The sequence below is a fragment of the Heloderma suspectum genome, chromosome 2, assembly GCF_057233095.1.
Source record: "Heloderma suspectum isolate Gila_16-S chromosome 2, 16-S_ref, whole genome shotgun sequence".
Taxonomy (NCBI): Eukaryota; Metazoa; Chordata; class Lepidosauria; order Squamata; family Helodermatidae; genus Heloderma; species Heloderma suspectum.
The window spans coordinates 371,773,803-371,914,887 of NC_139459.1; the positions used below are offsets into that span (position 1 = coordinate 371,773,803).

The window sequence follows — 141,085 nt, forward strand, 5'->3', positions numbered from 1 at the left end:
TAAAAAAAAAGAAAAAGGAAGATGGGTTTACTTATTTATTTCATTTATATCGCGCCATTTTCCCTCCTTAAGCAACCCAAGGTGGCGTACATAATCCTCCTCTCCATAGAATCATAGAGTAGTAGGGTTGGAAGGGGTCTATAAGACCATTTCCAACCCCTGCTCAATGCAGGAATCCCAGTCTGAGCATCCCTGACAGATGGCTGTCCAGCCTCATCTTGAATGCCTCCGGTGTGGGAGAGCCCACCACCTCCCTGGGTCATTGGCTCCATTGTCGTATTGCTCTAACAGTCAGGAAGTTTTCTCCATTTTATCCTCACAACAACAACTCTGTGAGGTAGGCTGGGTGAGAGTCTACGACTGGCCCAAAGTCACCCAGTGAGCTTCCATGGCCGAGTGGGGACTAGAACCCAGATCTCCAGGCTCCCAGTCCAACACTTTCACCACTACACCACACTGGCTCTCACTGGGTTGGTGGTAGTTGTTTGTTTAAACCAGAACACTTTGTCTAACCAGGGGTGGGGGACCTCAGGCCCGTGAGCAAAATCTGGGCCTTCTGGGGGCCAAATTCAGCCCTCCAGGCTTTCCCAGAATGCCACGCTCCCTTTCCCTGGCCCCACTCCCTTCCCCAACTACCCATCCTTAGGTGGCTTCCTGGCTTTCTTGCAATCTCCCCCATTCTAAAAGGCTAAACTGCCTCTCCTAAGGCTAAAATACGTTGGTATTTCTGGCCCTGCCGCTTTTGCTTTCTGCCCTGCCCACACTGGAATGCAGCCCCTGAGCACTTCTCTGAAATTGAATTGAGCCCTGGGGTTGAAAGAAGTTCTCCACCCCTAGGCAATGGCCATCAGAGGTCTGCGGGGCACAGAAGGGGCTTTTCCCTCACCTGCTACCTGATCCTTTTTAACTGGAGATGTGGGGAGAGAGAGACTGAGAAAGAGAGAGGCTGATTTGTCATCTGATTGGCCTGTGTGAGAAACAAGTTGCTGGTTAGGATGGCTTTGTGTCCTATTTTACACAGTCCTCGGTTTCAAAGTGTCCTCTATTTGAAGGACGGTCCAGTCCAAAGCACGTTTAAGATAAAGAACCATCAGAAGGGAGGGGCCTTGAAGTTGCCCATTCCCAGATAGCACCTGGACAACAGCTGACCAAGCACTGGGCCCTTGGATGGGGGTGGCCCTGGGCTAGTGCCCAACCATTACCCTGGGAAGAGAAATCATCTTGCCGGCACCTTAAGATCAGCAAGAGAGGCCCTTCTCATTTGCCAGCCTGTGAGAACAGTTTGGTGGGAGAGTACACAAAACAGGGCCTTTTCCACAGTGGCCCTACACCTCTGGAATAAGATGCCATCAGCGTTCTGCCGGGCCCCATCATTGCAGGCTTTTAAGACGGCCTCGAAAACATATTATTTTACTCTGACCTTCTCCTAATATGATGGCTGTTGTTGCATTTTTTTGTTGCTGGTTTTTGTTGCTGTTTTTATTATGTTCTTACTATTTTTATAGTGTTTTTATCACTCTTAATATCCTATTGACTTTATGTGCTTTATTGCTGTATGCCACCTTGGGAGGGCTTCTGCCCTGAAAGGCAGCCAGGCAATATTTAAAATAAATAACGATACATAAATAAATTCCACAGTACGGCCCACTGTCAGACTCGCAGGCCTGGCGTTAAGGGTAGGCATGGTTGGATGCCTACTGAAGGCCCACGGGGCCCACTGACAAGAGCCCCTGAAGTTGCGACTCTCCTTTTCACCATGGCTACCTGCCTCTCACTCTGGCCCAGGCAACGGTGGTGGTGTGGAGGGGGAGCAGGAGATGCCATGGCCAAGGAAGCAAGAGGTATCAGGAGGAGGGGGGGGAGCAGTAGCAAGAGCAGCTGGTGACGATGGTGGTGAGAATGTAGACCCACTGAGGGAGGGGGGCCACTGCGGGTGCCTTGCCCAAAGGCCATCCAAAACCTGGAGCTGACACTTCCTGCTTGATTGTTGCCTGACCAGCAAAGCAGACACTTCCTCTTGGGCCTGGATGCCTGGCTGTGCCTCTCTTAAAGTCAGATCCTCCAACGGTGATTCTTCCCAAAGTAATGCAGGGCCCGTGAAAGCTTTGACGCACCCTGCTGATGTCCTCTCCTTTCTCTCCCACTTCAGGGCGTTGACATCACTGGGATCAGGTGAGTCCCAGCATTAGTTATTCTTTGGGTTCTGCTGTCTGTTAGTCTGTTAGGTTGCCTTTATATTAAAGCAAAAATCCGCAGTCCTCCCGTTCCGGAGCCTTTCTGCTTTTACAGCGGGCTCCCAGATGGCGACCACGTGATCGCTGAGAGGGGAAGTTTTTAATTTTCAAGGTTCCATAGAACTCAATGAAACAGCACCATCTAGTGGCTGTTTTAATAGCACAATAACCCAACATATTTTAATACTTCATTATTTCTGGATCTATTTAACATGGAATAACCAGGAAATACCTCTGCATGTGCCCTAGAGGTTGATGATGGCATGAAAAGGACCCGCAAACTTCTGTGAGTGAGCAATCTCAATAGCAGGATAAAACCTCCATGTGAACTAGCCCTTAGTCTTACCTACACTATATCTGAGACTACATTTTATTGGTTGGGGGAGAAAAGCAGCCGTGGACAAATTCCCCTTAGACTGATTTGGAATATTTGTCAGTAGCCATGAGCACTCTTCCCCTTCATGGACCACTGCCTTGTTGTGGCGAAGGGGCTTGCGTAACTCAGTGAAGCCATAAGCTATGCCGTGCAGGGCCACCCAAGACGGACAGGTCATGGCGAAGAGTTCTGACAAAATGTGGTCCACTGGAGAGGGAAAGGGCAACCCACTCCAGTATTCTTGCCAAGAAAACCCCATGGAACGTATCACAAGGCTAAAAGAGATGACGCCGGAAGATGAGCCCCTCAGGTCGGAAGGTGTCCAATATACTACTGGGGAAGAACAGAGGGAATTTCCAAATTACGCCAGAAAGAGTGAAGTGGCTGGGCCAAAGCCAAAAGGACACTCAGTTGTGGATGTGTCTGGTGGTGAAAAGAGGGTCCGATGCTGTAAAGAACAATATTGTTTAGGAACCTGGAATGTAAGATCAATGAATCAAGGTAAGCTGGAGGTGGTCAAACATGAGATGGCAAGATTGAACATCGACATCTTGAGAATCAGCGAACTAAAATGGACAGGCATGGGCGAATTTAATTCAGGTGACCATTATATCTACTACTGTGGGCAAGAATCCCTTAGAAGAAACGGAGTAGCACTCATAGTCAACAAAAGGGTGGGAAAAGCAGTACTGGGGTACAATCTCAAAAACGAGAGAATGATCTCAGTACGAATCCAAGACAAACCATTCAACGTCACAGTAATTCAAGTCTATGCCCCAACCACTGATGCCGAAGAAGCTGAGGTTGATCGGTTCTATGAAGACCTACAACACCTTCTAAAACTAACACCAAAAAAAGATGTCCTCTTCATCATAGGGGATTGGAATGCCAAAGTAGAAAGTCAAGAAATCACCGGGATAACAGGCAAGCATGGCCTTGGTGTACAAAATGAAGCAGGACAAAGGCTAATAGAGTTTTGCCAAGAGAACACGCTGGTCATAGCAAACACTCTTTTCCAACAGCACAAGAGACGACTCTACACATGGACATCACCAGATGGTCAGTATCGAAATCAGATTGATTATGTACTTTGCAGCCAAAGATGGAGAAGCTCTATACAGTCAGTAAAAACAAGACCTGGAGCTGACTGTGGCTCAGATCATGAGCTTCTTGTTGAAAAATTTCGGATTAAATTGCAGAATGTAGGGAAAACCACTAAACCATTCAGGTATGACCTAAATCATATCCCTTATGAATATACAGTGGAAGTGATGAATAGATTTAAGGGATTAGACCTGATAGACAGAGTGCCTGAGGAACTATGGACGGAGGTCCGTAACATCGTTCAGGAGGCAGCAACTAAATCCATCTCAAAGGAAAAGAAAAGATGATGCTGTTAAAGTGCTGCACTCAATGCCAACAAATTTGGAACACTCAACAGTGGCCACAAGACTAGAAAAGGTCAGTTTACATTCCAATTCCAAAGACGGGCAATGCCAAAGAGTGTTCAAACTACCGTACAATTGTGCTCATTTCACATGCCAGCAAGGTTATGCTCAAAATCCTACAAGCTAGGCTTCAGCAGCATGTGAACCGAGAACTACAGAAGTACAAGCTGGGTTTCGAAGAGGCAGAGGAACTAGAAATCAAATCGCCAACATTCGCTGGATCATGGAGAAAGCAAGAGAATTCCAGAAAAATGTCTATTTCTGCTTCATTGACTACGCTAAAGCCTTTGATTGTGTGGATCACAACAAACTGTGGCAAATTCTTAAAGTGATGGGAGTACCAGACCACCTTACCTGTCTCCTGAGAAACCTGTATGAGGGTCAAGAAGCAACAGTAAGAACCAAACATGGAACAACCGATTGGTTCAAAATTGGGAAAGGAGTACAACAAGGCTGCATATTGTCACCCTGCTTATTTAACTGATATGCAGAGTACATCATGAGAAATGCCGGGTTGGATGAATCACAGGTCGGAATTAAGATTGCTGGGAGAATTATCAACAACCTCAGATACGCAGACGATACCACCCTAATGGCAGCAAGCGAAGAGGATCTAAAGAGCCTCTTGTTGAGGGTGAAAGAGGAGAGTGCAAAAGCTGGTTTGAAACTCAACATTAAAAAAACTAAGATCATGGCATCTGGCCCCATCACTTCCTGGCATATAGAAGGGGAAGAAATGGAAGCAGTGACAGATTTTATTTTCTTGGGCTCCAAGATCACCGCAGATGGTGACTGTAGCCATGAAATTAAAAGATGCTTGCTCCTTGGGAGGAAAGCTATGACAAACCTAGACAGCATAGTAAGAAGCAGAGACATCACCTTGCTGACAAAGGTCCGTATAATCAAAGCTATGGTTTTCCCAGTAGCAACATATGGCTGTGCGAGCTGGACTATAAGGAAGGCTGAGCGCAGAAGAATTGATGCCTTCGAACTGTGGTGCTGGAGAAGACTCTTACGAGTCCCCTGGACTGCAAGGAGGTCAAATCAGTCCATCCTAAAGGAAATCAACCCTGAGTGCTCATTGGAAGGACAGATACTGAAGCTGAAGCTCAAATATTTTGGCCACCTAATGTGAAGAGAAAACTCCCTGGAAAAGACCCTGATGCTGGGAAAGATCGAAGGCAAAAGGAGAAGGGGACGGCAGAGGATGAGATGGCTAGATAGCATCACCGATGCAATGAATATGGACTTGAGCACACTCTGGGAGAGAGCGGAGGATAGGAAGGCCTGGCGTGCTATGGTCCATGGGGTCACGAAGAGTCGGACACGACTTAACGACTGAACAAGCAAGCAATGAGCACTCTTGGGGAATCCTTGAAGAAAATAACTTGGCCTGTAAATTGTTTCTGAGTTTTGTTGTTGTTGCATCTGCATGCTTTCTAGGACCGTCCAGTGGAGAATTTGTGAGGGCCGGAAGCTAAAGGCATGCACCCAGTGTGGGAAGACCTGCTGGAGATCCAAATTCCTCGCCCACCAGAGAACCCACATGGGAGAGAAGCTGGGGTTGGACTTGATGGACTTGTAGGCCCCTTCCAACCCTACTATTCTATGATTCTATAAGCCGTGCCTGTGTCTGGTGTGTGGCAAGAGCTTCACCTGGGGCTCGGACCTTGGGGTCCACGAGGGAATCCACATGGGGGAGAGGCCCTGCAGTTGCTCCACCTGCTGGAGAACTTTCAGCCAAGTGTCCAGTCTCATGGTCCACGAGTGGACCCACACAGGGGAGAAGCTGTACAATTGCGCTGGCTGCGGGAAGCGTTGCAGCCAGATCTCCAGCCGGATAGTCCATGAAGGGAGCCACGTTGCCGAGAAGCCTCAGAAGTGCTCAGACTGTGGGAAAAACTTCAACCGGTGTTTGGGCCTCACCGCCCATCTTAGCATCCATGCTAGCAGGAAGCTGTACCAAAGCTCGGGCCGCAGGAAGGGCTTCAGCCAGCAGATGGATCTCACTGCACTTCTGAGAACCGAGGCAGCAGAGACGCTGTTGATCTGCAGGGAGTGTGGGAAAACATTCTGTTGGAGCTCGCTTCACGGGGTAAACGGGGAGAACCACAAGTGCTTAACTAGTAAGGGGTATTAAATCTGTATTTTAAATCTCTGCATTGCTGGTAAGTTTTATTCTGGCTATACTGCTATACTGTGGTTTTTAAGCTTTTATATTTTATATTGTTTTTATGCTGCACTCTGTAGTTTTAATTTTTGTGAACCACCCAGAGAGCTTCAGCTATGGGGTGGCATAGAAATGAAATAAATGAAATAAATAATAAATAAATAACTGGTGAGAAATTTGACCATACAAATACAGAGCCCTCTCAGTTGCTGGACACTGTTGAGAGCAAAGGACATCGTGTAAATTCTTGAATGAATTGGGGTAGAGGAGGGAGTTGGGAATTTGTTTTCTTTTTTTAAAAAAAGTTCTCCCTTTTAATGGTTTGTGCTGGGGCTGTGATATTTAATTGATTAATGGATTAGTTTCATTCAGCCTTCCCTAACATGGTGCCCTCCAGATGTTTTGCACTACAGCTCTCATCAACCCCAGTCAGCATGGCCAGTGCAAAGGGATGATATGAGTTGTAGTCCAAAACATATGGATGGCCCCATGTTGGGGAAGGCCAGTTTAATAATATTTTTAAGAAGTTTGAACAATGCAAAAGATCCTCCGAGCAAACAGGCATTAGATTAAAAAAAACACAATTATTTCCAATACATGTCCTTATAAAATTCATGCACAATCTTTCCATTCCAAATTTGTTTTGGTGCTCAAATGTTCATTTTTTAACCAAAGGTACTACAGGAATCTTCTGGCGGTATGTGGATTAAACTGAGGGCATGTGGAAGAAGTGTACGTGAGCTCTGTCGTGGCTTCCACTTACAATTTCTCAGCTGTTGTTCCTGCATTCCACGTCCCACCCGTATCTTAGCTCACATGTGAAAACGGGAGCAGCATTCTGCTGAAGACTCAGGCTTCTGCTTTCCCTCTCTTTCTCTTGCAGGGAAAGGTTCTGAGCCATTGGGACTCTTTACCAGATCGCTTCATCTCTGTTTCCCTCTGTGGCCATTGGGGGATTTATTATAATAGATTTTTACTTATCAGTGAACTGTTAGCCAGCAGTGCAGCTAGGGAAATTTTAGACTCTGGATCTAATGATCTTTCAGAGGGGTCCTCTTCTGATGGGCAGGTGTATGACTTCAGTTATTTCAAAATGAGCCAGCTCTGCCATTCTGCTAAGTGGGGCCCTGGACATCTGCCCCAAAGTCCTACCTGAACAGTACCACTGCTGTTAGCTAACATATCTCCCCTTCCTGTCAACTGTGAGGTGTGTTTCCCCCCATTGCTGCTGCTTATTATTATAATTATTATTTATATACCGCTTAGCATAAAAAAATCTCCAATCCGTTCACATACATATTTTCCTAAATAATCAGATTTCTTTTTCTGGGTGAGTCTTGTATTCCTTATCTGTAAAAATATTTCCTCTTGTTATGGAATGCTACTGCCACTTTGCCTTTTTTTTTTTTTTTTACAGTGGATTAGAAATTTGATTTTGAAAACACATGTTTTTAATGTTTTAATTCTCCTTCCCTCTAATAGCGAACTCTGGTGATGAGTGCCAACAGAAATGGGGCCACTAAGAAACAAGAGGGAGGTACTGGCAAACTTGGGGGGAAGCCCCAGGTTTGCAGAAGATATATAGAAAGATAGATAGAGATAGAGATAGAGATAGAGATAGAGATAGAGACAGAGATAGAGACAGAGATAGAGACAGAGATAGAGATATAGAGATAGAGATAGAGATAGAGATATGGGGAATTCCCCCCAAAGAGCTGAATGAGGACTGAGCATGCTCAGTGGCCACTGAGTGTCAGCAGGAACCAGGGTGGCGGGAGGAAAAGCAGAGTTGGGGGAGGTGGAAGAGTGGAATGCTCTGCTTGAAGGAAATGGCTGCTTGAAACCCTGAACAGGAGCTGGTAAGGAAACACTGCAACATTTTATTGCAGGTGCTACTTGTCTTTTCATCTTCTTAGCTCTACTTAAGAACATAACAAGAGCCATGTTCGATCAGACCAAAGGCCTGTCTAGTCCAGTATTCTCTTCCCACAGTGGCCAACCAGATGCCCCAATGGGATGTCCCCAAGCAGGACGTGTATGCAATGGCACCCTCCCGCCCATGTTCCCCAGCAGTTGGTAAACAGAGGCATATTGCCTCTGATACTGGAAGTAGCATGTAGCCATCAGGACTAGTAGCCATCAGTAGCCTTATCCTCCACATGCACTTTTAAGAGGTCTTTAAGTGTGCCAAGCTGCACCAGAAGACAGATGGAGGTGTGCGTAGAAATGCAGATCCTTTTTTAAAAACACAGCGCCAATAGGCAGCATCAACACTTGGGTGGACATTCCGATGAATGTTGTAATCTGTGTCAGACTGATGCCTTGATTCTTGATTCCAGCAAGATTCCTGCAGGCAGAAGCCTACCTACCTGTTCGGGTGGCCAGAAGCAAAAGAGGGCTGGGCTTCCTGCACCTTTTAACAGCTGGGTAGAAGTGGGAATTTCAGCAGGTGGAGCTTGCTGGATAACACGCTACCTTGAAGGAAGTCCCTCTTTTGCACAATTAAGGGCACAATCCTATGCATGTTTATATAGTAAAAAAGACAACTCCCAGCATATGCCAACCAGCCATGCTGGCTGGAGCATACTGGGAGTTGTAGGACTTTTTTAATGTCTAAACAATGCATAGGATTGTGCCCTAAGATGTTCTTTTTACTCTGCATTTTATTGTTTTGAGCGCCGTGGGGTTGGGGGCAGAAAGGCGGCATATAAATCAAAGAAATAAATAATGAGCTCCAGCATGGGACAATTAGTGTGGCCCAGACCACGTATAGAAGTCTGTCTGCAGTTTGCCACTTTGTTCCGACCTTGGAGAACTGAGCAGAAGAAGAGCCCTGCTGGGTCACACCGAGGGCCCGTCTGGTCCAGCATTCTGTCCACACGGTGGCCAACTAGACGCCCGCAAGCAGGCCATGAGCGCGGCAGCCGCCTCCCGCCCAGGATCCACACTCTGAAAGAGCTATCGGAACATAAGCAGCCTTACCCAGTGGAGGCCGGTGGCTCCGATTTCGGTGGTGCCATGGATCCACTCCGAGTTTTAGTCAGAATCAGGCAGAACTCTAAAACAGCCATCCAAGGTGCTGAGCCTATTTTGGGTATAGGGTCCAGCACCTTGGAGAGCTCCTTTAGAGTTCTGGCTGGTTCTCACTGAAACCCAGAATGGATTCACAGCCCCACCAAAACCGGAGCCACCAGCCTCCCTCCCCAAACCTGGCGCCCTCCAGATGTGTCGGACTACAACTCCCATGATCCCCTGGGGGATCATGGGCGTTGTAGTCCGACACATCTGGAGGGCGCCAGGTTGGGGGGGAGGCAGGAATATAGGATAACTACATCAACTACATAGATTTTATTGTTTTGAACTGTTTTTATTGTTGTACATCGCCCAGAGTGGCTGGGTGACCAGCCAGATGGGCGATTAAATAATTAAATAATTGAGTAAATAATAACTAAACATCGCCCCTACAGAAATAATCTACAAACTCTCATTACTGAACACCAGCGGCAGCCGAAGCTGAGAAGCTCCCCGCGGGGCGTTGCTTTTTCAAGCGTTGAGACAACTGAGGGTTAAATCGACGGAGTTCGAAAGCCTAGAGGGGCTTGAAAAAGAACCCCGGCCGGCGCAGACGGACCGAAAAAGGACCCCCTCCGAAAGAGGCGGGGAGATGCAAATAGTGATGTCCCTTCCTGTTCTGCCATTGGGCGGAGCTTCAGCCGCGGGCTTCGGGTTCTACCCAGCAGCAGCAGCAGCATCTGCAAGTGTTGGAGACCTGCTGGAGATCTCAAAGGAGGGGTGAGTGAAATGGGTGCGCGGGGCGGGGTCGCTCTGCTGGTCCTCGCAAAAGCGGGGGCCGCGCTTTCATTGCCCCCCCTCCCCTGCTCACTGTGACTTGAGAGACGGTCAGGAAGAGGGATTAGGCCACTTCGAGACTCGCAAGTTTTTGCATTTGTTGCTTTCTTTCAATTAAATCTAGGCGGGGAGGAGTGCAGAATACTCGACTTACATATGTAGTCGCCCTTGTACGGGAGCTCTGCTCGAAAGCGCGTCCTGTGCGTTTTCTTAGTGTAATCCTTACGACAACCCTGTAAGGTCGGTCAGTGCTATTATCCCATGTAATGCGGATGGGGACACTGGGGGTGAGAGAGGCTCCCCTAAGGTTACAGAGGTGTGCTCGTTTGAGAGGTGAGAGATGAACTAGCTTAAAGCTATTTTTTAATGTTTAATATTGCATTACTCTGATACTTTTATTGTGGGTGGGCGTGTTTTAAATTTTATTTCTTTAATTTACTTTGGGGGTTCTTTTGTTGCTGTTGTTTGATTTTATGGTCGTAAACTGCCCCGGGGGCATTTAGTTGGGTGGCATGATACAAATCAAATAAGGACACCGCCCTATGTGTGTTTAGGCAGGAAAAAAAGCCCTACAACTCCCAGCTTGCTGGCTGGGGCATGCTGGGAGATGTAGGACTTTTTTTCCTGTCAAAACACGCATAGGATTGCACCCTAAATAAATAAACTGGAAAAGGAAAGGAAAGGTTCCTCCTGTGCAAGCACCGAGTCATTGCTGACTCCTAGAGGGACGCCGCTTGCGCTGGCGTTTTCATGGCAGACTGTAGCGGGGTGGTTTGCCATTGCCTTCCCCAGTCGTGACCCCCTTTCCCCCAGCAAGCTGGGTACTCATTTTACCGACCTCGGAAGGATGGAAGGCTGAGTCGACCTGAGCTGGCTACCTGGGACCCAGCTTCTGCTGGGATCGAACTCAGGTCATGGGGAGAGTTTCGCTTGCAATACTGCTGCCTACCACAGAGCTCAGGCTCATGCAAGCCAATCCTTTATGTGCCTACTTGGAAATAAATTCCAATGAGTTCAATGGGACTTTCTCCCAGGTAAATCTGGATAGGATTGTAGCCCTAGGGTGCAATCCTATGCATGTTTAGACAGAAGAAAGTTCTACAATCCCCAACTGAGTATTCCTCAGTTGGCCAGGCTGCCTGGAGAGCACTGGGAGATGTAGGACTTGGTGCTGGCTGGGGAATGCTGGGAGTTGTAGGACTTTTTTCTGTCTAAACATGCATAGGATCGTGCCCTTACTCAAGACCAAGCTGCCCCCAACCTTGTGCCTTCCAGATGTGTTTGGCTGCAACTCCCATCCTCCCCTGCCAAACGTTTACTGGGAAAACTGGGAGTTGTAGAAGAGTGATGAAAAGGGAGTTTTCAGGTATCTTCAAAAACAGGGAAAAGAGGAAGGAAATGGTTGGGCCATTGCAGGGTAAGGATGGAGAAATGTCAACAGGTGGTAAACAGAAGGCAGAACTACTCTGTTCCTGTTTTGCCTCCGTATTCTCTCGAAAGGGGAACTCTGTGCAACCTCGCAGGAGTGGTGTGACTGGCAATGGACCAGGAGTGCAGTTCAAGGTTTAAAAGGAGCGAGTCAGGAAATACCTAGCTACCTTCAAATAGTTCAGGTCTTCAGGGCTGGATGAACTGCCCTGAAGTTCCTAAAGGAAGTTGCTGGTGTACTCTCCAAACTTCTTGCCCTTCCCAACTTGGTACCAACTTCAACTCCCAGAAGCCCCTGCCAGCATAGCCAATGGTCAGGAATTCCATGAGCTGTAGTCCAAAACATCTGGAGAGTACGAAGTCCAAAACGGCTGGAAATCTACTTTCTGCCCACCCCAAATATTTGATGTCAGATATTTGAGGGAAGAATTAAAGCACACAACGTGATTTAAATGTTATATTATGTAAGATTTTTGAACTGGAATACCTGTAACAATTTAAAGGCAATATTATGTACTGCCCTTAAATTGTTTACATTTAAAATAGAAGGAGCAGGGATACTGAAAACCAAACTTGATGGCAGGCCAGCTAGTATGGCCTCCAAAGATGCCCTTACAATCCAGGAAGGTTCACAGGGGTGTTGGCGGTCCTTCAGGTAACCTGGAACCTTCAAGCGTAGCCTGTTCTGTAAGTTTAATTCAAAGCTGTTACCGTTTCAGGAGGTGGTGGTCATCAAAGGAGCCTGTCTGCATTTTGCCCCGGTGTTGTGTTCCACGTGCTTCTTGCAGCTGAACCTCACCCAAGGAGGTCATGCAGGAGAATTCTAAGAGTGCCACCGTTCCGGCTCAGGATTCTTTACAGCACCCCATGCATGCTGAAAGAGGTATGCAGAAAAGTGAAACTTTTTGGGCCAACATCAACAGAATAAGGCAGGGGTTCCGAAATCTGTTGGGCACATTTGGAATTTTGAAAGAGTTTTGTTGGTGCCCTCACAAAATGGCCACCACAGGGAGGGCATGCCATTCCTAAAATGGCTAATATGGTGAGTCACAAAACACTCATTTCCCAGAAGGCAAACTGGAGAGACAAAAAGTAGCTTGCCCAAGAACCTACGTACAAGGGGGGTGGGGTTTGAACTCCAAAATACAAAACCGTTCTTTGGAACCCGAAGGAAGATTGCGGTGGAAAGCAGCACTTTGCTTTGCAGCAGGCCAGCTTCCCAGTTATTTTTTTTTATTAAAAAAAATCTTAAGAAATAAAAAAAAAATCAGGAGGGGCAGAGAGCCTGCCGGGCACCAAGAGAGGTGTTTGTGGGCACATTGGTGACTACAGGCACCTTGTTGGAAACCCCAGTAATGAGGACATCAGAAGAGCCCTGGTGGATGAGGCCGAGGGTCCATCTAGTCCAGCATTCTGGACCACAATGACCAGCCAGCTGCCCACGGGAAACCCACAAGCAGGACATGAGTGCAACAGCACCATCCTGCCCATGTTCCCCAGCAACTGGCGTATGCAGGCATATTGCCTCTGATTCTGGGGTTTGCATTTAGTCATGAGGACTAGTAGCCACTGATGGCCTCCTCTTCCATGAATTTGTCCAATCCCCTTTTAAAGCTGTCCAAGTTGGTGGCCATCATGACATCTTTTGTCAGGAAATTTTGTAGGTTAGCTATGGAGGTTAATGAGAGTGGGCCCATGGTTTGTTCATGCCTCTATCCTTTCAGTGATAAAGCAGGCATGCGGTTCTTCTTTTAACATTAAAGTAACCAGGGATGGAGGAGGGACATAGTCAAACCATTGATGCATTAAAAAAAAGAGTTGCTAGTTTTCTCTGTGCAGGGAATTATGTTAATAATGGGACAGCATTCAAATCCTTCATCCCACACCCACAATCTGAATGCTACTGTCCAGGAATTAACATGTTGCACAGGACAGCTGGTGGTGTGTTTTGTTTTCTCGGCTAGCGGACATCACAAGATTTGGTGGGAGGAAATTCCATAAGTGAATGATGCATTTGGTGTGCAAACTTCACTTCCTTTTTGCCTTTCCTGAATCTACTGCCAATCAGTTTCCTTGAGGGACCCAGAAGAATCCCCCTCTCCCACCAAAATCTGGCCCATTCACTGTGGGGAAATTTTCTGTTCCTTCAAAAATCTGATTTCTACCCCCCTCCACTCCTTTCTCATACTAGCGCTTCCTTTGTTATTTGATTATTTGGTGCATGTTCTCTGAATTCTGTATATAGCTCTAAAAAAAATGGATGAACAAAGGATGGGCATTTAGACCTACATGTGGAAAGCTAGCATTTTGAGAAGGATCAAACCCTTTCCCCTGACATTTTAGCTTTCTGTGTGCAGGGATTTTTTTTTAAAACAAGGTCAAAATCAAAGTATAAGGAAGACCAAAAGTAGATTTGGCAAATCCTTATTTCTTTTCTTATTCCAGTGGAACTGGAGCCCCTTGAAACGTTGAGAAGAGGTGGAGAGAGCCCTTCCGCATGCCTTGAGGAGGAAGTGACCTTTCATCCTCAGCAAAAACCAGAGAAACAGAAGGGAAGCCATCCATTGGAGGGAATGGGAAAGTCTTTACCTTGCTGGGGAAGCTTTGAGGGCCTCAGTGAATCTACCGTCCAACAGAGAATCCCCACAGGAGAGATCCAAGAGAAGCAAACTGAGAGCAATAAAGACTGCAGCTGGAGGTCAGACTTTGTGATAAGCAGGAGGAACCCTAAAAAACGGGACAAGCTGTATAAATGCTCTGAGTGCGGCAAAAGCTTTAGTGTGAGCTCAGACATTATCCGGCATCAGAGAATCCACACGGGAGAGAAGCCGTACAAATGCCTGACATGTGGGAAAGGCTTCAACCAGAACTCCCACCTCACCGCACATCAGAGAACCCACACAGGCGAGAAACCATACAAATGTTGGGAATGCGAGAAGAGCTTCAGCTTAAGCTCAGACTTCACCAGGCACCAGAGGATTCACACAGGAGCAAAACCCTATAAATGCTCTGAGTGTGGGAAGGGTTTCATTCAGAAATCACACTACATTACGCACACGAGGAACCACACGGGGGAAAACCCATACAAATGCCCCGAGTGCGGGAGAGGCTTCACATCCAGCACGCTCCTCATCAGGCACCAGAGAATCCACACGGGCGAGAAGCCATTCAAATGCTCCTTCTGCGAGAAGAGATTCTGTGCCAGCTCAAACCTGGTCACACATATGCGAACGCATACTGGGGAGAAGCCATTTAAGTGCCTGGAGTGTGGGAAGAGCTTCAGTCAGAAATCCACCCTGATCGCTCACGAGAGAACACACACGGGCGAGAAGCCGTACAAATGCTGGTGTGGCAAAATGTTCAGCAAGAGCTCTGACCTCCTTGCTCACGAGAGAACCCACACGGGGGAGAAGCCGTACATCTGTCCCAGTTGCGGCAAAAATTTCCGGATGAGCTCGCACCTCATAAGGCACCAGCGGATTCACACGGGAGAGAAACCGTATAAGTGTTCGGAGTGTGGGAGGAGCTTCAGTGCCAGTTCTCACCTTATCAGACATCAGAAAATCCACCTGGGGGGAAACTGACAAACAAGCAAAGGAGCCATTTTACTCCCCCCCACACCCTGCCCCAAATCCTACCGCTATCACAAGACCTTTAGGATGCAGTTCTGTGCAATTTCTTGGAAGTTTGATTCATTGAAATCAGTGGGATCTACTTCCAAATTAATATGTTTTGGATTGCTTTGTTGGGGTATCCTGAGCCACAATCCCGTTTTTCTATTTCTGGGCTTGTATTAACAAGGTGGAAAAGTTATGTGGAGGGAGGGAAGTGCTTCAGACAGAAATCTGTCCTGATTGGCCACTTGGGGAGAGAAAAGTTATCCTGGATCTGCCTTCCATGTGGAAGAGCTCAGCTTGAGGAAGGTTTTGGGGTTGACTAAGGGCCCAATTTTGAGGGATCCCTCCATGCCACAGCTCACACCATTCAGCAGGGTCCCCTGACTCTGCAGTATTTTTAGGAGACTGGAGGGGTTGCCCTGGGAAGGAGGGGGTGGGGAAGTCCACTTCCTCTGGCACACTTAATCCAATGTAAATCTGGATCCAAGCCATTAATACTAGTGACCCCTCAGGGGCCAACCTGATCCATCCCACTACCACCCTGAACCTCGTTGATCTCTTCCTCAAATGGTGGCAGGGCCTTTCTAGTCCAGCGTTCTGTTCCCACAGTGGCCAACCAGATGCCCCAATGGGGAACCCACCTATAGGACATGAGCACAACAGCACCCCCCCACCCCCGCTCATGTTTACCAGCAGCTGTTATACAGAGACATACTGCCTCTGATACTGGAGGTCATATTTAGCCATCAGCACTTGTAGCCACTGAGAGCCTTCTCCGCCATGAATTTGTGTCATCCCCTTTTCAAGCTGTCCGAAGTGGGTGGCCAGCAGTACATCTTCATGAAGCTCTCTGGGTCATCTTGGACCAGGTAATCTCTCTCAGCATAACCTAGCCTGCAGAGTCGTTGTGAAGACGGAATGGATGGAGTGGGAGAACTTTGTATTCCACTCTGAGCAACTTTGGAGGAAGAGTGGGATACGAAAAAAAAGATAATGCATCTATGTTAAACTAGGAACGTGGGAAGCTGCCCTTGTCCCTCACCTAACAATAAAGTACGATTCCAGTCCTCATAGTTATGAATAAAGGGCTGAATTAAATTGGAACACAAAAAGCTGCCTTAGATTGAGTCAGAGCGTCAGTCCATCTAGCCCAGTATTGTCAACACTGTCTGGCAGCAACAATCCAGGGTTTCAGGCAGGAATTTTTCCAGCCCTACCTGGAGATGCTGGAGATCGAACCTGCAACCTTCTGCATGCAAAGCAGGGGCTCTGCCACTGAGCCAGGGCCCCTCCCTTCCTGCAGCCTTCCTACAAGAGTTTCACCATGGAGGTGGTACCATGAAGTGCCCACTTGAGGAAATCTGCTTGCAATATTCTATGCCCACCAGTGCCATTATGGGAAAAGCCTCCCCGTCCCCCGCCCACAGTTAAAAAATAAAAAACTTCGGTTTGGGTGTTTGTTTTACCATTTGGATGACACTCAAATCTGCCCCCTTGAGTCATGGAAAGGCCACATCTATTCCGAATGAAAAGAAGCCCCCCCGCCCATCCCCATGTGTGGCAGAGAGCAGGTATATTGACAATCAGCCCAATTTCCCTGTGTGTTCTTCAGACAAATAGAAATATATATAAATGGAGAAAAAGAAACCCCATAGCAACATTGAGGAACCTGTGGCTCTCTGTGTGTCTTTGACTCTAACTCCCATCAGCCCCAGTTTATGGTTAGGGTGATGGGAGTTGTAGTCCACATATCTGTAGTGCGGCGGGTTGTCCACCCTTTTCCCTGTTTATAGTCTGGTTGTTTACGACTCCCCCCTCCAGTTTACTCCAGAGTAAATAAGCTGTTTCTTCATTTGCAGGTTTGGAGATCTTAGCTAGGTTTCTGGACTGTAAATCAGCTGCTATCTCACTACTTGTTTGTGGAAAAGGCGGCTTTCTTTACGTTCGGGAACCTGAAACAAAATTGACAAAGCCTCAAGTATTGATATTTATCAATGTATGAATCATGTAGGGCCGTCTAGCCCAGGCATTCCCAATCTGATAGCCATGCTGAGTGGGGATAATGGGAGTTGTAGTCCAACACCCCTGGAGGGCACCTGGTTGGGGAATGCTGGGCTGGAAAGTGCTATCGGGGGGCGTGACAATGACAACATGTGGCTCTCCAGATGTTGGCAGACTACAACTCCCATCAGCCCTAGCCAGCATACTCAGTGATGAGGGATGATGGGTGTTGTGGTACAACAAGATCTGGAGTGCCACATGTTCCCCAGCCCTGTGCTATTGGGGAAAGCTGGGCAAACCCAGTATTCTGTTTCCAACAGGGGGCAGCCAGAAGTCTCTGAGAAGCCCACAAACAGGGTTTGAAGTCCACAGGCCTCTCCCATTGTTCCACCCACTGCCTCCGCCCTAGCAATTGGTATTTGAAGGTGCACTGCCTCTGAACCTGGAGGCAGTTGTGGCTAATAGCTGTCCATAGAGCTCTCTCCACGAATTTCTCTAATCCAGTTTTAAAGCCATCTAAGGACAAAGCCAGTTAACTGTAGGCCTTTCCACCAGCCACATATCACCTTCTCTAACAGGGGTGTTGAACCTTTTCCAGTCTGAGGGCCACATTCCATTTTGGAGAAGCTTTCAGGAGCTGCATTCCAGTGGTGGGTGGAGCCAAAGGCAAAAGGGGCGGGGCTAGAAGCTCTTCCTGCCAGTGACTAAGCTTTATGAGAAGCTTCTTAACCTTTTAGAACGAGGGTGGGGCGGACGGGACTGCACAAAAGCCAGGAAACCACCAAACGATCGGTGGTTGGGGAGAATGGGCATGGCCATGTGGGAAACCCCAGAGGGCTGGATTGAGGCCCCAGGTGGGCTGCATTTGACCCTTGGGCCTGAAGTTCAACACCCCTGTTCTATGGCGATTTGCTGATCTTTTCAGTACTGAAGGGTTCCAAAATTCCCTTTTCTCCTGATTTGCCTTGCATTGCTTTATTGTTATTTTAATTCTCTACACCAGTCTTACCAGTCGGGTGCCCTTCAGATGGGTTGGACTACATGCTGGCTGGGGATGATGGGGCTTATAGTCCAGTCCATCTGGAAGGCTCCTGGTTGGGAAAGGCTCTCCTACACTACCTTTTCCCTGAAGCTTTCTTCATTTTCTCCCCTGCCCTGCCATTCATTCCTAAGGAGGAGGATTAGGGGGCAGGAATTTAATTTCCCCACAGAGTTTATTTCTCCCCCCTTTCTGCAGCTCACTGAAGACTGAATTTCCTTCTATTTTCCATGCAGACATCCGCTGTGCCTCTCCTATCTGGAGGATAGGAGAGGGTCTCTCTGCTGTTGGGTTGAGACTCCCTTACCCAGCCTGAGGTGCCCTCTGGGTGTTTTGGACTACAACTCCCAGCATGCCCCAGCCAGGTCAGGAAGAGCCCCAGGTTGGGGAAGGCTGTCCTAACCCTTGCCAAAAATTCCTCTTCACCCAACCCCCCCAAATGCTGTGCTGCCTTCAGGTTGTTGGGGTAATATCCTGGCAGCAGGCCAGCCCAGGCCTGATGTCGGCACCCAGCACCTTTGGACAGCAGGGCCCACTGGCACCAGTGCCTGCCCTGGTCCCCATGTGCCGGGCAAGTGTGTCCTGGAACAGTTGTCTTAACTTCCCACAATGCCCCAGAGTGATACTAGGTCAGGGGCATTGTGGGAAATTAGGATGGCAGCTCCCACTTGGAGGGTATTGGAGCACTGCTGCTTCAGCTTGCCACTGGCACCTCCAGGTAACCTTGTAGGGGTCTTCCAGTGTCGGAGGGGGCGACCACAGGGGCCCTTTGCCAGCCCTCAGCAGGGCCAGCCCTACCATTAGGCAGAGTGAAGCATGCGGCAGATGCTGGGAAGTGGCACTAACATGTTGGGGGGGGAGGGCTGTGTATCATACGGCCTGCCCTGTGCCCCCTAAGCTAGCCTGCTGCCTTCAGGTGTGGTGAAGGATGCAGTCCCATTGCCAGTGCTGAAGAAAGATTCAACTACCAGTCCAGTTGACTTTTGTACATGGAATGGAAGGGGGCGCCATCTTGTCTTTGGCGCACATGTCCTGCGCCGGCCCTGACCCTCAGCCAGTCTGGAGGCTGCATGCTTCCGCTCAGCCTGGGGCCTAACCGAGCGGGTCAGAGGATGGGCATGCTTCCGGATGGGTCGTCTGAGTAGGGCCGGCGTCAAGGGTAGGCATGGTGGGGCACCTGGCAAGGACCCAAACCCAGCAGTAGTAGTGAGGAGGAAGAGATGCTACAGCCTGCTTGCTCACTGCCTCTCTCCCTGTCAAGCAAACAAGAATCTGGCCTCCCCATCATCCTCTTCCTACTTGGTCTCCATGCAGGGTCAGATGGAGCCTGGCTGCAACTGAGCAAATCGCAGCGGCCTCCTCTGGCACCCCCTGCAACAGCAGAGGGGGGCCTTTTCGGGGTAGAGCAGCAGGGCTGGGAAGGAGGCATGCAAGGTCTAAAGGCCTGATCCAGGCGTGTCGTCAAGGGCAGGCACGGCTGGGCATCTGCCGAGGGCCCAGACCCCAGCCGGGCCCCCTGACAACAGCCTCCTGGAGTTGCTCCTCTTCGCCATGGCAACCAGCTTGTTCACCTGACAAAGGTGGTGGTGAGAAGCAGGAGCAGGAGAAACCACGGCCTCCTTGCTACCTGGCTGTCTGCCTGCCGGCCGGCTAACCAAGCAAGTGGCAGCCATGAGGAGAAAGAGGAGGAGGGGCAAGAGCAGCTGGTGACCATGGCGGTGAGAAGGTGGACTCACTGAGGGGGGCCCCATTCAGGGGGTCCTGCCCAAGGACCCCCCAAAACCTGGAGCCGGCACTGCCTCTGAACCTGATTCTCCTGCTCTCACCCCACCTCCTTTCAACATCAAGATTATTTCTGGGCAACTATTCATACTTCCTTCTTTAGGTCATGAAAAGATAGTGTTATGAAATTCTGCTGCTTATCTTAAAAGAATGCACCATTTTCTTTCCTTTGCCTTCCGCACTGATGGGGGCTGAAACATCAGACACATCAACTCACTGCTTGGTGCTCTGAAGCTTTCCATTCAGCTGTCGACAGCAACGGCATTATTAAATAGACCTAAAGCAACTCATGTTGGCTACGCTGTTCATTATTTTAGCTATTTAAACATCTTTCTAGACTGTCTGTCATGTATCCAGGTGGAGTGCAATATAAAACCATTGATCTATATTACCACGAAAAACAATCAGCTTTAATAGCCTTCCTGACTACAACTCCCAGCATTCCTAACCACTGGCTGTGCTGCCTGGGGCTGATGGGAGTTGATGTCCCAAAACATCTGGAGGACATCAGGTTGGGGAAGGCTGAGCTATACAATATAATTGGAACCACACATTATAAAATGGGGCAACCCTTCAGGTTTTTGGGTGTGTTGCGAGAAGGATAGTGGAATATTTTGTCTGAGACTTCAGCTTTACAAGTCTTTAACTACAGCCTTATTTTAACCACTCGTCTGCTTGCTATAGGCGACTAGGAATTTCACTCAGGTGAGCAAGCAGGCTACCAGAACAGGGAGGGCTGGTGTCAAAGGTAGGTATGGTCAGGCAGCTGTTGAGGACCCACATCCGTTAAGAGCCCTGTGAATGGGCAGGCCCACATGGCAGTCAGCCCTCAGGAAAACAAGGCAAAGGGGTAGAGGGGAGAGAAAGAGCAGGACTAGAGACCGGGAGTGGAGAGAAACAGCAAGATAAAGGGGGTGAGTGGGAGAGAAAGAGCATGGCTAGGAAGGGCAGAAAGAAGGCTAGGGATGGGGAAGGAAGAGAAATAGCGAGGAAAGAGGTTGCAGAAGAGAAATGGCAAGGCTAGAAGTAGAGAGAGAGAGCAAAGGGGAAAGGTCTGAGTGATTGGACCGGCCAGGAAGCAACTTTCCATTTCCCCCTCCCTTCCAGCCTCTACCCTCACTATTTCTCTCTCTCTCCCCCCCCCCCACCTCTTGACTAGCCAGGCTCCCACGGCAGTCATCCTCCATGGGAGCCATTTTGTAGTGGGCCCAAAGCAGCTTCCCAAATCTGCCCATGGGTCCAAAAAGCCACCACTTCTGAGGGCTTCTTTAAACCAGAGACATGAGACACACAGCACAGCATGTATAGGACTGTAGCCCAATTCCCTATACGTATGGCTTTCATACTTTGAAAACACATTTTTTTACTGCTACGATCTCATGCATTCCTGCAAAAACCAAGTGAAAACTGGCCATTTTATGACTGACTTTTCCCCGTTGGCAATTATAGTATGCTGGTTAATATTCCATGTCCCAAAACAGAAAATATTCTCAGGTGTCTGAAAAAACTTTATTATGCCCAATATTCAGTGACATCAGGGACACCTACCACTGCCTACTTGCTGTGTCATGTTCTGTATTATTTCTCCTTGTGGTGAATGTTACCTCTAACACTGTTTTGCCTTGTACAAAGTTTATTTTGCAACCACGGGCAACAAGATGGAGCTAGGATGTGTCCACAAAAAGTATTTTTGCTGCCAAATTCATGCTTTTCCAACAAGTCCTGTTTTTGAGTTTCTGAAGTCCCAGAAGAAATGTTCCCCACAATTTCTCCAGAAGTAGCCCGTTATATTTCTCAGTCATGAGAGTGACATGTAGAGGGAATCCTTGTCTGGAGCTGGTTGCACATACATGTTTTTTATTATATTTATATCCCACTTTCCCCCCCTCTTGCTAGGAACCCAAGGCAGCTTACATGGTCCTCCTTCTCTCCATTTTATCCTCACAACAACCCCATGAGGTAGGCTAGGCTGAGTCAATGACTGGCCCAAAGTCACCCAGTGAGCTTCATGGCTGAGTGGGGGACTAGAACCCAGCTCTCCCGAACCCCAGTCCAACATGCTCCCCACTACACCACACGATACCAAGCACAAGAACTATAGCAGGACCTTGGTTCAGTAAGCAGCAGCCTTTCCTTGTCAGAAGCAAAATAACAGCATAACATATAATGCAACTGTGGGACAAACAATCCCGGTCCCCTAAACTCCTGCCCTGGGATGTGTTATGTGACCCATGGTGCTTTCCCTGTAGCATAGCTGGTGGTACCCAAACGTGACCCCCTGTAGTGAATGTCGAATCCACTGCACTCCCACATTTACCTAGGGAACCAATGACCCAGGGAGGTGGTGGGCTCTCCCACACTGGAGGCGTTCAAGATGAAGCTGGACAGCCATCTGTCAGGGGTGCTTTGACTTGGATTCCTGCACTGAGCAGGGGGTTGGACTCTATGGTCTTATAGGCCCCTTCCAACCCTACTACTCTATGATTTAAAGAAACTATATTTGGGTTTTTTCTGTAATGTCATCACAGAGGATCTAAAACTGCTCAGAGCAGGGTTGGAGGAGGAAGGGACTACTTTACCCATTCCCCACCAACTGTTTGCCTGCTAAGAATTGCCCACTCTGAATTGCTTCTCTCCCCCATGGGAGGAAAAAATACAAGTGGACCACTGGGGCAGCTTGTGGGAGGGGCTTATTCTAATTAGAAAAAAAAAGTTTGTGGGGAAGGGGTTAAGCACCCTCCCATTGCGGCATTGATCGAATTCAGAGCCACCGCTAAACTAAAAATAAGGCAAACCCAGCCACAAGAAATGCCACAGGACATCTGCCTCACACCCTTATTTAAAGTTATTTATATCCAGGAGGAAGAGATAGAGAGAATGAAGCATTCTCCCCACTCCACAAAGAGTAAACACATCTCCTCCAAACCAAGAGAAATATGGCTTCAGAAAAGGAGTTGGGGGGATCCTATGACATACACCGCTGTTGCCAAAACAAGCAGTAGCACAGCTAGTCCTTGCCATCTCCTTTGCTGCATCCCCTCACTCCCCTTTTTATAGTGTTGGTCCCCAGCCCCACCCCTTCCTTTCCTGATTGGCTCTTCTGATAGCTTCCCCTGGGTCTTAAAGCCCATCTGGTTTCCCCACCATCCTCCATATGCAATCACGCTGCCCACCATTCCTTCCACATGAAGGTGGTGCTTTCAGGTCACAGCCCTCACATTTTGTTACATTATGGCTTGTGGGCGGGAACAAGAGAGAATCCCTAAAGTGCCTTAAAACAGCCTTGTCTTTAACAATTCCCCTGGTCACCAGAGGCAGTCATTCTACGCAAGCAAGCGAGCAGGATGGTAGAGGAAGAATGGATTACTCCTTCCTTTCTCCACTGGTCCACGTGGTAGAAGACGCATTTTTTTCTAGCCCAGCAAGACGTTAGCAGCCTGAGCTTTTCTTCCACCACAGCCAGCATGGAAATGCCAGCGCCTAGCCTCTTAGCAGGCTAGTAACTCTTGTGGGCTTATTGACAAAGCTGCATTAAAATTTATCCAGACCAGTGCATTCTGGACACATTCTCTGTCAAGGCCCCCCTGTGAAACAAAACAATGCTCTGTATTTTTCAAGTGTTCTTTTGCAAGGGTGGCCCAGTAAATGGGAGACCAGGACCTCTGGTTGATTACTGGATGATTATCAGTAGGTTGGCTAGAGGCTCCAACTCCCAGTTAACACCAAAACAGCCCCCACTCCTTAAATAGACTGTCAGAACCTCTGATCTGCAGTAACTCAGATATTTTTATTTTATTTATTAAATTTATTAATCGCCCATCTGGCTGGTCATCCAGATATAGATTGGCATTAGAAAATCATTCCATTGTAGGTGCAATAAGTTACTGGCCCTGGCCCTGCCCCCTTCCAGACCTGCCATTTTGCGCCTGGATCCACCCTGAGTCTCTATTTCATGTCTGGCCCTGCCCAGACCAGCCACCATTTTGCGCCTAGTGCTTGTTGATGGATGCTGGAGTTCCAGTTAAAACACAGGTGTTGAACCTCTTTCAGCCAGAGGGCCAAATTCCATTTTGGAGAAGCTCTTGGGGGCTGCATTCCAGCGGTGGGTGGGGCCAAAGACAAAAGAGGTGGGGCCAAAAATGCCAGCATATTTTAACTTCAAGCTCTTTCTGCCAGTAAACAAACTGCATGAAAGCTAGGAAACCACCTAAAGATCAGTGTTTGGGGGAAGGGTGTGGGGCCTTTTGGGGACCCCTGGAGAGCTGGATTTAGCCCCTAGGCTAGAGGACCTCCACGGCCGAGTTAAAACAACAAAAACCAAGGAGATCCCACAGGCCTTAAGTCCACATGGGCCAACGAGATTCACCAAGGGAATCATTCTTTTCCCGAAATGTGTTGGATTGAATTATATTTTAGCGCACGTTCTGTTCCTTAGGGTCTCCCCCTTCTTTTCTGCTTTGCTTACAGTCCGGGGAATTCATGTTGGGCCACCTTTTCATCACTTGCCTCAAGGTCAGGGCTGTGCTTCACAAAATAATAATAATTCTTTGCCCAAATAGAATTATGCAAAATTGTTAAGTTTGGCATACATTTATTGTATTTCAGTCATGGGGAAAGGAGCTACGCTTGCTGGGTGACAGAAATCCCACTCAGTCTCACCAACCTGCCCCTCTCACTCTGCCTCCACCCCCGGTTTGGCTTCCAAGATTCCACTGCAAACTGGTTATGCTGAAACCTATCATGGCAGTGAGCAGGACTAGAAACTTGCTTTAAAAAAAAAAAGATCAGGAGGCTCCCAAAATGCTGGATTCTGCATCAGATCCCAATTTCGGCACATAGTGTGGAAGTTATTAGTCCACACAAAAAAATTAGTAGGTATACATGGGTGGGAAGGCTATTTAGTCCTTTATGGAGTGAAGGGAAAGCGAGAGACAGACAACCCATTTTTAAAAAACTTTCCTACCACTCGCCTAGGGTGAGTTAAGAATTGCCTCCAAGTGGCCAGACGTTCACAAACAAGGTTGACTATAAGTAACCCCACTCAGTGTGGAGAAGGACACACATATGCCCCATTCTCATGTCCTTCTGGGTCACAATCCTTTGAGCAGTTTCAGCAACTTCATCCTTCGCAGGGAGCCCGATCTCAGCACCACCAAAGCTTTTCCCGTTATCCGAGTGTTGCGGGTACAGTCTCTGCCTTGTGTGCCTTCTCTCGTGTGTGCTGCAGTGGGACCTCTGGCTGAAACTTTTGCCGCAGTCGAGACATTTGAACGGCTTCTCCCCCGTATGGGTCCTCCGGTGACGGACGAGATCCGAGCGGTGGCGGAACGTCTTCCCACAGTCCGAGCAATTGTACGGCCTCTCTTTAGCATGCATCCGCTGGTGCCGGCCCAGGAGTGAGGGATCACTGAACTTCCGGCCACAATCCGGGCACCGGTACGGCTTGTCGCTTGCTGTGTGGGTCCTCTTGTGCACAACCAGGTTGGAGCTGTCGCTGAAGCCCCGGCCACAATAGGAGCACTTATACGGCTTCTCGCCCGTGTGGGTCCTCCGGTGGCGGACCAGGTACGAGTTCTGGCAAAAGCTTTTCCCACAGTCCAAGCACTGATAGGGCTTCTTGTCAGCGTGAATTCTCCGGTGTGCAATGAGGTTGGAGCGGTCGCTGAAGCTTCTCCCACAGTGGAGGCACTGGAACGGCCGTTCCCCTGTGTGGGTTCTCCGATGTTTAAGGAGGTCGGAGCTCCGGCCAAACGACTTCCCGCACTCCGTACATACTTTTTTCCTCCAGTCCTTGTGGATCCTCTCCTGGGCAGTGGTTTCATTGAAACCGCTGCCCAGGAGCGGTTTACACTCTCCCTTCCCTAAGTGGCCATCGTACCGATTCTCTGATTTGCGTTCATTCTCAAATACGTTTAGCTGCTCCTGGCACAGAAAAGCTGCATCTCCAAAGGCCCCGGGTGGCTCCGTCTTCTCCGAACATTTCAGTTGAGGTTTCTCCTCTTCGTTCTCACTCACCCACCCATCACCTGCTGGAAATTGAGAAAAGGGAGAGACGAACACACACCAGTCATTCCTTGTAACAAAGCTAAGTCTGGAAAAAGCAGATCTGGCCACAGCGATACATGCCCTTCTAATTAGACTACTGCAGTGGGCTCTATGTGGGGCTGCCCTTGAAAGGCGTGTTTGGAAACTGCCACAGGTGCAAAATGCTGCTGCCAGATTGCTGTCTGGTTTACGCTTTTTCCACATTGCACCAGTCTTCTGTTAACTCCACTGGTTTCAGATTCATTTCCAGGCCCAGTTCAAGGTGGTGGTGCTTACCTATTAAGCCCTAAATGGCTTAAGACCAGGATATCTGAAAGACTGCCTCTTTCCATATGAACTTCCCCATAGAGGTCTGGCAATTTGGGAAACTCTCCTGGCACTACCACAAAATGGCTACCATGGGAGGTGCAGCAAAGGAAAAGTAACCTGCCCAAAAGACTTGAGTACAAGGCAGAGGTGGGGTCTGAGCCCCAACAGACTAAGGCAGGGGTTGCCAACGCTGCGCCCACAGGCACCTCCAAGGGCGCCCACAAAGCTCTCCACTCCTTGCACCCTTAAAAGAGATTTTTTTTATATATAAAAACCATGGAAAATGTTAGGGCAGTCTTCTTTCTCTCCCTACCTAGCCTTGCTATTTCTATCCGCACCGCACCTCATCATCAGCCTCATCATTATTATTTACAGAAGTTAAACTGCCCAGAGAGCTTCTCTGTTAAGTTTCTGTTAAGTTTTAAGTTAAGTTCTCTGTTTGCCTTCCTGTTTCCCCCTCCCTCCCAGCCCTAGCTTTGCTAATTTTTCTCCCCACCTCTTTACCCTGCTGTTTCCACCCCACCCAGCCTTGCTCCTTCTCTTTACTTCTTTGCCTTGCTACTTCTTCCTCCTTCCCAGCCTCAGCTATTTCTCTCCCCACAACACACCTCTTTACCTCACTTTTGACTAGCCAGGCCCCCAAGTCAGCCATTGTGTGACTAGTCACATCCTCCATGGGAGCCATTTTGTGGTGGTGCCCACAGCAGTTTCTCAAATTCCCGTGTGCCCACAGGTCCCCAAAAGTTGGGGACCCCTGGACTAAACAACTCCTTTGAAGTTGGAAGAAGGCCTTTTCTGCCGTGGCACCCCGGCTGTGGAATGAGCTCCCTAGAGAGGTTCTCCTGGCACCTATGTTGTATTCCTTCTGGCGCCAGGTGAAGACCTTTTTATTCTCCCAGTATTTTATCATTTTAGCTTCCTAGTCTTTTAGTGCTGGTGTTTTAAATTTGTATTTTAAATCTCTGCATTGCTGCTAGGTTTTATTCTGGCTATATTGTTATATTGTGGTTTTAATGCTTTCATATTTTACATTGTTTTATCCTGCACTTTTTGGGTTTAATTTTTGTGAACCACTCAGAGCGCTTTGGCTATTGGGCGGTATAAAATGAAAGAAATGAAAGAATAAAATAAAATTTGAACCCATAGTTTTCAGCACCATCACAAACCTGTTTCACAGCAATCCCAGCTGCCGGTAGGAAAACATAGGTTTTTTTCATCCTTCGTGGGTGCCAAGAAAGGTGTCTGGCGACGCATTGGAGCCCGGAGACACCATGTTGCCTACCCCTGCCTTAACAGCTCAACCAGGGCTTAAGAGCAGGGAGGAGAACATGAGCCACTCCAGATGTTTTTGGACTGCAACTCCCATCATCCCTGATTGTGGGCCATGTTGGCTGAGGCTGATGGGAGTCGCTGTCCAGCAACATCTGGAGGGCCACAAGCTCCTCACCGAACTTCGCTAGTAGCAACAAGCCAAGTCCAACCACCGGCAACAGTGCTGCGCTGCCTCTTTCTCAGACAGCTTCTGAGGTAACTTGCCACAAGCTGCAAATAAGCCTCAAGCTTCAGTTGCCTCAAATCTGGAGTGGTTGTGTGCTTTGTTGAAGCACTGTATGCACCACTCGCTCCTCTTGCAAACCAGAGCCCTCCTCGTATTTATTTTTACTCACATTTATGCCCCTGCCCTTCTTGGCAAAATTCCCACTCAAGGTGCTTTATGGGGAAGGGATGGGAAAACCAGAGATTTAAATTTTCCGAAAGCCACTTCGAGGCTCCTTTCAGCTCGGCCTCGTTTTCATTTCCAACTGTTTTTTGGCTTGTTCGAATGGGAAAACTGCACATTCTCCCCTCAATTGACTAAAGCATGAAAATGCTAATTTTGGGAGGGGGGGAAATGTGCATTTCAAAGTGCGAATCACCACAAATTTGGGGATTTGTGGACATTTCCAAGGGAAAAAAGAGCTCCTGCTCATGTTTGGGATTACAAACGGCACACATTCGAACGATCTGTGAACAGGGAAGGAATTCTCGTACATTTTTACTGCCACAATCGTTTCTAATTATTCCAAAGAGGGCACAATGTTTTGTCGCAGAGAGCCCCACTGAACCTGCTACCAGCGACTGCTTACCTGAAGCCAGGAATAAGCATTAGCTTTGAGAAGCGGCTTGCCTCAAGGCCAGAAGCACTTGTACAAATGGCCCCAGTCCTGCTGCAAACAATGGGATACAAAGTTTTGACTCCCCTTCAGAGACTCAATAAGAACAGCCATGACAGACCAAGGGTCCATCTAGTCCAGCATTCTGTTCACATAGTGGCCAGCCAGATACCCCTGGGAAACCTACAAGCAGGACATGAGCGCAACAGCCCCACCCATGTGCCCCAGCAACTGGGGTACATAGGCACACAGCCTCTGATACTGGAGGTCGCACATAGCCATCAGGACTAGTAGCCATTGATAGCCTTCTTCTCCAGGAATTCTCCTTCTACTCCAGGAATTTGTCCAATCCTCTTTTAAAGCCATCTAAATTGGTGGCCATTGCTATCATAACAATACCATCAGAATTTTTCTGATCCTGGACACACACACACACACACACACACACACACACCTACCTCTTTAAAAATAAAACACCTCTTACAGCCCAGGGCCAAATTTAGGAACATGAGGAGAGCCCTGCTGGATCAGACCAAGGCCCATCTAGTCCAGCATTCTATACATGCAGTGGCTGACCAGCAGCCCACGGGAAACCCACAAGCAGGACAGGAGTACAACAGCACCCTCCTGCCCATGTTCTCCAGCAACTGGTGTACATTGGCATACTGCCTCTGATACTGGAGGAAGCACATAGTCATCAAGACTAGTAGCCATTGATTACCTTCTCCTCCAGGAATCTGTTTAACCCCCTTTTAAAGCCTCCCAAATTGATGGCCATCATGACATCTTGTGGTAGCGAATTCCAGTGTTTGACTCTGCGCTGTCTGAAGAAGTCCTTCCATTTATCTGTCCTGAATCTCCCACCAATCAGCTTCATGGCACGAGGCCTTTGGGTTCTAGTATTATGGGAGGGGGAGAAAAATGCCCCCCTGTCCACGTTCTCCACACCACGCTTGATTTTGTACACCTCAATGATGTCTCCCCTTACTGGCCTCCTTTCTAAGCTAAATGATAACAGCGGGACGCAATGTTTTCTCACAGGACCGCTGCTAATATGGTGGCGGGGACGTGGGTCTCATCCCTCTGCAAGAGAAGGCGTCTCAGGCATCGTGAGAAACACTCACCCAGTGAGCTGGCATCCCCATCACTGTCCTGCTTGGCTTCCCGGTAGAGCTGCCACTGCCCACTGCCTGACGGAGCCCGCTCTGCTTTGGGGACGCTCCCAGGAGCTTCCAGGAAAGGCCTCGGCACCTAAAATGACAAGGAATTAATGGCCACGGCCCACTCTTCATTTACACGTACAGCCAGTGAGGCGAGGTGGAAATTCTTCCATGGAAATATTTTCCAGTGCTTTATTTTTCCACAGATTTTTTTTTAATTTCCAAAGTTCATTAGCAACAAGGCATGGATGAGTCGATGCCAGAAATCACACGCAGTTCTTTCGGTTGCTAAAACTGTGTCATGGGTTTTAAATACATTTTTCTTTCTTTCTAAGATTTAAACTGTCAAAGGGAGGTACATGCTATTGTCTTTAAATTTTTACAAGTATTCCAATTAAAAAGTCTACATAATATAACATTTGAATCACATTAAGGCTGAAATCCTGTAAAAACATAACGAGAGCTCTGCTGGATCCGACCACGGGTCCATCTTGTCCAGCTTTCTGTTCACACAGGGCCAACCAGCTGCTCACAGAAAACCCACAAGCGGGACAGGAGCGCAACAGCACCCTCCTGCCCATGTTCCCCAGCAACTGGTAGACATAGGCATACCGCCTCTGATACTGGAGGTAGCATGTAGTCAGGAGGACCATTGATAGCCTTCTCCTCCAGGAATTCATACAATCCCCTTTTAAAGCCATCCATATTGGTGGCCGTCACTATTCACACTTACCTAAGAGGCAGTCCCATTGAGTTCAATAGAGTTTACTTCTGAGTAGACATGCATAGGGTTGCACTGTAAGGATACAATTCTATAGACAGAAAAGAGTCCTACAACTCACAGGATGCCCCAGCCAGCATGGCTGGGGCATGCTAGGAGTTGTAGGACTCTTTTCTATCTAAACAACCATAGGATTGGGCCTTAAGTGTGCTTTAATTTCCCCCCTCAAATATTTCAGGCATACTGTGGTGCTCTGGGACAAAACAATAACATGGAATACTTTTTAAAGCACAGTTGTTTACTAAATACAAGTAAAATAAATGCAAAATGAAAAAAATTCCCAAGCAAATTATCCTAATTTGCATGGGAATTTTTTCCAGAAAAAAAGAGCAAATTTAAAATTTTCCAGAAAACCCATATTACTACCTAGAGCTGAGCAAAAATTTCTCATAAGACATTTTTCGGAGAACACTTCTGAGATTTTACTTCTTCTCACTCCTCCCCTCCAGAAAAAGGCTGCTTTGCAGAATTTTCTCCAAATGTTTTCCACCATCTTTTGCGGTGATCTCCACCATCTCTGTCATAATGGGTGTTCCCCCCTCTACACACACATTGCCTGGACTTCTAACACAATTTCCTAAAAAAAGCAACTTTAGGAAAACAGAGAGAAGGGGTAAAATCGAGCCTAAGTCCTACTTAAAGTAAACCCATTAAAATGAATGGGACTTATGTTAGTCATTACTAATTTAAAGCCCATTCATTTCAATGGGTCTACCTTAAGTAGGACTTAGGTTGGATTTTACTCAAGATGCCCTACCTACTGCCAGTGCTAATGGTGAGCCCCCCGCCCCTGAAAACGGTTGGGAGAATTTATCCCCACCCCCTGGAGAAATTTGGTGAAAGGGTCCCACCCCTCCCCACACTTTCTCTGCCCACAGAAAGGGTGGAAAATTTCAAGAGGGCATCTGCACACAGCACTACTTACACCGACCCATCTCCAACCAAGTCCCAGCCCATGTGGTAAGGCAGAGGTCTTGAACCATTTCCAACCAGAGAGAGTAAAGTCATTTTCGGAAAAGCTCTTGGGAGGCACATTCCAGTGGTCGGAGTGGCCAAAGGGAGAAGGGGTGGGACCAAACATCAAAGGGGCAGAGCCAACACACCTGCATCTTTTAGCTTCAATCTCTTCCTGCCAGTAACAAAGCCTTAGGAGAGGCATTTCAGCCTTTTAGAATGGGGGGAAACTGCACAAAAGCTGGGAAGCCACTAGATCATCCATGGTTGGGGGAAAAGGCCATCTGGAAAACCCCAGTAGGTCAGATCTGGCCCACGGCCCTGAGGTTCAGCACCCCGGAGATAATGCATTTGTAAGATGCCAGCAGATTCAAACTGAAGAGTCTGGCAGCAAGCGCAGGGGCCTAAAATTGCACAGTCAGGAGGTGTCCCTGGAGACCATCTAGCCTCACCCCCTGATGAATGCAAGTAATCCAGAGTTGGAGTTAAAGGCGCATCCTTGCTTGCATGGGCCTCATACCCCGGCCCGTTGGACTAGAGCCCCCATCATCCTTTACCTGGGGCTGTCAGGAATTAGAATCCAACAACATCTGGTGGCCACAGGTTCCCCACCCCTCTGCCCTAGGCCTACAAGCCCGACTCTCTGCACCACCAGGTGGAAGGGCTGACTGGTTAGAGCACTGCTGCTCCATAGCACTCCACACTGGCAGGAGGGGGAACTGCAGCCAGTCATCCCAGAGGAATCAAGTGACCTCGAGAGCCAATAGGGTCCCAGCAGGCCTTATAAATAAGAACTCTCTCAGGGTCAGCTTCTCAGTCTGAACTTGCTTGTGACAGAAGGTGCTGAACAGATTTGCTCTGCCTATTTTGTTGTCTGCCTATTCGAGTTTGCCTTTGACCTTGGCAGTGTCTAAGCTGGGGTTCCTTTCCCCAGTTGTAGTCACAGATTTAGGAGGAAATGGCATAGATAACGGGGAGAATGTTGGTGGCAATGGTGTGTGTGAAGAAGGAAAGGGGTTGAGTGGCACTAAAATGGTGGCATAGTGGTGCTGAGCTAAGACGGGGGGGCAGGATTCAAATTCACATGTGCCATTAAGCTTACTGGGTGACCATGGGCTTGTCACTCGCTCACTCACTCACTCAGCCTAGCCTACCTCACAGGGTGGTTGGGAAGGTAAAATTGCAGGGAGGTCTGGGGGAGCTTTGTAATCCACTCTCGGCAACTTGGAAGAGGAGGAAGAAGGGGGTTAAAAACGAAGCCAATAAAACAAAGGCAAAACTCAGTTAATCCAAATGCCTGACTCTTTTTGAACTCCTGACATCTCAGGGTTGCTGGATGATGGAAATAATTAGAACCAAATATCTGAGCACCAACAAAACACTTCCCTTTGAAAAAGAGCCAGCTAGACTACACCAAAGGTGTAGAACCTCAGGTCTGGGTCCAAATCCATCCCTCTTGGGCTCCTATTCCAGCCCTATAGGGGTTCTCCATAGGGCCATGCCCCTTCTCCTGGCTCCACCTCCTTCCCCCTGACCACCAGTCACTTGGTGGTTTCCTGACATTTGTGCAGTCCCATCCTATCCCACACACACACACACACACACACACACACACACTCTAAACAGCTGAACTGCCTCTCCAAGATTGGCAGTAAGAGCTTTAAGCTAAAATATGCGGGTATGTTTGGACTTCCCTTTTTGCCTCTGGGCCTGCCCACCCACCCAAAAGCTTCTCCAAAATGGACTGAAACAGATTAAACTCCCCTGGATTAGACAGAAGTGGGATGTGGAGTACTCCTGTTCAAGGTAACCCATTCAATCCTCCCCCCTCGGCCCTTCCAGCTCTCAGCCTAACCTACCTCACAGGATTGTTATGAAGATTTTTTATAAATATGTGTGTGTGTGTTGGGGGGAAACGGACGACTACACATGCTGTCTTGAGCTCCTCAGAGGAAAGACGGGATATAAAATAAAAAAAACATGAAAGGATATCTGCCTTCGGTGCACCGCTGCCAGCTGCTCCTTGCTGCTGTTGCCATTCCCCGGAGAAGGCAGGGGAACGATGACAAGGAGGAGCAAGTCAGTAGTGGCAGGGAAGGCTGCCAACCTGCAGAAAAGGGCAACTAAAATGATCAAGGGGCCGGAGCATCTCCCCTGTGAGGAAAGGTTACAACAGCTGGAAAAGCTATTTTTTACAATAGGTTGGAAAAAAGGAGGGTTAGGGAGATGTGATAGAGGTGTACAAAATTATGCATGGTGTGGAGAAAGAGGGTAGGGAGACATTTTTCTCCCTCTCTCATAATCCTAGAACCCAGTGGGGTCACCCCATGAAGCTGATTGGTGAGAGATTCAGGACAGATCAAAGGAAGGATGTCTTCACACAGCGCAGAGTCAAAATTTGCTACCACAGGTTGTAGTGATGGCCAATTTGGGTGGCTTTAAAAGGGGGTTGGACAAATTCCTGGAGGAGAAGGCTATCGATGGCTACTAGCCTTGATGGCTATGTGCTACCTTCAGCATCAGAGGCAGTGAGCCTATGTACACTAGTTTCTGGGGAACATGGGTGGGAGGGTGCTGTTGCCCTTGTGTCCTGCTTGTGGGTTCCTGGTCGACAGCTGGTTGGCCACTGTGTGAACAGAATTGTGGACTAGATGGACCCTTGGTCTGATTCAGCAGGGCACTGCTTTGGTTCTTAAGGCTCTTATGGGGTACAGAAACGTTGACAGGTGCCCACAGATGGCGACCCCAGTGCTGGCACCAACAACGTTTCAGAGCCAACACCTTCTCCGGGTGGTGCGAGTGTGGGAGAGAGACAGTGTGTGGCGGCTCTGCCCGCTGCCAGAACATGGCCCCCTCATGCCTAAAAGGGCTCCCCACCCAAGATTTAGGCTGGAGATCGCCTCACCTGCTGCTCCCAGCTCTTGGGCTCTTGCTGCCTCCTCAGGAACTCCTCAGCCAGGACCACCGCCTGGGAGCAGGTGCCTGGACCGCCTTCCTGGACCCAGCCCTGCATCTCCGTGGGCAGGACAGCCAGGAACTGCTCCAGGATCACCCGCTCCAGGATCTGCTCCTTGGTGCATCTCTCCGGCTCCAGCCACTGGCGGCAAAGCGCTCGGAGTTGGAGGCAAACCTTGCGGGGGCCCTCGGCTTCCCGGTAGCAGAACTGTCTGAAGCGCCGGCGCTGGGCCTCTGTGCCCACAGGGCCCAGCCTTGAGACCTCCGCCTTTAACTTCCCGCCATCTCCCCTGTCTCTGGCCTCTGGGCTGTGAGAGGTCTGTTGCATTTCTCCTGCCGAGGGCCGGGCCGCCCATTCCCCTCTCGGCCATATCCAAGCGTCAGCAGTCCCCTCGAACGGGCTCGCAAATGCCTTGCTGTTCTCCTCCCATGGTGCGGGGGCTGGCAGCTGTGGGTTACCCCACCCTGGGTGAGGAGATTGGACTACCTTCAGGAATTCCTGCCAGGGGCCATCCCAGCCCTGCGGCATCCCCTCGCCCGGTTCCTGCTTCACCTGTTGAGGGGCTGCCCATTGCAGGAGCTCCTTGGTCATGCCAACCTCAACCACCTGTCCTGCTCTTCTGGCATCCTTGCTTGGTTTGGGACCAGCTTGGTCTTCCTGTTCTCCCGCTTTCCTCCCAGGCTGGGCCCCTTGCTCCAGCACGGCCTGGAAGTGTAGGCCTAAGGACGTCACAGCAGCACTTCCCATGGCAGCCATTTTCTTTCAGCCTGGAAACAGAAGAACACAATTACCTTTCCAGATCAGGCCAAAGGCCAAGCTAACCCAGTTCTCAGTCTCCAACTGAGGCCAGCCTAACATAACTGGGAAAGTCAAAACCAGGGTCTAATGGTGACAGCTATCCCTAAGTTTTCCTCCTTTGCACCAAGCTGCATTCTTGGCTGTCATGGCCATTTGGTATCAATAAACCCATTCTCCTTCAGAGCAGATCTAGTTTTGGGTTGGGGCATATACAGAGACTGGGAGAAGGTTGCCAAGATTTGTTTTCTTCTCCCTTTCTGTGGTTGCACAATGGGCAGAAATTCTGCAGGTTCAGAACCCCTTCATTGTATCTGAGGACAAAAGGACAGGATTCCTAGGGACTACACCACTCTTCCCCTACTTTGCACCCACTAGATGTTTTGGACTACAACTCCCACCATCTCAGGATGATAGGATTTGTAGTACAACAAATTTGAAGAGCGCCAGCTTGGGAAAGATTGGTCTAGAAAAAGGAGAGAAAAAGCTGCCCCTGTTAAAATCCCCTCTTTTACAGAACTCTTCCAATCACAGGAGCCCCGAGCCTTCTGCTCCACCTGTTGAACTTCTGCCTGCATACTATTATTAAAGATACAGGAGCCCCACAGGGTGTGCGTGTGGAATGTTAGCAGCAGGAAATGGGAGGAAGGTCAGCTGCACCAACACGTCCAGATCCCAGCCTGAGAGGGATGTGTGTGTCTCCTTTCAACCCCTGCCCTCTGCACCCCACCCCCCAATTCCCTGCCTGCCCCTGCTCCCTCTCCACCCAGGGGATTTCCCTCCCCTCCCACCCCCCATTTTGCAGATCTCGGGGAGCTGCTTGCTTCTCCTCGCCCTGTTTCCCGTTAATCATCCCACCCAGCAGCCTGTACTTTTATGCTCACCCCCTGCCAGCCAGCTTCCCCCACGTGAGAGGCAGGGGGCGTGGCAGGAAGGAAGGAAGCCACTCTATTTACATCCCTTTTCTGCTCTCAAGGTTCCCACGCCTCCTCTAGGCATCCCAGCTCTCCATCTCTTTAACTCTTTCAGCGACGTGTGACACGTGGAGGCTTCTAGGCTGGGCTTTTAACGTTATTTTCTTGCACTGCGGTCTTGACTTATTGTGATTTTCTTTTCACGATTCGTTGTTCTTAATGGTGATTTTATCATTATTAATATTAAGCAGTTTTATTAATATATCTGATATTAATTAACATATTAATCAGATATATCTAACATAGTAGAAGAAATAAATGTAAATGTTTGTTTAAGCTAACTGACTGCTGAAATAGGTTTTAATCTGGTGGGCGCTATTATTTCTTACTTATGGATGTGTCTTTATCTAATGTGATTCTATTTGCTATGTTTTTATTTGAGTTTTAACTATAAATTTTGTTATTTTCTTGTTCGTTGCCTTGAGCACTACAGTTTTCAGTGGAAAGGTGGAATAAATATTTAAGGCACAATCTTATGTGTGTTTAGACAGAAAATAAGACTTTTTTTCTGGCTAAACAAGCGTAGGATTGCACCCCTAATAAATAAATATACAGTAGATTATATCTAACCCCCTTCATGGATCACTGCCTTGTTATGGCGAAGGGGCTTGCGTAACTCAGTGAAGCCATAAGCTATGCCAGGCAGGGCCACCCAAGATGTACAGGTCATGGCGGAGAGTTCTGACAAAATGTGGTCCACTGGAGAAGGAAATGGCAACCTACTCCAGTATTCCTGCCAAGAAAACCCTATGGAACGTATCACAAGGCTAAAAGAGATGACGCCGGAAGATGAGCCCCTCAGGTCGGAAGGTGTCCCATATACTACTGGGGAAGAGCAGAGGGTGTTTCCAAGTAGCGCCAGAAAGAGTGAAGCGGCTGGGCCAAAGCCAAAAGGACACTCAGCTGTGGATGTGTCTGGTGGTGAAAAGAATGTCTGATGCTGTAAAGAACAATATTGGTTAGGAACCTGGAATGTAAGATCAATGAATCAAGGTAAGCTGGAGGTGGTCAAACATGAGATGGCAAGATTGAACATCGACATCTTGGGAATCAGCGAACTAAAATGGTCAAGCATGGGCGAATTTAATTCAGGTGACCATCATATCTCCTACTGTGGGCAAGAATCCCTTAGAAGAAATGGAGTAGCACTCATAGTCAACAAAAGGGTGGGGAAAGCAGTACTGGGGTACAATCTCGAAAACGATAGAATGATCTCAGTACGAATCCAAGGCAAACCATTCAACATCACAGTAATTCAAGTCTATGCCCCAACCACTGTGGCCGAAGAAGCTGAGGTCGATCGGTTCTATGAAGACCTACAACATCTTCTAGAACTAACACCAAAAAAAGATGTCCTCTTCATCACAGGGGATTGGAATGCTAAAGTAGGAAGTCAAGAAATCACCGGGATAACAGGCAAGCATGGCCTTGGTGTACAAAATGAAGCAGGACAAAGGCTAATGGAGTTTTGCCAAGAGAACACGCTGATCATAGCAAACACTCATAGCAAAGCACAAGAGACAACTCTACACATGGATATCACCAGATGGTCAATATTGAAATCAGATTGATTATGTCCTTTGCAGCCAAAGATGGAGAAGCTCCATACAGTCAGTAAAAACAAGACCTGGAGCTGACTATGGCTCAGATCATGAGCTTCTTATCGCAAAATTTCGGCTGAAATTGAAGAACGTAGGGAAAACCACTAAACCATTCAGGTATGACCTAAATCATATCCCTTATGAATATAGTGGAGGTGAGGAATAGATTTGCGGGATTAGACCTGATAGACAGAGTGCCTGAGGAACTATGGACAGAGGTCCGTAACATTGTTCAGGATGCAGCAACGAAATCCATCCCAAAGAAAAAGAAATGCAAGAAAGCCAAGTGGCTGTCTGATGAGGCATTACAAGTAGCTGAGGAAAGAAGGGAAGCGAAAAGCAAGGGAGAAAGGGGAAGATCTATCCAACTGAATGCGGACTTCCAGAGAATAGCAAGGAGAGACAAGAAGGCCTTCTTAAATGAACAATGCAAGGAAATTGAGGAAAACAACAGAATGGGAAAGACTAGAGATCTCTTCAAGAAAATTGGAGATCTCAAGGGAACGTTTTGTGCAAAGACTGGCATGATAAAGGACAAAGAAGGTAGGGACCTCACAGAAGCAGATGAGATTAAGAAGGGGTGGAAAGAATACACAGAAGAACTATACAGGAAAGATCTTAATGTCCCTGATAGCCATGATAGTGCGGTCACTGAACTTGAGCCGGACATCCTCGAGAGTGAAGTCAAGTGGGCCTTAGGAAGCATTAGTAACAACAAAGCTAGCGGAGATGACAGTCTTCCAGCTGAGCTATTTAAAATCCTAAAAGATGATGCTGTTAAAGTGCTGCACTCAATGTGCCAACAAATTTGGAACACTCAACAGTGGCCGCAAGACTGGAAAAGGTCAGTTTACATTCCAATTCCAAAGAAGGGCAAAGCCAAAGAGTGTTCAAACTACCGCACAATTGCGCTCATTTCACATGCCAGCAAGGTGATGCTCAAAATCCTACAAGCTAGGCTTCAGCAGTATGCGAACCGAGAACTACCGGAAGTACAAGCTGGGTTTCGAAAAGGCAGAGGAACTAGAGATCAAATCGCCAACATTCACTGGATCATGGAGAAAGCAAGAGAAGTCCAGAAAAACGTCTATTTCTCCTTCATTGACTACGCTAAAGCTTTTGATTGTGTGGATCACAACAAACTGTGGCAAATTCTTAAAGTGATGGGAGTACCAGACCACCTTACCTGTCTCCTGAGAAACATGTACGAGGGTCAAGAAGCAACAGTAAGAACCAGAGATGGAACAACCGATTGGTTCAAAATTGGGAAAGGAGTACGACAAGGCTGCATATTGTCACCCTGCTTATTTAACTTATATGCAGAGTACATCATGAGAAACACCGGGTTGGATGAATCACAGGTCGGAATTAAGATTGCCGGGAGAATTATCAACAACCTCCGATATGCAGACGATACCACCCTAATGGCAGAAAGCGAAGAAGATCTAAAGAGCCTCTTGTTGAGGGTGAAAGAGGAGAGTGCACAAGCTGGTTTGAAACTCAACATTAAAAAAACTAAGATCATGGCATCTGGCCCCATCACTTCCTGGCATATAGAAGGGGAAGAAATGGAAGCTGTGACAGATTTTATTTTCTTGGGCTCCAAGATCACCGCAGACGGTGACTATAGCCATGGAATTAAAAGACGCTTGCTCCTTGGGAGGAAAGCTATGGCAAACCTAGACAGCATAGTAAGAAGCAGAGACATCACCTTGCCGACAAAGGTCCGTCTCAAAGCTATGGTTTTCCCAGTAGTAATGTATGGCTGTGAGAGCTGGACTATAAGGAAGGCTGAGCGCCGAAGAATTGATGCTTTCGAACTGTGGTGCTGGAGAAGACTCTTACGAGTTCCCTGGACTGCAAGGAGGTCAGATCAGTCAATCCTAAAGGAAATCAACCCTGAGCGCTCATTGGAAGGACAGATATTGAAGCTGAAGCTCAAATATTTTGGCCACCTAATGCGAAGAGAAAACTCTCTGGAAAAGACCCTGATGCTGGGAAAGACTGAAGGCAAAAGGAGAAGGGGACGGCGGAGGATGATGCAATGAATATGAACTTGAGCACGCTCCGGGAGAGAGCACAGGACAGGAAGGCCTGGTGTGTTATGGTCCATGGGGTCACGAAGAGTCCAACACGACTGAACAACAACATCTGCTGACTTGTGACATGATGGGAAGCTTTGAGGAGCTCCTTCTCTGGAAAAGAAGGGGAGACAGAGAAGAGGAAAAGGGGGTTTGCTCTTGTGACCAGAAAGGGATCTTCTTTTCCTCTCTCCCTCTCTGTGTAATCCATGAATTTGGGTTGCTGCTTTTATCCTTCCTCTCTCAGGATTTAGTAATCAAAATAAAACAAAACAAGTTTTTCTTCTAAGATTGCTCATGGATGTTGGAAAATGGATTCTAAAGTGGCAGTACATCCAAGGGGAGAGATCATATGAGTGACCAGAATGTGGCATTTTCCCACAGTGCAAGCAACTTACTAAATGTAGAGACTTTCATAAGAAGGAACCTCTATCTTTGTTGTTGTTGTTGTTCAGTCGTTCAGTCATGTCCGACTCTTCGTGACCCCATGGACCATAGCACGCCAGGCCTTCCTGTCCTGCGCACTCTCCCGGAGTGTGCTCAGGTTCATATTCATTGCATCGGTGATGCTATCTAGCCATCTCATCCTCTGCCGTCCCCTTCTCCTTTTGCCTTCAGTCTTTCCCAGCATCGAGGTCTTTTCCAGAGAGTTTTCTCTTCGCATTAGGTGGCCAAAATATTTGAGCTTCAGCTTCAGTATCTGTCCTTCCAATGAGCACTCAGGGTTGATTTCCTTTAGGATGGACTGATCTGACCTCCTTGCAGTCCAGGGAACTCGTAAGAGTCTTCTCCAGCACCACAGTTCGAAAGCATCAATTCTTCGGCGCTCAGCCTTCCTTAGAGTCCAGCTCTCACAGCCATACATTACTACTGGGAAAACCATAGCTTTGAGACGGACCTTTGTCGGCAAGGTGATGTCTCTGCTTCTTACTATGCTGTCTAGGTTTGCCATAGCTTTCCTCCCAAGGAGCAAGCGTCTTTTAATTTCATGGCTACAGTCACCGTCTGCGGTGATCTTGGAGCCCAAGAAAGTAAAATCTGTCACTGCTTCCATTTCTTCCCCTTCTATATGCCAGGAAGTGATAGGGCCAGATGCCATGATCTTAGTTTTTTTAACATTGAGTTTCAAACCAGCTTTTGCACTCTCCTCTTTCACCCTCAACAAGAGGCTCTTGAGATCCTCTTCACTTTCTGCCATTAGGGTGGTATCGTCTGCATATCGGAGGTTGTTGATAATTCTCCCAGCAATCTTAATTCCGACCTCTGATTCATCCAACCCGGCATTTCTCATGATGTACTCTGCATATAAGTTAAATAAGCAGGGTGACAATATGCAGCCTTGTCGTACTCCTTTCCCAATTTTGAACCACTCAGTTGTTCTATGTCCGGTTTTTACTGTTGCTTCTTGACCCTCATACAGGTTTCTCAGGAGACAGGTAAGGTGGTCTGGTACTCCCATCACTTTAAGAATTTGCCACAGTTTGTTGTGATCCACACAATCAAAGGCTTTAGCGTAGTCAATGAAGCAGAAATAGACGTTTTTCTGGAATTCTCTTGCTTTCTCCATGATGCAGCGAATGTTGGCGATTTGATCTCTAGTTCCTCTGCCTCTTCAAAACCCAGCTTGTACTTCCGGTAGTTCTCGGCTCGCATACTGCTGAAGCCTAGCTTGTAGGATTTTGAGCATCACCTTGCTGGCATGTGAAATGAGCGCAATTGTGCGGTAGTTTGAACACTCTTTGGCGTTGCCCTTCTTTGGAATTGGAATGTAAACTGACCTTTTCCAGTCTTGCGGCCATTGCTGAGTGTTCCAAATTTGTTGGCATATTGAATGCAGCACTTTAACAGCATCATCTTTTAGGATTTTAAATAGCTCAGCTGGAAGACTGTCATCTCCGCTAGCTTTGTTGTTACTAATGCTTCCAAAGGCCCACTTGACTTCACTCTCTAGGATGTCCGGCTCAAGTTCAGTGACCGCACTATCATGGCTATCAAGGACATTAAGATCTTTCCTGTATAGTTCTTCTGTGTATTCTTTCCACCTCTTCTTAATCTCATCTGCTTCTGTGAGGTCCCTGCCTTTTTTGTCCTTTATCATGCCTGTCTTTGCACAAAATGTTCCCTTGAGATCTCCAATTTTCTTGAAGAAATCTCTAGTCTTTCCCATTCTGTTGTTTTCCTCGATTTCCTTGCATTGTTCATTTAAGAAGGCCTTCTTGTCTCTCCTTGCTATTCTCTGGAACTCTGCATTCAGTTGGATATATCTTTCCCTCTCTCCCTTGCTTTTTGCTTCCCTTCTTTCCTCAGCTACTTGTAAAGCCTCATCAGACAGCCACTTGGCTTTCTTGCATTTCTTTTTCTTTGGGATGGATTGAGTTGCTGCCTCCTGAACAATGTTACGGACCTCCGTCCATAGTTCCTCAGGCACTCTGTCTATCAGTTCTAATCCCTGAAATCTATTCCTCACCTCCACTGTATATTCATAAGGGATATGATTTAGGTCATACCTGAATGGTTTAGTGGTTTTCCCTACGTTCTTCAATTTCAGCCGAAATTTTGCGATAAGAAGCTCATGATCTGAGCCACAGTCAGCTCCAGGTCTTGTTTTTACTGACTGTATGGAGCTTCTCCATCTTTGGCTGCAAAGGACATAATCAATCTGATTTCGATATTGACCATCCGGTGATGTCCATGTGTAGAGTCGTCTCTTGTGCTGTTGGAAAAGAGTGTTTGCTATGACCAGCGTGTTCTCTTGGCAAAACTCTATTAGCTTTTGTCCTGCTTCATTTTGTACACCAAGGCCATGCCTGCCTGTTATCCCGGTGATTTCTTGACTTCCTACTTTAGCATTCCAGTCCCCTATGATGAAGAGGACATCTTTTTTTGGTGTTAGTTCTAGAAGGTGTTGGAGGTCTTCATAGAACCCATCAACCTCAGCTTCTTCGGCATCAGTGGTTGGGGCATAGACTTGAATTACTGTGATGTTGAATGGTTTGCCTTGGATTCGTACTGAGATCATTCTATCATTTTTAAGATTGTACCCCAGTACTGCTTTTCCCACCCTTTTGTTGACTATGAATGCTACTCCATTTCTTCTAAGGGATTCTTGGCCACAATAGTAGATATGATGGTCACCTGAATTAAATTCGCCCATTCCTGTCCATTTTAGTTCGCTGATTCCCAAGATGTCGATGTTCAATCTTGCCATCTCATGTTTGACCACCTCCAGCTTACCTTGAATCATTGTGTCATGCAAAAACAAAGAAGCTAATAAAAAGTGATGGCTGGGATCCCACAGAAGTTTAGTTCTGTGCTCACTTACCCCAACCACCCATCGTTTGGTGGTTTCCCATCTTTTGTGCAGTTGTTTCCCAGTTCTAAAAGGTTGAAATGCCTCTCTCAAGGGTTAGCTACTGTCAGTAAGAACGTCATGCTAAAATATGCTGATTTTTTTCGTATCTTTGGCCCCGCCTCTTTTTATTTTGGCCCCACCCACCTCTGGAATGTAGCCCTTGGGAGCGTCTCCAAAATGGAATTTGGCCTTTGAGTTGAAAGAGGTTCAACAACCCCAGAATGAGAGCTTGCATGAACTACAGACCTCTTCACCAGATGCATCCATCTGATACAAAAACAACAAAAAGTATTGTGGCAACTTAACGGCTAACAAATACATTCTGGCAGAAGCTTTCATGAAGTATAGTTCACTTCATCAGATAGATGATGATGATTACATTTATATCCCATCTTGTTTCCTCCTGAGGAACCCAAGGTGGCATACATAATCCTCCTCCTCTCCATTTTATCCTCACAACAACAATCCTGTGCTGTAGGCTGGGCTGAGAGTCTGTGACTGGCCCAAAGTCACCCAGTGAGCTTCCATGGCCGAGTGGGGACTTCCGGCTCCTAGTCCAACACTCTCACCACTACACCACATTTGCTCTAGATGGAGTGTTATCAAGGGTTTCAGGTATATACAGTACATAGCGGGGGTGGGGAGAGAAGTGTAAACGATGAGGCCAGACGGAAATTGAATGTGAGAAGTACTGAGAGTGACAATCACATTAGTAACTATGGCCCTTCACAAAAGAGTTGCTGCTGATAATGCAAACATCCTGACACTGGGAAGTTAATCAACACATGTAGTGTGATAAAAATCCTTTATCCCTGTTCAAGCCTCTGGACATGGAATTGAACCTGTTGATAAATTCCAACTCAGCAGTCTCCCTTTGAATTTTCTTTGCTCCACAATGGTCGATTTAAGGTCAGTGTCCCAGGAGGCTGAAATTTTCTTCCCCTGGTTTTTGAATATTGCCATTTCTGATGTCGGATTTGTGAACTGGTGCTGGAGAAGACTCTTACGAGTCCCCTGGACTGCAAGGAGGTCAAATCAGTCAATCCTAAAGGAAATCAACCCTGACTGCTCATTGGAAGGACAGATACTGAAGCTGAAGCTCAGATATTTTGGCCACCTAATGCGAAGAGAAAACTCCCTGGAAAAGACCCTGATGCTGGGAAAGACTGAAGGCAAAAGGAGAAGGGGACGGCAGAGGATGAGATGGCTAGATAGCATCACGGATGCAATGAATATGAACTTGAGCACGCTCTGGGAGAGAGCGCAGGACAGGAAGGCCTGGCGTGCTATGGTCCATGGGGTCACGAAGAGTCGGGCACGACTGAACAACTGAACAACAACAACAACAAATTGTTTCCCATACAGACTGGCCTGTTTGCCCTATGCAGAATGCAAGAGAACACTTCAGCCTCCCAGGACACACCAACAGGGTTTACATGATCGCAGAGGGGAAAAAGGCTACGGTGGCTTATTTTCTCTCCCCGCGCATGCCGGTTGTGGCAGGGCATGGGTTGTTGTGAGGTCCGAACCCTGCAAGAGTGGCTGCCTGGCTGGGGTGCAAACCACCCAAGCCACTCACCGTGGTGGCTGGGTTTGGACACCACGACAACATGCACCCTCCGTGATCAAGCAGACCTGGTCAGTGAGTCTCACCGCCGTTGTCACCAGCTGTCTTGCTCCTTCTCCACTGCCTCCCTTTTCTCCTCCTGGCTCCCACTTGCTTGCTTGCCAGGCAGAGAGCAAGGAGGCCATGGCGTCTCCTGCTCCTCCTCCTCACCACCACCATAGTCTGGGCCAGAGCTAGAGGCAGGTGAACAAGCAGGTTGCCATGGTGACAAGGAGGAGGGGTGCTTGTCCATGGGTTGTGGGCCCTTGGGAGGTGCCCGACCAGGCTACCCTTGACACCTGCCCTCTCCGTAATGACTCCCCAGTCCATGAAACCTGATGCCAGGACAAGTGTGCTAGAATGCAATCCTACACAACCCAAGACAGAAAAAAAAAAGGCCTACAACTCCCAGCATGCCCCAGCCAGCCATGCTGGTTGGGGCATGTTGGGAGTTGCAGGGTTTTTTTTCCTGTCTAAACATGCATAGGATTGCGCCCTCAGTCTTTAAGGTGCCCCAAGCCTTCTTAGTGTTTTTGCTGCAATAGGCTTAACCCGGCCAGCCCCCGGACATTTGCCATAACAAATGTGTTACCAGTGCCCCTTGTTGTTCTGCGGCTGGAAAGGAGCCCGAGCTGCGATCTGCCAGGAGCAGGAATCAGTAGGAGAGGAACACGAGACTCAGTCGTATATGGATAGTTGATCTGCTTTCGTCGAAGTCTATGTACGATTCTTAGAAAGCTGTATTTCACATATATGCGCATTCCATATGCATGCTTTGAAATTGATATAGTCACATCTCTGCAGCCCAGTGAAGGGTGGTGGGCTCTGATGTCGGTGGGGCTGTAAACCCGCTCCGGGTTTCAGTCAGACCGAATCAGAATTCTAGAGAAGCTATCCAAGGTGCTGGACCCATTTGGGGATAGGTTTCGGCACCTTGGATAGCTCCTTTAGAGTTCCGGCTGGTTCTGACTGAAACCCAGAGCATCGGGGCCCGGCCTCCGCTGATGTAGCCCACCATTTTTTCTTCTCCTCTTTTTGGTTTGCTTTGGTAGGAATTTCGCAAACGAAAATTAATCAGAAAAAAACAGAACACAGGATTCGGCCCCAGCACCTCCTGCTGCTGCAAGGAGAAGAAGGCGCGCTTGGAGAGACGCCCGCGCCTCTCTGTGCGCAGAGCGAGGCGGGGAAGAGGAGGCGCCGCCCCTTGGGGCTGGGGGGGGAGGTTCAGGGTTAAAGCGAAAGAGCGCTTCGTCCCAGAGAGGCGCGCATGAGGCAGAGCAGCACGTGGAGCAACTTCCAGCCCAGCCCCCCCGCCCCCCTCCACTTCTCCCTGCCCTTTGGGCGCATCAGGTAAGAGCTGCAACGTGCTTTGGGGCGCAGATGAGTTCCAGGGGCAGGAGTGGGATGTGGAGGTAGGAGGGGATCATGCGGGGCAGCTGGCTTGCTTGGGGGTGGCAATGTGGGAGAGAAGCCCGGCTGGGGAAGAGAGAGGCGGCTGCGGGTTGGGAAGGGGGAGCTCAGAACTCTCTCCCTCGCCTCGCCTCCATATTCACCCCAAGGGGGAGGCGTGATCGGTGCAAAGGGCCTTTGGGTGCAAGGGAGAGAGATGCAACCGGGAGGGGGTTTGAAGAACGTAGGAAGAACCCTGCTGGATCAGACCAAGGGTCCATCTAGTCCAGCATTCTGTTCACACGGTGCCCACGGGAAACTCACCAGCAGGACACGAGTGCAATAGCACCTTCCCACACATGTTTCTCAGCGACTGGAGTACAGAAGGATACAGACTCTGATACTCGAGGTGGCATATGGCCATGAGGACTAGTAATTATTCCTTATTTAAGAGCATAAGTAGAGCTATGCTGGATCAGAGCAAGGGCCCATCTGGGCCAGTATTCTGTTCACACAGTAGCCAACCAGCTGCCCATGGGAAACCTACAAATAGGACATGAGTGCAACACAACCCTCCCACCCATGTTCCCCAGCAACCAGTAAACACAGGCCTACTGCCTCTAATATATAGCATATAGCCATGAGAACCAGTAGCCATTGATAGTTTTCTCCTCCAGAAATTTGTCCAACCCCCTTTTAAAGCCATCCAAAGTGGTGGCCATCACTACATCTTGTGGTGGCGAATTTCATTGTTTAACTCTGTGCTGTGTGAAGAAGTCCTTCCTTTTATCAGTCCTGAATCTCCCACCTTCATGAAATGACCCCTTAGGGTTCTAGTCCTATGAGAGAGGGTGAAAAAATGTCTCCCTGTTCACTTTCCCCACACCATGCATAATTTTCTACCCCTCTATCATGTCTCCCCTTACTTGCCTTTTTTTCTAAGCTAAACTGCCCCGGACATTGTAATCTTTCCTTGTAGGGGAAAGTTCCTCCAGCCCCGTGATCAATTTGGTTTCCCTTTTCTGCACCTTTTGCAACTTTGCAGGGTATGGAAGTATGTGTTGGGGGGGTGGAGGGGGAAACCAAGTTGTAGCAGGGTGAGATTGGGGGTTGAGAAAAGAGAGCCAGGGGCCCTTCCCCACCCCCGATCCACCCCAAGGGGAGGTGGCATATGCAGCTGTCCCAGCCAAGGCACCCCACATCGTAAAGCTTCTAGAGGTCCTTCCAGCATGCCCCTCTCTCAGAAGATGCCCTGTGGATCTGGGTAGAGGGGAGGGGAGGGAATGCAAAACACAGGAGTGGGCTTTAGAAATGTGGCAAGAATTAGAACTGAGCTCCTATTTAGGCCATTTTATGGTAGATGTTCCATAAGCATATCGGTTATAGACTAAGGTTGCAATCCGATGCCTGTTTACACAGAAAGAAGTCCTACAACTCCCAGCATGCCCCAGCCAGCTTAGCTGGCTGGGGCATGCTGGGAGTTGTAGGACTTCTTTCTGTCTAAACAGGCATCGGATTGTACCCTAAGAATTATAATTAGTGAATTCCTTTGTTTCTTGAGTGGTCTTGACTTATTATTATGTATGTTCTTTTCGTTGCCTTTATTTTGTGAACTTTATTTGAAAATAAAAGAAAATTTCTTGGGAAGAAGTGCAGTTGAGGGGTGGGGGGTGGGGAGATGCCTAGCCAGGGAATGTGGGGAGCGGGTGGGAAGTGGAAGGAAGCCAAGGACTGGATTCAGATAACACAATAACCCACACTCAAGGTTTGAGTGTGGGTTGTCGTCAAACCATGGGGTTGTTGTTGAAACCTGGGTTATGGTGTCGTCTGAACCCAGCTGCACTAACAAACCATGGTTTGTTAATCACGGACAACCCATGAAGAGACCCCACAGTGTGTTGTTGGGGTGTGAACCATGGGTTGTTCCAATCTGTAGTTTCTCCCCAAGTCTTGATTTTTATCTTCCTTTCCTAGAGGGAGAAGCCATGATCAATCGCTAGAATCCTCCATTCTTGTTTCTAAAATAGCTTCTGCCTCCAGAGCACAATACTTTGGACCCTTGTAGTCCTTCCCATCTGAGCAGTCCTTGCTTTCAGAGAGGAACCTGTCTGAGGAAGAGGAGAGGGGCAGGGGGATCGTTCAGTAATCCTGGAAGCCACCATGGAGTACGAAGTGAAGATGGAGGCGCTAGACTCATCTGGACCTGAAGCGGGGAGAAGCCCTGATGCCATGGAGGATGGGAACAGTGGGGCATTCTGGGAAAGAACTGTGCACAAGAGCCTGGGCAAGTGCACTGGCAGCTCAGATGTACGGCGCCAGCACTTCAGGGGACTGCGCTACCAGGAGGCCGAGGGCCCCCGAGAGCTTTGCAGCCGACTCCATGACCTTTGCCGTCAGTGGCTCCAGCCAGAAAGGTACACCAAGGCTCAGATGCTGGACCTGGTGATCCTGGAGCAGTTCCTGGCTGTTCTGCCCCTGGAGATGGAGAGTTGGGTCAGAGAGTGTGGAGCAGAGACCAGTTCGCAGGCAGTGGCCCTGGCCGAAGGTTTCCTCCTGAGTCAGGCAGAGGAGAAGAAGCAGGAAGAGCAGCAGGTGAGAGCATTTGATCCTGGTAGTTCAAAGGGGTGGATAGCAGGCTTTTCTACATGAGGCATTTATCGTGCACCTATCATTCCCTATGCACAGTTGTTTATGAATTGTTTAGATGAGATTGTGACCTTCCAGTTTCACTTCTGCATCTAAAGAATACTTTTGGAGAGTTTTTTTAGAGCAGAGAAAATGCTGTATTTAACTGTAAAAGCGAAAGTATCTGCTTTTGTCACTTCTGTATTTGCACCACTCCTCTATACCACAGTGCCACCTAGAGATTATGTAGTGGAAAAGCAGGAAAGGAAATGTTCCTTGTGCTTGGATCTCAATTCTGCAATGAAACTGAAAGTAGATACAGCGGAGTAACAGCCCTGTGTAGAACAGCTCAACGTGATTGATAGCATCCTGAAACCTCCGGACTTGTCTGAGTTTTGTCCCTCCTGCCCTGCCCTTTGCCCGCCCCCTTCCATTCCTTTCCTTTCCAATGCCTCTTCCCTTTCCCTGCCTGGGATCCTTGCTGCCATTTCAGGTGGAGGAGAAGACGGAAGGGCCTGGCAATTTCCCTGAGACAGAGACAGCTCCACTGGATCCCGCACACAAGCTGCTGTTCAAGTGGACTGTGCAGGATGGGGACAGAAGTGCCACCTTACCAGGTAAGGATGAACAGGCCTGTGTTTCCACTTAATTTTATTTTTTTATTTATTTAATTTATAGCCTGCCTTTCCACCAGGAAACAGCGCTCAAGGAGACACACCAATAGAAGCCAACATTTAAAATAAAACCATAGTTAAAACTATCCCAAAACAAAGACTTTAAAAACACAATGAAAAAGTCAACAATAAAAACAGCACCCAACCCAACAGACCTGCTTCAATAAAAGCAGTGGAGGCTGGTGGCTCTGACATCAGTGGGGCGGTGAATCCGGGTTTCAGTCACAGCCAGTCAGAACTCTAAAGGAGCTATCCAAGGTCCTGAACCCATTGGGGTGGGGAGGGGCTCAGCACCTTGGACAGCTCCTTTAGAGTTCTGATGGGTTCTGACTGAAACCCGGAGCAGATATATCACCCCACTGACATCAGAGCCGTCGTTCTCCACTGAATAAAAGCAAAGGCCTCCCTGAATAAAAAGGTCTTTCTCTGCCAGAGCAAGGACAGCTGAGAGGGAGCCAACCTAGCCTCCCTCAGTAAGGTGCTCCAGAGTCTGGGAGCGGCTACTGAGAAGGCCCTCAATCCCAGTTTCCTGAGTGGCCACTGCTGTTATTCCCCTCAAGGTTGTGCTGGGGAACCGCTTGCCTCACGCCTCTTCCCTAGTTTCAAAATGAGTTCATCCACAGTGCTTTAAGGCTAACCTTAAATATGGGCGACCCATGGTCCTCGCCAGCTTCATGGAGAATAAAGCTATCAATGGCTACTAGTCCTCATGGCTCTATGCTACCTCCAGTATCAGAGGCAGTGTGCCTCTGGACCCCAGTTGCTGGGAACATGGGTGGGAGGGTGCTGCCGCACTCATGCCCTGATTGTGGGTTTGCCGTGGGCAGCTGGTTGGCCACTGTGTGAACAGAAAGCTGGACTGGATGGAGACTTGGTCTGGTCCAGCAGGGCTCTGCCTATGTTCAGGTCCCCCAAAGGAGTTGCCCCTGCCACCATTCTCCCCACTGCTCAGCCAGTTATCACTAGGAGGAGTTGCAGTCGTGTGCCAATTGTGCTTCTCAGCTGGTCCGAGCGCTGTCCCGCCACTCCCTCATGAGGAAAGGTTGCGGCACTTGAGGCTTTTCAGCTTAGAAAAAGGGTGAGTACGGGGAGACATTTCATGTTATTTATTACATTTCTATACCACCCAATAGCCAAAACTCCCTGGGTGGTTTACAGAGATGAAGACCCCCAAATACAATAGAATAACGAAATATAAAACCATTTGCGTACAAAAATATAAAACAGTTTTGCACCACCAACAATAAGAATCCCAGGACCTTTAAAAGACCTTATCATATGCCGCCAAATGCCTGGGAGTAGAGGAAAGTCTTGACCTGGTGCCAGAAAGATGACAATATTGGCACTGGAAACATGACAATGCTGGCACCAGGAGGACCACAGTGGGGAGCCACCACTGAGAAAGCCCCGCCCTTGGTGCCATCCTCCTGGTAGGTTCATACCAAGACAGGCACTTCGTAAGGTATTGTGGTCCCGAGTCTATTTTGTACATAGAGGTGTACAAAATTATGCCTGGTGTGGAGAAAGTGGGTAGGGAGGCATTTTTCTCCCTCTGTCATAACCCTAAACCCAAAGGGGTCATCCCGTGAAGCTGATTGGCAGGAGATTCAGGACTATCAAGAGCGCCCTAGCTGCCTCTTGCAGTCCCCACCAATAGCCAACTCAGGACACAGACGACGAGGATCCTTTCTGAGACTTTATTCCTTTATTACTTTATGACTCTTTCAGATACTAATCACTAGCAACAAAGCAAGGAACAGCACTGGGGAAAGATAGCAGAGTAACTTAAGCTCCAGGTAAGGCAGTTAGTCCCCATTTAAAGGAGAACCACGAGAAGACCCTGAACTTATGGGCTAGGGAGAGATCCTCCCTCTTTCCCTTGGGTCCTCGGGACGTGACCATTGTTTGCGCACCAAACAAGCGGTACACCTCCTTTCTGCGCCCTCCATCTGTCATCGCTCTCTGCGTCTGCGCTGAGCGTCCAGCAAGCCCCCCTCCAGCGCTCTCTCGCTGCCAGGGTCACTATCTATCCCAGGAATGCCGGCAGGAGGAATCTCTGCCAGCTGCTGTGCCTGTGAGAGATGAGCGCGCTCCTCTCCAACGGATTGCTGTTCTTCCTCAGAATCAGAACTGCTCTGGGGCTCTATGGGCTTAGTTTCCACCCTGACAAGGACAGATCAAAGGAAGTACTTCTTCACACAGCGCAGAGTCAAACTATGGAATTTGCTACCACAAGATGTATTTATTATTTATTTATTTATTTCATTTCTATACCGCCCAATAGCCGAAGATCTCTGGGCGGTTCACAAAAAGATGTAGTGATGGCCACCAACTTGAATGGCTTTAAAAAGGATTTAGAGAGCAGTGCTGTGGCCCCTAGACAGCATCGGGGGCAGGGGGGACAGTTTGGATTCCTGGATCTGAAGTTGGAGACAGCGTTCTGACCTCAGATCCAAGAGTCTGAGCTTCCCACCCCCTCTCCCTCCCAGCTGGCATGGAGAGAACCACACCGACTGCCTCTCTGAGATAGCAAAGGTGACCTTGGAGAGGAGGGAAAGGGGGTGGTTCTGGGGGCAGGAGGTGGGGAGGGGAGTGGGGAGGCTGGCTTATGAAGAATCCTCCAGCCTCCTTCCCTCCCGCTCCACAGAGCCCCAGCTAGATGGGTGAGAAAGCCTGTCCAGCAAAAATGCAGAGTGGGAGGAGTGCAGAGGCAGAGATCCTCCCTCTCTGCATAACATGCCCATCAGCCTCTGATTTTGGAGCCTGACAGGCATCCTGATAGGATTGTGCCCTTATTAATTTAGTTATTCAGTCTGTATACGACCCAGCTGGCAAATGCTATTGGGGCAGTTTACAATCATAACACCAAGTGGCAAGAACAAAATAACCCAAATAAAATAATATCATATTTAACATTAAAAATATTAAAAATGTTGAGTAAAGCCAGCAGTGAATCAGAGCAACAGATTAAAGACAAAAAGCCTGCTTAAAGAGGAAGGTCTTAACCTGGCATCTAAATGTGTACAATGAAGATGCCAGGCAGATCTCTCAGGGAAGGGCATTCCACATACAGGGGCTACTGCAGAGAAAGCTCTGTAGACAAATTCATGGAGGGTAAGGCTATCAGTGTTGACTAGTCCTGATGGCTCAATGCTACTTCCAGTATTGCAGGCAACATGCCTCTGTGCCAGTTGCTGGGGAACATGGGCGGGAGAGTGCTGTTGTGCCCATGTCCTGATTGTGGGTTTCCTGTGGGCAGCAGGTTGGCCACTGTGTGAACAGAATGCTGGACTAGATGGACCTGTGGTCTGATCCAGCACAGCTCAACCTGGGAAGGGGGTTTTAGAAGTGGGGAGGCTAGCATTTCTATTCTGCCACTTTATAAAACGTCCAGGTGACCACAAGCAAGGAAAGGGGGGGTATAAGTGATCGTATGAATAAACAAATGAAAAATGTGGAGAAAGTACTCTCAGTTCCCAAGCCATTTTGGGCTTTGACATTTAGTCCTTTTCACAAGGACTAGCGCCTTAAATGGGACCAGGGAGTGAACAGGATCAAACATCCTCCCACCTCCTCTGCCTCCCTCACAGGTGGTGAAATGACCCTGATGCTTCATTCTGGGCCTTCTCCCCATGGTGATGGAGCAGAAACGGTCGCTGGGCAGTCACCGGATCAGGTAGGAGAAGAATGACTGGAAAGAGCAGGGTGGGAGGTGGCCTGGGTGCCTGCATCTCTCTCCCTAGGTGTGAAAGCACCTGCCTCTTTCCTGTTTGATCCAGTTAAAATCTCCCATTAGGAAAGCGTTGAACACAACAGAGGAAGCTTTAGTCCTCCAGCCACCCCAGTTCTTCTGCCTTTTAGGGATGGTTAAATTATCTGTGAGGAGGAACTGTTCTCTTCTTCTTCTCCTCCTCCTCCCAGGGTCCAGTGGCCTTCGAGGAGGTGGCTGTGAACTTCACAGAGGAGGAGTGGGCGCTGCTGGATCCAGGCCAGAGGGCTCTGCACAGGGAAGTCATGGAGGAGAACTGTGGGAATCTGGCTTCTGTGGGTGAGGATCTCTCTGTGCCTTTGTTGATAGATGGATCTGGATCTGAATCTGGCTTCTGTGGGTGAGGATCTCTCTGTGCCTTTGTTGATAGATGGATCTGGATCTGGATCTGAATCTGGCTTCTGTGGGTGAGGATCTCTCTGTGCCTTTGTTGATAGATGGATCGATCTGGATCTGAATCTGGCTTCTGTGGATAAGGATCTCTCTGTGCCTTTGTTGATAGATGGATCTGGATCTGGATCTGAATCTGGCTTCTCTGGGTGAGGATCTCTCTGTGCCTTTGTTGATAGACGGATCTGGATCTGGCTTCTGTGGGTGAGGATCTCTCTGTGCCTTTGTTGATAGATGGATCTGGATCTGGCTTCTCTGGGTGAGGTTCTCTCTGTGCCTTTGTTGATAGACGGATCTGGATCTGAATCTGGCTTCTGTGGGTGAGGATCTCTCTGTGCCTTTGTTGATAGATGGATCTGGACCTGGCTTCTCTGGGTGAGGATCTCTCTGTGCCTTTGTTGATAGACGGATCTGGATCTGGCTTCTGTGGGTAAGGATCTCTCTGTGCCTTTGTTGATAGATGGATCTGGATCTGGCTTCTGTGGGTGAGGATCTCTCTGTGCCTTTGTTGATAGATCCTCTGGAAGCAGGCAGTGCTGGCTTTAGGTTTTGAGGGGCTGTGGGCAAGGCACCCTCCATGGGCTCCCTCCCTCAGAGAGGCTCCCTTCTCACGCCACTGTCACCAGCTGCTCTTACTCCTCCCTCTCTTTCTCCTCCTGGCTCCCACTTGCTTGCTTGGCAGGCAGAGAGCCAGGGAGCAAAGAGGTTGTGGCGTCTCCTCCTCCTCACCACCACCACCATTGTCTGGGCCAGAGTGAGAGGCAAGTGAACAAGCAGGTTGCCGTGGTGAAGAAGAGCAGCAACTCCAGGGGGCTCTGGTTAGTGGGCCCTTGCTGGGGTGTGGGCCCTTGTCAGGTGCCCAACCATGCCAATCCTTGACGCCAGCCCTGGAAGCAGGAACTGTGATAATTTGGGGTCTGTTTCAGTTGCTGCTATTGTCAGCGCGATGTAGAGGGGTCATGGTGGACCTCAGTGGCTAGTCAGTGTTCCTCAGATCCTGTATTTACTCATTTCCAGAGGGGACGTGGCGTTAGCCTGTCGCAGCAAAAAGAGCAAAGGGTTTTGCGGCACCTTAAAGACTAACACATTTGTTCTGGAATGACCGTTCATGGGTACTGAGTCAACGGTAGGTGTGGCAGCTATTGGATTACACCGAGCAGTGCATTTTGGGACAGTGAATGGCTGATCTCCATTTCTGGAAACACAAAAGCTGGCTGTACGCCTGATTGGCCCCTTGCTCTGGGTCCTTGAGTCAGCATAGAGCAGAAGGGCAGAGAAACATGACAATCCTCATATGAACAAAGTGAGAGATTAATGTTGGTTGGCGCATGATGTATGTGCTGGCTGGGGATGATGGGAGTTGTAGCCCAAGACAGCTGAAGGGCACTCTAAGGTGCTGCAGGACTCTGGGTTTTTCCCCATCAGAATGGATGCTGCTAACACAGTGCAGTTCAAAGAGAGACTGCCCTTTCCCTGAGTTGTGTTGCTTAGGCAACCAGGCAAAAGAGGCTGCTGGCTTTCAGGCCTTGTTCCTTAACTTGGTAATCGAGTCCTCAGGCCATGGGTTTTGGTGGGTTTGGGGGGTTTTGAAACACTTGAAAACACTGCTTGAAACACTGGGCAAATTTCATGAATTTGGGGTAGAATGATTGTTTCTTACTGGTTCCAGGGCAGGGTGGGCAGCCTGCAGCCCTCAGCCTAATTTCAGAAGCCCTCTGCTCACTTTAGATTTCTGGCAAGAATGAGTTGCCCCTTCCCTTGCAGCCCATTAGGCAGGCACCAAGAGGGAGAGAGAAAGGGAAATGGCAGAAAGAGAGAGGGAGGAAGGGGGTGGGAAAAAGAAAGAGAAAGGGAAAGGGGGTGGCAGAAAGAGAGAAAGAGAAAGGGGTGTCTGAAAGAGCAAGAGAGAGAGAAAGGAGATGCAGACAGAGAGAGAGAGAAGAGGTGGCAGAAATAGAGGCAGAGAGAAAGGGGGTGGCAGAAAGATTGAGAGAGAAAGGGGGTGGCAGAAGGAAAGGGAGAGAAAGAAAGGGGGTGGCAGAAAGAGAGAAAGAGAAAGGGGTGTCTGAAAGAGCAAGAGAGAGAGAAAGGAGATGCAGACAGAGAGAGAGAGAAGAGGTGGCAGAAATAGAGGCAGAGAGAAAGGGGGTGGCAGAAAGATTGAGAGAGAAAGGGGGTGGCAGAAGGAAAGGGAGAGAAAGAAAGGGGGTGGCAGAAACGTATCAGTTTGGGGAAGCTTGGCCTAGTTCCATGGCTGCCATCTTTGTTCATTTAAATATAAAACATGTGGACATAAAGTTGTGTGTGTGTGTAGTGTGGTGTACTACGGGACTTACTCCCAAGGAAAAATGTGTACAGATTGCACTGTTAGTCTGGCTAGGGAGGATCTTCAATAAATAAATACGTATTTCAACATTTAAATGAATCTGGGGCTGAGTTGCTACTAGCCCTACCAATCTCCTGTTATTTCTCTCTGGCTCATCTGACCAGAAAAAAAGAGGGGGTGGGGGCGGATCATAAAGTTTCCCAATTTGCCTTGGAAAATCTGGTAATGGCGGATTCTCTTCCACTTGAGTAGCCTTCCCTAACCCAGTGCCCTCTGGATACGCTGGACTACAAATCCCCAGCACCGTGGCCAGTGGCCTGCTGGAGCCAGCATGGTGGAATGGAGGGGGTCCCTCCCTGGTTAATTCCTTTAATCCTCGACCTGCATGGGCTGGTTGCAGCCCTCGCCAGTGAACACCCTAGCTGCTGCTGTCTGCATTAGGGCAATGAAATAGATGAGGCCAATATGTTCACTTATAACCAATCCCTGCCTGGCTCCCACTCAGGGGGAGCCCACAAGCCACACCTTGCCCCAGCCTAGGTCCAGGCCACAAGCCTGTCTCTCACACAGGAGCCTGGTGACATTCCAGTCCCTAGCTGGCACCCCGTAACTCCGCTGCAGCTGCCCCCTCTGCCTGTGGCAGGCCTGGTTCTTCTGAGCCTCTTCCCAGAGCTGTTCAGTCACAGGCGAGGCCGTGGCCCCATCCAGCCACAACACAGCCCCAGCTGCAGTGCAGCAAACTCCCAGCAGTCAGGCAGAAAAAATGAAACGACAGATAAAGCCGGAATGGCTGGATGCTCTGCCCCCACTGTTTATTCCCTGCACTGGCTTAACCAGGGAGACAACCGCCACGACAGAGGCCATAAACCTGATTACAAGACAGAGCACGTTCTTCCCAAGATACATGCCTCTGTGATCGCCACCATTTTTTAAAAAAAAGTCAAGGACCAGTGGAGGCCAGTGGCTCCGATTTTGGTGGGGCTGTGCATCCATCCTGGGCGTCAATCAAAACCAGCCAGAACTCTAAAGGAACCATCCGATGTGCTCAGCCCTTTCCCCAAAATAGGTTCAGCACCCTGGATAGCTCCTTTAGAGTTCCAGCTAGTACTGACTAAAACCCAGAATGGATGCACAGCCCCACCGAAATCAGACCCACCGACCTCCGCTGGTCCTTGGCTTTTTTTAAAAAAATGGCGGCGGTCGCGGAGGCATGTATCTTGGGAAGAACGCGCTCTGTCTTGTAATCTGGTTTATGGCCTCTGTCATGGCGGTTGTCTCCCTGGTACATTTAGAGAGGGGAGAGACCAGGATGTGCTCATTCTGTGTGCGCGTGGTGGGGGTGGGGGAGAATTCAGCTGTTACAGGAAATCAGAGGCGGGAAACATACGGCCTGCAAGCTGTATGTAGCTCTCTCTGCCTCTTGGTGCGGCTGCCATGCCACCGAATTCACAGCAGCAAAGAAATGCTGGTTTGTTGCTGAACATCACCAGCAAACCACAAAGAAAGCCAAAAGCCTCAACATCTCACTTGGTGTTTTTTTTAATTGAGTTTTTCAAAGTAACACTAAACAGTAACCAATCCAAGCACACCACGTGTGAGTCAACTTCTTTACAGTCTTTCTGATCACTCAGGATCTCGATTTGGTACAAGCAAGATTATCCAATAAAGTTATCGCTTGTCATCCTAAGAGATCGCGCCATAGAGTTCCGTGTGTCTTAAGAGGTTGTCATGCATTCTTAGTATTAGTAAGTTCAATGAATGTGTACCATATTCCATAAAAAGCTGAAAACAAGCAAGAGTTGGATGCTTTAGGCTTCCTTAGCAGTTTGTGATTATTTTTTCTGGCAGCCCACAGGGCAGGGTGAGTCCAGGGGGTGGAAATGGCCCCGTGGCCACCTGAAGTTGTCCACCACTAGAACATAAGAACACAAGAAGAGCCCTGCTGTATCAGACCAAGGGTCCATCTAGTCCAGCATTCTGTTCACACAGTGGCCAACCAGCTGTCGACCAGGAATCCACAAGCAGGACAGGAGTGCAGCAGCACCCTCCTGCCCATGTTCCCAAGGAACTGGTGTACATAGGCTCAGTGCCTCTGGTACTGGAGGTAGGACATAGCCATTGATAGCCTTTTCCTCCAGGAATTTGTCCAACCCCCTTTTACAGCCATCCAAATTGGTGGCCATCACTACATCCTGTGGTAGCGAGGTCCACAGTTTAACTAATAAGAACTGTGGGATATAGACACGTGGCTCAGATTGCTCATCTTTGCTGCGTTATGTAATGTCAGCCCTGCAGGAGACACGATGAGAAATGAGTAGGTTTCTCTGTTTGGCTTCAGATTCCCAGGAGGCAATGTTGAAAGCTGTTTCTGCAGAATCCAAAGCCCTGTGTGCCATGCGTGATGACGCTGAGTTGCTGGAGGATGTCCTGAAAGACGACATTGCTGGTGGCACAGGCCCTGGGCCTGCCTCTATCCCAGCTGCTACCTCAGGATCCACACCGCCACACCAAGTGGCCCCCCAACCGCCAGGGATCGAACACTTCTTCTCCAATGCGACCGTGACGCTCTCCCAGGCTGCGTCGGCTTCGACGATCTCCGCCACCACATCCTTCCAGCCCGATGTCACGAACGTAATCTACTGCTCCTTCGTGGTGCCGCCAGCCAAGAGAGCCAAAACCACGTCTGCCGTCTGGGACTACTTCGACTCTTCCACGAAGGACAAGTTTGAGGTGTTCTGCAAGGTCTGCGGCGTCAAGGTTCGCCTGGGCAAACCCAGCGGTTGTCAGAGGGTGGGAACCACTGCCATGCACACCCACCTGAAGAGGTACCATAACATCGTCATCACTAAAGTCACGGGAGTCACCGGAAACCCCCCTGCCCCGCTTCTGCCGGCGGGGATGGTTTCCCCTGCCCCTTCCTCTGTTCCGGGGCATCTGCCAAGAGAGGAAATGCAGCTGTCTCTGAAAGGTGAAAAGTGGGCCAGCAGTGACCCCTTGGCTATGGAAATCACCACTGCTTGTGCCAAAATGTTAGTGGTGGACATGCTGCCATATTCACATGTTGAAGGGGAAGGCTTCAAAGCATACAACAAACTGGTAGCACCCAAGTACAACGTCCCCTCGGGGCAATACTTCTCGCAGACCGCGATGCCTGAGCTGGCATCGACTGTCATTAGCGAGGTCAAGAAGGCCCTGAGGAACAGCGTGTGCGCCGCAATCCACTTAACGGCCAATCGGTGGGCCAGTGGCAAAGCCCTCAGCTACCTGTCGCTGACGGCTCATTGGATGACCGACAGCGGGACCGCGCTCGTCAAGGAGGAGGCGGTGCTCTCGCTGTCTGCTTTTCGTAAGCGGCACACACCGGAAAACATGGCCGCCCACTTCACCAGTATAATCCAGAGGTGGCTCGCCCCGCTAGGTCTGTCTGTGGGGTGCGTGGCGGCAGACAGCGGCACTCATATGGTGAAAGCCCTGCGGGAGCTTCGCTTACAGCACCTCCCGTGTATGGCTCACTGCCTAAACCTCGTGGCCAAGACATTTTTTAAAGACGAGCACAGCAGCGTGTCTAAGGTCATCCTGAAGGCCCGGAAGGTCGTCGGGCACTTCCGCCATTCCTCGGTGGCACGCGAGCGCCTGAGCGACATTCAAGCTTCCACCGGCAAAACCCCGCTCGTGTTGGCAGGGGACGTGCCTGCCCGGTGGAGTTCGACGTTCTCCATGCTGGAACAGGTGCACGGGCTGAGAAGCGCGCTGCTCGAGTACTTTGGCCGGGAAGAGGGAGCCGAACTTCGCATCTCGCCTCGCGACTGGAAGGTCATGAAAACCCTGATCGAGGTCCTGCAGCCTCTGGAAAAAGCGAAGCGCTTAGTGAGCCGGGCAGATATCACGGCAAGCGAGATGTTGCCCACGTTGCATTTCACTAAGCGGCGATTCAATTTCCTGTCGTTCAAGTTTGAGAATGAGGACAACGTAGTTGGTGCCCGCCTGTCTGACCTCATGCTGCGCTTGCTAAAAAGCTGCCGGCAGCTCCAAGAGATTCAAGAGAGCTTATTCTATGTGACCAGCATGTACCTTGACCCGCGGTTCCGGGACAGGCTCCACCATCATATAGAGGGGGATGCGAACTCCCTGATAAAATCTGTACAGGAACATATTGTGCGCTTAGCCCTGACACCCTCCCCAGAAAGTAAGCTGGGGAAAGGATGTAACGTCAGGACAAGGGGTCATGCGACTCCCCAGAAGGGGATCGAAATCACTGCAAGCGGCGAGGCTGATGAAATTCTGTATTCGTTAAAAAGCAGCAAGCAGGAAATGCAAGAGGCAACAGTGGATGAGAAGGAATGTCTGAATTGGTATACGGACTCAGAGGAAGAGGACGAGGAGACGCTGCCTGATTTCCCCTCTAAGTCCTCCGTGAAAGCGGAGCTGCAAGCCTATCTCCTCGATCCCACCATCCGCATGTGGAAGAAGAAAATTAGCTGGAACCCTGCAGAGTACTGGTACACGAAGAAGGACGCCTGGCCGTCACTGTACAAAGTTGCGACGTACCACCTGTCCTGCCCGCCCACGAGTGTGAGCTCGGAGAGGTCATTCAGCCCCGCTGGCAGCATCGATAGCCAGCGGCGGCCGTCACTGGTGCCGGCAGACATGCACATGCGGGCGGTGATCAGGGAAAACCGCGGCCGCATCCCGGCGGACTTTGTACTCCAGGGAAAAGACGTTGACCTCCAGAGTCTGGGTCTGCCAGTAGCAGAGGAAGCACTGGCTGAGGAAGAGGAAGACGTCCAGGAAGAAGACGTTCAAGAGGAAGTGTCCGCGATGGAGGAGGATTCGTTGAGCGGTGGCGAGGAGAGCTCTGAAGGAAATCCGCCAATTCTGCATCAAAGAAGGTAAACTCCTTGGGAATTGTAAAATGCAATAGATGGTGGTTGTGGGGGAGGGAAGAAAGGTTCCTGCGATCAGTCTGGTTCTGATTGTCTTCTGAATGATTAGGTGAACTCATTTCTAGGGATCTAAAGGTATGTAAAAACCTGTGTGCACGCCTATGCTACACATGTATATTCTTGTTCCCTCCAACAGTTCAAGCATGGAAGGTGATCAGGATGCTAGTTCAAAGACAAGGCAGATCAGGAAGACTCCTCTTGAATCGCTAGGAGGCACCAGGCAAGTCTCTCCCTCTCTCTCTCTCCAATTCCAAACTATCATTCTATTGTTTAATGTGTCTGTGTGTGCCATACATTTATGGGGTGTTATCCATGTGATATCATGTCCTCCTGAGCATACTTTATCCATGCCCAGTTTCTGTGGCAGTGCTCTGCTACTGTTTGTAAATCGCTTTCAAACTACATAAGCACATAAGAAGAGGCCTGCTGGATCAGACCAAGGGTCCATCTAGTCCAGCATTCTGTTTGTACAGTGGCCAACCAGCTGCCTGTGGGAAACCCCCAAGTAGGACAAGAGCACCCTTCTGCCCATGTTCTCCAGCAACTGGTATTGAGAGATATATTGCCCTGATACTGGAGGTAATATATAGCCACCGTGACTAGTAGCCATTGACAGCCTTATCCTCCATGATTTTTTCTTAAAAACCCTTAAAGCTGTCCAAGTTGGCAACCATCACTACATCCTGTGGTAGCAGATTCTATAGTTTCACTATGTGCTGTGTGAAGAAGCCCTTCCTTTTATCTGGCCTGACTCTCCCACCATTCAGTTTCATGGGATGACCTCTGTAGGTGGTCATCTTCCAAGTGTGGTTGCACCATAGAACTAAATCTAATTCTCTTCTCCCCACACCCATTCCTCCTCTAACAGATCAATCACAGAAGACAATCAGAATGCAAGCTAGATAGAGGACAAGGCAATCTAGGAATTCACCAGGCAAGTCTCTGTTCTCACTGTCTTTATCATTCTCTGCACAAGTGTGGGTTTAAAAACACATGTGCACTCCATAATCAGCCATGTCTGCATGACCCACCTGGAAGATCTCTGCAAATTGAAGTCAATAATGTCCCGTTCCCGTTGTGAAATACTGTAGTGTGGTCTTCCCCACCTGGGTGCCCTCTGGATGTTTTGGACCTCAACTCCCATCAGCCCCAGCTAGAAGTGCCAGTGGTCAGGAATGCTAGGAATTGTAGTCCCAAACATCTGGAGGGCACCGTGTTGGGGAAAACTGCTGTAGTCTATAACATAGTTCCAAGACGGTGAAACCTAGACCCCTGAACCTTGGCATGCATACTAAGGGGACCCTAAGGCCATGCATCCTGGGGTTATTTTGTTTTTAGAATACATTAATTAATTTACATTAATTTAAATGTGTCCACGTGGTTGAAGCCTTCAGCCACAAGATGGCAGATTTCCCTAACCAGTGCATAGCTTTGCAGTCCGTACAGTTTGAAGCCAGGGGAGATTAGTAGGCCGAGGGTCAGTAATATGACTGCCCCCTTCCACCTGCTGTGGGGTAGCCCTCCTCAGGGGAATGGAGTGGGCAGATCCCTCCGTCAGGGGACTACAGGGGAACACCATGGCAGGGGCTGAGCCTAGGGGTGCCAGACAGTGTGGCTTCACTCAGACGGAGCAACCGCCTCATCCAAAGCCCTGCTGGTTTGCTGTGGCCCGGGTGGGAGATGGCTTTTTTCTCCTTTTACCAGAGGAGTTTTTCTTCCTTCCTTCCTTTCCCCACCCCCATTCCAGTCAATAGGAGGGAATTAACTAGGTATTTTGGGGGGGCTTGTTGGGTAAAGGGGGGCTTAGTGTCACCCCAACTTGCCCCATTTTGGTCCCCACCCCTAGCAGGAAAGCCATGCCTGCTGAGCTTTCCATGGGGGGATTTATTTTTATTTATTATTAAAATTTATATACCGCCTTCTTTGCTAAAAAGCAATCGAAGCGGTGCGCAAAAACTTAAAGCAGCGTTTCTCAGACTGTGTTTCAGGCAGGTCTCAGTGCTGCAGGCTGCCCAGGGTCTCTTCACTTGGCCACCCTGTGCCTGCATAGGCAGGTGTGGGAGTTGGTTAGAGAGCAAGCCTAATATTTTTAATAATAATTTCTAAATACTGAGAATATAATGGAATTGGGATAAGGGAGGGAAGCTGTAATGGGAGGAAGGAAGTGACTGTAAAAGCAGCAGGAGGGAGGGATAAAAGAAACTGGCACTTGGGAATAGGGTACAAGTTTAGTATGAAAGGAGAAGGGGAGACAATATGGCAGGAGATGAATAAGAATACTCTGAGAGGCACGTGGGGGGAAGAAGGAAAACAATCTAAGATAAAAAGTACTCGCTAGTTAAAGCCTCTGGATTAGCAAATTCTGCCTGAAATGGGGAGGCCGAGTCATGACACCTTCAGAGCCAATGCCTGTACTTCACTTGAAGAAAGCTGAACTATGGAACTCCCTGCTACAAGGAAATAGCTATGGCAAAAAATAGCCATTTCCAAAGAGGCACCAACCCTATGTTACCATTTCGTGACTGGTGGGGCCTCAGCCATTTTCAGCTCTCTCAAGAGGTCCTTGGGAGTAGAAAGTTTGAGAACCCCTGAGTTAAGACATACCAGGGTGGGGCATGGTGATGGGGTGGGCCTCCCGAGATGCAAGTGCTATCCTGCCCTCAGTGCTCTCTCTGCAGAGCAGCACTTATGCTGAGGGCCGGCCCCAGACATTTTGCTGCCTGAGGCAAAGAACAAGATGGCTCCTCCTCCCATTCCATGTTCAAAGGCCAACTGGAATGGCAGAGAAATCTGCCTTCATCACTGATGCTGGGACAGTGTCCTCCAATGCATCTGAAGGGAGCAGCCTAACTGACAGAGTGCAGAACAGGCTGGGTGTTGCACAGCTCTCTCCTAACACATTCCTGCCGCCTCCTAGCATGGGCTGCCTGAGGCAGCTATTTCACTCTGCCTAATGGTAGGGCCGGCCCTGCTTATGCCACCTCCATCACTCTTCTCACTTGCTTTTGGCTAGCTTCAGGTTTCACTAAAACAAACGTCTTTCTCACTCCTTCCCATTCAGAGGCTTCCAAATGTACCTTGAAGCAGAGATCTCCGTGCTGCTGCCAGGAGCCAGAGAAGATGTCCCAAAAGCCGAAGAAGATGATGTCTGGGAATGGCCGTGATGGCTGTTTAAAACTGGACTGTGCAGAATGCTGTTACATGCTGGTTAGCCGAGCTTATGGTGCAGTGACGCTGCAAGCTGTAAACTGTAAAGGGAGAAGAACAGTTATCTTCCTGGCAAAGGAAAATGTTTTCTAGATCTCCTTAAACCTCTTGGCTGCCTCTCTCCCGGAGGGAACTGATCCCTCTTGCTTAAACAAGGCAGGAATAAGACCCTTATTAAAGAAACCTTCCCGTGGCCCAGGAGAGCTCTCTAACTGTAGGCCAGTCTCAAAAGTACCATTCTTGGCAACAGTGATTGAGAAGGTGTCAGCGTTGTAACTCCAGATGCATCTAGATGAAGCAGATTATCTGGACCCATTTCAATCAGGCAGGCAGCTTTGATATGGGACTGCCTCAGTCACCTGGGTGGAAGACATACTCCAGGAACAGAATGGAATTCTTCTGGACTACCGGGTGGGCTGGGCCTTGGGGGTGCTCTTTTGCAGTGGTTCCAGTCTTTTCTTTCGGGCCGTATGCAGAAGGTGGTGCTGGGGGATTCCTGTTCAACTCCATGGCTGTTGGCCTGTGGTGTCCCACCAGGTTCTATCTTGCCCCCCAAGTTACTGAACATTTACATGAAACTGTTGGGAGAGGTCATTCGGAGCTTTGGAGTAAGATACCACCAATGCGCTGAAGACACCCAGCTCTATTGCTCTTTGTCACCCAACACCAAAGAAGCAGTCGAAAGCCCTGAACATTGCCTGGGTTCGATAATGGCCTGGATGAGGGTGAACAAGTTGCAGTTAAATCCAGACAAGACAGAGGTGTTCTGGAGCTTGACTCGGGGGATTGAGATTCAGCCTGTTTTGAAAGGGCTTGCGCTCCCCGCTGAAGGATCAAGTCCGTAGCTTGGGAGGACTGGATCCTATGCTGTCTCTGGACCTTCAGATGGTGGCAGTGTCAGGAGTGTGTCTGCCAAATTCTGCACAGCTGTGACCCTTCCTGAGTCAGTTCGAATCAGCAAGAGTTATCCGTGCCTTGGTTACATCACGTTTCGACTACGGCAATGCCCTCCGCGCGGGGCTACCCCTGTAGAACGTCTGGAGAGTTCCATTGATGCAAAATGCAGCAGTCAGGCTGCTAACGGAGGAACGGTATCGGGACCACATTACATCAGTCCTGAAAGACCTGCACTGGTGGCTATTTGCTTTCTGGGCTCAATTCAAGGTGTTGGTTTTAACCTTTAAAGCCCTAAATGACTTAGGACCTGGCTATCTTAAGGGACCACCTGTCTTGCTATGAACCTGCCAGGTTATTAAGACCTGTAGGAGAGGCCCTTTTGAGGGCAGCATTACCTGCAAAGGCCTGTTTGTTGGGCACGTGTGAAAGGGTTTCTCCTATGTTGCCCCCAAATTGTGGAATGCGTTCCCTGAAGAACTTTATTTATTTATTTATTTATTTACTTACTTACTTACAACTACAATTGGCCCCCACTCTCTTGGCCTTTAGCAAGGGTGTGAAAACACATCTTTTCAGTTTAGTCTTTTACAGTGTATAGTTTTAATGCTTTTACTGAGGTTTTATTGCTTTCGGTTGCTATACACCACCTTGATGGCTTTTCAGTAGATAAGGCGATATATAAATGTAAATAATAAACAAACCACTACCACCATCATCACCAGAAATGGAATAACCAATTCAATTAAATCAACAAAAAACTCTTTCTTTGGAGTGTGTGCGTGCCTGCGCAAGTATTGATGAAAAACAATTTTAAAAAGGAACTTCTGCATAGCACATTGATTGGACTGAAATATACCATCCAGGAGCAATCCTTTGCATGTCTACCCAGAATAAAGCTCCCTTAAATTCAGTGACTTACCCTAAGTAAGTCTGTGTGTGCAGCCCTCCGTGTGTGTTGTAGAGTGGGAAGCAGGGCCTTTCCACCAGCCCTGCTGAAAGGCTTGATCCCCCCCCCCTTTCTCTCCCTATTCCTTTTTCCTCGCGTGTCGTGTCTTTTTAGATTGTAAGACTGTGGATAGGGACTGTTGCGTTTTACTGATTGTATGTAAGTTGCTGTCCAAGAGCTTTTTTGGCTGATGAGGGGGATAAAAATACTTCAAATAAAGAAATAAATAGTACAACTCCCATCATCCCCAGCCAGGGATGGTCCCATTTGGAAAGGCTGGCATATAGGATTGCGGCGTGGAGATGAGCGAGAAAGAGTAACAGTCACACTCACAGATCACTGTGGGTGCACTAAGTATCTGGGGAACTAACCCAACCATGAAGCTCACTTTGGACCAGTCAGTCACTTGTCTCCCAGCCTAAACTCCCTCACAGGGTTGTTGGGAGGATTAATTTGAGGGAAGGAGCCATGTACACTGCCTTGAGCGTCTCGCAGGTGCGGTGGGATTAAAATGTCAAAGTAATACATGTAATAAATTAACAGGTATTTCCTCATCTTCAAGCTGCCTCCTTCCTTCTGCCAACAACAGCTACATCCAGGGCTCCCCCAGGTTGGAAGCGGCTCTTTGCAAACTGCTCTCTGATGGGCCCCATCTTTGTCAGGGTCCCTGAGGGGCTTACCTAGTGCCGGTTGCAGCACTAGGTGACTGGGTCCAGCCACCATTTTAAGGCACAACCGTATGCATGTTTAGACAGAAAAAAGGCCCACAACTGCCAGCCGCCATTTTAAGGCACAACCGTATGCATGTTTAGACAGAAAAAAAGGCCCACAACTCCTGGCCACCATTTTAAGGCACAACCATATTTTAAGGCACAACCGTATGCGTATTTAGACAGAAAAAAAGGCCCACAACTCCCGGCCGCCATTTTAAGGCACAACCGTATGCATGTTTAGACAGAAAAAAATGCCCACTTCTCCCAGCCGCCTTTTTAAGGCACAACCGTATGCATGTTTAGACAGAAAAAAGGCCTACAACTCCCAGCTGCCTTTTTAAGGCATAACCGTATGCATGTTTAGACAGAAAAAAAGGCCCACAACTTCTGGCCGCCATTTTAAGGCACAACCATAATTTTAGGCACAACCGTATGCATGTTTAGAAAGAAAAAAGGCCTACAACTCCCAGCTGCCATTTTAAGGTACAACCATATGCATGTTTAGACAGAAAAAAAGGCCCGCACCTCCCGGCCGCCATTTTAAGACACAACCGTATGCATGTTTAGACAAAAAAAAAAGGCCTGCAACTCCCACCTGCCATTTTAAAGCACAACCGTATGCATGTTTAGACAGAAAAAAAGCCCCGCAACTCCCGGCCGCCATTTTAAGGCACAACCGTATGCATGTTTAGACACAAAAAAAAGGCCTACAACTCCCAGCTGCCATTTTAAGGCACAACCGTATGCATGTTTAGACAAAAAAAAAGGCCTACAACTCTCAGCTGCCATTTTAAGGCACATTTTAAGGCATGTTTAGACAAAAGAAAAGGCCCGCAACTCCCAGCTGCCATTTTAAGGCACAACTGTATGCATGTTTAGACAGAAAAAAAGGCCCACAACTCCCAGCTGCCATTTTAAGGCACAACCGTATGCATGTTTAGACAAAAAAAAAGGCCTACAACTCCCGGCCGCCTTTTTAAGGCACAACTGTATGCATGTTTAGACAGAAAAAGGCCTACAACTGCCAGCCGACTTTTTAAGGCACAACCGTATGCATGTTTAGAGAAAAAAAAAGGCCTACGACTCCTGGCCGCCATTTTAAGGCATAACCGTATGCATGTTTAGACAGAAAAAAAGGCCCGCAACTCCCGGCCGCCATTTTAAGGCACAACCGTATGCATGTTTAGACAAAAGAAAAGGCCCACAACTGCCAGCTGCCTTTTTAAGGCACAACCGTATGCATTTTTTGACAGGAAAAAGGCCTACAACTGCCAGCCGCCTTTTTAAGGCACAACAGTATGCATGTTTAGACAAAAAGAACAGGCCTACAACTCCCGGGTGCCATTTTAAGGCACAACCGTATGCATGTTTAGACAAAAAAAAAGGCCTACAACTCCCGGCCGCCATTTTAAGGCACAACCGTAAGCATGTTTAGACGGAAAAAAAAGGCCCCCAACTCCCAGCCGCCTTTTTAAGGCACAACCGTATGCATTTTTTTACAGAAAAAAAGGCCCGCAACTCCCGGCCGCCATTTTAAGGCACAACCGTATGCATGTTTAGACAGAAAAAAAGCCTACAACTCTCAGCATTCCACAGCCATCACCAAGTCCTACAATTTCCAGCGTTCTCCAGGCAACCTGGCTGACTGAGGAATGTTGGGGATTGTAGAACTTTTTTTCTGTCTAAACATGCATAGCATTGCACCCTTAATCTCACGCTGCCCCAGAGGGATGCTACAGCAGTGCCCTGGTGGGGCAAATGGGGACTAGGCCCAGCTGCCAGAGTGCCAGGCAAGGGAAAAGAAATAAAGGGTGGTCCCAGGGCAGGTATCAGTGGGGGGCCCTGGCAGCTGCCCAAAGATGCCCAGTGCTGACGCCACCCCCTGACTGCATCTGGCCCTTTTTCCAAGATAAATGCGGCAAGAACCACCACGAACAAGCAGGCCCCACAGTGTAGGATCACCCACTCTCCCATGGCCTCCTAACAAATCAACTTTTAAAAAGGTGATCTTGATGGCTGGGAAAAGTGGAGAGGCCTTCCTAGGGCTCTGCCAGGCCGCATGAACAGTAGCCATGGTCTGTATGAGGCCTACAGGTTGTGCTCTATTCCCTAGAAGGCAGATCCGGCAAGTATGATGTTCCTTCTGAGCATTCTCCACCATTCCCCGCTGCTAGATTCAGGGGTCTCCAACGCAGCGCCTGTGCGTGTCAGGGCGCCCATGAAACTCTCCACTCCCTGCTCCCTTCAAAACAACAAAACTTAATACAACATTGAGAAACCTTGGGAGCCAGGTACCCCTTCCTGTTCCTGAACCTGCCAGTGATCAGCTGTTCAGCGGGGAGAAAGAGAAAGCAAGGCAATGGGGGAGAGAAAGAGTGAAGCTAGGGGCTAGGAGAGGGGAGAAACAGCAAGGTAAAGAGGGCAGGGGAGAGAAATAGCAAGGCTATAAGCAGGGAGTGGAGAGAAACAGCAAAAAAGTGACGAAGAGAAAGAGCCAGGTTAGGGGCTAGGAAGGAAGAAAAAGAAGGCTAGGGACGGGGAAGGGAGGGAAATAGTGAGGAAAGGAGTTGGGGAACCACAATGTAGAAAAGCAAGGTAATAAAAACTACGAATCTGACTCAACGCCTTACAACAGTAAAATTATTTATAAACACATTAAAATTGAGTATATACAGATTCACAACAGCAAAATACATCCAGTTTTCAGTTGCCAAACATAGCAAGAAAACTTCTAAATGCCGTAATTAAATACAGTGCATATGGAAATATAGAGGAAAGAATCTATTATAAACGACCAACATTTACAATCTATTGCAGATGCAGAGCAGCAGGAGGGTGGCAGTAGATCCCTCCGTGCTCCTCCCGCTCTGCATAGGATGCCCATCAGGATCCAAGCTCGGAGTCTGATAGGAATCCTGATAGGATTGCGCCCTAAGAATAGCTATAAAACAATCAGCTTATTAATTATGAATTTGTCTCCGCAAAAAAAGAAGATACCCTTGCTACTGGAAATCCCTAATGTCCTGATTCAGAATAGTTTATAAAATACTGGAAATTGTACACATGGATACATTCACTAAAATGGTTCAAAGAAGAAATTGTCCTATTTTTCAACGTCTATCTTTACAGAGGCAAAAGTGGCTATGTTTTTCAATTTTATTTACTGGAACCAAAACGCTTGAGCTAGTAAGTGATGTTGTAAATTGATTTGATTTACAACAGTTCTGTTTCTTCTTTCTTTTGATCGTTTTTGTGTTTTGATTGTTATATTCTGTTCCTTTTTTCCTCCTTCTTTGTTCAATGTTTGTATGCTTTGAAATTCAAATAAATAATTAAATGAATACAATTTAAAATGATGGAAGTCCCCAGGGGTCACTCATCCAAATGGAAATTAAATCCTGGAGTGCAACCCTGGAGTGCTATTACCCACAGCAAGGAAACAGTAGAGGGTGAAACAACATAGTGACTCAGTTCACATAACACGCTAACCCAAACTCAGCGGCTTATTTTTCTCAAATGAGACATCTTGAGAACCCATGGTTTGTTTTTGGGTTGTTCAAGGTACTTAACAAGCCAAACTGCACGGTTAACAAGCCACCCTGCAGAAAATGACATGGGTTCAGACAACACGCTAATCCACGGTTTGACAACAACCCACACTCAACCACTGAGTGTGGGTTAGCGTGTCATGTGAACAGATCATGCCATTTTAAATCCTACTGAATTGTAGAAACAGTTCAAACACTGGTGGGTAGGAGATAGTTTGAAAGTAGTCCATAGATGCATAAGATTTCCTTCCTCTGCCATGGCAAATTTTCCAAGAGATCTATTCCTGTGATGGCAAAGATTCACATTGTCACCAAGAGGCAAGGTTTATACACCAGAGGCCTGCAGGAGAGAGCCCATTCATAAAGCTCTGTAAAATGTTAATTCCAACTGCAGCTTGTTTTCCACATTCTCCCTTGTGTGGTACAGTTTGCATGCTAACACAAGTGTTGTGTGTCCCCCGCCCTGGCCTGCCCACATTTTTAGGCATTTACATGGTTTCTCCTGCATGGATTCTTATTAGGGTCTGACTGGTTAAAAAAAGCGGGGGGGGGGGGGAGCCCTAATCATAATTATATGAAGTAGCTTGAGTGAGAATCATTTCATATGAAGATCTGTGCCCTCAGGTTCTTTCCCCACTCCAAGCATTTCTAGAATTCACAGACACTTTGTGAATTCTTCACCTTGTGATAGAATCCAACACTGAGTAATTAACAGACATCTTCCCTTGTGTGGATTTTTTTATGATAAATAAACTCGGACTGAAGCTTTTTCCACACTAAGTATCAGGATGGTTTTTTACCAGTCTAGGTTCTTTGATGGGAAGTAAGGTTGCCTCTCTGACTGACACTCTTTCAACAGTTCTGAGCCTTCGCATAACTTCTGCCCAGTGTGGATTCTGTGGTGTAGAACAAGGCTTTGGTTACAACTGAAGCGCTTTCCACACTCTGAAAATTTCTATCCTGTGTGGGTGCTTTGATGAATAGTAAGGTGTTCCTTTTCATTGAAGTTATTTCCACAAACTGAGCATATCAATGTTTTCTCCCCAGCATGCATTCTGTGGTGTAAAGTGAGGGTTGGGCTAGAACTGAAGCTCTTTCCACACTCTGAGCATTTATATGGTTTCTCCCATGTGTGGGTTTTTTGATGGTAAGTAAAGCTGCCACTATGACTGAAGCTCTTTCCACACTCTGAGCATTTGTATGGTTTCTCCCCCATGTGGGTTTTTTGATGGGAAGCAAGGTTACCACTCTGACTGAAGCTCCTTCCACACTCTGAACACTTATATGGTTTCTCCCCTGTATGGGTTTTTTGATGGGAAGTAAGGTTACTGATGTGACTGAAACTCTTTCCACACTTTGAGCATATATAGGGTTTCTCCCCCGTGTGGATTCTGTAGTGTAAAGCAAGATTTTGCATAGAACTGAAGCTCTTTCCACACTCTGTGCATTTATATGGTTTCTCCCCCGTGTGAATTCTTCGATGGGAAGTAAGGTTACTGCTGTGACTGAAGCTCTTTCCACACTCTGAGCATTTATATGGTTTCTCTCCAGTGTGGATTCTGTGATGTAAAGCAAGGTTGTGGCTACAACTGAAACTCTTTGCACACTCTGAGCATGTAAATGGTTTTTCATCACTGTGTTTTTTTTTATGATAAGTAAGAATACTGCTATGACTGAAGCTCTTTCCACACTCTGAGCATTTATATGGTTTCTCTCCCGTGTGGGTTCTTTGATGGTTAGTAAGGCTACTGTTCTGGCTGAAGCTCTTTCCACACTCTGAGCATTTAAATGATTTCTCTCCAGTGTGGATTCTCTGATGGTTAGTGAGGCTCCCACTCTGACTGAAGCTCTTTCCACACTCTGAGCATTTATATGGTTTCTCTCCTGTATGGATTCTCTGATGGTTAGTGAGGCTCCCACTCTGACTGAAGCTCTTTCCACACTCTGAGCATTTATATGGTTTCTCTTCTGTATGGATTCTCTGATGGTTAGTGAGGCTCCCACTCTGACTGAAGCTCTTTCCACACTCTGAGCATTTAAACGGTTTTCCCCCTGTGTGTGTTCTTTGATGTACAGTCAGATGTATCCTCCTGCTGAAGCTCTTTCCACACTCTGAACATTTAAATGTTTTCTTCGCTTCATGCACTCTTGTGGGTATACTAAGGCTTGATATCCTAGTTACGTTTTTTCCACACTGAGGGAATTTTTTTCTTCTGTTGCCTTTATGACACTCTTCTAGTGTTGGGATTTCATGGATGCCAACACCTTCAGAAACAACAGATTTCTTCTTCCACTGCTGCTTTGATTCCGCTTTTCTTCTCTGCTTTTCATCCTCTTTATCATTTTTCCTCCCATCACCTGTAGAAGTAAAGAGAGAAATATGACCCAGGAGGAAGGGATCCTCAAATGAAGGAACAAACTCAATTAGGAAGAAGAAAAGGAAGCCAGGGAGACGAATTGACATCTTTGCCTTCACCTCCAGCTGTGTGAGGCCTTGCCCCAGTTCAGGGGGAGCTATAGCCTCCGACACCATTTCTGAGTCAGAAGGGGACGCTGCAGAATCAGGCCCAGCCATGGGAAGCCAGGACCCTGAGAACTCAGTTCTACAAGGACTCCCACTGGCTTGCTGGCCACAAAGGGGGAAGGCGCAGGGTGCTGATAATGGCCTATCTCCACAGCTGGGAGACCTGACCTTGGCGGAGGCCCCTGCTCCTCGACCAGGGGAGATTTCCATGGGAACAGGGAAGCAGGAGGCGGAACAGGTTGCTTCAGGGGTGTCTCCTTTACTGTGTTGTCAATTAAAAAGGGTAGAGCAGAGGCATCCTGTGAGATGCAGCAATCGCCTAACAGGCAAGTTTCCCTGTTAGAATCGAATCTCCGACACATCTTTAGTGGACACTCCTTTGTATTTAAAGCCTTTAGCAGTAGACTTTGCTAGAAACTGGCTGCCTCTTAGCTACCGGGCCATGTACAAGGTTATGTTAATGTCATACAAAGCCCTAAATAGCTTGGGACCAGGATACCTAGCAGACCTCCTTCCCTTATAGACACCCAGGTGACCTTTAAGATTGTCAGAGGAGACGTTGCTGGTCATTTCAGAACTAACAGAATGTGGCCATGCAATACCCCGATGGAGGGCCTTCTCAGTAGTGGCACCCAACCTTTGGAAAACCTTCCCTCGGGTTCGGGAGGCAGAAACTGTGGAATATTTCAAACACCTCCTGAAAACACACTTGTTCACCCAGGCTTTCCCTGGGCTGTAATTAAATTAATCATGCAGCTCCATTGTACTGCTCCTTTTATTGTAATTGGAAGTGTTTTTAGTGTTATGTTTTTAATATTGTATTTCAAATGTGATTTTAATATTTTTTGTGAACCACTGAGGGATTTTATTATATTTAGCTGTATGTAGGTTTAACAAACAAACAAATAAAAAATAAACAACACTTGGATAACCTGCAAAGCTTCCCTATTTTGTCTTGGACTCCCTGAATTGATGGGGATTTATTCTACCAGCTGCTTGGGGTTTTGTTTTGGTGCTCATGAACTGAACCTGGTCTAACTTTTATGCTGTGAACTGTTAGCTGTGGATCTTTATTGGGGCTGTAAAGGCATAAACCTATTGACTGGAATTACGGCAATAAAAGGCTTTACTGTGAATTGGGCCTCGTCTCTGGGAAGCCAGGTTCTGACAGCCTGCTCCTTCATCAAACTGGGCTAAGCCCCTTCTACCATCAAAAAAGGCCACTGCAGCCATCTGCCCTGTGAGCAGGAGAGGAAGGAGAAGCAAACTGCTATCATCGCCTGCTCTTTAACCAGTCTGCTGTTTTAATGACATAGTATTGTTCATATTGGGCTTATGTGAGCCCCTTGTCAAGTGAAGAGCAGGGTGGAAATGCCTTAAGCCTCTTCTTCAGCTTGAGTAATGTTAATCATAACGCAAATAAAATTGCCACCAATAAAAATTGATTGTTTTCCTTGGCTCATCTGCTAAAAAATCCATTGAGATTTCGAGATATTATGATATTAAGTGATATATAAGTATTGTAAATAAATAAAATAAATTTAAAAATGGATGGTATTTCATCTGTTGTCAGGATAGAAACAGAACAAGGGCCAAAGAAATCTGTCAATTCCTTCTTGATAAAATGTTACCAACTTAAAACACTCCTTAGCCCATGCCTTTCCCAACACACAACAATTTTGTACAGTGATCAGTGGATGCTAGTGGGGAAAAAATTATATCTAGCAACTTTGTAGTATGGAAGGAGAGCTGCAAAACTCTAGAAATGTTATCTCAAATAACATCATTTCACATGAGGAAATGAATGAATGAATGAATGAATGAATGCGTCCAATGAGGATGGAACACCAAGTGATGTCTTCAACGAAATCTCTAGTAGACATTGGTACAGCCTAAGAATAGCAGCAATTCTTGCTTCCAGGATCTATCAGCCAAGGCACAGAGGGGACCTTACCCAGAAAGGCCAGATTTCTACAATTTTCTTCCATGACTTTCCTATGTGACCTGGATCCAGCACAGCACACTCTTCCTCCATCAAAGACACCGCCACCTCCTCGAAGGTCACAGGATCCTGGAAGAAGGAGGAGGAAGAGGAGGACAGATGATGTAGCAAACCCCAGGTAATGTAGCAATCAAAACAGACAGTAAAGGTGAAGTGGCTGTTAGTTCTCCTCCAGAATCCAAAGCTTTCCCAGTGGTTTTTAAAACAAATTGCACCTTACAAATCATTACAAAAGGAACTGAAAGTAAAACCAACAATATTGTAATGCAGGGGCCCCCACTGCGGTGCTCGGAGATACCATGGCACCCTGGGCACCAGTGATGGCTCCTGCAAAGGGATTCCCAACATGGTGTCCACGGGCACCCCATTTTTTTTACGTTTTTCTTTTTTTCTTTCCATTTTTTAAATATATGTACATGGATTTGCATGAATTGCATACAACTTTCTAGCAATTATACAAAGGCTTCCACAAAAGTGGACCAAAAATCCAAATACGTATCCATCTGAAGATGGTGTCTATGTGCCACCTGTTCAAATATTGGAAGCGGTGTGAGGTCCTCAGTTAATTGCATTATAGGAAGTGAGCGTTTATCTTCCCAGTGTTGTAATATCAATCTTCTAGGTGTCAAAAGGGCGCAGAGAATCCATTCATGCTGACCATTTGTTACTTTCCATGAAGCAAGTAAATAATTTAAAAGAGTGTCTACATCAGTGAATATTAAAGACTATTCCTGTACAAAATTTATCTTTGCAATAACCTCCCACGCAAAGAAGCAACTATTGGACATTGCCAAAATTTATGTTTAAATGAAGCATTAGCTGTATTGCACCACCAGCAATTAGCCAAATTACACAACACCTTATTTAAGAGATGTTGCAGTGTCCAAGAGACATGAAACAAAACTTTTGGTTAAATAAGACGCAGCCTGAGATCCCTAGACACGACAGGTAGACGTCAAAGCGGTGATCTGCTGATTAGGCATTTTGTGGTGGTACCCACAGCAGTTTCTCAAATTCCCAAATATGCCCACAGGTCTCAAAAGGTTGGGGACCCCTGTTGTAACGGCTGTATACAAATCGATGGTGTGACCACACTTGCAACACAGTTTTGGTCGTCCCCATCTCTGGAAACGTATTATAGAGCTGGAAAAGGAGCAGAAAAGGGCAGCCAAAATGATCAGGGAGCTGGAGCAACTCTCCCGCAAGGAAAGGCTTTTTAGTTTAGAAAAAAGGCAGCTAAGGGGAAATATGATAGCTGTATATAAAATTAGATAAGCTGAACGGTGGGAGATTCAGGACAAACAAAAGCATATCTTTTGTCAGGCTGCCACAGAGAGAGCAAAGGAAAGCAGGCTCTTCTGGGAAGACAGCTCCATCAGACCTTTCCTCTCCCTCAACTGTCTTTCAGCTACAGCCATTCCATCAGGCTGCAGCAGAGGGAGCAAAAGGAAGCAGGGCCACTCCATCAGTTTGGCTGAGACACCAGTTCCTTTTGGCTCCCCTCTCCTTGAACTGTTTCTAGTTCCGTTACAATGACTATGGAACTTCAGGAATGGCTGACTTTGTTCCTCAGTTTGCCTTGTTCCTCCTTCTTCCCAATTCCTTTTCCTTTTGTGTTGTGTTATTTCAATTGTAAGCCTGAGAACAGGGATTTTCTTACTATTTATAAGCTAGGCACTAATTTTGAGTTCTGTTTGGAGGTATCTGTTGTCGGGACTTTTAGGATTAGCAGAGAAGAGGAATGAACTTTTTGAAGTGAAGTTGCAGAGGAATCCCAGACCGGTTAGCTGTTCAGGCTACCTCCCCATGGGGTTAATCTGGGGGGGCAGATTTACTCAAGCTGGTTTCAGTGCCTCCAAATTCACAGGGAACAGCCTTGAGTTGTGTGCTAGGAATCTGCTTCTGGAACTGCTTGGCTTAGTAGAAGTCCCTGATAAAACAACCAAGAGTATTGTGGCATCATAAAGAATAACACATTTCTTCTGGCATAAGCGTTTGTGTGAACCACAAGTATCTGTTGTTTTTGCTGCAATAGACTAACACAGCCACCCTTTGGAAGCTCCCCGATGGCGCTGTTGTGGAAGAACCCCAGACCGGTCAGCCACCGAGCCCATCTCCCTTTGGGGTAAAGTGGAGAGATCTCTCTCCCTCCTCCTCCCTCAGCCCTCTCAGTTCACTGCCTGATCCTCTTCAGCTGGTCACACCCAAATCCCCCTCCTGTTCTCCATTGCCATCCCTGGGGCTCCCCCACAGCCCAGTATACTTTGCGCTTCCCACAATCCCTTTGACGGGCGGTGGGGAGGCTACTGATGCCACACATGTGGGAAAATGCCAGCACCCCCTTTTCTGCCACTCATCTATTTATTCGTGGTAGTTCTATACTGCTTTCCTGGAGCCACCCAAGGCGTTTGACAAAGAAAAAAATCCAGAAGGCAGAACGGTAAGCCAATAAAAACACAGGGTAAAATCCAATGTTAAGTCCTACTTAAAGTAGACCCATTGAAATGAATAGGAGTGAAGCTAGTCATGACTAACTTCAGTCCTCTTCATTTCAATGGGTCTACTCTAAGTGGGACTTATCTTGGATTCTACCCGTGGCATAATACAAAAGGCAACCTTGAAACCCGAGGGATGGATCCAGGCTCTGCTCTGCATGACAGGAAGGGACCTTCCGCAAGAGGACGGGCTCCATTCCCTTCGCCCGATTTGGGGGGGATCCCCCTCCCTCCTCCCCACAGCTCCCTGCCCCGTTCAGCAGGGTCCCTCCTGACTCTCTGTGTAGCATTTTCAGGGGGGCTGCCGTGGGAACGAGGGGGCGGGGCTGACTACCCCCCCCCCACACACACACACACTGCAGATGATCCAGCTTAAATCTGGATCGTGACCATTTTCTTAAAGCCGCATTCAAAAGATGCGTCTGTGCGCCCCTCCTGGCCGGAGAGAGTGGGGAAACAGCCGCAGCCACGAAGGAGGCGATGCCCAGAATTTGGGCGACACACCGGCGCGCGCCCTTCCCCGCGTGCCCGAAAAACAGGTGCTGGTGCGCGCGCGCGCGCCTTCAGAAGGGCCTCTCTCCTGCCGATCTTCCCAACTGGGCCGGATCCTAGGGAGCCCGGGGCCCCTCAGATCGCCCTGCCACCCACCCGCCTCTCCGGCCCTGCGCTCCAACGCTTCCGGCGCTCACCAGGTCCCTGGGAAGGATGTGGGCGCGGGGACATGGCAGGCAGGCTGCTCTCCCACGCGGGGAGGGGGTGGGTCTTGCCACGGATTCTTCCGCGCCCCTCCGTGAGGCGAGACTCATGAGCTGGACCCCCGCGCACCCGCCCTCGCCCTCGCCAAGAGGCAGAGCGCGCGTCTGCTCCGGGAGATCCCGGCAGAGGATGTATTCTGGTTTCCTGCTGGGGCGGCTGGGTGGCCCCTGTGTGGACAGAATGCTGGACTACAGGACCCTTGGCCTGATCCAGCAGGGCTCTCCTCATGTTCTCCAGAAGCGCAGAGAGACAGGCTGGCGAGAGGCTGCAGCGGAGCTCTCTCTGCGCTTCGCTCTTCCCTCTGTGCCAGACAAAACTGAAGAACATGAGGAGAGCCCTGCTGGATCAGGCCAAGGGTCCTCTAGTCCAGCATTCTGTTCACACAGTGGCCACCCAGCTGCCCCAGCAGGAAACCCACAAGCAGGACAGGAGCACAGCACCCTCCCACCCATGTTCCCCAGCAACCGGCCCACATAGGCACACTGCCCCCGATACTGGTTCGAGGTAGCATAGAGCCATCAGGACTAGTAGCCATTGATAGCCTTCTCCTCCATGAATGTGTCGAGGCAAAGTAAGGGAGCTGCGGGGTGTGTGTGTATGTGGGGGGGGGGGTGTTCAAAATTATGCATGGTGTGGAGAAAGTGGAGAGGGAGACATTTTTTCTCCCTCTCTCCTAATACTAGAACCCAAAGGGGTCACCCCATGAAGCTGAGTGGTGGGAGATTCAGGACAGATCAAAGGATGTCCTCACACAGCGCATAGTCAACCTATGGAATTTGCTACCACAAGACGTAGGGATGGCCACCAATTTGGATGGCTTTAAAAGGGGGTTAGACAAATTCCTGGAGAAGGCTATCAATGACTATTAGTCTTGATGGCAATATGCTACCTCCAGTATCAGAGGCAGTATGCCAATTGCTGGGGAACATAGGCGGGAGGCTACAGTTGCGTTCAAGTCCTGCTTGTGGGCATCTTATAGGCATCTGGTTGGCCACTATGGGGAAACAGAACACTGTACTAGATACGTCTTTGATCTGATCCTGCCCAACTGCTTTTATGCGAATGGCCAGGGATGACTGGAGTTGTAGTCCAAAAACACCTGATTTCCCATCCCTGCTCTAAATAACGCCCACTACTACAGCAGCGATCAGAAATCTCCTGGGGTGCAGGCAAGCTCACCCACCAAATTAGCCGCTACAGGTAATAATATCTGAGGGAAAAAAAGGTGCCTCTATACTTGGACAGGAAAAGAGCACATGAAGCCAGATCTGAGGTAGAACTGAGGAGATCTGGAGCCAGGGATGTTGCATGCCAGAAGGAGGTCTCCTGGGTTATCATTTTGAATTGCCAACACCATTTTCTGTGTTTTCTTTGACTATGGAGGTAATGAAACTTGCGAGTCATTAACATCAATATTAAAAGATCAGGCATGTTTCAATTATTATAACACATATTTTCTAAATATAATTATATAAAACATGGAGGGAGCAATCCTATGACCCCCTAGACAACATCTGGGGGGCCATAGGATATCTCAGATTCCTCGACAGAGACAGCGCTCCAACCTTGGATCCGGGAATCCATGCTCCCCTCCCCCTCAGAGCTGGCATGGAGAGAACTGAGCTGGCTCCCTCCCCAAGGTTGCAAAAGCAACCTCGGAGAGGAGGTAAAGGGAGCATTTCTGTGGCCAGGGAGGGGGCTGGAGAGGGCAGTTTATGAAGCATCCCCAGGCCTGTCCAGCCTCCTTCCCTCCCCCTCTGTAGTGCCTCAGCTAGATGGGTGAAAAGCCCATGTAGCGAAATTGCGGAGCACAAGGAATGCAGACATCGCCCCCACCACCCCTCCCGCTCTTGGATGCCCATAAGCCTCCAAGTTCAGAGGCCTATGAGCATTGGGATAGGGTTGTGCCCTTACTCAGTTTACCAAATACAAAAACAAGCAAAAAGAAAAATCTCATCAAGTTTAAACCAGTTGTTGACAGAGGGTAGTACTTATGTTAAATTCCACACACACCCCCCTTTATTTTACAAGCAAGAATATGAATGGAATCCATTGGTTGCTGGGGAGATTTTCTTTTATGGTTCTTCATAATAGCAAATTATATTTAGGGTGCAATCCTAGATATGTTTAGATGGGAAAAAGTCCTACAACTGCCAGCATGCCCCAGCCAGCCATGCTGGTTGAGGCATGCTGGCAGTTGTAGGACTTTCCCCCCCATCTAAATATGCATACGATTGCACCCTTTATCTCTTCTCCATCATCTGAGGAAAGGCTTTGACAGATGTTGCTGCATATGCCCCTGAATTCTACATGAAATAAAATCATGCCCTATTATTTAAAATCAGATATTTTAACTCGACCGTTACGCAATTTGTTACTGCATCTATTTTTCTGCCATGGCTATTTGTCACAGTTCCGTGCATCAAGACCTCAATGTTAAAAGTTCAGCAGTTTTCCAACTTTTAGCTATATTCTAAACATTGCCATTCTCATGAAAAGAATGAATTTACCCGATGTCACCTCTGCATTTTGCTCTTCCTATATTGTTAGTAGAGCCAATGCTGGTGCAACATATGTAGTATAATGAGTAATGTTTGCCATTTCTAAAAAAGATTGTGTTCAGAAATTGCAACATAGCAGGACATGACCAGCACATAGGAACATAAAAACCTTGCCAATTAACAGTTTCTCTGACATTTTATATTGGGTTTGCTATTTTTGCCAGACATACTGGCATAATATGCCATCAGTATAACAATTTTAAAGAATTCTCCCTAAGGATTTGTGATGGTTTTCTTTGATTGAGTCATCCATAATCGCTCTATTGTTATCCTAATATCATCTTCCCATATTATTTTCAATCCATCTGACATACTTGTATCTATTTCAATAAAATGTGAATAAAAGATGGGAAAATTGTATTAACCATATGTTCCAATGGTTATATGCATAGCAATTAGATTCTAGGAGGGATCTGCAATTAATCAAGAGCTCTAAATTTTCCCTGTGGTATCCTCTTCTGAAAATTTTAGAGCCAGCTATTTGTCTAAACTGAGGCCTCTTTCCCTAACAAACACTTTTTTAAAATTATTAAATTTATTAATCGCCCATCTGGCTGGTCACCCAGCCACTCTGGGCGATGTACAACATACAATAAAAACAGTTTAAAACAATAAAATTCTACAATAAAAACATTTTCTAAAATACCCTAACCCATCCCAAATGCCTGCCTGAACAACAGCGTTTTTAATGCACGACGGAAGCTCATTAAAGAGGGGTGGTACAGGGATCCAAAAGAGAGATTCTTGAAACCCTTGCTAAATTGTGGATGTAGGAATGCTCTTGCAGAAACAATTCATTTTCTTTTGGTGGCACTAATTGTTATGTGACACATAAAGTGGTTCTCTTTGCCTTGGCAACAAGAAAGATTAGAAAGAGAGGATTAGACAAAATTGCCATAAACTGCTTTGGAGATTCAAAATGTGAATTTTGAGTTAGGGTTTAACTTAACCTGTATTATTTCATAATGTTGAAATTTTTGTACTTCTATTCTTTTTCTTTGATGTATTTGTCATGGCCTTTGGCTAGTACAATAAACTGAACTTACAAGCATAGCAATTGTTCTTATATCTGGCAAAAAGAAAAAACACTTTCAGGGAAAGTGTGACACATACACACTTTGGGAGTGATGCCAGTTCTGTTGTGGGCAGACCAAAGGACACCACTGAAGGACTTTCTGGCTTGACTCAGATGCTATTCCCAGGGGCAAAAAGAGGAAAGGACAGGAAACAGGATGAAAAATTGGGTTTTTAATAGCTCCGGTGAGCTAGGTGGCTGGACCAGGAACAGCTTTAAAGTGAAATCATTTTTTAGAAAAATTATTTAAAATTTACAGCACATAGAGAGGGAATACATCCAGGCTTATGCGATGAAAGAATAATACACAATACACAGTAAAAGAACATTATACATAAATGGATTGGGGGGGTGGGGGAAATAGAAGGAACAGTGTATACAGGCAAATGTAAAGATTACATGGTGAAAAAATCAAATACGAATATGCAAGATTGGAGCACAAGGCGGGAACAACTGTAACACGTAAGGATTAAAAGGACAAAATAAACTACAATTTTCTTACTAACCCAAATCATGTAGGGTGGGATCCTATGGCCACTAGACAGCATCTAGACAGCCATAGGATTTTTTGGCTTCCAGAAATCTGACCACCACCATCCGGCCCCTCCCAGGTGGCGTGGGTCGTCCCCGGTCCCATGCTTGCAAGAGCATGCAGAGCAGCTGAAAAAGGGGGCATTCCCAGGGGCAGGGTGGGGGCACTTCCTATGCACCATCCGGCCTCCCCCCACCCACTCTGACGTGCTCTGGCTAGTCCCTCCACGCTCTGCCCTCCCTGCATTGGATAGTGGTCTGCCTCCAAGTTCGAAGGTGGGCGACTATCCCATGCAGTGGCTAGAGCACTGGACTGGGAGCTGGGAGATCTGGATTCTAGTCCCCACTCTGCCATGGAAGCTCACTGGGTGACTTTGGGCCAGTCGCAGACTCTCAGCCCAACCTACCTCACAGGGTTGTTGTTGTGAGGATTAAATGGAGAGGAGGAGAAGAATAATGTAAGCCGCCTTGGGTTCCTTGAAAGAGGAAAAAAGGTGGGACATAAATGCAATAAATAAATAAATAACTACAGCAAACAAACAAGCTGCAGTTTTAATTATTTTTATTATTTTATTATTTAGTTTTAATTATTGCTTGACTCTAGTTTTGGCCCCATATAAAGCTCCCACCAGTTCACACTAGTTAAAAGCTTACTAAATTTCAAGTTATATAGCAGAGTAGCTTAAAGATTAAGGAGAGGGGAGAAAATTAGTGTTTCTTATATACAGGATCCAGGAAAATCCAGATGGGTGAAATAATTCAGATAAAAATAGAATATGTAAAATAGTGAAGCTGAGCCTCACAAGAAATTTAAATGAGAATAAAATAAAGGAAAATAAAAGGAAAATAACAACTGTGGGTAGGATCCAAGCTTAGTTACGCTTAGAGTAGGCGCACTGAAATCAATGGGAATTACGTTAGTCATGATTAAACTGTCCCATTAATTTCAGTGAGCCTCCTCCAAGTATAACTAAGTCTGGATGCAACCTAAATATAAATATGCAACTGCAGAACACAAGAAGCAGCAGCTGTTATATTAGGCTATACTATATGAATGGCTTCATAGAAATTAAAGCAGCAGCAAAAACTAGCAATTTATTAGGCTCATAGAATATATTAGAACTTAAAATTATTTCAGTCAGACCAGTTGTACGCCCAGTTGATGGCAGAGGAAGGAATTGGACATGCTAGATACATATAAAGCAGAAAAATGTTTAGCTTTTTTGAAGCAGATATTTTGAGGGAGACACTGAATCCGAAAAATGGTTTGGCTCATCTTATAAAGCAAAATCATCATAATCGTCATCATTAATTTTGAAAAAAGCAAAATTTATCATAGATATATCAATCTGAGCCACCACAAGAAGCATTTTTTAGCAATTTAGATCTGTTGACCTTTTTCAACAGAGCATAACAGATTTCTCAGTGCTCCAATATCACCTCAAGAAATATTAAATCAAATAGAAGCCTTAAAAATTAATCCTCAGGCCCATTTAGCTTAATGGCTGGATTTTATAAATGGTACAGGTCTATTCTGTCTCCTCATTTACTAGCTCTTTACAATTGTATTATTTTATATAAGTTTTATGTGAGTCATGGACGAACGCCAGGATAATTGTTATATTAAACAGAGGAAATGGTTTGGTAAATATTATATATTTAACAAATATACACTATTCGAGTTATATAGACCCATCCCCTTATTGAACACCAACTAGAAAACCTTAACAGCTATTTTAGCAAAATGCCTTAATTCTGTTACAGGAAAAATATTGCTTCAGATCAAATGCGATTGATCGAAGAGAAAATTAATGACTAGTATCAGGAAAGCTAAAAACATTACCAACAATATCACAAATGCCTTTCTTCTTTTCCTTGATGCTTCTGACAGAGTAGAGCGGCCTTATCTATTTCAAGTTACCTTTGACATACAGGATAATTTTAGCTCATTGATATGATTAATACACCCCAACAGCAAGAATCTCAGTACATTAGCTATTAGAAGTAAGATAAAGATGTTAAGTAAATAATGGAATATGCTGAAAGCTGCTTAAAAAGTATAAAAAGGCAGTCCAGTGCCATCAACTTTTGTTCATGGAAAACTCCTCAGCTTTCTTGAATTTATAAGACTATCAAGATGCCTTAATTACCATTATTATTTTGGTCTTCATAAACTGTGATTTAGGACGCAATCCTATCGGGATAGGCAGCTGCCTCTGAACTCAGAGGTGACCACCTATCCAATGCAGGGCAGGAGAAGCACGGATGGGATCGTTCCCTTCATGCTTCTCCTGCCCTGCATTTTGTGGCTAAACAGCCGATTTCGGCTGTCTAGCTGTGGGAAGGCAAAGTGGGGGAGAAGGCTGCCGGACGACACGTAGGATGTTTCATACCAGCATTTCCACCTTCCGCGCCCCGGAACGCCCCCCGAAACACCCCATTTTGGCTGCTCCGCGCTCCTCTTCCACGTGTGGAGCATGGGACCATTCTGCACTGCCTACAAGGCAGCACAGGAGGGGGTGGAGGTCGGTTCTCGGGGAACGAACCTATCCTATGGCCATCTAGCCGCTGAGTAGCGGCCATAGAATTGCACCCTTAATGATAAATATATACGCTGCTATTGTTCATGCCTCGGCCTTGTATGGGTTAATAGTTGTTATTCTGTATTGAGAACTGTTTGGAATAAGAGGAAGCTAAACCAGACAGGTCACCCCAAGAACCAGACTGAGCCAGTCCGGGGTTTGCATGGAAAGACATGGGCTTGTTGTAGCAGTCATTAATATTACATTCTGTTTGGGAGCTGTAAGGGCAGCACAGGAGTGCATACGGGTCCTGATGAGTGTCCATACCATGGCCTACTGGAGCAGCACCATGGATCCAGTTTCAGCTCAAAACTGGGGCTCAGCAAGTCCTCAATCAGCGGAGAGCTCAGCAGGTGTGGCAGACGGTGGTGTTATCTCTGGCGCACCCTGCGGGAGAAGCGTTGTTGCTGCCGGGGGAGATTTTGGCTTGCTTGCTTCACAGCAAGGCCCCATTACCGCAAGCATGTGAGGCATAATTAGGAAAGGAATTGAGAACAAAACTGCGAATATCACGCTGCCCTTATATAAATCTGTGGTGTGTCCAGACTTGGAATACTTCATACAGTTCTGGTCACCGCACCTCAAAAAGGATATTGTAGAATTGAGAAACGTGCAGAAAAGGGCGACTAAAATGATCAAGGGGCTGGAGTATCTCCCCTTTGAGGGAAGGTTACAACAGCTTGGGGAAAAAAGCAAGTAAGGGGAGACATGATAAGCGGTGTACAAAATTATGCATGGTGTGAAGAATATGGATAGGGAGGTATTTTTCTCCCTCTCTCATAATCGTAGAACCCAAAGGGGTCATCCCATGAAACTGATTGGTGGGAAACTTTATCTTTAGGACAGATAAAAGGACTTCTTCACACAGCTCATCGTTAAACTATGGAACTCACCACAAGATGTAGTGATGGCCACCACTTTGGATGGCTTTAAAAGGGGGTTAGACCAATTCATGGAGAAGGCTATCAATGGGTACTAGTCCTGATGGCTCTCTGATACCTCCAGTATCAGAGGCAGTAAGCCTATGTGCACCAGTTTTGAGGTATAGTCTGTGATATTTCAAATGAGGTGTGGGAAGGGGGGATTCATGGAGGAATTAAGCAGTTCTCAGTAACTGCTCATCTAATGGAGACACTATATACTGTACAGATGGTGACTTACTCCACAGAAATGGAATAGAATTCAGATTCAGATGTTGGAAATGCAAAGCTGAGAGTGCAGATCTGTGTCATGTTTGGAGAAAAAAAAATAATTTAGCAGCTAACTGGGGTAAATATTTTAACTATTCGGCTTGGAAGAAAATATATAACATGGAAGAAAATATATAACAACCAGCTTCTTAATTGACTTAGTCTCTACAAAAAAAGTGTATGCTCACCACTGGAAATCTCCTAACATTCTGACCATTTCAAAATGGTGTAGAAAAATACCTAAAATTGTACTTATGGATAAATGATCAGGAATGCTTCAAAGAAATAGTCCTAATTTTGCAAGCCCATCTTTAGTGAGGCTTTTATTATTTACTGGAACCTGAACACCTGACTTAGAAACACTGGGCAGTATCCAAGGGGGCACTTACGCCACCTCCTATTTCCTTCCACCTTGCCCATTCCCTTCTGCTGATAGCACTTCCCAGGGAAAGCCCCAAAACAAGCAGAAATGCTTGTTTCTAGGGGGCAGGTTGGCAGAGACTCCTTATGAAAGCTCCGCCAAAATGCCTCTTTCCAGGCCTTTCCACTCATTTCAGGTTGCCGCTGGAAGCACTAAGTTGCCGTTGCACAAGCACTAGATCACCGTTGCAATGGAATCAGAGGGACGCAGGAGAATTGGCAGGGCTCTAAGCGCCCCGTCGGATACTGGCCACTAGAATTGCTGGTGATGTTGTAAATCCATTTGATTTGCAACTATTCTATTTCTCTCTTTTTACTGTTGCCTTTTGGTCATTTTCCTCTGTTTCTTACCCTCCTTCTTGACTTCAGGCTACCAGTTAAGAGCTTACTCTCAAAACTATGTAAGATGTTGGGTCCAACTACAGTTTGTTACCAGCCCTCACAGATTCTCTCTTGTGTAGTAGAGTATGCATTCTAGTACACATTTTTGCCATGTTTCTAAGCATTTATATGGTTTCTCCCATTGAATGATCAGGGTCTGATTTGTCAACAAAACTCTAGTCTAATTATCTATATGATGCGCTGTAAAGTGCATATCACTGGACATGAAGTTCTGTTCTGCACCTCAACCATTTCTAGGATGCAGTGTCTCCTATGTGATTTCTTCACCTTGAGATTAGGGTGCAATCCTATGGCTGCTAGTCAGTGGCTAGACAGCCATTGGATAGGTCAGTTCCCAGGAACCGACCTCAGAACCTGCGCTCCGAGGTCGGTTCCCAGAGAAACCACCCCCACACCCTCCCGTGCCACCTCGTAGGCAGTGCAGAGCAGCCTCACACTCGTAAGAGCAGAGTGGAGCGGTGAAAACGGGGCGTTCGCAGGGGCGGGGCAGGGAGGTCGGAAATCTGGTACAAAACACCCTATGTGTCATCTGGCCACCACTTCCCATGCTCTGAGGTCCTGCAGCTAGACAGCTGAAATCAGCTGTCTTACTGCAAAAACAGGGCGGGGGGAGTGAGGAGATCCGCTCCTCACCACTCCTGCCCTGCACTGGAGAGGCGGTTGCCCCTGGGGTCAGAGGCGACCGTCGATCCTGATAGGATTGCTCCCTCAAGAACATAAGAAGAGACCTCCTCGACCAGACCAAGGATCCATCTAGTCCAGCACTCTGTTCACACAGCGGCCAGCTGCCCACAGGAAACTCACAAGCAGGACATGAGTGCAACAGTACCCTCCCGCCCACTAAAATGACCAAGGGGCTGGAGCGATTCCTCTATGAGAGAAGGCTACAAGAACTGGGATTGTTTAGCTCAGAAAAAAGGTGAGTAAGGGGAGACATGATAGAGGTGTACAAAATTATGCATGGTGTGGAGAATGTGGATAGAGAGACATTTTTCTCCCTCTCTCATAATACTAGAACCCAATGGGATCATCCCATGAAGCTGATTGGTGGGAGATTCAGGACAGATCAAAGGGAGGACTTCTTCACACAGCGCATAGTCAAGCTATGGAATTTCCTATCACAAGATGTAATGATGGCCACCAATTGGGGTGGCTTTAAAAGTGGGCTAGACAAATTCCTGGAGAAGGCTATCAATGGCTACTAGTCCTGATTTCTATGTGCAACCTCCAGTACCAGAGGCAGTAAGCCTATGTACACCAGTTGCTGGGGAACATGGGCGGGAGGGTGCTGTTGCACTCCTGTCCTGCTTGTGGGTTTCCTGAGGGTAGCTGGTTGGCCACCATGTGAACAGAATGCTGGATTACATGGACACTTGGACTGATCCAGCATGACTCTTCTTATGTTCTTGTGTACTCAGCAGTTTCATAACCTATTCCCTTCTGTGGATTCTTTGATGATAAGTAAGGTTAGCACTACGAATGACGTTCCTTCCACACTCTAAGCATTTTTTTGGTTGCTCTCATGTGGATACTTTGATGGGAAGTAAGGCGACTGCTCTGACTGAAACTCTTTCCGCATTCTGAGCATATGTATGGTTTCTTTCTGCAAACTAAACGTGTAAATGCTCCCTCCACTGTGAGGATTTTGTAGCATAAGAATCCTAGAAGTGAAGCTCTTTCCAAGCACTGAACTATTTAATTATTTTTCACCAGAATGGGCTTTTTGATAACAAGGTTACTGCTCTGACGGAAGCTCTTTCCATATTCTGAGCATTCATGGTTTTTTACTAGTGTGGGTTTTTAATAAGACATAATGCCATCACTTTGACTGAAGCTCTTTCCACACTATGCATTGATATGGTTTCTCCCATGTATGGGTTCTTTGATGGGAACTAAAGCAACTGCTCTGAGTGGATCTATGGTTTCTTCCCAATGTGGATTCCGTCATGTAAAGCAAGGCTTTGGCTACAAACAAAGTGCTTTCCACACTCTGAGCATTTACAGTGCTTTTTCACCAGCATGGGTTTTTTGATGATACCTAAAACTACTGCCCTGGCTATAGCTCTTTCCACACTCAGAGCATTTATATGGTTTCTTCCCAGTGTGGATTCTGTGGTGTAAAGCAAGGCTCTGGCTAGAAATGAAACTCTTTCCACACTCTGAGCATTTATATGGTTTTTCTCCTGTGTGGGTTTTTTGATGATACCTAAAACTACTGCTCTGGCTATAGCTCTTTCCACACTCAGAGCATTTATATGGTTTCTCCCCTGTGTGGATTCTTTGGTGATCAGTAAGAGTTCTTCTCTGAATGAAGGTCTTTCCACACTCTGCACATTTGTATGGTTTCTCCCCACTGTGGACTCTGTGGTGAAAAGCAAGATTTTGCTTAGTACTGAAGCTCTTTCCACACTCTGAGCATTTATATGGTTTTTCACCCATGTGGGTTTTTTGATGATACCTAAAGCTACTGCCCTGGCTATAAGTCTTTCCACACAGTGAGCATTTATATGGCTTTTCCCCTGTGTGGATTCTTTGGTGATCAGTAAGGTTTCGACTCTGAATGAAGCTCTTTCCACACTCTAAGCATTTATATGGTTTCTCCCCACTGTGGATTCTGTGGTGAAAAGCAAGGTTTTGCTTAGTACCAAAGCTCTTTCCACACTCTGAGCATTTATATGGTTTTTCACCCGTGTGGGTTCTTTGATGACAAATTAGGTTACCACTCGAACTGAAACACTTTCCACACTCTGAGCATTTAAATGGTCTCTCCCCCATATGTTTTTTTTGATGGGAGGTAAGGTAATGGCTCCTACTGAAGCTCTTTCCACACTCTGAGCATATATATGGTTTCTCCCCAGTATGAATTCTGTGGTGTGAAGTAAGGTTTCGGCTAGAACTGTAGCTTTTCCCACACACTGAGCACTTAAAGGGTTTCTCCCCTGTGTGGGTTTTCTGATGAGAGGTAAGACCACTACTTTGACTGAAGCTCTTTCCGCACTTTGAGCATTTATATGGTTTCTCCCCTGTATGGGTTTTTTTATGGGAAGCAAGGTTACCAATATGACGGAAGCTCTTTCCGCACTCTGAGCATATATATGTTTTCTCCCCAGTATGGATTCTTCGATGGTAAATAAGGGTAGCGTTCTGATGGAAACTCCTTCCACATTCAAGGCACGTATATGGTTTCTTCCCAGTGTGAATTCTTTGATGACAAGTAAGGGTACTCTTCTGACTGAAACTCTTCCCACACTCGGAGCATTTAAACGGTTTCTCCCCTGTGTGTGTTCTTTGATGATGAGTAAGGCTACTGCTCTGACGGAAACATTTTCCACAATCTGAACACATATATGGTTTCTCTCCAGTGTGAATTCTGTTGTGTAAAACAAGGTTTGAGCTAGAACGGAAGCTCTTTCCACACTCTGAACATGTATAGGGTTTCTCTCCTGTGTGAGTTCGTTGATGTATAATAAGATGTAACCTCCAGCTGAAGCTCTTTCCGCACCCTGAGCATTTAAAAGTTTTCTTCACTTCATGCACTCGTGTAGGTATGCTAAACGTCGGTATCCTAGTTACCTTTTTTGCACACAGAGTGATTTTTTTCCGTTTGTTTCCTGCATGGCACTCTTCTGGCATTGGGATTTCATGGAATTCAACACCTCTGAAAACAACAGGTTTTATCCTCCACTTCTGTTTTCCTTCAGTTTTTCTTTTCTGCTGTTCATCCTCTGTATAGTTGTTCCCCCTATCACCTGCAGGAATAAAGAGAGAAACTTGATCCAGGAGGAAAGAAGCCTCAAATCAGCTAACAAAGCCAATTAAGAGCGCAATCCTTTCAGCATTCAATACAGAACACGAGGAGCGGTGGAGGCAATCTTCCCCTCCGCACTCCTTCTGCTCTGTATTTTGGCTACATGGGTTTTTTGCCTGTCTACCCGGGGCACATTGGAGTGGGAGAGAAGGAGGCAGGAGATGCCTGAGGATACATTGTAAGCCGGCCTCCCCAGTCCCACGCCGCCCTGCCCACTGGCACGCCCCCTCTCCCTCCTCTCCAGGGTCGCCTTTGTGAGCTTGGAGAGGCAACCGGCACAGTTCCCTCCGCTCCAGCTGCGAAGGGGAGGGGGGGGGAGCTCGGATTCCTGGGTCCGCGGTCAGAGCGCTGTCTCTGACCCTGGATCCAGGAATCCGAAATATCCTATGGCCCCCCCAGATGCTGTCTAGGAGCCATGGGACTGCTCCCTAAGAGGAAGACTATGCCAGCAAGGTGAACTGCCATCACTGCCTTCCTCACCAGCCCTGCCGAACTCTTGCCTCCTCATAGCCCTCGAAAAATGGATCTCCCTCTTCTTCCAGCCAGGGGATGAATTCAGGTTTGGGAACTGGAAGTGCTTCTTGGGAGGAAAAACCACCCCAGTCATTTCTAGCACTTCTGATTAAAATATACAGGGATTACATGCATAGAGCTCTGCGGCAGAGTATTTTTTTCCCCTACTCTCTGTTTACTAACATCTGTACTGGTTGGTGCATGCCACCACAACTGACTAGGAACAATGCGAAGAAGTCCTTTATTTAGTCACACCAGTTTTCCTGCTTGGTCCCCAGAGCATCAAACCACAGCTGGAATGCGGTTGCTGCTTCATCAGCATGCTCTGAGGTTGTACTGGAAAGGCAATTGTGGAAAAGAAGCCAGTGGTGAACGTCTCGGCCACAAAGAAGTCCTGGCCAGGGCGAGGTGCCCTCTTAGGCCCAAGTTGAGCCATGAGGCATCTTACGATATCCAACTCAGACATCACCTAACGCAGTTCCAATAACCTGCCAACACTCCGTTTCACTGTCAAGGGATCCCACAACTCTGCCAGCATGAAGTCCTAAATCCCAGGAAGGTTGAAGGGGGAAGAAGATGGCCTTACCTTGCTGTCTTTTGCTGCTTTGAAAGGTTTTATACTTGAAATGAGCTGAGCAGGGGGAAGAAGGCTTAAAGGAGCCAAGCATAGTAAAGGGGGGGGGCTTTGCTCCCCTCCCTCCACATTTCATTTCATCAAAAGTAGACCACACCACCCCTTTTTATAGATAAATGGGCCCGCTTGAGTTTAATAAACACACGCATGTCTTCTTTAGCCCCAACAGTTTTACTATTATCTAGGGTTTGATGTATGCCACCTTGCGGGCTCTGCCTTCCCCAACCTGGCGCCCTCCAGGTTGGACTACAACTCCCAGCATGCCCCAGCTACCTATGCTGGCTGAGGCATGCTGGGAGCTGTAGTCGAACACATCTGAAGGGCATCAGGTTGGGGAAGGCTGGCAATAATATGTTTTTTAAAATGTACATAAGGTTTTTATTGACAGCCATTTTTTTTTTACTAACACGGGTTCCTTTAGAAAGCAAGCTAACAAAGAATGACAGCCCCCGAATCAATACAACTTCTCAAGCCAAGTCGTGCCCATGCCCAAAATGAACAACTGTAGGGTAAACACTCCAATTTAAGGTGGACATACTGGACTCGAACATAAGTTAGAGATGGCACTTGACTAGCAAGTCAGCAAGGGAAATCAACAATTCCATGATGATGATAATATTGGCATTACGGGCAAACACTATCGCTTTCCAGCTTTGGTAGAATCACATCTGTAAGGATGAATACCTGTATCAGCAAATTGCTAGAGGGGGACTAGGCATGTCTGATGTAAAAAACTATCAGGTGGTTAAGTACTCAATTGAACAAGTGCATAAAGCCAGAAAAAGCTACCCGAGCTGAAGAAGAGGCCTTACGAGTTGATTAATAGGATTTAATTTGGTATCAATATTGACCCACAATCCATATTTATAAATACTTATTATTGGTAAATAAATATGATCACAGGGTCTTAAGCAGGAATGGAATAGGGAACTGGATTGTCCCCGTTTGATTCATCCATAGATCACTGCCTTGGAGTCTGTATCTGATGCATCTGTGGATCTTGGGTTATGCCTTATTCAGCAAAAAGTCTTGTTCCATGTTCATAGGATACCACAACATCTCTTTAAACAGGGTTTGTCTAAGTTGGCTAATTGCTGGGGGTGTAACACTGCTAATGATTCTTTTAATTATGTTCTGGCAATACCCAATAGTTGCCTCTTTTTTGAAGGAGGTTATTATACAGATAAAGCTTAGAATCATAGAATAGTAGGGTTGGAAGGGGCCTATAAGACCATAGAGTCCAACTTCCTGTTCCATGCAGGAATCCAAGTCAAAGCATCCCTGACAGGTAGCTGTCCAGCCTCATCTTGAATGCCTCCAGTGTGGGAGAGCCCACCACCTCCCTAGGTAAGTGGTTCCACTGTCTGATTGCTCTGACAGTCAGGAAGTTTTTCCTGATGTTCAGCTGGGATCTGGCTTCCTGTAACTTGAGCCCATTATTCCGTGTCCTGCACTCTGGGGTGATCGAGAAGAGATCTTGGCTTTCCTCTCTGTGACAACCTTTCAAGTACTTGAAGAGCGCTATCATCTCTCCCCTCAGTCTTCTCTTCTCATGGCTGAACATGCCCACTTCTTTCAGTCTCTCTTCAGAGGGCTTTGCTTCCAGTCCCCTAATCATCTTCATTGCCCTCCTCTGAACCCTCTCCAGCTTGTCTGCGTCCTTCTTAAAGTGTGGTGCCCAGAACTGGACACAGTACTCCAGATGAGGCATAACCAGTGCTGAGCAGAGGGGAACTATTACTTCACATGATTTGGAAGCTATTCTTCTATTAATGCAGCCCCAAATAGCATTTGCCTTTTTTGCAGCCACATCACATTGTTGGCTCATATTCAGCTCGTGATCTACAACAATTCCAAGATCCTTCTTGCTTGTAGTGTTGTTGAGCCAAGTATCCCCCATCTTGTAACTGTGCATTTGGCTTCTTTTTCCTAGGTGCAGAACTTGGCATTTATCCCTGTTAAATTTCATTCTGTTCTCTGCCCAGCACTCCAGTCTATCAAGATCACTTTGATCTTTGTTTCTGTCTTCCAGGGTATTAGCTATCCCACACAGTTTTGTGTCATCTGCAAATCTGATCAGCATTCCTTGCACCTCCTCCTCCAAGTCATTAATAAAAATGTTGAGCACAGGGCCCAGGACTGAGCCCTGCAGTACCCCGCTCATTACCTCTCCCCAGTTTGAGAAGATTGCATTGATAAGCACTCTTTGATTCTCATTCTGTAACCAACTGTGGATCCACCTGTGGATAGCTGTTTCATCTAGCCCACTTTGAGCTAGTTTGCTCATCAGGATATTATGGGGCACTTTGTCGAAAGCTTTGCTGAAGTCGAGATATATTATGTCCACAGCATTCCCACAGTCCACAAGCGAGGTTACCTGATCAAAAAATTAGATCAGATTTGTCTGGCAGGATTTGTTCTTGACAAATCTATTTTGGCTTTGAGTAATCACTGTATTGTTTTCAAGGAGCTCACAGATTGATCGCTTTACAATCTGTTCCAGAATTTTCACAGGGATTGATGTCAGACTGACTGGTCTGTAGTTCGCAGGTTCCTCCTTTTTGCCCTTTTTGAAGATAGGGATAACATCAGCCCTCCTCCAGTCATCTGGCACGTCACCCGTCCTCCGTGCTTTCTCAAAGATAATAGACAGTGGTTCTGAGAGTTCTTCTGCCAGTTCATTACTCTAGGGTGCAGTTCATGTGGCCCTGGAGATTTGAACTCAGTCATAGTAATGAGGTGTTCCTTGACCATATGCCTATCAATCTCAAGCTGCAATCTTGCCCCTTCAGCCTGTACTTTGCCTTCGCCAGGGGGCTCATAGACCCTCTTTCAGGCGAAGACTGAGCTAAAGTAGGAATTGATTACTTCTGCCTTTTCTTTGTCATCTGTTATCATTTTGTCATGCTCATTTAATAGTTGAACCACCATTTCTTCCCTCTGTCTTTTATTGGAACCTTGTATTGGAATACTCTTTAATACTTACCGATGTACATATCTTCTTAAACTATCTACCTACTTCCTGGAAGTTAACTTACGATCAGCACAAATGGATTCTCCGCGCCCATCTGACACCTAAAAGACTGATATTACAACACTGGAAAGATAAATGCTCACCACCTATGCTGCAATGGATGGAGGATGTAATAACGCTTTTGACATTTGAACGGGTGGCATATAGATGCCACTTGCAAATGGATACTCATATGGATATTTGGTCTGCTTTTGTTGAAGTTTATGTCTAATTCTTAGAAAACCATATTTTCTTCTCTCTCTCTCTCTCTCTCTGTGTACGTACACATACACATTTCATATGCATGCATTGAAATAGAGATATTCAAATCTATGTAGCTACTATTTTTTTCTTTTCCCTCTTTTTTGTTTCGTTGAAATTATACAATAAAAAATTATAAAAACAAAAAAATTCACACGAGAGAATGAATGAATACATAATGCATCAAAGGAACACAGAAAAGCCAGTGATGTTCTCAATGACAGATCTAGAGGGCATAGATACAGACTAAGAGGCTGTTTGCACATCATGGCAAAGTGTGGGTTAATTAATTAATCAGTCCACAGTTTCCCAGGCACGAGCAGGAGGGAGGGAGTGTACTGCCTCTGGGCTACTACTCACTTCCACTTTCAGTTTACAAACTGTGATCGCCCTGATCGTAGGTTACTCATGTGATGTCTGAACCCAGGCATTCTGGGTTAAATAAGTCAGCGGTAACGTACCAGTTGTTCTTAAGTAACCCAGACTTGCCATGACATGTGAACCAGGTCCATGAATAGCAGCAATCTAGTGCGTGCATGTGTATCCGCCAAGGCACAAAACGAATCTTACTCAGAGAGGACAGATTCCCACAATTCTCCTCCATGACTTCCCTGTGCAGAGCCCTCTGGCCTGGATCCAGCAGCGCCCACTCCTCCTCCGTGAAAGACACAGCCACTTCCTCAAAGGTCACCACACCCTGAAAGAAGAAAACAGTTTCCACTCAGCAGGTAAATGGAGTTTCCCTGCTTCTCTTCTATCCCTCTGCAGCAGACTGTCAAAAAAGACTTGCTTTCATCTGTCCTGAATCTCCCACCGTTCAGATTAATTGACCCTGGATTCTAGTATTGTAGGAAAGGGAGAAAACCTTCTCCCTATCTACTTTCTCATGCCTAATTTTATAGACCCCTATCATGTCCCCGCTTAACTGTCCCCCTTTTTTCTAAAGTAAAAAGCCCTAAACATTGCAACCTTTTCTCAATGGGGAGTTGCTCCAGCCCCCTGATCATTTCGGTTGCCCTTTTCAGCACCTTTTCCAGCTCTACAATATCCGTTTGGTGATGGGGATGACCAAAACTGTGTTTCCAGTGTGGCTGCACCACCGATTTGTATAGAGGGGTTACAACACAGTCAGTTTTACTTTCAGTTCCTTTTGTAATGATCCCTAACCTGGAGTTTACTTTGACAGCCACCAAGGAAGCTTTGGATTCTGCAGGAGAAATCACAGCCACTTCACCTTTGCGGTCTTCTTGGGTTGCTACATTGGCTCTGTTGGGGAAACAATCCATCAATTTTTTTCATTCCCTCAGCTATCTTCCAGCAACTGCCCTCTCATCAGTTGCAGCAGAGAGAGAAATGAAAAGCAGGACTTCTCCATCGGCTTGGCGGAGACACCAACTCTGTCTGGCTCTCTGCTCCTTGAACAGTTTCGAGTTCCATTATAAGGAATGTTTAACTTCAAGAACTGGTGGCTGGCTTGCTTTTTTCTTCCTACTTCCCATTCCTTTTTCCTTTTATGTTGCGCCATCATTCAGATTGTAAGCCCAAAGGCAATGTCAGTGGGGGGTTTCCTCATTCGAGGAAGGGCTTGAACTTTCAGAGCCAGATGTTGCCAGGGAACATGCAGCCTCAGAGCACACTGGGCTCTGCCCAAGATGAGCCTGTGTCAGGAATGAATCTGAGCATGGGGAGATGTCTAGCAGCTCGGATTCAGGATGGAACAGCCAGAACAGGGGGAGGCTCCCTCCCTAGTGAGCTCAGATACGGCAAGGCTGTCTTCCCAAGGCCTTGACACAAAGATGGCTCAGCCTGAATGGCCCCTCCATTCCTCCACCATGAGAACCCAGGTTTCAGAGGGAGAGGAGGAAAAGGGGGAGGGGCCTGACTTGAGGGATGCTAGGGTCTGTCACAGAGCAAAGCAGGACAAGTTAGAGGCGAAGCTCAGGCACTCCGCCAGGTTGGCCACTCATGGAAACCAACGTAGGAGGGAGCCACCCTAAGGGAGGGGCATCCCCACAAAGCAAGTCTGGCCGTGAAGTTCGTGCCCAGACTGCTGGCAACTTCTCTAACTTCTACTTCGGGTCCTCTATTGATATTCACAGTTGTGTGGATTAGCTGGTTCACTGCAGTCTGAGTTTCCTAGAATCTGCATTGTAAAGAAGCTGGTTGTTAACTAATAAAGTAGTGAGCCTGTAGCCTTGCTTCCTGGAGTGTGTTGATTGCAAAGGGAGAGGACGAAGGAACATGACAACCTGTGCCCTCAGGGGTGACTCCTTCAGATCTGCCTCCTCTAGAGATCTCAGCTTCTGAGGCAAGAGGGGGATGCTAAGGCACCACCTAGTTCCCAAGAACCACAACGCTTAAAAAATTATTTGTTTGTTTGTTTCTATACCACCCAATAGCCGAAGCTCTCTGGGAGGTTCACAAAAATTAAAACCAAAAAGCTCAGGGTAAAACAATATAAAATATAAACGCATTAAAACCACAGTATAACAATAACAAAGATGAAAGCTAGGACGGTGGCCAGGTGAAACAGTGGGAAGGGCTATTTGCCTCACGTCCTGCTTGTGAGCTTCCTATTGGGGCATCTGGTTGGCCACTGTGGGTAACAGAATGCTGGACTAGTTGGACTTGGGCTGATCCAGCAGGGCTCTTTTTGTGGTCTTGTCATTTCAGACCCAGGACATCCGTAGCCTGTCTCCCCCTCACCCTTCCATATGGTTCTCCTCCCATTATTCTTCCTCTACCTGATCTGGCTGTACAGCGACTGCTTCTACTCCTATAGGAGAAGGCCTTGAATGAAGCCACACGTTCATTCCTCCACCTGTGCAGGAGACAGAGAGTCGATATTTTGTCCTTGATAAACACTTGGCATTTCGGTCTGATCCCGGACTGAAATCAATCCGTCACCAAGACGGACGGGGACACTCACACACACACACGCGCATATAAACACAGGCTATGTAGATGAACTTAAAAGTTCATAATCAGTATTGTACAATTATGTTTTAAATGTATTAAGCAAATTCCTTATTTCAATAAAGTATCATTTATATAATGAATCCATACGAAATATATCTGCTTTGTCTTCACATATACTGAAGAGTTTATGAAGTTGTCAATCTAGTGGGCCTGTAACTGCTGAAAAAAGGACACATTTCAATTAAAAGAACAAATAACATCACACGGGTTGCAATCCTATACACACTTACTAAAGAGTAAGTCTCACTGCACTCAATGGGTGGACATGTATAGGATTGGGCTGTAAATTATATTTACTACCTCTCTCTGAGCATGGTCCTAATTAGTTCTTCCCTACCAGTATTTTCCTGCCCAAGGTCTCATAAATTATCTTGGCCATTACGATCCTATGCCATAGGTTCCTTTTCATCTCTTCCATAGTTAGTAGCAGTTCCTGCTTTTTTCCAAAATTGATCCACTGAGACAAGCTGCAATTAACTTTCTACCCGTCATTTTATAGGTTTTGTTCGTTTTGTTCTTCTTGTCTCTTGGGTTCAGTCTCATTGCTAGGCCCAAATTACCCAGCTACTAAGATGAATGAGATAGTTTATTTGGGTGGCAGTGGATTTATGATTAAGGGTTTTTCTATGGCCTTTTGGCAGAACGTTCCATAGACCCAATGTGAGCCAGGTTAGAGTACTGGACAAGGACTTGGGAGATCCAGGTTCTAGTCCTCACTTGGCCATGAAGCTCACTGGGTGACTTTGGTCCAGTCACTGACTCTCACCCTAACCTACCTCACAGGGTTGTTGTGATGATAAAATGGAGATGAGGAGACTCATGTACCCTGCTTTGGGTACCCTGCTTCTGCTCTGTAAAGAAGCTGAGGTAAAACTGAGGTAAAGGTTTATGTTTTATTTCATTCACTGAAGGGGTTAACAGTAAAAAGAAATGTGTGGTTTCTACCAGAGGCTTGTGCCTGAGACAAGCTGCAATTAACTTTCTACCCATCATTTTATAGGTTTTGCTAAGGAGTTACACTGAGGAGAGTTACACTGCATACAGTCAGGGTCAGAAATATTGGAACAAGGATAACTGTCTTGGCAGTTGGCCTCTGTACACCACCACATTGAAGTTGAAAGGAAACACACCCAGATGGGAGTGAAGTCAGGACTTTCAGCTGTAATTCAAGGGGTTGGACAAAAGTGGGGCACCAACTTTTCAGGAAGGACAGCCAGTGGCATGCACACACCCCCATGGTTGGTGGCTCATAAGTAATGGAACGACTGGCTGACAAGCAGCTGCATGGCCAGGTGTTGCCTGTTTCCTGGGTACCCCATGACCAGTCAAGCAGATAAAAGGCCTGGAGGAGGTTCTGAGTGTTACATCTGCATTTGGTAGCTGTTCATGGGAACTCCCCACATGAGGTCCAAAGAGGAGTCCATGCGAGTGAAGGAGGCCATCACTAGGCTGAGGAAACAACATAAACCCATCAGAGAGATCGCAAAAACAGTGGGAGTGGCCAATACAACAGTTTGGAACATCCTGAAAAAGAAGGAATTAACTGGCAAGTTCAGCAACAGCAAAAGGCCTGGAAGACCACAGAAGACAACTCAAGTGGATGACCGCAGAATTCTGCTCATGGTGAAGAGGAACCCTTTCACAACATCTAGCCAGGTCAAGAACGCTCTTGTGGAGGTAGGCATGTCATTGTCAACATCGACAGTCAAGAGACGGCTTTATGCATGTAAATACAGAGGCTTCACAACAAGGTGCAAACCACTGGTAATGCTCAAGAACAGACAGGCCAGATTAGCCTTTGCCAGCAAACACCTAAAAAGCCTGCCCAGTTCTGGAATAAGATTCTTTGGATTGATGAAACCAAGATTAACTTGTACCAGAATGATGGGAAGAGGAAAGTATGGAGAAGGAAAGGAACAGCTCATGATCCAAAGCATACGACATCATCTGCCAAACATGGTGGAGGCAGTGTTATGGCATGGGCATGTATGGCTGCCAATGGAGCCGGGTCACTGGTGTTTATTGATGACCTGACTGCTGAGAAAAGCAGCCGGACGAATTCTGAAGTGTATAGGGCTATACTTTCTGCTCAGATTCAGCCGAATGCTGCTAAACGGATAGGACGCCGCTTCATATTGCAGATGGATAATGACCCAAAACATACAGCAAAAACTACTCAAGAGTTTCTCCAGGCAAAGAAGTGGGATGTTCTTCAATGGCCAAGTCAGTCACTTGATCTCAACCCAACAGAGCATGCTTCTCACTTACTGAAGACAAGACTGAAGGCAGAAAGACCCACAAACAAGCAGCAGCTGAAGGCAGCTGCAGTAAAGGCCTGGCAAAGCATCTCAAGGGAGGAAACTCAGCATTTGGTCATGTCCATGGGTTCCAGACTTCAGGCAGTCATTGACTGCAAATGATTTTCATCCCGGTACTAAAGGCGATCCTTAAGTTTGAAATAATGTTGGTTTGTTCCATTACTTATGAGCCACCGATGGGTGTGTGTGTATGCCACTGGCTGTCCTTCCTGGATGGTTGGTGCCCCACTTTTGTCAAACCCCTTGAATTACAGCTGAAAGTCCTGACTTCGCTCCCATCTGGGTGTGTTTCCTTTCAAATTCAATGTGGTGGTGTACAGAGGCCAACTGCCAAAACAGTTATCCTTGTTCCAATATTTCTGGCCCTGACTGTATATGGTATGCTGGCAAATTGGCAGTTACTGTTACCACAAGGAGGTGAAAATGATGCCAGGGTCCCTCTATTTATATGGAAAGGTAGGGTTGAAATTGGTCCCATTTGATTGGGGAATAAGTGAACATTCTAAAGATGCCCATTGGTCAGACGTTTACCCAGAGATGGGGTGACAGAATGTTGGGCACCCCAAAGCTGATTGGCTGGTGGGTTCTGACTGGAACTAATATAAGGAGCTGTGGAGAGACTGACAGTGCGGAGTCAGAGTCCCTCAGGGGGAGTCTGACTGGAGAGTCACCTGTGGAGGTTTCCTCATGGGGAGCCTAAAGAAGACATCAGCCAGGGGAAGAACAGCTACCAGACTGGGAGGCTGAGCTGAGAGCATGTGAGGCAGAAGCTAAAGAAGGTCTGCAAGTGGGAAGAGGAAGACTCCTGGAGCAGCCTTCGGAGGAAGGAGGTGAAGCCTGAGTGACCGCTGGTGGGGGCGGTCTGGAGGTTGACCAGCTACTGGATCAGAAGGAAGACTTTAAGAGAAGCCTTGGGAACAGAGTTGAAGATTCCAGGTGGAAGTCGAGCCTTACCAGAAAGAAGACTGCCTTTCAAGCCTCTGAGTTAACTGGGGTGGAGCTTGATAGTGTCAGGGCCTTGTAGGTTATAGCCAGGATTTGCTTAGAAGTAGCCTGGAAGGGCTTGGGCCTATCCAGTTTCTGGAATGTCAGAGTCTGTGTGAGCTTCTCTCTGTCACTGTTCCCAGAGCAGAGCCAGGGGGGGTCTCCCAACTCCCTGTCCACCTGCTGGTCTGGCCTTGGCAGGCAGGGAGGCTGGAAGCTGTCCGTGAGAACCTGACAGAGGTCAGGTGGGGTTTGCAGAAGGGTCGCCCAGGTTGAAGCGTCACTGCTGGGAGCTGAGCAGTGCTGCCCTGTTTAGACAGGGACCTTGCTGAAAGGCTAGAGGCCCTTGTCTGTCAAGGGATCCGGAGGGGGCGTCCTACAGTCCCGTCTTCCCTTTTAAGCTGATGCAAAAGGCAAAGAGCCTTTGCTAGGAACATCTCATCTTCATTGCCTGAAGCCTTCTCTGTTTGGATCCATCATCGTCTGGGCTTTTGGAGGCACTCTGCACATGGACTGGAACTTTGGATTGTTAAGGACTTGCCATGAAAAGTACTGTGAGGCTTTTCATAGTCTTCAACTCGCATTGCTGTGGATTGTGTGTCTGTGTTTGTAGTCAGCTCTGTATGGCAGGCTGGGTTTGATCTACAACTTTTGGACTTCCCTTTATTTATTTATTAAATTTATTAATCGCCCTCCTGGCCGGTCACCCAGCCACTCTAGGCGGTGTACAAAGTATATAACAGAACAGTTTAAAACAATAAAATTCTACAATAAAAACATCGTATTTCTAAAAATACCCTAACCCACCCCAAACGCCTGCCTGAACAACCAAGTTTTTAATGCACGGCAGAAGCTCATTAGAGAGGGGGCATGACGGAGTTCCCTAGGGAGAGTTCCACAGAGTGGGGGCCACCACAGAGAAAGCCCTCTCCCTCGTCCCCACAAGTCTAGCTGTTCTGGCTGATGGGACAGAGAGAAGGCCATCCAAGGCTGATCTTGTTAAGTGGCCTGTCAGGTGTTGCTTAAGATAGGCTGGGCCGGAACCATATAGGGTTTTAAAGGTCAAAACCAACACCTTGAATTTGGCCTGGAAAACAACTGATAACCAGTGCAACTCCTTCAGCACTGGAGTGATGTGATCTCGCCGGCAGCTGCCTTTAATCAGGTGAGCCGCCACATTCTGTACCAGCTGCAGCTTCCGAACCATCTTCAACGGTAACCCCACGTAGAGTGCATTACAGTAGTCTAAACGAGATGAGACCAGGGCATGTACTACCAATGGGAGCAGATGGTTGGGAAGGTAGGGGCGCAGTTGCCATATCAGATGGAGTTGGTACAATGCTGTCCATCGGATATACCCCTGACTTCCAGATCACTCCCCACTTCTCCAGAAACAAACACAAGGTCTAGTGCATGACGGGCTACATGGGTGGGCCCAGCTGGAATAGGGTGCAGCTCCCAGGATGCCATGGTCTCCATGAAGTCACGAGGTGACCCCATGAGGATGGCCTCAGAACTCCTGCAGCGTGGAGTTGCTGATGCGAAAGCGGTGGCCTGGAACACCTTGCATGTGTGGGTCAGCCCTTCCCTTGATCTTGGTGGGCCTTGACCATGAAGCCTGGAGTTATCAACAAAAGATTCAAAGCTGGACTCTCTATAGGTGTGGGTTGTTAGGCCTTTCAAGAAGTTATCCCCTGATTGCCTGATGGGTTCATTCCAGGAATCATTCCCTTTCCATGTCTGGGGCTGGAGCCCTATGAAAGGATTGTCTGGGTTAGGCACCCAGGAATCCAGAGTCCCTTCCGTTGTGTTCAGAACCGTGGAGAATGACAAGTGGGAAACCACGTTGATGAGGATCTCAGTCACGGTAGTAGTGTTTAGCTTTGGACTGTTCTGGAATTACATAGAGCCCATAGCTACTGACCCTCCGCTATATGATTTCTGAAGAGTGTAACCACTAAGCTTTTGCTGTGGGACCTCCTGCAATAAAGAAATCTCACTGATTTGGGCATCCAGTGTCAGATTGCCTGAGCGTGTGCGCTGAGGGGATTGGGAAACCTGACAGATAGGGAAATTGGCTAGAGGTTGGTTAGGGAGAGGAACTGGGGCCTATAGCACTTGATTGGTGGTAAAAGTAATTGTGTAGAAACCCTGTTTTAAAAGTAGTAACACTGGTTTTCATCTCTCTCTCTCTCTCTCTCTCTCTCTCCATCCATCCATCCATCCTTGTTTACTTTTTTGGCATCTCTGATCTGTTTTGTGTCACACCTAATGACCAGTTAATTTAAGGGAAAAGCTGTATGTGAAATAAAAGGGGTGTAGTGTAATGATGGCAGCAGAAGAGAAGGAAGGGATTTACCCAATGATGAGGGGTGATCCTCCATATTTGGGGACAGGGGTATGCTTGCTGCAGTGTACAGGCCCCCACCCCAAGACCCAGGCATTCAGGCTCCTTGGAGGAAGGGTGGGATATAAATGTAACAAATAAGTAAATAAGGGCACAGTCTTATCTGGATGCGAGTCAGCCTCCAAACGTGGAGGCTGACAGGCATCCCATGCAGAACGGGGGGAGTGCAGAGGCGATCTTTGCCTCTGTATTCCTCCCGCTCTGTATTTTTGCTAGACTGGTTTTTTCACCCGCCTAGCTGGGGCTCCGAGGAGCAGGAGGGAAGGCTGGAGGTTTGTTCATAAGCTGGCCTCCCCAGTCACCTTCCCACCCACAGACCTGCCCTCTTTCCGCCCTCTCCAAAGTCACTTTTGCAAGCTTGGAGAGGCAGCTGGTGCAGTTCTCTCCACAGCACTACAGCTGTGTATGAGGTTTGGCCTCGATCCTGCAAACCCCCAAGGATTTATAGCTGCCACCCCCTTTCTGGTGCACCTGGGATTTTCACTCCTCTGTGAGTAATCGTGCAGGGTTTTGACAGCTGTTTGGGTGCTTCCTGACTAGGGGAGGCTGTGTATGAAGCTTGGTCCAGATCCTGAAAACTAAGGTGTTCCCAATTGTGCAACCCCCCACCCCCTGCCCACACTACTGAAAAAGCCCATGTAGACTGTTTCCTTAACACAGAAGCGCCTGCAGGAGCACAGCAGCAGCAATCTGAACCGCTCTTGCTGCACAACTCTGTAAGCGACCAAAATAACCCTCACTGAATATCAGATGACACGATAACCCACAGTGGGTTAAATAACCCCTACTGCAGACCGTGGGTGATTTTGGGCAAATAAGCCATCATGGATTACAAAATTCCCAACAGATGACACCATAACCCACGATGGGGTAAATAAACCATCGTGGGTTATTTAACCCATCATGGGTTATCGTGTCATTCGAACCCAGTCAATGAGAGTTACTGCTTGTTGACTGAAGAGAGCAGTGCTCAAAGCAGGGAAGAGGACGCCAGCCTGAGAGAACTTTTCCAGATGGAGACCTGGAATCCGAAGCTGGAGAGCAGGAGGCAGGGCTGTGTGAAGTTGTGGTGATGCCTCAGGCAGGCAGCAGAGCGCAGCACTAGGGGGATTTAGTCAGAGTTCTGACCAGAGGGAGCTTCAGCAAGTGATCCGTGAAACAGTATCAAAATCCCAGAAGCCAGAGGAGGGGCTGAAGGCACAATTCCCGGTTGTGAGGAATTGTCTGGGGTGGAGTTTAGGCCAACTAGGCCTGACAGGAAGGCTACTGAGAGAGCTTATTAGCAGGAAAGACTCTCTTATCAAACATGGCAACCGAGAATACATAACTTAAGCATATCCCAGGCTACACTTTAAATAACACTCTATTCCCTTGTGTATATAAATCCCTTTAATAAATCTCTCTGTTGTTCCTCTTGTCTGTAGTGGTGGTGTTGTAAAACCACCTTGAGGTATCACATAGTTATCTACTGAGAAGTAAGTGCCACTGAGTTCATTCCCAGGTAAGTAGGTATAAGGACTGCAGACGTAGGGCACAATCCTATAGGGACTGGCGGCCGCCTCCGAACTTGGAGGCAACCGCCTATCCAATGCAGGGCAGGAGAAGCACGGAGGGGATCATCCCCTCTGTGCTTCAGCCACCCTGCATTTACGGCTAGACAGCTGATTCGGCTGTCTAACCGTGGGACCTCGGAGAGCGGGAAGTGGCAGACAGACGACACGTAGGAAGTGTTGTGCCAGCATTTCCAACTCCCCTCCCCCAACACGCCCCCAGGAATGCCCCGTTTTTGCCACTCCGTGCTCCTCTTCCGAGCGCGGAGCGATTCCGTGCTGCCTACAAGGCAGCGCAGGAGGGGGTGGAGGTCGGTTCTCAGGGAACCAGCCTATCCTATAGCTGTCTAGCAGCTGACTAGCAACCATAGGATTGTGCCCTTAATCACCATCAAACATCACACCATCACGTTCGCCTAGTTGCAAAACAAAAGGTTCTACTGGTATTTCATGTCCATAATCTCTTTGCTGGGTTTAGCTAAAAATTTTAAATTAATTTAAAAAATTAATTAATTTAATTTAAACTTTTTAAATTTTTCTTGCAATCCCACCAGATATGTCTAAACTCAGTTTGCCATAGGTAGTTGATATTCTCTGCCACTGGGGAGTATAATGCCATAAAGACAACATTTCATGAACATTCCCTTTAGTCGTCCACTGAATAACCGGGCCTATCTCTCTATATAACATTCCAGTGTTGACTGAAATAGCAGGAGAAAACATTTTCCCCATGTATCTTATTACTCGTTTCAACTTCTGGTCATTTATATGATAATGCTCTAAGCCCTGGGTTTCTTGCACTCAGCAGGAGGTGGCAGAGGTGTTCAAAGAGATCCACCCTCCAACTCTCTGATACATTGATTCTAGTTTCTTGAAACAAACTGGAAGAGAACCAAAGGGTGAAGGGAGAAATGTCCCCATGAGGCCTTTACGCCGAATTCATAGTGCTGGTGTGGATTTCCATAAGGTCTTAAACTGTTGAAACGAAACTCTACTTTCACATCTCAGAAAGGGTGCAGTGAAGCAACTCCTCCCCACACAAGAACATTAAAGCAGCCCCCAAACTTCAGACATACTTCAGAGAGGGAGACCAAGTTGGAACAGATATGGAGACCCCATTAACCCTTACCCAGTGAGGTGACACCTCCTTCCCCCTCCTGCACAGTCTGCCTGAATGCTGTCTTCCGTCTGGTGTCCCGTGGGACCTTCTCTGCCTTAGAGAACTCAGCAGCCTCTTTGACTAATACCTCCTTCACCTGAAAGAGGAGTGAAGATCCAAAGTAGGGAAAAGGAAAAAAAGCAGGCCAAGGGTTCACTAAAAGAATTACATTGGTGGTCTATTCACTTCTGAGGCCAATTAAAGGTGCTGTTGCTTACGTTTAAAGCCCTCAATGGCCTTGAACCCAAATACCCAAAGGAGGGTCTCCTCCCATATCAACCATCAGTAGGAAAAGTGCATTCTGTATATACAAAGGAGAGGGCCTTTCCTAAGGATGTTAGACTGATGCTGACATTATAATCTTAAAAGTAAATAAAGAAGGCAGGAAAGGGGGAGAAACTGCTCCAGCCCAGGAGATGCCAGATGTCTGCTGCCTCTCCGGAAATATTATTAGCAGAGCAATTTTGGTGGGAGCGAATGTTAGCTTTAGTATAAGCAGCAGAATCCGCTCCCTTCTAGAATATCCACGCTGCCTTCGAAGTGTCTCCTGATCCCCCAATGAGGGTCATGCCCCATATCCAGGTGTTGGTTGGGACATCCCTCCTTGCATGATTTCTAGAAAACATCCAGGCAACCAATGGCGATATTTAGGGTCCCATTCGACATATTTTCTGCCCCTTGGAAGTATCAAAAATGCTTTCACCTGCAGCTCTTCCTGCTTCTTGTCCTCTGCCTGGCTCAGGAGGAAACCTTCTGCCAGGGCCACTGCTTGGGAAGAGGTCTCCGCTCCACATTCTCTCACCCAGCTCTCCATCTCTGGGGGCAGGACAGTCAAGAATTTCTCCAGAACAACCAGGTCCAAGATCTGAGTCTTTGTGTGTCGCTCTGGCTTCAGCCACTGGCGGCAGAGATCGTGGAGCCTGCTGCAAACCTCTCGGGGCCCCTCAGCCTCCCTGTAGCAGAGCCCCCTGAAGCGCTGGCACTGCATGTCTGAGCTGCCAGTGTCCTCGTCCAGGTTCCTCTGCACTGTGTCTTCCCAGAATGCCCCACTGCTCCCATCCTCGGTGGCATCAGGGCTTCTTCTTGCTTCAGGACCAGCTGAGATTTGTCCTTCCATCTTGGACCTGTACTCCAGCAGGACTTGAAGGATCTCCTTCCTCTGCCGTCAACTTCTTGGTGGTGGGGAACCACGTCTAGCAGAGGCCGCCAGCCCTTCTCTCTGCAACGCCTTTTCTCACCAAGCGGAGGGATGCTTTATAAGAAACACTGGGTAGCGTCTGGCTAGTGACGGGGGCTTCTCCCTGTACGGAAGACAGATAAAGACCAAGACTCAGAGGGTCACTAGAGATGAAGTGGGAGATGTGTGGGGAGGGAGGGGGGAGATCCTTCTCTTCCACCAGCCCTAACAACTCCCCACCACACATACTCTCTCCCTCTTCCTTTGGATTCTCCCCTCCCTCTATCCTACATAAACCCTCTGCTGACTCTGCAAAGTGCTTTGAAACTGGTTTCAGGGCCTTCAAATCCGTCTTTTGGAACTTCCCAGCCTGGTAGAGGGGAGGAGAGAGAGCAGTTCCCTGGTGTGGCTGTTGCAGAGGAACCCTGGATGGGTCAACTGCGCAGCACCCCCACTTTTGGGGGTGAAGTGGGGGGAGGGGGGAGGGGGGAGGGAGAAGGGGGAGGGGGGAGGGGGTCTCTGTTCGTCTCCCCTCCCCCCCAGCTGCCTCCCCGCCTCCCCCCCCCCGCCGCCCACTGCCGGAGCATCTTCATCCGGGCACTTCCTAATCCTGCCCCCCACTCCCCTCCCTGGGGCTCCCCCGCACCCCCCACGTGCTTTGCACTCACCGAGTCCCTTGGACTGCGGAGGGGGGTCCGCTGCTGCCGGGCATGTGGGGAAATCGCAGGCTCCTCGGCTTGGAGCCCGCCGCCTCTTCCTTCCTGCGTCGCATTTCCCTTCCACCCGCCCTCCCCGGCACTCCAAGCGCATCCCGCGGAAGGAAAAGGCGGCAGCGGCGGCTGACGCCTCGGGGGCGGGCAAAGGAGGGGGCGGGGCAGGAAGCGGCTGCTGCCACGCACGGACTTTGGGGCCCTTCTAGGAATCGAGGCTCCTTCGCTTTAACCCTGAAATGGACTCCCGCCTTTCTCTCCCCACCAGCAAACATGACCATCCCCTTTCTTCCTCGCCCTTTGCAAGAGCCGGACAGGGTGGTTCCCCCCAAGGGGTACTCGAGGGCAGATTTTTTGGACTTCGCCTCCCAGAAGCTCCTGCCAGCTTGGCCAATGGGCAGGAATGCTGGGACTTGGAGTTTAAAAAAACAAAACCAAACCTGGCCATCTGCTTTCTACCCATCCATCCCACAGAGGAAGAGGCAGAAGCGGAAGTCCCGCTCTGCCTGATGCTCCGAGTCTCATGCGCCAAACAAGAAGAATAAGCCCTCCTGGTAGTGTTTTTTGCGTGTGGAGACGCCATAAGGACCTGAGGAGAGCCCTGCTGGATCAGACCAAGGGTCCATCTAGTCCAGCATTCTGTTCACACAGTGGCCGACCAGCTGTTGACTGGGAACCCACAAGCAGGACGTGAGCGCAACAGCACCCTCACACCCACGTTCCCCAGCAACTGGTGTACACTGGCATACTGCCTCTGGTACTGGAGGTACCATATAGCCATCAATATTAGTAGCCATTGATAGACTGATCCTCCATGAATTTGGCCATACAATCATAGAATAGTGGGGTTGGAAGGGGCCTATAAGACCATCGAGTCCAGCCCCCTGTTCAGTGCAGGAATCCAAGTCAGAGCATCCCTGACAGATGGCTGTCCAGCTTCGTCTTGAATGCCTCCAGTGTGGGAGAGCCCACCACCTCCCTGGGTCATTGGTTCCATTGTCGTATTGCTCTAACAGAAGGTTTTTCCTCATGTTCAGCCGGAATCTGGCTTCCTGTAACTTTAGCTCATTATTCCGTGTCCTGCACCCTGGGGTGATCGAGAAGAGATCCCGGCCTTCCTCTCTATGACAACCTTTCAAGTACTTGAAGAGTGCTATCATCTCTCCCCTCAGTCTTCTCTTCTCAAGGCTAAACATGCCCAGTTCTTTCAGTCTCTCATCAAAGGGCTTTGTTTCCAGTCCCCTGATCATCTTCATTGCTCTCCTCGGAACCCTCTCTAGCTTGTCTGCGTCCTTCTTAAAGTGTGGTGCCCAGAACTGGACACAGTACTCAAAAGGAGGCCTAACCAGTGCTGAGCAGAGGGGAACTAGTACTTCCCAGGATTTGGAAGCGATGCTTCTGTTAATGCAGCCCAAAAGAGCATTTGCCTTTTTTGCAGCCACATCACATTGTTGGCTCATATTAAGCTTGTGATCTACAACAGTTCCAAGATCCTTCTCACTTGTAGTATTGTTGAGCCAAGTATTGCCCATCTTGTAACTGTGCATTTGGTTTCTTTTTCCAAGGTGCAGAACTTGGCATTTATTCCTATTAAATTTTATTCTGTTGTTTTCAGCCCACGCTCCAGTCTATCCAGATCACTTTGAATTTTGTTTCTGTCTTCCAAGGTATTAGCTATCCTGCCCAATTTTGTGTCATCTGCAAATTCGATCAGCATTCCCTGCACCTCCTCCTCCAAGTCATTAATAAAAATGTTGAAGAGCACTGGGCCCAGGACTGAGCCCTGCAGTACCCCGCTCATTACCTCTCCCCAGTTTGAGAAGATCCCATTGATGAGCACTCCTTGAGTCCAATTCTGTAACCAACTGTGGATCCACCTGATAGTTGTTTCATCTAGCCCACTTTGAGCTAGTTTGCTCATCAGGATATCATGGGGCACTTTGTCAAAAGCTTTGTTGAAGTTGAGGTATATGATGTCCACAGCATTCCCACGGTCTACAAGGGAGGTTACTTGATCAAAAAATGAGATCAGATTTGTCTGGCAGGACTTGTTCTTGACAAATCCATGTTGGCTTTGAGTCATCACTGCATTGTTTTCAACGTGCTTACAGACTGATTGCTTTATGATCTGCTCCAGAATTTCCCCAGGGATTGATGTCAGACTGACTGGTCTGTAGTTCCCAGGTTCCTCCTTTCTACCCTTTTTGAAGATAGGGACATTAGCCATCCAAATTGGTGGCCATCACTATGTCTTGTGGTGGCAAATTCCACAGTTTGACTATGTGCTATGGGAAGAGGTCCTTCTTTTTGTCTGTCCTGAATCTCCCACCAATCAGCTTCATGGGATGATGACCCCTTTGGGCTCTAGTATTATGAGAGAGGGAGAAGAATGTTGTGGTCGTCCAGATGCTGTTGGACCCCAACTCCCATGGCCTTGGCCAGCACAGCTAATGGACAATGGGCTTTGTAGCTCAGAACATCTGAAACGTCAGAGGTTGCCCCACTGTGCCTACAGGTCCCAGATATGTCCTCTCAGTCATTGCAAAAGGACTTTCTCTGCCCAAGACTCCAGATAATCACGAAGGGCAGTTGACACCAGAAGCCAAAATGATGAACCAATAAACAGCCTATTAGCCTGACTCAGGATTACTTATGTTTCCTATGTGCATATAATAAACAATGAAGACTAAAGATTCATATGTCAATGCAGATTTTTATTGTAGCAGAAGGATGAGAAGAATGAACTGTTCTCCTCACTGGAGCTCAGGCCCAAAGACCAGGGGTCCTCCAAATTATGTTGGCATCAGCACTTCAGTCATCTTGGGCAGGCTAAGGCCCATCCTGCAGATCTTGCCAGCGGACACATGAGCAAGGCCGCCATGGCTGATATTACGGCCTGGGTAGGTTCCTATAGGTGCAGGTGATCCTTCAAATATTATTATTATTATTGTTATTATAAATGCCCAGGTAAAGACATCCCAGACAAGTGAATGGAAACTCAGGAGTTATATAAAACAAAGTATTTATTTCTTTATTAGTAATACTCTTATACCACTTAATATAATAAAATCTCTATGCGAGCTTCTCTGCTAAACAAGCCTACTGCAGACTCTTTCAACTGCACAGTTGGGCAACACCTCGTATTGGGTCTAACCAAAATGTCAGAAAATAGGTGAGACAAAATGTCACCGAAGGATACTTTATCGCCACCAGATCCAGTGGAAGGAAGGGCAAGCAGTACTGTCTGAAAAACTTTTGCAGACTAAGAGCGCAATCCTGTGCGTATTTTAGACAGAAAAAAGTCCTACAACTCCCAGCATTCCCCAGCTAGTCATGCAACCGAAAGGATGTGTTCCCAGGGTAGGGGACTGGGCTGGAAGTGGGTGATCAATGCACAGCCTTAGCTGCCTCTCTAAGGGCGCAATCCTATACCTGTTTAGACAGAAAAAAAGCTCTACAACTCCCAGCATGCCCGAGGCAGCTATGCTGGCTGGGGCATGCTAGGAGTTATAGTTCTTTTTTCCCATCTAAACATGCATAGGATTGTGCCCTAAGAGTCTGTCCTCTCTTATTTTAACCAGAGATTCTGACAGTTGGGCAATACTGTTATTAAAACCAACCATCATTTGGCCAAAAGAAAATATGCATGCTGTCGAGTTTTCCAGAACTCTAAATCAGGCTAGAGTGGTACAAAAAACAGGGGACAGGAGAGTTAAATCATACTAGAGTCAGCTAGACATTTTTCTTCCTCTCTCATAATTCTAGAAGCAAAGGGGTCATCCCATAAAGCTGATTGATGGAAGTTTTATGACAGATAAAAGAAAGAACTTCTTCACACAGCACACAGTTAAACTATGGAATTTGCTTCTTCCACAAGATGTAGTGATGGCCACCAATTTGGATGGCTTTAAAAGGGGATTAAACAAATTATTATTATTATTATTATTATTAATTACATTTCTATACTGCCCTATAGCCAAAGCTCTCTGAGCGGTTTATGTGGATTAAAAACATTAAAAATACAGTATACAGAGATTAAAAGCCATTTACATAAAAAAAAAACCCACGAACAGACAATCTACACAATGGAACATATATCTAAAACAACTTCAAACAAGCAGTCTCAAGCAAACAGCCATAACCATAAGACAATCCAGGATTGATTAAAACTTATCATATGCTGCCAAATGCCTGGGAGAAGAGAAAGGCCTTAACCTAGTGTAGAAAAGATAAAAATGTTGGTGCCTGGCGGGTCTCACTGAGGAGAACATTCCATAATTGGGGGACCACCAAAAAGGCCCTCTCCCTTGTCGCTGTCCTCCAAGCTTCCCTCGGAGTAGGCAGCTGGAGGAGGGCCTTAGATGTTGAGCGTAGTGTATGGGTAGGTTCATGTTGGGAGAGGCGCTCCATCAGGTATTGTGATCCCAAATTCATGGAGAAGAAGGCTATCAATGGCTACTAGTCCTGATGGCTGTATGCTACTTCCAGTATCAGAGGCAGTATCCCTCTGTGCACCAGTTGCTGGGGAACAAGGGTGGGAGGGTGCTGATGCACTCAGGTTCTGCTTGTGAGTTTCCCATTGGCAGCTGGTTGGCCACTGTGTGAACAGAATGCTGGACTAGACGGACCCTTGGGGCAAAATCCAACATAAATCCTACTTACAGTAAACCCACTGAAATCAATGGGACTTAAGTTAGTTATGACTAACTTAAGTTCCATTTATTTCAGTGGGTTTACTGTAAGTAGGATTTATAATGGATTTTGCCCTTGGTCTGATCCAGCGTGACTCTTCTTCCGTTCTTATGTTAGAAAGCGAAAAGAAAAGAAAAAGGAGAGAACTACACACACTTTTTTTTCTCTCTCTCAAAGTGCTTCTTACAGAAACAGGAACTGGATCTTCTCCGGGGACTCCGCTGTAAGCCTCGCAAGAGCAAGCTTTGTGCTTTGCTATTTCCTCCTCTTTATTCCTTCCTTCCTTCCTTCCTTCCTTCCTTCCCTGTCCCCCTCTCTCTGTGTCTCTGTTGCAGTCCCTGCAGTGTCGCTCTCTTCTCTTGCACCAGGCGAGAGAGAAAAAATTGCTCTCTTTTTTGGAGAGAGAGAGAGAGAGAAGCTGTCTAAGGGTTAAAGCCACAGGGCTCCCGGCTCTGCAGTCCTAGGGAAGCTCTGTTGGGAAAACCACTTCCTTTCCTCCTCCTCCTCCTCCTCCTCCAGTTCCTTGGAAAAGCTAAGGGGGAATCCGGTGAGTGTGATGTGGGCCTGTAGGAGCCCCCTTTGCAGGGAACCGGGGTGGGTTGGTGGGCTGCATGCTGGGGCACCTGCTTTGCAAGCAGAAAGATCCTGACATGCACCCATGGATCTCCCGGGAGCTGGGAAAGGCCCGTCTCTGCCCGCCTCCCCCCTCCCCGGGGTCATCGGAGACCTGCTGCCAATGGGACAGAATGATCTTTGGGGAGGGGACCACAGCCCAGCGGCAGAGCCTGCAGAACTCTCCCCCTCCAGCCCATTCCCTGGCATCTCTCACTGCAAGAATTACAGGGCACGTGTGGTAGATTTATAGAGCAAAGGGGGCGAACCTGCAGCGGGCTGGATGTGGCTGGAATCCAACTCCCATCAGCCCCAGCCAGCAAGCTAATGGTCAGGGAGGATGGGAGTTGTAGCCCAACAACATCTTGAGGGTATTTTCTTTACAGAGCAGGGCCAGGGAACCGGTGGCTTCCCAGATGATGTGGGACTCCACCTCTCATCTGCCCCAGTCTGCATGGCCAACGCCCATGGTGGGAGGTGCCATCCAGGAGCGAGTCTGCAAGGCTCCCCAGTTCTGCTCCCTTTTGCGATCCAAAATGCCAAGATGTTTCTGCCCCAGGCGCCGGCTTCCGTAGGGCTGCAGCCTCTCACCTGCTCCCTTGTACGTCTGTAAATAGGTAGAATATTATTATTAATAAGTGGCCTTTCCTCCAAATAAACCTGGTGCTCTAAAATGTGGGGAACGCACACATCCTGTGGCCCTCCAGATGTTTTGGACTACAACTCTCTCAAGCCCCAGCTGGCATGGCCGATGGGCAGCCATTATGCAAGCTGTCAATCACTGCATGAAAATCTTCATTCTGCATATTTTGAGCAAGTAAGGGCGCAATCCCACGGGAGCCTTCCAAGTATCCAGTGCCCTGCCCGCTGACGGAAACAGTGCAGGAGGAGCAGCACAGGCGATCTCCACCTCCCCGTCCTCTGATCGCTGGGTTTTTCGCTAGATGGGCTTTTTTGCCCGTCTAGCAACAGCACTTTGGAGGAGGAGGGAAAGAGGCTGGAAGAGGCTCATTCCTGGCCTCCCTGGTCTCTTCCCCTCCCTGCCCACCAGAACGCCCCCTGATGTTCCAACCTCAGAGGGCAGCTGGTGCGGTTCTTTCTGCGCCAGCTGCAAGAGGGCAAGGGAGGATCTCCGACTCCTCCTTCCGAGGTCAGAATGCTGTCTCCGACCTCGCAGGGGGAATTCCCCCTTATCCTATGGCCTCTCAGACAATGTCTAGGGGCGATACGATTACACCCTAACACCTTGTTTTAAAAAGCATTTCACTCATTCCCACCCGCCGCCCCAAAAGAAAATATTTCATAGAAGCTTTTTTTTCAGTGTTCCCCAAAAGTTCATTTCCCCCCGCAAAGGAAACATTGGAAAAAGAAGTCCTAAGGGGAAAAAATGGGAAAGGGGTGGGGAGAAACCCATTCCTCTGTCTGTATTTAGTTTTATCAGGCTAGCTTTTTTAATCTCTAGCTGGAGGAGAATCGTAGCTGAGTAAATCCTTCGCATGCAAAAGTTTTATTTCCTGCAATCTCCAATTAAAACGATTTTAAATGAATCCATCAAATGGATTCCTGGGGGGGGGGGGAACCCTTCTCTGCCTGGGACCCTGCAGAGCTGCGGAGGTGTGGGCCAAAACAGTTTCCTGTGATTTTTCTAAATCTGTAGTTGGAGAGAGCAAATGAATGCCCCATCCTATCCAGTTAATAGAGAACGGGAATGTGGTCTACACTGGGGATGGGGAACCTGGGTCCTTTGAGTTGATGCTGAACTACAACTCCCATCATCTCCAACCGTTGGCCACACTGGCTGGAGCTGATGGACTTGGAGTCCAGCAACATCTGGAGGGTACCAGGTTTCCCACCCGTGCTATAGAGCAGCCTTCCCCCTGGTGCCCTCTAGATGTGTCGGACGACAAGGGAAGGGCTGAGGCTCAGTGGTGGGTAGAGCCCTTGCTTTGCATGCAGAAGGTCCTGGGTTCGATCCCCGGCATCTCCAGGTAGAGCTAGGATAGATTCCTGCCTGGGACCCTGGATAGCAGCTGCCAGTCAATGTTGACAGTACTGGACTAGATGGACCCAAGGTCTGGCTCATTATAAGGCAGCTTCCTATGTAACTCCCATCAGCCTGTGGGTGAATACAGCTGTGGAGCTGTAGTCCAGTCTGTCTGGAGGGCACCAGGTTGAGGAAGGAAGGCAGTTAATAAAAGACTAGATAAATGGAGGGTGGACAGGCACACCGGTAGCTACTTGCCACCATCTCTAAATGGAACCTCCATTGACAGAGGAAGTATGCCTCAAAATATACCAGAAGCTGGGATCAGTTCCTAGGGCAGGGGTAGGGAACTGGTGGCCCTCCATATATGGTTGAACTACAACTCCCATCATCCCTGACCACTCCCCTACCTGGCTGGAGCTGATGGGAGTTGGAGTGCGACAACAACAAGGTTCCCCACCTTGGTCGAAAGGCTCGTGCTTTGTCTTTGCATTAGCCGTCATAGGAATCATACACAGAATCAGTAAAATAATATACTGGACTGAATGAGTTTGGGATGCAGCTTTTTTGGACCAGTGGGCACATTTGGGAATCTGAGACACTGCTGTGGGCACCCCCACAAAATGCCTAATCAGTGGATTGCAGCTTTGGTGTCTACCTGTTGTGTCTATGGATCTCAGCCTGTGTCTTATTGAGCAAAAAGTTTTATGTCTCCTGGACATTATGTCTCCTGCTGCTCCTGCAGCATCTCTTTAATAAGGGAGTTTTAAAAAACAATGAGAAGGGAGGATAACACTTCTGAATGAGGGCACGGTGAAATGTTCTGGTCTGTGGCACTCTCTGATTCCCAACTCCTGGGGTTTTGTTTTCCTTCCCCAAGGGAGCAGCTCAAATTGTGCTTGAATTGGATCATCCAGTTTTGCTTGTAAAATATCTGCTGGTCTGGAGACCAGGAGAATTTTCAGCACCACTTGACAAAGACTCGTTGGCCTTGTGAGACTCGGCACAGTGGCAATGAAGGTAGCTTTGGAGCAAGGGCATCCTTTGGACCCACTTGGAGCTGTGCTTCAACACTGCAAGAAAACAGCCGCAGTGGGGAAGGGAGCAGCAGGAGGTCCTCGCAGTGGGAGAAGTGGGGCATTCTGGGAAAAAACAGTGCAGAGGAACCTGGCCAAGGACGCTGGCAGCACAGACGTACAGCGGCAGCGCTTCAGGGGGTTCTGCTACCAGGAGGCCGAGGGGCCCCGAGAGGTCTGCAGTCGACTTCACATCCTTTGCCGTCAGTGGCTGAAGCCAGAACAACATACGAAAACTCAGATCCTGGACCTAGTGGTCCTAGAACAGTTCCTGATTGTCCTGCCCCCAGAGATGGAGAACTGGGTCAGAGAGAGTGGAGCGGAGACCATTTCCCAGGCCGTGGCCCTGGCAGAAAGTTTCCTCCTGAGCCAGGCAGAGGAGAAGAAGCAGGAAGCGGAGCAGGTGAGAGTGTTTAATTCCTGGTAGCTCCAAGGGGCGAGGAAGGCATGAAAGGCATGAAATGAGCCACGCTGGATCAGTCCAGCTGCCCACAGGAAACCCACAAGTAGGACATGAGCGCAACAGCACCCTCCCGCCCATGTTCCCCAGCAACTGGTATGCATAGGCATACTTAGGGATGTATGGATTGTATCAAATCCGTTCTGTCTGTGTTTCGCAGGTTTTCAAGTGCCTTTCATCCACCCATCAACGGAACTGGATTTTCTTTAGTTTCTGAATTTGCGAAAATTTGCATTTGTGCAAATTTGCACTTGCAAAAATGTGCAAATTCCTACAAAATGCACAAATCCCCCCCAAATGGGTATTTTCACATTTTAGCCTATGGGGGAAATTGCATTTTTGGCTGGGTTTTTTTTTAACTCTTGCATATTTTTCTATGATGAAATTTGCTCAAAATTCCCAAAGGTTAGAAAACAGGTCTGCAAGTCCGCAGAATCCGCCCAACAGGGGGAAAGCTGGTCCACTGTGGAATCTGCTGGTTGGATTCATGAAAATCTAAACTCATTTGGTTCCAGTGCGGATTTCTCCAACATCCCTAGGCATCCTGCCTCTGATACTAGAGGTATTATTTAACCAACAGGACTAGGTTGGGAGATGTTGACCTGGTGTTCAATAGGGTGCGGCTGCCCCTGAAGGACCAGGACCGCAGTCCAGGGGTCATTTTAGTCTCCCAGCTGTCCATGGAGGCTCAGCTGTTGGCCGTGAGCCAGGTGGCGCTGTACCAACTCCATCTGATACTGTGGCTGTGCCCCTACCTTCCCGACCATCTGCTCCCATCAGTAGTTCATGCCCTGGTCTCCTCTCGTCTAGACTACTATAATGCGCTCTATGTGGGGTTACCCTTGAAGACGGTTTGGAAGTTGCAGCTGGTGCAGAACGTGGGGCCCCACCTGATTAAATGCAGCCGTCAGCAAGACCACATCACTCCAGTGCTGAAGGAGTTGCACTGGTTACCAGTTGTTTTCCGGGCCCAATTCAAGGTGTTGGCATTGACCTTTAAAACCCTATATGGTTCTGGCCCAGTCTATCTTAAGGAGTGCCTCCAGCAACACCAGGGATGCCACTCAATGAGATCGGCCTCAGAAGGCCTTCTCTCTGTCCCATCAGCCAGGACAGCTAGGCTGGTGAGGACTAGGGAGAGGGCCTTCTCTGTGGTGGCCCCCACTCTGTGGAATTCCCTCCCTAGTGACCTCTGCCATGCCCCTTCTTTGATGAGCTTCCACCAGGCTTTGAAAACGTGGTTGTTCAGGCAGGCATTTGGGGTGGTTTAGGGTTTCTTAGAGCAACGTTGTTTTGTTCAGTTGATACGTAAATTTGTTGTATTTCATGTTGTTATTTGTATTGTATGCCCCCTAGAGTGGCTGGGTAGCCGGCCAGATGGGCGGATAATAAAATAAATAGTAGCCATCGATAGCCTTCTCCTCCAGGAGATAGAAAGGATATTGTATTCTTAAACAATACAGTTGTTCCTTGGACCCATCTGAAGGATATCGTAGAGTTGGAGAAGATGCAGAAAAGGGCAACCGAAGTGATCAAAAACAACGAATAGTCTCACGGCAACTTAAAGACAGATTTATTATAGCATAAGCTTTTGTGGACTCTAGTCTACTTGTCAGATGAAATGGGACAGAGTCCATGAAAGCTTACAACATCATAACTTGTTAGTCTTTGAGGTGCCACAAGATGGTTGTTCTTTGCTGCAACAGACTAACAGTGCTACCCTGCTGGGAATTGTCAAAAACATCAAGGGGCTGGAGAACTCCCCTATGAAGAAAGCTTGCACCGTTTGGTCCTTTTTCGCTTAGAACAAAAGCGAGCAAGAGGGACAAATGATAGAGGTGTGCAAAGTGATGCATGGTGTGGAGAAAGTAGGTAGGGAGATGTTTAACTGGGGGTTGGACTCAATGGTCTTATAGGCCCCTTCCAACCCTACTATTCCATGATTCTAGATCCCAAAGGGGTCATCCCATAAAGCTGATTGGTGGGAAATTCAGGACAGATAAAAGGACAGACTTCTTCACACAGTGCAGAGTTAGACTGTGGAATTCACCACCACAAGATGTAGTGATAGCTGCTAATGCAGATGACTTTAAAAGGGGGGGTCTTTAAAAGGGGAGTTTAAAAAATTCCTGGAGGAGAAGCCTATCAATGGCTACTAGTCCTGATGGCAATGTGCTACCTCCAATATCAGAGGCAGTACGCCTGCATACACCAGTTGCTGGGGAACATGGGTGGGAGGGTGCTGTTGCACTCATGCCCTGCTTGTGGGTTCCTGCTCAACAGCTGGTTGGCCACTGTGTGAACAGAATGCTGGACTATATGGACCTTGGTCTGATCCAGCACAGCTCATGCCCTCTTATGATGAGATTTCACTACAGTGGGTTAGAAAATGGTTCCATAGCTTCACTCCAGCCCCACTGATGGTTGCAGGAATTTGCAGAATGGGGGTGGGGGGAATCCTTGAGCTGCTCCTCTGACCCCTGTTTCCTGGCTGTGATCCTGGCTGCCGTTTCAGGTGCAGGGGCCCTACTTGGAGGGACTCGCTCATTCCCCCGAGTCAGAGAGGGATCCGTCGATCACCTGTCCGAGAGCGCTGCTTGTGGGGAATGTGAAGGAGGAGGCTCCAACTCACAAGACGCCATTGGGTAAGTGTGGATTCCTTCTGCCTGAGTTTCCGAGTGTCATGAAGCTCCCAGGAGAAATTCCAGATCACTTCTGCTCTTGCAGGTGCTTGAAATTTCAGGAGCGGTTTTTATAATAATACTTCAGCCTTTTGTATGTGAAAGAGGCGGTTGTGTCTTGCATTGCCTAGATTTTATTAACAATGCATTAAAACAGGGGTGATGAACCTTCCTGTGGGCAAAATCTGGCGCGCCGGGGTCCTAATTTGGCCCTCTGTGGTTCACCACAAGGCCACGCCCCTGCCCCACCCATTGTCTTCTGACCACCAATCATTGTTTGTGCAGTTTTCTCCCCCATTCTCAAAGGTTGAAGTGCTTCTCCTAAGGCTTAATGACTGACAGGAAGAACTTTAAACTAATATATATACTTGCGGGGGGGGGGGGGTTTCACCCTGCCCTTTTTGCTTTTGGTCCCACCACCACAGTTGCGGCGCTCCAAAACGGAATTCTGGCCTCAGGCTGAAAAAGGTTATAACGTGTATGTTTCCCTCCTCTTTGCCTCCCTTACAGACAATAGAATGACATCATTGCCACTTCCCAAAACATCTCCTTGGGGTGGAGCGGAAACAGAGGCTGCACAACCAGATGAGGTAGGGGAAGGATCCCTAGATAAAGATGTGCATAGGGTGGGTGGGGGCACTTCAGATGCACCCATATCCGCCTGCCCACACATTAAGATCAGCAAGGGAGGCCCTTCTCATTTGCCCACGAGTGGGAGCAGTCAGGTGGGTGACCACACGAACCAGGACCCTTTTTGCAGTGGCTGCACACCTCTGGAATTAGTTGCCATCAGGAGTCCACCATGCTCCATCAATGCAGGCTTTTAAGAAGACCTTGAAAACATATTATTTTATTCTGGCCTTCTGCTAATCACTTTCGTTCCTGTTTTTATTGCTGCTTTTGTTGTTTTTATTGCTGCTTTTATTGCTGCTTTTATGGGGTTCTTACAGTTTTATTATCTTTTATCGCTCTTAATATTGCACTGGTTTTATGTGTTTGATCACTTTTATGTCACCTTGGGAGAACTTCTACCCTGAAAGGTGGCCAAGAAATATTGTAAATAAATAAATTCCATCTTTGTTACAGGGGCCCCAAGCAAATGGATTTCTTAGCTGGAGTTGGGTTGGGGTGATCAGGGTTCAAATCCCTAATCACTCAGGAGTATCACTGGGAAACCTAGAGACAGGCAGACGGACCTGCCTCACACAGGGCAATTGTGAGGAAAACATGGGAGAAGGGGAAACCCATATATTAAACGTGGGCAACCCCCAGCACCATGGCCCGCCTGCATCCTGGACTTCTCCCAATGCGTTCCCCCCCTCATGCCCCCTTCGGTATCTTCTGTTGCTGGTTGCCCACCTTTGAAGAGCTCCTCGAAAGCATGGATCTGGCCAGGTCTGCACTTTCCAAGGATGTCCCCACACCGGGGGGGGGGGGGGCACCATCCTCTCCCCACCTGACTAGGTTGAGGAGTGCCTGTGTGTGGCTCCCTTGCGCACAGTGCAAGGCGTATGTCCCTTGTGTGCAGTGGTGTAGTGGCCAGTGTTGAAGTTCAGGTGTCCCCCTCACGAAGACGTCTCCTTCCTCAGCTGTTACCACCAGCAACCATTCCAGCAGGCTGAACTGAGGGAGAAGCAGGGCCATTCCGCCAGCTCTGCTGAAAAATGTAAATGTGTGTTTTTTCCTCTTCCCTCCGCATCGCTTTTTCCTTGTGTGCCGTGCCTTTCAACTGTAAGCCTGCAGGCAGGGACTGTCTTCTTTTACTGATTATTTGTAAGCCATTCCAGGAGGCTTTTTGACTGAGGAGCGGGATAAAAATTATTTACATCAGTCCATCAGTCAGCCATGACAGCCCACATACCTACGTCCCCAGCCAGGATTCATAGCCATGTGACCCAGGATATGCCTGGTTAAAAAAAAATATATTTTATTTTATTTAAAATATTTCTTGGCTGCTATTCAGGGCAAATGCCCTCCCAGGGCAGCTTACAACAATAAAATACATAAAAACAATTAAAATATTAAAAGTGATAAAAATATAAAAACAACAATAAAAGCCAACAATAAAACCAACAACGATGTTAAAAGTGTCAGGGTTGGATCTGAGCCGCCCATAGAGTCCCAAAGCAGCTCAGATTCTGAGGAGGAGAGACAACTCGTGAGGGAGGAACGCTCTCAGACTTCAGAGGCACAGCTGGAGGGGGAGCCCCACCCCCTGCTCACATCCCTGGGAGTGACAGTGAGCCAGGCGTGGAAAGGGAGGGACAACCTGAACTTTTAGACGCGAGGCGCAGACGCAGGCACAAGCGAGAGGTCGCAGGGGCTGAGCTTTGGCGCTCAGCCCGATTGGCTCGACGTCAACAGCTGTGCCCAGAAGCATCACGGGAGCGGGGGAGATCTTCCCCTCCCATCCCTTAAGTTCAGAGAATTGCCCCGTTTTTCCCAAATGGAGATCAACTGGCGTCCTAACCCTTAGAAACCCCCAGATGGCTGTTCCTTTGTAGTTTCTCTGAGTCTCAAGCAATTAGCATCTGCATGCCTCATTAAGATAAATGGAATTAAAGCCTTGGAAAGCAGCCCTTTTGTCTGAGTGTTGATTTTGGCTACTGGAGAATTCAATAGGCAACCGGGGCACCCTGATAAAAAGCAGCAGCAGCATAAAAGGCAGCCATCCAAAATGAACAAACAAGCAAGCAAGCAAACCGCTAATGAAATCTCACAGTTAAGTTTTGAGGACAGCTGTCCTATGCATAGTTTCCCAGCTGGGAGTAAACGCTTGGCGGTGCTTAGTGAATAAACCTTTATTGTTCAAAGCCATCAGCCATCACAATTTAACACACACACACAGGATAAAATACAATAAAAACCAATTTAAAAACAGTACACAAACAATTATTAAAACGACACCTTTGCATCTCACTTCCCCTCCACAGCAACAGCTGCAGAGTCCTTCCGCCTAGATTTATAAGAGGGTACAGTATGATGCCTGGCTCTTAATTTTCTGGCGCCAGGGCAGATTTTGCAACCTGGGTGGTAACATAGACGTCGTTGCCTGCAAGCAATATCCAAATCTGATCCAAGGGAGGTCCATTTGACAGAAAACACAGGACTTGGTGGAGAAATGTATTTCTTGGGGACTCATACAAATGGCAGCAAAGTAAATAATGTTCAATATCCTCAACTTCGCCGACTTCTGGTGCTTAGTTCTAACTGTAGAGGTTCGGCTTGTCAAACGTGTTCTGCTGGAGCCAAAGATCTTCGGCTTTTTGATTAGCAACTCAGACAACCTTGCAGAGACGTGTTACCATTTGAACTGCTAGAGCTGAAGTACGAGTGCCCACCAAAGAGAGGGAAAGAAGCATCTGTCCTTTGCTTGACTATTTTCCCCATTCTCTGACTTCCTCTGTGCCAGCCTTCCCCCGACCTGGTGCCTTCCAGGTGTTTTGGACACCTGGTGCCTTCCAGGTGTTTTGGACCTGGAAGGCACCAGGTGTTTTGGACCTGGTGCCGTCCAGGTGTTTCAGCCCCAGCCAGCACGGCCACTGGTCAGGGACGATGGGGCTGTCAGCTGAAACATCAGGAGGGCACTAGGTTGGGGAAGGCTGCTCTCTGCTAATCGGTCACAAACGATAGTAAAACTTGAAAGCCTCGTTATCTCCTCACCCACTAGGGCAGGTCAAGGAGGGTCTGTCAATTTCCTGGATCTGTCAATTTCCCTGGTGCTCTGGCAGATGATGCCACCAACACTCCTGCTCTGGAAAAGGTTGCCAAGCTGTGCTCCCTGCCGCTTTGTGCGTGGGTGTGTGGGTGTGAGGGGGGAGGGAGGGAGAGAGAGAGAAACAAAAGCAGCAGGGAATAGGTTTCGGGCAGTGGAGATGTGAATTTATTTATTTTATTTATTAAATTTATTAATCGCCCATCTGACTGGTCACCCAGCCACTCTGGGCGATGTACAACCCACCATAAAACAATTTAAAACAATAAAATTTTACCATAATTTTTTTTTTTTTAAATACCCTAACCCACCCCAAATGCCTGCCTGAACAACCACGTTTTTAATGCACGACGGAAGCTCATTAAAGAGGGGGCATGACGGAGTTCCCTAGGGAGGGAGTTCCACAGAGTGGGGGCCACCACAGAGAAGGCCCTCTCCCTCATGAAGCAGTTTGGATAGCTGCATTAGAGTTCTGACTGGTTCTGAGTGAAACCCAGAACAGATTTACCGCCCCACTGACATCGGAGCCACCAGCCTCCACTAGTTGGGGGGGTCTGGCTCCGGCCACTCTGGTGTGCAGCCCCCAACAGATTTCCACTGAGGCAATGAGGCCCTCAGCAGTAAGAAGGTTGTCTACTCCTGCCATATACTCTGCTCTTGGAGGACAAGCAAGATACAAGTGTGAACAACGTATTAATGTCATGATACCCAGACACTACGATCAACATCTGGGGCCTTCCTCTGAGTGCTACCTCCAAGGATGGCTCGGAAGGTGGCAACAAGGGAGAGGGCCTTTTTGGTGGTCACCCCCAGATTATGGAAACATCTCCCGACTGTGGCCTGCCTGGTGCTGACACTGTCATCTTTTTGGCACCAGGTTAAGACTGCCCTCCACTCCCAGGCATTTAATGGCATGTGATGGGGCATCCATGCCAGCTGTCTGAACATGTCTAGTGTTCTGTTGAAATTCTTTGTAGCTGTTTAAATTGTTTTAAATGTTGTATATTTTATTTTTTTATGCTGTTTTTATCTGTGAATTGTGAAATGAAATTATTATTGATAATAATTATGATGATGACGACGATTCTCATTTGGGAGGCGTATTTATTTACTGAAATGCTTCTAGTCTGGTTCTTTGTGTGCTTGAGGCAGATTTTATGACGATGTTAAATAAGTCAGTAAACAAATCCCTGCAACATCTAAAACAGGAACAAAAACAACAGGAACAAATCTGGAGCAGCAGTTCGAAACCAGGAACCACTTATTAAAACTTCACCCCAAACGTGCCACGAAACACAGACTGTGAGCTTTTATTTATTTATTCATTTCATTTCATTTCATTTCATTTCTGTACTGCCCAATAGCTGAAGCTGTCTGGGCAGTTCACAGAAATTAAAACCACAAAGCACAGCATAAAACAATATAAAATATGGAAGCTTAATTTATCGAATCAAGGTCTGAAGCCTGCATTTTTTAAATGCCCATTTATCCCCATTAGAAACGTGTCTTTGGGGATGTTTTCGCAACCCCCGCCCCTAGACTGGGACAATCTAGTCTAGGGAAATCCCTCCCTAGACTTCCCAGTCTGGGGGCGGGGGGGGGGCAATTTTCACACCCTCCCTGGACTGATCTATTAACAGGGAATGCTTTCCTTCCTCTTTCAGGGCCCATTGTCCTTCGAGGAGGTGGCCATGGGTTTTGCAGAGGAGGAGTGGGCTCTGCCGGATCCGGACCAAAAAGCCCTGTGCAGGGAAATCATGGAGGAGGACTTTGGGAACTCTTTGGGTATGAATTTATTTTAAATATTTGTTGGCCGCCTTTTAGGGTAAAACGTTTCCAAGGCATCTTGTAGCACATACATTTACAACATATAAACCAGCTTTCCTCAACCTGGTAGCTTCTGGTATTGAATTGCAACTCCCATCATTCATAGGAATGATGGGAATTGCAGTCCAACATTGGTAGGGGTTGGGGGTGTAAACCAGGTTGGGGCAGACTGATGTAAACAATCCATTTTAAAACCACAGAACACCGTAGTAATAAGGTTAATAACTAATAAGAGCCAACAATAATGCTAAAACAGGTAACATATCGCCCTGGAAAAACAGCACAATTGCAACTACAGCCAAATCATCACGGCAGTCCAGTAAAATCCGTATTTAAGTGAAAGCAACAGTAAACCAGTGGGTCTTTAGGACCATTTAAAGGCCTGCAAAGATGGGGTCTGATGTACCTCCACTAGACCAGAGTTCCACAAACGTGGGGCCACTACCAGAAAGGCTCTTTCTCTCATGCCCGGCAACCTGATTGGTTCTTACAGGCAGGCACAGAAGTAATGCCTCGGATGCAGGTCTAAGACTGTGGGCAGGATGCGAAGGGTGAAGGAAGTCCTTCAGGTATCTTGGCTCTGATCATATGAATTCCTAGCCTCGTTCTTTATTACTGGTGAGGTTTTCATCAGGGAGGTCTGCGCGGCCTGGTGGTGTCAGCACGGACTCCGTTGCCTTCCAGTCTGGCACTGGATTCTGGTGTCTCTTCCCAAGAAGGAAAACTTGACCTGGTGGCCCTTGGTCAAAGCTGCATGAACTGGAGATGAATATCCTAAGAGGGTGCTCTGAGGTTGGGGTGTCCCTTCCCTGGGTCAAGTGGGGAACTGCTGGCTTTTCAGTGACTGTAACTCTGAGCCATGTGTCAATTCAAGCTGGGGAAAAGTACACAGAAGTGCCAAAATCCTGCTCTTTTGCTGAGGAGGTTTTTTTGGTCTGCTTGGCACTTTTGTTCATCCCATGCTTCGCTTTGCTTTGCTGTAGAGATCATGTAGAATGGTAGTGGGGGAACCTTCTTTCAGTTGAGGTTTGTATTCCTTTGGGGTAATAAGTTGGGGGCCAGATCCAAAAGTGGGCAGGGCTACACCTTTTCTCTCTTTCTTTCTCTTTCTACCACCTCCTTTTCTCTGTCTCTTTCTTGCTGCTTTCCCTTTCTCTCCCTCTCTGTCTCTCTTTCTGTCACCCATTTTCTCTCTTTCTGCCACCCCCTTTCCTCTGTGTGCGTGTGTGTGTGTGTGTCTGCCGCCTGTTTTCTTTCTCTCTTTCTACCACCCTTTTTCCTCTCTTTTTCTGCCACCCCATTTTCCTCTCTCTTTCTCTCTCTCTCTCTCTCTCTCACCAGAGGTGTGAACTAATTGCTTTTGAAATTAGGCTGAGAGCCACATGAAGTTAGTCCGAGGCCTTCAGGTTGCCTACTCCTGATGTGGGTAGTCAGGCTAAAAGTTAAGACTCCAAAATAAATAATTCCCCCTTTCCTGTCATCTCTCTCTCTCTCTCTTTTCATACAGTAGGAAAATAATGTTCTCTTCCCTCCCCTCCCTGCTTCTGTGTCCTGAAGATGAGAAGACAGTGGGAGAGATCAAGGTAGAGAATTCAGCAGAATCACATGGTCCAGCTCTTGCCTAGACTGTACCACTTGAGGATGCAGATGAGGGAATGACAGGTTGAAATCATCTCCCATGTAAAAAACAGACACATCAGCAGACATATTTGAAAACAACAAGAACAGGATGTCAGGAAAGGTGCTATACTAAAACCCGTGAATTCTGCACTAGGAGTTCCCACTGGAATAGTCTAGGGACAGCTGGACCATGTAAGTCTGCTGAATATATGCAGTGGCTCGGAGTCTTTGACAGTGGTGTGAAGTTGAACCACACATGTGCTTCTTCTCGACAGCACTAAATTTGGTTTTATCCCTGATTAAAGGCCTTCTCTACCCCCCACCCCCTTGTACTCATGCCAGAATTTTATACCTCTGTTCCAACAGATGATGGGTGGGATAGTAAGACTGATGAAAGCCTAAGTGAGAAGATCAAACTTCAGGAGATGGAAGAGAACTTTGTGAATCAAAATGGACTTAAAGAGCAAGAGGGAAACCAAACAGAGAGGTGGAGGATTAAATCCATCACTTCCCAAGCTGGTAATTTCCATGACATTCAAATTCCACAAGAAAAACAGAAGGGAACGAGAAGGAACGTCTGCCCAGTCTTTGGAAAAAGTTTCAATCAGAAATCAGACCTTAATGTCCATTGGAGAATTCACACAGAAGAGAAGCCATATAAATGCCTGGAATGTGGAAAGAACTTCAGCCAGAGCGCACACCTTAGGTTACATCAAAGAATCCACACAGGGGAGAAACCATATAAATGCTCCGTATGTGGGAAAAGCTTCCATCGGAGCTTCATCCTTACTGCCCATCAAAGAATGCACAAAGGAGAGAAACCCTATAACTGCTCAGAGTGTAGCAAGAGCTTTTATGATAGATCACATCTCATTAGCCACCAAAGAACTCACACTGGGGAGAAGCCGTATAAATGTCTGGAGTGTGGAAAGAACTTCAGTCACAAGGTCAACCTTACCTCCCATCAAAGAATTCACACAGGAGAGAAACCCTATAACTGCTCCGAGTGTGGGAAGAGCTTTTGTGACAAGCAAAACCTTCTTAGACACCAAAGAATCCACACAGGGGAAAAACCATACAAATGCTTGGAGTGTGGAAAGAGCTTCCGGCAGCGTGCAACCCTTACTTCTCATCAAAGAGTCCACACAGGGGAGAGACCGTACCAATGCATGGAATGTGGAAAGAGCTTTTATAGGAAAGCAGATCTAAATAGACATCTAAGAACTCACAATGGGGTAGGAAGACCCATAATTTCCTGGAGTGTTGAAATGGCTTCAGATGGTGCATCGATTCTATGTCCCATCAGAGAATTCTCACAGGAAAACCAGTGTATAACTTCTGAGATTAAGCAAGAACTTAACTGCTAAATCAGTCCTTCTTAGTCCTCAGAGAATTTGTGCATGGTGCTCCCGCGCCTTCCTCAGTAAATACTTGGAAATAAATGTGGGGAAAAACTTGGCCAGAACAAACTATACAAACAGAAAAAGGGCCCTGCTGGATCAGACCAAAGGCCTATCTATTTCAGCATCCTATTTCCCACAGTGGCCAACCAGATGCCTCATGGGAATCCAGAAGACCACAGCTCTTCCCAGCAACTGGTATTCAGAGGCATGCGTCCTCTTATCCCAGAGAGAGCATATAGCCCTCATGACCAGGAGCCTTATCCTTTTAAAGCAGGGGTGGGCAACATGTGGCCCACGCTCAGTCCTGCAGCTCCCATTGCCCCCTGCTGATGCCCCAAATTGTAAAACAAATTTTTAAACAAAATTGGCGTTTGGAGCGGCCATTTTGAAGCCTTCTTTACCCTTTTAGTGTTTCGTAGATATGCAAAGCAACAAAACGGTCAAAATTAGCTTGTGCTTTGTAGCCACTACGGATGCCTTTTTTTCCCCTGGCACCATGGGGGTGGGGGGAGGTGCAGCCCACCTGGGGCGGTCCAAGGGGCAAAATGACTCCTGGTTCCTCCCAAACTTGCCCACCCCGTTTTTAAAGCCATCTAAGTTGGTGGCCATCACCACGGCTTGTGCTAGCAATTCCATATTTAATCAGCCACTGTCATGGCCTCCCTTAGTCACATTTTTTTCTCAGCTTAAAAGGCCCAAATGGTGCAACCTTTCCTCATAGAGGTGTTGCTCCAGCCCCCCGATAATTTTGGTTGCCGTTTTCTGCCACCTCTTCCAGTTGTACAATATCCTTTTTGAGGTCCAGTGACCAGAAAAGCCCACAGCATTCATAGAATCATAGAACAGTAGGGTTGGAAGGGGCCTACAAGACCATCGAGTCCAACCCCCAACCGACTGTATAGAGATGTATATTTTCCAGTTTTATTTTTGATCCTTTTCTTATTGATCCTTAGCATGGAATTGGCCCTTTTCACAACCGCCATGTGCGGGGTTGACGTTTTCATTGAGCAATGCCATCACTACCCCAAAATCCCTTTCCCTGCCAGTGTTCATCCCCCATCACTGTATATAAATTTACAGACTGTACCAAGATCTCTTGTGAGAAACCAGACTTGAATGCACACCTCACCTGAGGCTGATGGACAACCCTTCCTTCACAAACAAGAGTAGGCCCTATGTTTCTTGACTTGGGATGTCATCTGTCAGAGCCAATAATGTTTGTTTTGTGCCTTACTGAGTCCTGTCAACATTTGCAAAAGATGCCTAGTTTTTATTTTTCCTTTTCTATATTTTCCAACTAAAATATATCAATTTGGTGGAAACTACTTCTGTTCTGTCTATGCCTTGCCCTGCCTTTGAAAGTGAGGCATATTAAACACTTTTAATCAATTCAGAATTGCCATGTTTTTCTGGTTAATTGGGATGGTGGATTTGAATCATATTTGAGTGATCCCAGTATAGATGCATAGAGTTTCTAGTTTCCAGAACCTGGAGTTGGAGGCATACATTAACAGAAGAGTCTCATGGCAGCTTGGCTTTATTTATTGATTTTATTGATTTCATTTTTATACCGCCCAATAGCCGAAGCTCTCTGGGCGGTTCACAAAAATTAAAACCAAAAAGCACACAGTAATACAATATAAAATATAAAAACATTAAAACCACAATATAACAATACAACCAGAATAAAACCAGAGTAAAAACTAGCAGCAATGCAGAGATTTAAAATACAGATTTAAAACAGCAAAGCTAAAAGTCTAGAAAGTTAAAATGCTAAAATGGCTAGGAAAATAAAAAGATCTTCACCTGGCACCGGAAGGAATAGAATGTAGGTGCCAGGCGAACCTCATTAGGGAGCTCATTCTACAGCCGGGGTGCCACAGCAGAAAAGGCCCTCCTCCTAGTAGCCACCCGCCTCACTTCCTTTGGCAGGGTCTCATGGAGGAGGGCCGCTGAGGATGAACTTAGGGTCCGGGCAAGCACATATGGGAGGAGGCGGTCCTTCAGATAACCTGGCCCCAAGCCGTTAAGGGTTTTGAATGTTAATACAGCCAGCGTAGTGTAGTGGTGAGAGTGACGGACTGGGAGCCGGGAGATACGGGTTCTAGTCCCCACTTGGCCATGGAAGCTCACTGGGTGACTTTGGGCCAGTCACAGACTCTCAGCCCAACCTACCTCACAGGGTTGTTGTTGTGAGGATACAACGGAGGGGAGGAGGATAATGTAAGCCGCCTTGGGTTCCTTGCAAGAGGAAAAAAGGCGGGATATAAATGCAATAATAAATAAATAAATAAATACCAGCACTTTGACTCGGGCCCGGAAATGGATTGGCAGCCAATGGAACTGGAAAACTACTGGCGTAATACGAGCTCATTGGTGAGTCCCTGTTAACAATCTTGCTGCCCTATTTTGGACCAGCTGAAGTTTCCGGACCACTTTCAAAGGCAGCCCCACGTATAATGCATTGCAATAATCCAGACGAGAAGTTATCAGAGCATGGATAACTGTAGCTAGGCTAACTCTGTCCAGATAAGGGCGTAGTTGGTATACCAGCCTAAGCTGATAAAAAGTGCTCCGTGCCACTGAGTTCACCTGTGCCTCAAGTGACAGTTCTGGGTCCAAGAGCCCCCCAAACTACAAACCTGATCCTTTAGGGGGAGTGCAGCCCCCTCCAGAACAGGTTGAATATCACCTAGCCGGGCAGACAAACCACCCACTAGCGGTACCTCTGTCTTGTCTGGACTGAGTTTCAGTTTATTGGCCCTCATCCAGTCCATTACCATGCCCAGACATTGATTCAGAACAGCCACTGCCTCACCTGGGTTTGATGAGAAAGAGAGGTACGGCTGGGTGTCATCCGCATATTGATGGCACCTCAGCCCACACCTCCGGATAACCTCCCCCAGCCGTTTCATGTAGTTGTTGGACAGCATGGGGGATAAAATAGAGCCCTGTGGGACCCCATGGCACAATTGCCATGGCACACAGCAATAATCCCCCAGCATCACCTTCTGGAGACGGCCATCCCAGTAAGAGCGGAACCACTGCAGCGCAGTGCCTCCAAGTCCCAACCCAACCTGTCCAGAAGGATACCGTGGTCGATGGTATCGAAAGGTTTGGTTTGTACGCTGCCTCTCTACCAAGAAAATGGCACTCAAGGCAGCCATTTCAGTTAATGGTCTTTAAGCTCTCTTTTTAATATATGCTGTACTGCAGCTTCAAAGTGGCATATGCTGCAGCGGGAGCACTGAACCTCTTTCAGCTGAGGGCCGAATCCAATTTCAGAGAAACTCTTGGGGGCCACATTCCCTTGGTGGGTGGGGCCAAATGAAAAGGGGGTGGGGCAACCCCCCCCCCAAAAAAAACAGCATACTGTATGCAAAAGAAAGAAGGGAGCTGCCCTAACTCCCAGCAGTGTAGGCAGGGACAAAAACTTGCTCAGGTTGAACACCCACCCAGCAAGGCAGGCTGCCACCACCCCTTACGTCCAACTCGGCCTGAGCCAGGGGACGCTCAGACCTTACAGGGCACTCCTAAGGCTTATGAAATAGGGGCCAAATGAGCACCCTCTGTTTCCAAGGCTATGTCCTGAAACCTTAAACAGTAGCATTAACCAAGAGGAACACTCCGGATTTAGTAGTGAGGCAACTTAGAGTGAAGTACACGGCCAGCCAGCCAGCTATAAGAGGTAGCAAGTTTATTGGGAAGGGGAAAGAGGAACAAAAGTTACACAAGAACCAGAGAAGGTTTGGAAAAGGGAAGAATAAGCTACCGAAACCTGTCTATATGTACCTAGGAACCGGTCTTCAGATAGGACAGGACCCAGACAGAAGTACTTGGGAGTCCAAAGCCAAGGCAAAATGAAGATGAAGACATGGGCAGTGCAAACTCCCCCCGCCCCCCATTATACCCTCAAGACCCTGACAACTTCAAGGTGGCCCTTGTTAGCCAATCACTGGCTGGCTGCCATAGTTTTCCCAGGCCCCGGGGTGGGGACGGACGGTGGTAAGGGTTCCCATAAAAAAGCAACTGAGATCACTCAGTCCATGTAGCTAGGTTCTGCTCTGACCTTGGGGCTAGAAAGAAAGGGCACCTAAAGTGATCAAGGGGCTGGAGCAACTCCCCTGTGAGGAAGTGAATAAGAGGGAGAAATGATAGAGGTGTGCAAAGTGATGCATGATGTGGAGAAACTGGGTAGGGAGATGGTTTTCTCCCTCTCCCATAATCCTAGAGCCCAGAGGGGTCATCCTATGAAGCTGATTGGTGGGAGATTCAGGACAGATCAAAGGAAGGGCATCTTCACACAGCACAGAGTCAACCTATGGAATTCACCACCATAAGATGTAGTGATGGCTGCTAATGCAGATGGCTTTAAAGGGGGGGGGTCTTTAAAAAGGGAGTTAGAGGCTATCAATGGCTAAAGGTCCTGACGACGATATACTGCCTCCAGTGTCAGAGGCAGTGTATGTACACCAGTTGCTGGGGAATATGGGCAGGAGGGTGCTCTTGTGAAACTTAGATACCTGGAACTTGGCATACACTCCAAGGGAAGAGTAGCAGTGTGCAGCACAGAGTTTCGTCCATGTGGTTGAAGTCTGCAGTGCCACCATCAGTTCCTAGGTAGTGGACTTCCCTAACAGTTTGAAACCAGGGGAGATTAGCACGCTGAGAGACTGAGTTATAAAGCTTCTCCCTCAGACCTCCTCCCTCAGAGGGCTATAGGGCTGCACCATGGCAGGGACCATGAGTAGGGGTGCCAGCGTCTTCACTCAGATGGGGAGGGGGGCAATGTGTTTAATTCTGACAGCGTGTACGTGAAGACTTTTCTTTATCTAACCAAGGACTATTCCAACCGATCCGAAGCTGGGTCCGGTTGCTTGTTGCCTATAAAAATCCTGAAATGGCTTGGGGCCGGGATAACTGAAGGTCTGCCCTCTCTGGGGTAAATCTGCCCATCAGTTATGGTCATTGTCAGAGGCTCTGGTCTGCATTCTACTACCAAACGAGGTGTGGCTGGTGGTAACATGAGACAAGGCCTTAGCAGTGGCAGCACCCCACTTGTAGACACTCCCTTGTCTCACCAGGCCCCAGTCCTCCCAACATGTTGCCCGAGAAGGAAAGGGCGCATGAGGAGGCAGAGGCAGGAGCAGTTGCCTCCTCTTCCTCCACTTGCCTGTTCCCTCAGTACATTCTTGCACGCTCTTCCTCACCGGGGACCTCAGTGTTTACCGCTTTGCCTCTCACAAAGAGAGGGGGCAGCAGCTGCTGCTTGCAACCGCTGCTCACTTGCCTGCTTTGTGCCCCACGCTGCCTACTCTCCGGGTGGGAAATAGAGACGGCAGCAGCAGAAGCAGCAGCACCACCACCATCGAAAGCCCTCCACAAGCAGTTATCGCTGCTACGCCTTAGCCGCCACTGGCCAGGGCGTCTGAGCCAGTGAGGCCTCTCAAGGCATGAAAAGTCTCTGCAGCAGCCTGGGGCAGTTGCAGACCCCTGCTCTCAGGACCAGCCCAAGACATTTTGCCACCTGAGGCGAAAAACAAGATGGCACCCTCTCCCATTCCATGCCGCAAAGCTAACTGGTCTGTTTCTTCAACGCTGGCGACAGGACAGCATCCTCCATTGCCCCTGAAGATAACAGGCTAGCTTAGGGAGCAGAGGGCAGGCTGCTTGGCACACAGCTCTCTCCTCCAACACCTGGTTGCTGCCTCCCAACATCTGCTGCCTGAAGCAAATGTTTCACTCTGCCACATGGTAGGGCCGGCCCTGCCTGATGCCAGCCCCATTTCTAACCAACCAGTTCTATCCCCAGAATATCAAAATAAATGAACAACCTCCCCAGCTCAGTCCTATGCAGGTTTACTCAGAAGCACATGTTGCTGACTTAGGGCATTAAAGGGGACAAAAGAGCCATGTGAATGCTGACTTTTCAGCTGTTCAAGGATATCAAGCAAAACAGAAACCCTTCTTTGAAATGGTCCTGGACTAGAAGCCATTCATGTTAACAGACATTTCTTGCAATGCTTGAACCAAAAGAGCCAGGATGCAAAAAGTTAACAAAGGCTTAAGAAACTGGGTTTTTTCATATGCTTGCACTAGGGTGGCCAATTACACATCACCATACAAGAGGAAATGTATCACCAAAAAGGAGAACAAAGGGGGACATAGATTTGCATAAATGCCCTAATTTTATATGTGTTCATTTGGGGCTGCTTCATTAAAATGACTGAAAATGGATTTGTTAAAGAAAATTCAGGAAATCTGCCATTTGTTTATTATTATTAATTTATTTCATTTCTATATAGCCCAATACTTAAAGCTGTCTGGGCAGTTCACAAACATTACAAGCCACAAATACAAGACAATAAAAACATAATATACAATCTTTAGCATGCAAAATTTAAAAAACAAGTTTAAACAGCTAAAACCCTTACAGTAAGATACTGGACCTGATAAAAGCAACTTGAAAGAAATGCCCCATCATATGCTGTCAAATGCCTGGGAGTACAGGACCGTCTTAGCCTGGCACCAGAAAGATGACAATGTTGACGGCAGGCAGACCTCAGTAGGACAGCATTCCATAATCAGGGGGCCACAACCAACAAGGCCCTCTCCCTGGTTGCCATCTTACAAACTCCCCTCTGAGGAGGCACTTGGAAGAAGGCCTCAGATGTTTTTCGTAGTGTGCGGGTAGCTTCCTGTCAGGAGAGGTGCTCCGTCAGGCATTGCAGTTTCCTGTACGGTGGCATCTTTCTTTGCTGGCAATGAAGATTACATAGGAGTGGAGATAAAGGCAGTGAAGACAACAAGGTTACTATTAGAGCTGGTTTTATGACTCAAATTCACCTCCCACCCTCAAATCACCCTCTTATGTGGCATGCCAGTATATGGGAGAAATGTTTCCTTTGACTTTTAGAAAAGGTGCCACTGTATGGAAAATGGAGGGGGGTGAACTGTGGCTGGTCAGTCCTCCCAGTGTTTTTGTCTTTAGCCCTCGAAATAGCTGAGAAAAAGAAAGGCGAAATGTCTTGAAAATAATGGACAATCACGTAACTCAAGTGTGGTGTTACTCAATGGTGTAACTCAAGTGTCTGAGATAGATTAGGCCTGTTCCTCACCTAGGCCTCGTCTCTTAACAGAAAACAGGCCTCATCTACCTCAGACATTTTATTTTCAAGCCATTTCTCCTTCCTTCGGACGGGCGGAGATTTCGCCCTGGAAGTAGCTGGCTTCTGCCAGGACTGCTAAAATCTGTCCCCACCCACAAGGGAAGGAGACATGCCTTGAAAACAAACAGCAGCCTTTATGGCCGAATTCAAGTGCCTGAGGCAGGTTAGGCCTGCTCCTCATATAGACACTCTAGGCCCAATCTACCTCAGACACTTTGGTTTCTAGCCATTTCTCCTTCCCTTTGGGAGGGGGCAGATATCACACCCAGACCCCTAAATCACCATCGTATATGGTGTGCCAGTACAGGGGAACATCTTTTTTACATTATTTGTGAAAAAAAGAGTGACTGCATGGAGGAGGGAGGGAGAGCAGTGGCTGCGCTGTGCTTCTGCCCTTTTTATCTTTGGGCCTGGGAAAGGCTGAGAAGGGCTTCTGTCAGGGCTGGTGAAACATGCCCCCCAGGCCCGGGAAGGAGAAATGTCTGGAACACAAAGGCCAACCATGCTACTTGAATTGTGTAACTCGGGTGTCTGAGGTAGATTACACCTGTTCTCTACTAAGAGATGCTAATACGATTCTTTTCTTTTCAAGATGGTTCACCTTCCCTGGGGTGGGGAGCCGGATTTCACCAGTCCTGACAGGAGCCCTTCCCTGCTATTTCCAGAGCCAAAGGCAAAAAGGGTGTTCTCTGCTAAGATTGTTGTTGTTGTTCAGTCGTTCAGTTGTGTCCGACTTTTCGTGACCCCATGGACCATAGCACACCAGGCCTTCCTGTCCTGCGCTCTCTCCCGGAGTGTGCTCAAGTTCATATTCATTGCATCGGTGATGCTATCTAGCCATCTCATCCTCTGCCATCCCCTTCTCCTTTTGCCTTCAGTCTTTCCCAGCATCAGGGTCTTTTCCAGAGAGTTTTCTCTTCGCATTAGGTGGCCAAAATATTGGAGCTTCAGCTTCAGTATCTGTCCTTCCAATGAGCAGTCAGGGTTGATTTCCTTTAGGATTGACTGATTTGACCTCCTTGCAGTCCAGGGGACTCGTAAGAGTCTTCTCCAGCACCACAGTTCGAAAGCATCAATTCTTCGGCGCTCAGCCTTCCTTATAGTCCAGCTCTCACAGCCATACATTACTACTGGGAAAACCATAGCTTTGATTAGACGGACCTTTGTCGGCAAGGTGATGTCTCTGCTTCTTCCTATGCTGTCTAGGTTTGCCATAGCTTTCCTCCCAAGGAACAAGCGTCTTTTAATTTCATGGCTACAGTTACCATCTGCGGTGATCTTGGAGCCCAAGAAAGTAAAATCTGTCACTGCTTCCATTTCTTCCCCTTCTATATGCCAGGAAGTGATGGGGCCAGATGCCATGATCTTCGTTTTTTTAATGTTGAGTTTCAAACCAGCTTTTGCACTCTCCTCTTTCACCCTCAACAAGAGGCTCTTGAGATCCTCTTCGCTTTCTGCCATTAGGGTGGTATCGTCTGCATATCGGAGGTTGTTGATAATTCTCCCGGCAATCTTAATTCCGACCTGTGATTCATCCAACCCGGCATTTCTCATGATGTACTCTGCATATAAGTTAAATAAGCAGGGTGACAATATGCAGCCTTGTCGTACTCCTTTCCCAATTTTGAACCAATCAGTTGTTCCATGTCTGGTTCTTACTGTTGCTTCTTGACCCTCGTACAGGTTTCTCAGGAGACAGGTAAGGTGGTCTGGTACTCCCATCACTTTAAGAATTTGCCTCAGTTTGTTGTGATCCACACAATCAAAGGCTTTAGCGTAGTCAATGAAGCAGAAATAGACATTTTTCTGGAATTCTCTTGCTTTCTCCATGATCCAGCGAATGTTGGCAATTTGATCTCTAGTTCCTCTGCCTCTTCGAAACCCAGCTTGTACTTCCGGTAGTTCTTGGTTCACATACTGCTGAAGCCTAGCTTGTAGGATTTTGAGCATCACCTTGCTGGCATGTGAAATGAGTGCAATTGTGCGATAGTTTGAACACTCTTTGGCGTTGCCCTTCTTTGGAACTGGAATGTAAACTGACCTTTTCCAGTCTTGCGGCCACTGTTGAGTGTTCCAAATTTGTTGGCATATTGAATGCAGCACTTTAACAGCATCATCTTTTAGGATTTTAAATAGCTCAGCTGGAATACTGTCATCTCCGCTAGCTCTGTTGTTACTAATGCTTCCTAAGGCCCACTTGACTTCACTCTCTAGGACGTCCAGCTCAAGTTCAGTGACCGCACAATCATGGCTATCAGGGACATTAAGATCTTTCCTGTATAGTTCTTCTGTGTGCACAAAACGTTCCCTTGAGATCTCCAAATTTCTTGAAGAGATCTCTAGTCTTTCCCATTCTGTTGTTTTCCCCGATTTCTTTGCATTGTTCATTTAAGAAGGCTTCTTGTCCCTCCTTGCTATTCTTTGGAACTCTGCATTCACTTGGATATATCTTCCCCTTTCTCCCTTGCTTTTCGCTTCCCTTCTTTCCTCAGCTACTTGTAAAGCCTCATCAGACAGCCACTTGGCTTTCTTGCACTTCTTTTTCTTTGGGATGGATTTCGTTGCTGCCTCCTGAACAATGTTACGGACCTCCGTCCATAGTTCCTCAGGCACTCTGTCTATCAGGTCTAATCCCTGAAATCTATTCCTCACCTCCACTGTATATTCATAAGGGATATGATTTAGGTCATACCTGAATGGTTTAGTGGTTTTCCCTACGTTCTTCAATTTAAGCCTAAATTTTGCAAGAAGCAGCTCATGATCTGAGCCACAGTCAGCTTCAGGTCTTGTTTTTACTGACCTCCACCTCCAGTTTACCTTGATTCACTGATCTTACATTCCAGCTTCCTAAACAATATTGTTCTTTATAGCATCAGACTTTCTTTTCACCACCAGACACATCCTCAGCTGAGTGTCCTTTCGGCTTTGGCCCAGCCGCTTCACCCTTTCTGGCGCTACTTGGAAATTCTCTCTGCTCTACCCCAGTAGTATATTGGACACCTTCCGACCTGAGGGGCTCATCTTCCGGTGTCATAACTTTTAGCCTTGTGATACGTTCCATGGGGTTTTCTTGGCAAGAATACTGGAGTGGGTTGACATTTCCTTCTGCGGTGGACCACATTTTGTCAGAACTCTCCACCATGACCTGTCCATCTTGGGTGGCCCTGCACAGCATAGCTTATGGCTTCACTGAGTTACGCAAGCCCCTTCGCCACAACAAGGCAGTGATCCATGAAGGGGTCAAACAGATCTTGCAAGTCTTCAAATATTGTTAGTATTTCTTAAACCATGCCTCAGATATTGTTGGTATTTCTTAATCCATAAACTACAATGGAGCACGTCAGCCCTGATTCCCCCTAATTAGATAGGAGTTTCAAAACAACTTTGAGCGATGTTTAAGCTCTGGCAGGCTGATCTCGGAATCCAGCCCCCCTGCTCCTTCGCAGAGAGGACTCATCTTCTAAGACTTCATCCAGACGCGCTCTTTGCCTCCCCTTTTAATTCCAGGGGAGAGATAAAAAGGTTTTTCAACCTTTTAAAAAGCTGTTTGAGATAGCATCCCGCGGAAGCTCTGCGGAATGCTGCCAGAGCGACACTGGCTCCAGCCGGAAGTCTGCAGTTGGCAACATATCTAAAGAAATAAGGTGCATGAACCACAAGCTTTTCCCCATAAACGTTTCTCTTAAGCAAAATCAAATAACTCTGATACCCAAACAAGCACTTCCCAAAATTTTCTCTGGCTGAAACTAGGCCCTCAGCTTTTATCAGCTGACTAATCTTTGGTTCTCTTAGCTATCCCATCCTACCCCAATCCGTACCTGTCTTGTGCTATCTATGCTGCTCTTACAGGTAAGCAAAAACCTCATGGCAGGTTCATATAGACTTCTGCCTTAAATAAGTTCAGTTAGAATGCCTTTTAAACTTCTTACAGTCTTGTTACAAAGATTGTGTTCTATCCCTGATAGACTCATCCAATTTGTTTACCAAGAAAGAGGAGGCAGAGATCTGGTCCAATACAATTTTATTCTGCAGAATAAGGCAATCTTTTGGGCTAGTGCACCAACAAAGACAGTAATCAAAAGTCTTTGGGGGCTGTTTTATACTTGTGCTCTATTAATCTCTTTGTCTAGCTGAGGAGGAAACAGGAAATAGGCAACGCTTTTCACATACTCAGACATGCGCAGAGAGAGGTAGCAGAGAAGTAGTCATGTACTCTTGCATACTACATTCTTGACATTCCTGAGTCTCTGATAAAGCACTAAATCTTTGCTAGCATGGCAGTTTCATACACAGGTGGAACACACACAAAAATCTAACTACATAGAACAGCTTAAGCTAAGCTAAACATATTAAAAGCTGAAATTTCTATAACAGTCTGAAGAAGACTTCAGGAAAACTCAAACGCTTGCAACATTTTGGTTGGCCCTAATAAATTTATTGCCCTACCATGGAATCAAGCAATGGGTTTCTTGCCTCATCTGCTCTAACTGTTGTCACTGCCCTTCTGATGTGTTGCCTGCTGGGGTGTAATATTTATTGTCCATTGAAAAGTGGCACAGCTTTAACTCTGAAATACCAGCCAATCCCTGCTGGTATCTACCCAACGTTTTAAGCCAAGGTGAGGCTCCTTTGGAGCGGAAAAGTGTGATATTAGGAAAAATTAATCAGCCAATAGCAGAGCCAGTTTATTGATAAAACGCAAGTCATTCGAGCCTTGCAGTTGCAGTTTGCATGTGTGTATCTTTCTTTCTCTTCTCAAGGCAAAGTTGCAGGACTAACTGCTTCCTTACTTTTCAGGCCATCTTCAGCAAGTGGTGGGATTTGGTAGATTGGGGGCAGGGCGGGGGCAGAAGCAAGTACAGTATCATCCTTAAATAGGACACCAGGTACACAACTCAGCCCAAGAATGAGATATTCCACAATGTAAAGGCTATGGAAAGGGATGGATTGCAGCTCCTTGATCTGTCCCTTCTGTTGACTCATTATTGTGAGTCACAATAATTAGCTTTTCTACATGAAGCATTTATTGTGTGCTCGTGATTCTTTACTCATAGTTGTTTACTGGTCCTTTAGACAACGTCGGGATCGTCCAGTTTTGCTCCTGTTTTTTCAGAGCGCTTTCCCAGGTTTTTTTAGAACAGGGAAAATGGGGCATTACTCCTGAATGCGCTGCTTCTACTTATATATTTACTCTATTCCACTATAGCACAACTCCACCTAGAGGTTATGTAGTAGAAAAGCAGGAAAGGCAAAGCTGTTTGTGTAGAGCTCGGTTCACAATTCCGCAACGAAACAAAGTAGATACAGCAGTTAGCAGACTCCTGTAGAAAAGCTTTTCATCAGCTCTCAGCATACCTTGCATGGTAATCTCCACAGTTCATCAGCATCCCAAAGCACTAGAAAAAGAAACGACCACTACAACCTCTGTCCTCACCAAAGGGCTGAGCCTATCTATGTCTTCGCCAGAGCCTGTCTTCTAGCTGTGCCCCTCCAGTGGCTGTGTGCTGCTGGAGAAGCTTTTTATAATTTCTGATGCAGTCTGTGTTAATTAAAGTCAGGTGGACTAAAAAATGGAGTAAAAACCCAATTACGTCCTTGTTACTTTGGGGGTGGGGCTTTCCAGACTGCTGCAGTGGGGTAGATAGAGGAATGCAGAC

At 47.6% G+C, this 141,085-nt stretch overlaps 5 protein-coding genes and 1 pseudogene across 13 annotated transcripts; 3 read left to right on the forward strand and 3 right to left on the reverse strand.

The window, feature by feature from the left end:
- Positions 1–9,921: 9,921 nt before the first annotated feature.
- On the forward strand, positions 9,922–21,174 carry LOC146356094 (uncharacterized). 2 transcript variants are annotated; one of them, XM_084831752.1, is made up of 3 exons: positions 9,922–10,020; positions 12,225–12,388; positions 13,951–21,174. In XM_084831752.1, the coding sequence occupies exons 2-3, from the start codon at positions 12,316–12,318 to the stop codon at positions 15,087–15,089; spliced, it is 1,212 nt and encodes a 403-aa protein (XP_084687878.1). In that variant the 5' UTR covers positions 9,922–10,020; positions 12,225–12,315; the 3' UTR covers positions 15,090–21,174. The 2 variants fall into 2 exon arrangements, with proteins under 2 accessions (XP_084687878.1, XP_084687879.1); XM_084831753.1 differs by lacking the exon at positions 9,922–10,020 and adding an exon at positions 10,030–10,410.
- Positions 21,175–21,216: 42 nt separating this feature from the next.
- On the reverse strand, positions 21,217–45,881 carry LOC146356095 (uncharacterized). Of its 7 annotated transcripts, none has more exons than XM_084831574.1 (5): positions 35,982–36,012; positions 34,855–35,069; positions 34,252–34,766; positions 29,576–29,702; positions 21,217–25,973 (listed from the first exon to the last, which is right to left on the reverse strand). In XM_084831574.1, exons 2-5 carry the CDS (start codon positions 34,871–34,873, stop codon positions 24,970–24,972), a joined length of 1,665 nt encoding a protein of 554 aa, XP_084687700.1. In that variant the 5' UTR covers positions 34,874–35,069; positions 35,982–36,012; the 3' UTR covers positions 21,217–24,969. The 7 variants fall into 7 exon arrangements, with proteins under 7 accessions (XP_084687700.1, XP_084687701.1, XP_084687697.1 ...); XM_084831575.1 differs by having other exon boundaries at positions 35,970–36,012; XM_084831571.1 differs by lacking the exon at positions 35,982–36,012 and adding an exon at positions 45,304–45,881 and having other exon boundaries at positions 34,252–35,069.
- Positions 45,882–45,909: 28 nt separating this feature from the next.
- On the forward strand, positions 45,910–66,827 carry LOC146356096 (zinc finger BED domain-containing protein 4-like). The gene is made up of 9 exons (XM_084831217.1): positions 45,910–46,061; positions 48,075–48,692; positions 49,219–49,342; positions 52,990–53,075; positions 53,321–53,447; positions 58,223–60,773; positions 60,964–61,047; positions 61,696–61,761; positions 63,889–66,827. The coding sequence occupies exons 2-8, from the start codon at positions 48,261–48,263 to the stop codon at positions 61,727–61,729; spliced, it is 3,438 nt and encodes a 1,145-aa protein (XP_084687343.1). The 5' UTR covers positions 45,910–46,061; positions 48,075–48,260; the 3' UTR covers positions 61,730–61,761; positions 63,889–66,827.
- Positions 66,828–68,270: 1,443 nt separating this feature from the next.
- On the reverse strand, positions 68,271–75,012 carry LOC146356097 (uncharacterized; annotated as a pseudogene). Its single transcript, XR_014787122.1, has 3 exons — positions 74,920–75,012; positions 74,617–74,733; positions 68,271–72,496 (listed from the first exon to the last, which is right to left on the reverse strand). The product of XR_014787122.1 is annotated as an uncharacterized LOC146356097 (transcript).
- A 6,697-nt stretch (positions 75,013–81,709) lies between these two features.
- Positions 81,710–108,668, reverse strand: LOC146356098 (uncharacterized). The gene is made up of 6 exons (XM_084831332.1): positions 108,148–108,668; positions 107,006–107,603; positions 106,273–106,399; positions 97,650–97,726; positions 95,476–95,602; positions 81,710–90,425 (listed from the first exon to the last, which is right to left on the reverse strand). Exons 2-6 carry the CDS (start codon positions 107,417–107,419, stop codon positions 88,675–88,677), a joined length of 2,496 nt encoding a protein of 831 aa, XP_084687458.1. The 5' UTR covers positions 107,420–107,603; positions 108,148–108,668; the 3' UTR covers positions 81,710–88,674.
- A 7,178-nt stretch (positions 108,669–115,846) lies between these two features.
- On the forward strand, positions 115,847–129,647 carry LOC146356099 (zinc finger protein 202-like). Its single transcript, XM_084831639.1, has 5 exons — positions 115,847–116,956; positions 119,529–119,658; positions 120,205–120,284; positions 125,074–125,194; positions 127,223–129,647. Exons 1-5 carry the CDS (start codon positions 116,492–116,494, stop codon positions 128,221–128,223), a joined length of 1,797 nt encoding a protein of 598 aa, XP_084687765.1. The 5' UTR covers positions 115,847–116,491; the 3' UTR covers positions 128,224–129,647.
- The last annotated feature ends 11,438 nt before the right edge of the window (positions 129,648–141,085 follow it).

What these genes read in the sequence shown, in the direction of transcription:
- LOC146356099 (XM_084831639.1), top strand. Translation starts at nt 116,492, where the DNA reads ATGAAGGTAGCTTTGGAGCAAGGGCATCCTTTGGACCCACTTGGAGCT. An exon ending in AGAAGCAGGAAGCGGAGCAG is followed by an intron (nt 116,957 to 119,528) that starts GTGAGAGTGTTT and finishes CTGCCGTTTCAG; the next exon opens with GTGCAGGGGCCCTACTTGGA. An exon ending in AACTCACAAGACGCCATTGG is followed by an intron (nt 119,659 to 120,204) that starts GTAAGTGTGGAT and finishes CCTCCCTTACAG; the next exon opens with ACAATAGAATGACATCATTG.
- LOC146356094 (XM_084831752.1), top strand. Translation starts at nt 12,316, where the DNA reads ATGCAGGAGAATTCTAAGAGTGCCACCGTTCCGGCTCAGGATTCTTTA. An exon ending in CCCCATGCATGCTGAAAGAG is followed by an intron (nt 12,389 to 13,950) that starts GTATGCAGAAAA and finishes TTCTTATTCCAG; the next exon opens with TGGAACTGGAGCCCCTTGAA.
- LOC146356096 (XM_084831217.1), top strand. Translation starts at nt 48,261, where the DNA reads ATGGAGTACGAAGTGAAGATGGAGGCGCTAGACTCATCTGGACCTGAA. An exon ending in AGAAGCAGGAAGAGCAGCAG is followed by an intron (nt 48,693 to 49,218) that starts GTGAGAGCATTT and finishes CTGCCATTTCAG; the next exon opens with GTGGAGGAGAAGACGGAAGG. An exon ending in GAATCGCTAGGAGGCACCAG is followed by an intron (nt 61,048 to 61,695) that starts GCAAGTCTCTCC and finishes CTCCTCTAACAG; the next exon opens with ATCAATCACAGAAGACAATC.
- LOC146356098 (XM_084831332.1), bottom strand. Translation starts at nt 107,419, where the DNA reads ATGGAAGGACAAATCTCAGCTGGTCCTGAAGCAAGAAGAAGCCCTGAT. An exon ending in TCGCTGTACAGCCAGATCAG is followed by an intron (nt 95,603 to 97,649) that starts GTAGAGGAAGAA and finishes TTCTTCTTTCAG; the next exon opens with GGTGTGGTGACCTTTGAGGA. An exon ending in TGGGAATCTGTCCTCTCTGA is followed by an intron (nt 90,426 to 95,475) that starts GTAAGATTCGTT and finishes TTATTCCTGCAG; the next exon opens with GTGATAGGGGGAACAACTAT.
- LOC146356095 (XM_084831571.1), bottom strand. Translation starts at nt 35,058, where the DNA reads ATGGCTGCCATGGGAAGTGCTGCTGTGACGTCCTTAGGCCTACACTTC. An exon ending in CCAAGAGCTGGGAGCAGCAG is followed by an intron (nt 29,703 to 34,251) that starts GTGAGGCGATCT and finishes TTGTCATTTTAG; the next exon opens with GTGCCGAGGCCTTTCCTGGA. An exon ending in TGGGGATGCCAGCTCACTGG is followed by an intron (nt 25,974 to 29,575) that starts GTGAGTGTTTCT and finishes CTCAATTTCCAG; the next exon opens with CAGGTGATGGGTGGGTGAGT.